The sequence below is a fragment of the Pongo abelii genome, chromosome 9, assembly GCF_028885655.2.
Source record: "Pongo abelii isolate AG06213 chromosome 9, NHGRI_mPonAbe1-v2.0_pri, whole genome shotgun sequence".
NCBI classification, from domain to species: domain Eukaryota; kingdom Metazoa; phylum Chordata; class Mammalia; order Primates; family Hominidae; genus Pongo; species Pongo abelii.
In genome coordinates this window covers 92208325-92336594 of record NC_071994.2, presented here as the reverse complement: position 1 = coordinate 92336594, position 128270 = coordinate 92208325, and the positions used below count along the sequence as shown (strand labels likewise).

The 128270-nt window shown below is 39.3% G+C and overlaps 3 protein-coding genes and 6 pseudogenes across 5 annotated transcripts; 3 read left to right on the top strand and 6 right to left on the bottom strand.

Annotated features, from left to right (window-relative positions):
- Positions 1-6551: 6551 nt before the first annotated feature.
- On the bottom strand, positions 6552-8599 carry LOC100446364 (ankyrin repeat domain-containing protein 33B-like; annotated as a pseudogene).
- Positions 8600-12102: 3503 nt separating this feature from the next.
- Positions 12103-12731, bottom strand: LOC129048978 (tripartite motif-containing protein 64C-like). The gene has a single exon (XM_054526201.1). It carries the CDS (start codon positions 12678-12680, stop codon positions 12153-12155), a length of 528 nt encoding a protein of 175 aa, XP_054382176.1. The 5' UTR covers positions 12681-12731; the 3' UTR covers positions 12103-12152.
- A 4959-nt stretch (positions 12732-17690) lies between these two features.
- LOC100446730 (tripartite motif-containing protein 64-like) lies at positions 17691-23190 on the bottom strand (annotated as a pseudogene).
- Positions 23191-42369: 19179 nt separating this feature from the next.
- LOC129048867 (tripartite motif-containing protein 43B-like) lies at positions 42370-49906 on the top strand (annotated as a pseudogene).
- A 4089-nt stretch (positions 49907-53995) lies between these two features.
- Positions 53996-58958, bottom strand: LOC100447468 (cell adhesion molecule-related/down-regulated by oncogenes-like; annotated as a pseudogene).
- Positions 58959-70427: 11469 nt separating this feature from the next.
- Positions 70428-76549, bottom strand: LOC129048733 (tripartite motif-containing protein 49D). Of its 2 annotated transcripts, XM_054524898.1 has the most exons (6): positions 76071-76549; positions 75790-75885; positions 73815-74045; positions 73076-73098; positions 72096-72193; positions 70428-70994 (listed from the first exon to the last, which is right to left on the bottom strand). In XM_054524898.1, exons 1-6 carry the CDS (start codon positions 76509-76511, stop codon positions 70495-70497), a joined length of 1389 nt encoding a protein of 462 aa, XP_054380873.1. In that variant the 5' UTR covers positions 76512-76549; the 3' UTR covers positions 70428-70494. The 2 variants fall into 2 exon arrangements, with proteins under 2 accessions (XP_054380873.1, XP_054380874.1); XM_054524899.1 differs by lacking the exon at positions 73815-74045.
- Positions 76550-84968: 8419 nt separating this feature from the next.
- On the top strand, positions 84969-91192 carry LOC129048731 (tripartite motif-containing protein 49D-like). 2 transcript variants are annotated; one of them, XM_054524896.1, is made up of 6 exons: positions 84969-85544; positions 85730-85825; positions 87570-87800; positions 88517-88539; positions 89423-89520; positions 90626-91192. In XM_054524896.1, the coding sequence occupies exons 1-6, from the start codon at positions 84996-84998 to the stop codon at positions 91123-91125; spliced, it is 1497 nt and encodes a 498-aa protein (XP_054380871.1). In that variant the 5' UTR covers positions 84969-84995; the 3' UTR covers positions 91126-91192. The 2 variants fall into 2 exon arrangements, with proteins under 2 accessions (XP_054380871.1, XP_054380872.1); XM_054524897.1 differs by lacking the exon at positions 87570-87800.
- An 11469-nt stretch (positions 91193-102661) lies between these two features.
- On the top strand, positions 102662-107624 carry LOC129048866 (cell adhesion molecule-related/down-regulated by oncogenes-like; annotated as a pseudogene).
- A 4089-nt stretch (positions 107625-111713) lies between these two features.
- LOC100447098 (tripartite motif-containing protein 43B-like) lies at positions 111714-119257 on the bottom strand (annotated as a pseudogene).
- Positions 119258-128270: the final 9013 nt, after the last annotated feature.

Below are 128270 nucleotides of genomic sequence, written 5' to 3'. Positions count from 1 at the left end.
TTCTCTTTTTTCTTTATTTCTGTCACTGAATGAAATAATAGATGACAGACATGTCTGAATGAAGTTAAAATCAATGGAAGACAGTCGGGATCTTTTGCTTCATGCAAAAAACTTGGATTGAAGTCTCAATGATAACTGGGAAATGTTTCTCTTCCTCTTTATCTAGCTATATTACACTTACTCATCATGTTTCATTGTATTAATCTATCCTTTGAGGTAATATTATTTGGCCTTCTATGCTGGGCTTTATTTGCAGTTCTCACCACAGATATGAATAATCCTTCATTATTAGTGTGCTCATCTACATTGAAATACACAAGGTGATCAGACCAATGCTGGATTAATTAAATATTGGAAAAAAAGTAACTAAATACTGACTCCTACCTCAAACCATACGCAGTCATTTCCAGATAGATTCAAGGCCTGAAAGGAAGGGGAACCTGATACAATATTCTCACAAGGATTTCTTAACCAGGGCACAAATTAATAATTAAAACAATTAGTTCATTTATATTGATAATGATGACTTCTGTGTTTCAAAAAACATTATGCAAACTAGTAGTGGAGAAAGATATTCACCCCAACATACATAAAGTAAAATATAATACATGTATACGATGAATACTTAAATTGTAATAAATAAAAGACAGTGAACTTAATAGAAGATTGGCTAAAATATTTGAACAGACACTTTACAGAATTGGATACATAAATAACTAGCCAAATATAAAAAAGTGCTCACTTTCATTAGCCTTACAAAAGTAAGAATTAATCCACCAGTTGTACCACAGGCCCCCATAAAAAAATACCAAAATTTAAAGACACACAATATTGTGTGTTGTCAAAGACACAGAATAAATGAAATTTATCCATGGCTGGAGAGATGTAAGTGGAAATCCCTCTTGGGAAACTGACTATTAGCATTTCTTATGGGCTAGATATTCTAATTCTAAAATATAGTCAACTGATTGCCTACATATACTTCAACATACACAATATTGTTCACTGCATCAATTTTTATAGTAGCTCCAAATTAGACCCAAAATATTCTTCAACTGTAGAATAGCTAAATAAATTTGGTGTATTTATACAAAATAATCCTATAAAACAAAAAAAAAACTCATTGAATGCAACAAAGTTGATGAATCTCAGAAACGAGTTAATAAACATATGCCAACTTATACAATAAAATTGATGTTAAGAAAAGACTTTTCCATGTATATAATACATTGGTAACTGTAAGCTCTTTGTGGGTTCCATAATTACATGAACACTGTGGAATTATAACTTTTAAGACACAAAATGTCAAATAATGCACAAGGTAGTAGAATAAAAAAGGAGCCCAGGTATGGTGGCAGATACCTCTAATCCCAGCACTTGGGGCGACCAAGGTGTGAGAATGGCTTGTGGCCAGGAGTTCCAGACCAGTGGAGGCAACATAGTGAGACCTCATGTCTACTAAACATTCCTTTAGAAATCAGCCTGGCATGATGGCACATGTTATAGTCCCAGCTACTCAGGGGGCTGATGCAGCAGGATGGCTCGTGCCCAGAAGATCCAGGCTGCAGTGAGCCATGGTGCTGCCCTGCAGTCCAGCCTGTGACAGAATGACAGTCTGTCTCAATAATAAAACAAATTATAATTACTTGATATAACACAAACCAATATATTATAAATGCTCTAATTATAGGTATTGTAAATATTGATTTATTTAAAATAACTCAGAAAGCTGGGATAGCTACATGTTTGCTTAGACCAGAGAAAAGTGTCCGGGGAAGTAAGTTTAAAGTATTTTTATTAGAGTAAGGGAGGATGAAGTGCTTTATTACAAATGTGATACACACCAGAATCTGCTATGAATAGTCTCATGTCTAGAGGATTTGCGGATATCTAGGTAAGCAGTAATTCTTGGGTTCCTGAAGCCTAGCAGGTGCATATTCAGTGTGTCTTCTCTGGAGATGTCTTCTCTGGAAAGTTTGATTTTTTTTCTTATTATACTTTAAGTTCTAGGGTACATGTGCACAATGTGCAGGTTTGTTACATATGTATACATGTGCCATGTTGGTGTGCTGCACCCATTAACTCGTCATTTACATTAGGTATATCTCCTAATGCTATCTCTCCCTCTCCCCCCACCCCACAACAGGCCCCAATGTGTGACGTTCCCCTTCCTGTGTCCAAGTGATCTCATTGTTCAATTCCCACCTGTGAGTGAGAACATGCAGTGTTCGTTTTTTTGTCCTTGTGATAGTTTGCTGAGAATGATGGTTTCCAGCTTCATCCATGTCCCTACAAAGGACACGAACTCATCCTTTTTTATGGCTGCACAGTATTCCATGTTGTATATGTGCCACATTTTCTTAATCCAGTCTATCATTATTGGACATTTTGGTTGGTTCCACCTCTTTGCTATTGTGAATAGTGCCACAATAAACATACGTGTGCATGTGTTTTTATAGCAGCATGATTCATAATCCTTCAGGTATATACCCAGTAATGGGATGGCTGGGTCAAATAATATTTCTAGTTCTAGATCCCTGAGGAATTGCCACACTGTCTTCCACAATGGTTGAACTAGTTTCCTGTCCCACCAACAGTGTAAAAGTGTTCCTATTTCTCCACATCCTCTCCAGCACCTGTTGTTTCCTGACTTTTTAATGATCATCATTGTAACTGGTGTGAGATGGCATCGCATTGTGGTTTTGATTTGCGTTTCTCTGATGGCCAGTGATGAAGAACATTTTTTCATGTGTCTGTTGGCTTCATAAATGTCATCTTTTGAGAAGTGTTTGTTCATCTCCTTCGCCCACTTTTTGATGGGGTTGTTTGTTTTCTTCTTGTAAATTCGTTTGAGTTCTTTGTAGATTCTGGATATTAGCCCTTTGTCGGATGAGTAGATTGCAAAAATTTTCTCGCATTCTCTAGGTTGCCTGTTCACTCTGATGACAGTTTCTTTTGCTGTGCAGGAGCTCTTTAATTAGATCCCATTGGTCTATTTTGGTTTCTATTGCCATTGCTTTTCGTGTTTTAGACATTTACATTTAAGGTTTTAGACATGAATAATATCCTTCAGAGTGTTTTCCAACTCAGTTCCATACTCCCCGTCACTTTCATCACCAATCAGACATAGATTTCGTCTTTTCACATAGTCCCATATTTCTTGGAGGCTTTGTTCATTTCTTTTTACTCCTTTCTCTCTAAACTTCTCTTCTCACTTCCTTTCATTCATTTGATCTTCAATCGCTGATACCCTTTCTTCCAGTTGATCGAATTGGCTACTGAAGCTTGTGCATTCATCACATAGTTCTCGGGCCATGGTTTTCACCTCCATCAGGTCATTTAAGGACTTCTCTACATTGGTTATTCTAGTTAGCCATTCATCTGATCTTTTTTCAAGGTTTTTAGCTTCTTTGCAATGAATTGGAACTTCCTCCTTTAGCAGGGAGAAGTTTGATTGTCTGAAGCCTTCTTCTCTCAACTCGTCAAAATCATTCTCCATCCAGCTTTGTTCCATTGTGGGTGAGGATCTGCACTCCTTTGGAGGGGGAGAGGTGCTCTGATTTTTAGAATTTTCAGTTTTTCTGCTCTGTTTTTTCCCCATCTTTGTGGTTTTATCTACCTTTGAGCTTTGATGATGGTGACGTACAGATGGGGTTTTGGTGTGGATGTCCTTCCTGTTTGTTAGTTTTCCTTCTAACAGTCAGGACCCTCAGCTGCAGGTCTGTTGGAGTTTGCTGGAGGTCCACTCCAGACCCTGTTTGCCTGGGTATCAGCAGCGGAGGCTGCAGAACACTGAATATTGCTGAACAGCAAATGTTGCCGCCTGATCATTCCTCTACAAGCTTCATCTCAGAGGCGTAAGTGGCCATGTGAGGTGTCAGTCTGCCCCTACTGGGGGGTGCCTCCTGGTTAGGCTACTCAGGGACCGACTTGAGGAGGCAGTCTGTCGGTTCTCAGATCTCAAACTCTGTGCTGGGAGAACCACTACTCTCTTCAAAGCTGTCAGACAAGGACATTTAAGTCTGCAGAGGTTTCTGCTGCCTTTTGTTCAGCTATGCCTTGCCCCCAGAAGTGGAGTCTACAGAGGCAGGCAGGCCTCCTTGAGCTGCAGTGGGCTCCACCCTGTTTGAGCTTCCAGGCTGCTTTGTTTACATACTGAAGCCTCAGAAATGGCGGGCGCCCCTCCCCCAGCCTCACTGCTGCCTTGCAGTTGGATCTCAGACTGCTGTGCTAGAAATGAGCAAGGCTCTGTTGGCATGGGACCCTCTGAACCGATGCAGGATATAATCTCCTGGTGTGCCATTTGCTAAGTCCACTGGAAAAGCACAGTATTAGGGTGGGGGTGACCCGATTTTCCAGGTGCCATCTTTCACAGCTTCCTTTGGCTAGGAAAGGGAATTCCCTGACCCCTTGCACTTCCTGGGTGAGGTGATGCCTCATCCTCCTTCGGCTCACGCTGGGTGGGCTGCATCCACTGTCCTGCACCCACTCTCCAACAAGCCCCAGTGAGATGAATCTGGTACCTCAGTTGGAAATGTAGTAGTCACTCATCTTCTGCGTCACTCACGCTGGGAGCTGTAGACTGGAGCTGTTCCTATTCGGCCACCTTGGAACCCGAGTTTGATTTTTAAGTGATTTTTAACTTCCCACGGCGGAAACAGGAAGGAATGCCTGGCGACCCACAAAGGGTCAGATGCCACATCAACCCGAGCAGAAGCTGCCTAACTCTGGCTGTTCCAATGACAATTAGACGTTCTTGGGAAGGTGGAGCCCTTTGTGGGAGCTCTGCAAAGTGGCCACTTAAAGGTGACTGAGGCCTCTCAAAATCCCTGTGTTAGAGCTGCAGCTCTCCATGTGGGCTGCAGTGCAGTCACCTATGGAGCTTTAGGACAGGCCCAGGGCTCATCTCCCTGGACCAGCGCCTTGAGAACTTTCACAGAAGGGATAGCCTGCTTGGAGAAGCGTGCCTGGGAGACCATGTGGCACTGCCTGGCTGGGTCCTCAGCTGACAGAGGTGAGGGTAGGGCTTATGGTGACTTGGTAATGCTGTGAATTAGGTACATGTAGCAGGAAGATGCCACAATGCCAACGCCCCACATCTTGGAAATTCCATGAGGTCCGCATGAGGTTGAACTAAACACCAAGTGCAGTCCTCAAAGGAAAATAAAAGAAATATCCACATAAGGGACTCTTTTGAACTGAGTCTGGAAAAGAAGGCTGCCTGGTCCACTCCAGGAGAATTTGCCTAAAACAAGTTTGCTTCCCATTGCATTCTCTTTGCTTGTTTTAAACATCACCTCCTCCCCATTCCTGTAATTTGCATCATTCTGGGCTCCTTACTCTTGTTGCATCCTTTATTATATTTTAAGGATGCCTGGATTCGACTTACTGAAGAGCATATATGGCTTAATTTTGTATTTCTGGTAACCATTTATTACATTACCCCCATTTTATCAAATGACACGTTTTTCTCACATCTTTTTTTAATATATTAAAGATTTTGTATCCAGTTTATCTAAAACTCCTTGCTTAAAATGAGTTTAATTCTAGCAATACATACATGCTTATTTTTGCATTGTTTTATAATTTGACGATAAAAGTTTTTCCCCAATATATGACTGTATGGATAATACTTTTTAAAAAGATACAATAAAATCTGATCTCTCTGTCTCACTTGATCATGTGGCTGAACTAGTCAATCCCTCCAACAAATAGAAATATCCGGCATCACTTAATCTAATTAATAAAAACATGCAGTGTGCACGTGCACCCATGATGAGAAGAAAAGATCAAAGCAAACAGCCCAAAAGGAGAGAATCCCATGATTTCTGTGTAAACTCCTACAGATATCATAAATATTTATTGCTAGAAACAGTATTTTAAATAAAAGGTCTTCAGGCAAGTGTATTAAAACTGCCTTGGATACAAGGGGTCCTACAACTTGTAAAAATTGGCAAATTGGATAACGATTAAAAATACAAAATTACACAGAAAATACCCTTTAATAAATTTATTTTTTTAAATTGAGACAGAGTTTGGCTCTCGTTGCCCAGGCCGGAGTGCAACGGCGCGATCTTGGCTGCCTGCCACCTCTGCCTCCAGGGTTCAAGCGATTCTCCTACCTCAGCCTCCCGAGTAGTTGTGCCACCATGCTCGGCTAATTTTGTATTTTTAGTAGAGACAGGGTTTCTCCATGTTGGTCACACTAGTCTCAAACTCCCAACCACAGGACATCCGCCTGCCTTGGCCTCCCAAAGTGCTGGGTTTACAGGCGTGAGCCACCGCCTCCGGCCTAATAAATTGATCTTCAAAAACATCTTAATGGAGGTTCTCTAAAGGGAGCCTTTTAGGCAACATGCCCTCTAGGTGTACTGATTGCTAGGGTGGCTGGTGTCAGGCGAATCGATGTGGCTCCCCCAGGCCCTTCCTGGGAGCATCCTAGAGAGACAGCGTGGAAATACACGCGGCCCGGTGGTCCCGGGAGCTGCCATGGTGCCCAGCCACGCGGCCTCGCCCTGCCCTCAAACCCCGTGTCAAGCACCCGCGGATTCTCACGTCCTCTTCTACCAGGGCAGCGGGCGCTTCTCCTGCACCTTGGCCTGGCGCTTCTTCTCGGCCTCCTCCGCCTCCGGTTTCTCCTCCTTGGCCACCTTGTTAGGCCACCTGGGTATCCGCATATGGCCGCTGTCCTTGGTGTTGCACTTCCGAGCTGGCCTCTTGGGCTGGAAGGTGGGCGCGGGTGCCTTGCTGAGGCGGACCCGGGGCACCACCATGCCTGGCCGCCAGCTGCTCCGCCGCAGGCGCTGCAGGGGCAGGAGGCTGGCCTTCCACGCGGCGGGTTCCGCAGAGCCCCAGGACCCCGGCAGCGGGGCAGGTGGGAGGCAGGCTCTTGGGGAGCCCTCCCGGGAGCCCGCCGCCCCTAGGCCAGGCCGCTTGAGCAGCTCTGCGCACTCCGTTTCCCCCGCCCCCTGCGCCCCGCCGCCCCCTGCGCCCCGCCGCCCCCTGCGCCCCGCCGCCCCCTGCGCCCCGCCGCCCCCTGCGCCCCGCCGCCCCCTGCGCCCCGCCGCCCCCTGGGCCCCGCCGCCCCCTGGGCCCCGCCGCCCCCTGCGCCCCACCGACCCCACGCCTCGCCGCCAGAATTTCCTGCGCTGCCAGGATTTCCTGCGCCGCCAGGATTTCCTGCACCGCCAGCCGCCTCTTCCCACGCACAGGGTGCTCTCGGGATACACGGTCTGGCACGCGAGGGCCACGGGCCGGGCTGTTAGAGGCTCGTGGTCATCCTGACCATGGGGTCCAGGGCGCCCGGGTCCTCTGGGCCCCGCACGGAGCGCGGCGTCAGCGCGGACAGCTCGCAGTCCCTGACCCCTCTGCAGGCAGTTTTTGGAGCCCTCGGGCTTCAGCGCCCTCTCGTGGAGCGGAGGCAGCTCAAGCTGGTACTTTTCCCCCAACCGCTCCTGGCAGGGGCGCTCCAGGAGCCTCTGCATGAGGCGGACGTGTAAGTGGCCACTCCTCTGGCGACATCCCACGGCGGGGACCCTCGTGTGGACACCCGCCCCTGCTAGCTCAGGGCTCGGATGCCGTCGGTTCGACCCTGCATGGCGGCTTTCAACCCGAACGCGTGCATCCTTCAAGGTCAAGACCCAGGACATAGTTCAACAAGTAGTTGGTGATGATAGCGTGCCCTGACTGGGCCAGAGCAGGCTCTTTAGTAAAACAGCGCAGGAAAGTCATGAAACAGATGCTCAGCTCCTTTCTTCATTTTCACTTTAATTCCGTGATGCCTCTGTGTCCGTCTGACGACATCTCTCCTGGGGTCTGGGACTCTGCTGGTCTTCAATGCCTACTGAGAAGGGTTCCTGGCCATCATCAGCCATGAAAACCTCAAAGCCCTCTGTCCTCAACGTGGGATCCCTGGGCCAGCGGCATCAGCCTCACCAGGAAACCTGTTCTTCTGCTCATTCTTGGGCCCCACCCCAGGCCTATTCAAAGAAAGACTCCAGGGGCAGGGCTTGGCAGCCTGTGTTTCCACCAGATCTGTGTTAAAGCTCAAATGAACCAACCAGCCCAGGGGATGCTGACGCAGGAAGGGCAGGGCTGAGAGCCAGTGTCTAAGGCAACTGTACCCATGGGGCCAGAGGCAGCTCCTGCCTGTGCAGCTATGATTAGGGCTGCGTTCCCCTCCCTGTCCTGCCAGTTGACATCAATGTGGGGGTACTCAGCTAAGGCCATCACGGTATATCCACAAAGTCGTGGTAGCAGGCGACAATAAGGCCGGTCCAGCCATTATGGTATGTCTCCTTCACCTTCTTAAAGCTCACCCCACACCGCACCAGCGTCTGCAGCTGCCCCACGCCTCCAGGATGCCCTCCTCCAGGACGCTCTCCATGCCCTCGACGCCGTGCTCCTCCTCGTCCTGGAAAGGGTACAAAGAGTCATCAGAGGCGATGCTGTGGGTGTCCGGCAGACTGGAGAAGTCCTGGAACTCTTTGGAGTCAGTGCGGTCCTCCTCGACCTGTGCGCCTAGGAGTGGGGATGGTGGTGGTGGGATCATGCAGCGCGCCCCGCCACCCTGCGGCCAGGTCCCAGCCAGCAGCACCATGCTGGAGGCGTGGGCGGGGGGTCGCGGCACTGTCCCAGAAAGCCTGGCGAACACCAAGGTCCCTGCTTCTCACTACTGAGTCCCCAGAGAAGCCCTAGCTCCCGCCCCCAGCCCGGCGGAAACTTCCCTTCTTTTACATTGTTAAGTTTGTTTTTATTTTAATTTTCTTAGGACATTGATAAAATCACTTTCGGATAATTGGGATTAAAAATTAAATAATTTTCAACTTTACCTTTTTTTAAAATTGTCACAATTCATTTTAATGCTTTTATTCGTTTGTAAATTTTAATTATTGTAATTTATATCTTCAATTATTATGGAAGAATTTTAGAAAAGTCTTTTCACATATTAAAGTCTAATTAATTAACTATTATTTATTCTCTCCTCTATCTCAAATACGGACTTTAAACTTTTAGAACATTTTATGTTTTGAGACTCTTGTTACTTATGTGACATTTTAACTATTATTCTTCACTCTTCTAGTGAATTTTTAATGTCATTCAAAGGGTACATCTTTCTATAGTGAGAATTAAACATAGTTCTCAAAAATATTCTCAGATATTTAGAATTTCACCTTCCACTGGCATGTTAAGTATGTTCTTCTAATGCATGTTTTTCCCCCAAGTCCTCATATTATAGTCCTTTTTCACCCTCCATTCAGGAGGTGATTTTATTTATTTATTTATTTATTTATTTATTTATTTATTTATTCACTGAGACAGAGTCTCACTCAGTCTGTCACTGAGGCTAGAGTGCAGTGGCATGATCTCTGTTCACTGCTATCTTTGCCTCCTGGTTCAAGTGATTATCCTGCCTCAGCCTCCATAAAAAAATCTGTAACCAGGCTATTGATAAATAACTTCTTTTAGGGATAAAAAGCTCAGAAAGTTCAAGATTTCTGGATTGATGATTTACATTGTTTTTAGTGGTCTCTCTTTGATTTATTTCAATTGTAAGTAATTCTTGGTGATATTCTAATGTAAATTCTGTCAGGTGAAGAGAATAAATGAATTAAGTATCTCTAGGAGAATCAATAGAATAAGATTATCTTGGTTAAATGGTTGAGAAAATATGGTAAATAGACACAAAAACTTTTTCATCTTCCAAAATCAGAGTCAAATACTACATGATCATAAAGTAGCTAATACTGTCTTTCTGCAAAATGAATCTGAGCTAAATTAAAAGAATGTCAGAAATAAATTTTTCCTTGAAAACTAGGAACAAATAATGTAATTAAATTATGAGGCTTTGACTGTTGCATAGAGTTTTAGCATCAACAGAAAAGCTCACAAAACATAGGTGAAAATCAAAAAGGAGTGCTGGGTTGGAGCCCTAAGGTGAATAATTTTATCATCTCAGATCACTTGGAAACAAGCAGCGAGTCTAAAAGAAGCTGATGATAAGCTTTCTCTCCGCTAACCCCTAATGTTCTGCATGAAATGTGTGAAGGCAGAAGAGAGACAGTTTATTACAGTCTACGGGGTATAGAGTGAAGTAATAAGAGAACAATTCTGATAAGTATTTTCAAAATTTGGAGAATCATTCCTATCTAAATCATTCATTTAAGGGACTAAAATACAAGTATGAGGTTTCTTGCTACCTAACCGTCAGTTAGCCAGGCTCTAAAAAGGACAACGCTGGACACCTCGACTGTGATAAAAAGCAGGGTTGACTCACTCTTGAATACTAAGAACTGGTGCTAACCTTAGGCAGCAGCTTATCTATTTGGTTGAGGTTCAGCTTTGTTTCATTGAACAAATCTCTTGGGTTATTTTCAGTTTTGCCAGTCAATTAATTTGTTTTCTGAATCAAATGATAAGAATAAATATGGTTTTGAGTGTAAACAGCATTCCCAGATATATCTTACAACTTGGTGTGCCATCTGCCTAATTTTGAACCTATAGGTGGGAATAAATGCATTGTGAAAAACACCGGGTGATTTCCTTAAAGCCAAATACTCTTGTCCCTCCTACTTTTCTTCTGGCTTTCCTGCTGCATGGGACATGGCAATAAATGGGAGTTTCCTGCACACAGAGATAAAATGCACTTTTTGAAGATGTCAGTCTTCTTCTTGACTAACTCCTATATTGGTCCAAACATGTGAGAGAAATGCACCTTCTGAATCGTTTCAAATTTGTGGTCTTTGTTAGAGCAGATAAGCCGGTGCCCTAGGAGACGTAGCTATTACATTCTATTATAGAATTTTCCATTCTGTATCATCTGGATTCTTATTTAAAGTGTAAACTAATTTTGTTCTTTCTACTGCATAAGAAGGTTTATACCACTTTATGCTTAGTAATTAAATTTATATGTCAGTTTAAGGCCAGTCTCCACTATTCTAAGTCCTGCTCCTGTTCCCCATCATCTTATATAGGAACCTTCATTTTCAATGGTTTATATTAAAAAACCTAAGACAATTGAAATCAACCCTATAAAAATTATGCTACAATTATTTTAAACCCTAACATAATAGTGTTATCTTTGATATCAATCTGAAAATCAATTTATTTCTTATCTTTTGATAGCTATTCATTAGTATGTTCTATCCTATTTTGTTACTTACATTTTGGAAAAGTTTCTCAATGTTAGAATAATATTTATACATATTAACTCCTCTACTTATCCATTAATTCATTTTATTTATTGTGTAATCTATTCTAAAAATCACATTCGATAATGGTAATATATTAGCAAAGAAGACAAATACTGCCATTGCCCCCTTGGAATTTTCAATCTTGTAGTAATAAGTGTAAGAGTTTTCTGAATGTTATAATCTGATATAATATACTCGAGAAGATGTAATAGCAGAGCAACCCAGCACTGAAAAACTGTTGCATGAGCTGAAATGCGATTAATAACTAGGATGTTGAGAAATAATAAAGTCTGTGAGGTCAACTTAACGTGCTCAGACTTAGAAAGAAAATAAGCACACTTCTTTATTCTTTGTAAGATAAGATATCCACCAGTTCATTTTTCTACCCCAGCCTGGTTCAAATATACAAGTAAGACAAATGGTTTAGTATATACAAACTGAAAACATACTCTCTGAAAAAGAAATCAGATTTAAAAAAGAACTTACATTGTATGATTTTATTTACCTGAATGCAAAAACATAAAAAGTAGATTAGGTGTTCTGAAGGAATGGGGGAAGGTGAATGGAGAATAAATGTTAATGGGTATTGGGATTCTTCTGGAAGTGATAAAAGTGCCCAGGTGGTAAGAGAGTTCTGATGGCTGCTCAAGTGTGATGTACTAACAATCTCTGAATTAAGTACATTAGAACATGACTTTCACAGTAAGTGAATGAATCTCAACAAAACTTGTACAAAAAAAGCCATTATCGATGTTCTAGTAAAGATTCCACAATAATTTATTAATTAAAATAGCTTAATTAATGAATGTACACATTCAAGGTGGTTATCCCATTTATAACCATAAAGTAATTACATTCCATGAAGTTACAATGAGCTCACAGGCTCTCACACATAGGGTCTTAGGACACTATTTGCCTCATATATGGGAGGTCACAACAAATCATCATGAAACCAACTTTTCATGTACAACCAAAGCAAAAGAAAGGCCTCAGAGGGGAAGAGAAGGAGGAAGGAGGAAAATCATAGATAAGAGAACCTTTAGAAACGTCAAAAAAACTCACAGATCCATTATCATAATCCAGAAACACCCCAACCCGACCCTGAGGCCTTTGCACATACTGAATTAAAGGTGGAGAGTTGGTGGAGAGACTATAGTGATTGCTCCTCTTTGAGGAAATTGAAAAAAATCTTTCATCAGAATCAAAAACGATACTGGTATCTGCTGTCCTGGAATCTCGACAGACTCCCAGAATCCAATTGGAGGAGTGGGTCACATCCACTTCCCAGTAATGCTTGCCGGAGGTGAATGCTTGCGCTCCCCACACAGCAAAGCTCTCCACTCCCTGGAGATCCATGGGTGCACTGAGATGGTCATCTCCAAATATCACATGTCTCACATCCTCAGAAAGGCTTATATAGCAAGGAGTCATTTCCGTGCTCAGAGCATTATCCACTGACAAGGAAAAAAATATATTAGTGAGTACCATGAGGGACAGAGGCTCTGTGGCCCAATTATTCACTTCATTTGCTCTTCTTCCAAGAAAATACAGAAAAAAGGAAACCAAGAGATTTCAGCCCCATGCATCCATGAGGATGAAATATTATTACACCTCTACAGCATATACAATTATGTATCATTCCTTAAATAATAGAGAAAAAATGTGACCATATCACTGGGCAAAGTAATGATTTAATGTCTATCTCTGCATAGTTTGTTTCAGAACATATCTAAAATGTTTTTTTCTTCAATAGAAAAATCTTCTTGTATTATTTGTCTTTAAGATCATCAACAGGTAGACATCAATTTGCTGTGATGTGAGTATTTATTGGAATGTAAGTTATGCCTGTTATAGTCTCAAACATCAAAAATTTGGTAGAAATTAACACATGTAAAGTTTATAAGTTTCCAAAAAAAATACTCTGGCTTTACATTTTCTGTTTAGGCCCTGATTCAATCTACTCTGGATTCCTGCCCTCTGCTACCTAGACCTGCTCTCTAGAATGGGCCTAACATGATTAGGCCATGTTCACAGATCCCTCACCTTTCACTTGTTACAAGATGTTTCTGATGGCATTAGAATTATCCTGATTATGGATATTTTAGTCATTTTCTTTGTTGATCAAAATGTTCTGATTTTGTAAATAATAAAAATTACTTATAAAATGCATGTAAATGCACAAAGAATAGAAATAATTAAAAACCGTTATGCCAAATCTAAGCCTTCAAAATTGAATTAAATTAAATAAACACAAAATACTGATGAACTCTTGACCTCAAGTGATCCACCTGCCTAGGCCTCCCAAAATGCTGGGATTACAAAAACAGCAACTAAATGCTGGAATGATGACTGGGAACTTGTCTAGAGTCTCCAGTGATCATCCTCCTCATAACAAGGCAGAAAGCCTTCCTCAGAATTATCTGGACTGACATTACTCATTGTCCAGACCTGTAAAGAGACTCCTGTAACCAGTGCTGTGAGTCTCAAATGTGCTCCTTCAATAATGCAGTAGAAGGCCTGAGTTTCCACATAGTAGCATCCTTGAATGCCTGGAGATTTTAAGGCCTAAGAACGTATTGATCCTGTGAACTATATGCTTTGTAAAATCTCAGGTTATGTGAGGTGTTTGGACAAATTAAGTTTCAGGGTGATATCCACTATTGAGACTGAAAATTAGTCTAAAGAATTAAGACCTCAAAGTCCAGAATGAGAAAAAATTGTTTTGCTTAGAGCCTCCTTATAATTGTCTTACTTGTTTTATAGATATAAGCACTAGAGGACAAGCTCTACCTGATATAGCTGGCCTAGACATATGCAGAGTTATTAATTGCAGAAGAAAGAATTATACCTTTCAGATAAAATGGCTACAAAAAACAATTAGTTGCTGTTTTTGAGACAAGTTCTCACACTGTCACCCAGGCTGGAGTGCAATGGCACAATCAGAACTCACTGCAGTTTTCTACTCCTGGACTCAAGCAATCCTCCCAACTCAGCCTCCTGAGAAGCGGGGACAACAGGTGCACACCACCACTCAAGGCTAATTTTCTGTTTATTTTCTGGTAGAGATAAGGTCTTACTATGTTGCCCAGGCTGACCTCAAACTCTTGGCCTCCACTGATTTTTCTGCCTTGGCCTCCCAAAGCACTGGGATTATAAGAATGGCCACTGTAACCAGCTTTAGATCAATTTTATTTAATACAGATAGCTTCCCAACTGAAAATATTTTATTAGAATTCTCTTAATTCAGCAAAGCAATGTTATTACTGACCCAGTCTTCACTTATTTTCAGCTTACATGCAAGAACAAAATTACCTTTATTTTTTAATTTGTTTTATTTTATATTTTCAAGGTGCACAATATGTCGTTTTGAGATACATGTGCATAAGGAAATGATTAGTATAATGAAGAAAATTAACAAATCGATCATATCACTTAGCTCTGCTTCTTTTTATGATAAGGACACCAAAAATCTAGTCCCTCAGAATATTTCCCAAAAACAATACAAGATTATCTAATATACCTACAGGTTGTACATCAGATTCATTTATTCTACATTACTGCACCTTTACAACTTTTTGCCCTTCATTTACCTATTTCCTTCCCACCAATGTAACCACCTTTTTTAATGTATTGAACTTATAAAAATAGATTTCAAATATGAGTGGGACCATGAAGTATATTTCTCTGTGTGTCTGTCTTATTTCACTTAGGAAACCTGCCATTTACATGTCTCCTAAATTTAGTACAGAAATAAGGTGCTAGTCAAGAATATGTCTCAGTTTTGTTAGATTATTTTTTTCAAGTTATCCTCTTTATCATTTTTTACTTTTTGTACTATAGAAGAGTGAAAATCCTTGTATTAAAAAAAACTGTAACCAGGCTATTGATAAATAACTTCTTTTAGGGATAAAAATTTCAGGAAGTTCAAGATTTATATATTAATGATTGACAATGTTCTTAGTGGTCTCTCTTTGATTTATTTCAATTGTAAGTAAGTCTTGGTGATATTCTAACATAAATTCTGACAGGTGAAGGGAATAAATAAAGTGAATATTTCTAGGAGAATCAATAGAATAAAAATATCTTGGTTAAATGGCTAAGAAAATATGGTAAATAGACGCAAAAACTTTTTCATCTTCCAAAATCAGAGTCAAATACTAAGTGATCGTAAAGTAGCTAATTCTGTCTTTCTGCCAAAGTGAATCTGAGCTAAATTAGAAGAATGTCAGGAATAAATTTTTCCTTGAAATCTAGCAACAAATAATGTAAGTAAATTATGAGAATTTGACTGTTGCATAGAGTTTTAGCATCAACAGAAAAGCTCACAAAACATAGGTGAAAATCAGAAAGGAGTGCTGGGTTGGAGCCCTAAGGTGAGTAATTTTATCACCTCAGATCACTTGGAAAAAAGCAGCGAGTCCGAAAGAAGCTGGTGGTAAGCTTTCTCTCCGCTAACCCCTAATGTTCTGCATGAAATGTGTGGAGGCAGAAGAGAGACAGTTTATTATAGTCTATGTGGTATAGAGTGAAGGAATAAGAGAATATTTCTGATAAGTATTTTCAAAATTTGGAGAATCATTCCTATCAAAATCATTCATTTAAGGGACTAAAATACAAATAAGATGTTTCTTGCCACATAACCCTCAGCTAGCCAGGCTCTAAAAAGGACAACCCTGGACACCTCGACAGTGGTAAAAAGCAGGGTTTACTCACTCTTGAATACTAAGAACTGGTGCTAACCTTAGGCAGCAGCTTATCTATTTGGTTGAGGTTCAGCTTTGTTTCATTGAACAAATCTCTTGGGTTATTTTCAGTTGTGCCAGTCATTGAATTTGTTTTCTGAATCAAATGATAAGAATAAATATGGTTTAGAGTGTAAACAGCATTCCCAGATACATTACAACTTGGTGTCCCACCTGCCTAATTTTGAACCTATAGGACGGGAATAAATGCATTGTGAAAAACACCAGGTGATTTCCTTAAAGCCAAATACTCTTGTCCCTCCTACTTTTCTTCCAGCTTTCCTGCTGCATGGGACATGGCAATAAATGGAAGTTTCCTGCACACAGAGGTAAAGTTCACCCATTGAAGATGTCAGTCTTCTTCTTGACCAACTCCTATATTGGTACAAACATGTGAGAGAAATGCACCTTCTGAATCGTTTCAAATTCGTGGTCTTTGTTAGAGCACATAAGCCGCTGTGCTAGGAGACGTAGCTATTACATTCTGTTATAGAATTTTCCATTCTCTATCATCTGGATTGTTATTTAAAATGTAAACAAAGTTTGTTATTTCTACTGCATAAGAAGGTTTATATCACTTTACTCTTAGCAAGTAATTAAATTTATATGTCAGTTTAAATAAGGACAGCCTCCGTTATTATAAGTCCTCTTCCTGTTCCCATCATCTTATATAGGAACCTTCCTCTTTCGATAGTTTATATTAAAAAACCTAAGACAATTGAAATCAACCTTGTAAAAATTATGCTACAATTATTTTAAATCCTAACATAATAGTGTTATCTTTGATATGAATCTGAAAATCAATTCATTTCTTATCTTTTGATAGATATTCATTAGTATGTTCTATCCTATTTTGTTACTTATATTTTGGAAAAGTTACTTAATGTTAGAATATTTATACATATTAACTCCTCTACTTATCCATTTACTCATCTTATTTACTGTGTAATCTATTCTAAAAATTGCATTGAATAATTGTAATATATTAGCAAAGAAGACAAATACTGCCATTGCCCCCTTGGAATTTTCAATCTGGTAGTAACAAGTATAAGAGTTTTCTGAATATTTTAATCTGATATAATATATTCAGAGAAGATGTAATAGCAGAGCAACCCAGCACTGAAAAACTGTTGTATGAGCTGAAATGTGATTAATAACTAGGATGCTGAGAAATAATACAGTCTGTGAGGTCAACTTAACTTGTTTAGACTTAGAAAGAAAATAAGCACTCTTTTTATTCTCTGTCAGATAAGATATCCACCACTTCATTATTCTACCCCAGCCTGGTTCAAATATACAACTAAGACAAATGATTTACAGTGTGTACAAACTGAAAACATACTCTCTGAAAAAGAAATCAGATTAAAAAAAAGAGCTTACATTGTATGATTTTATTCGCCTGAATGCAAAAACATAAAAAGTAGATTAAGTGCTCTCAAGGAATGGGGGAAGGTGAATGGAGAATAAGTGTTAATGTGTATTGGGATTCTTCTGGAAGTGATAGAAGTCCACAGGCAGTAGAGAGCTCTGATGCCTGCACAAGTGTGACACACTAACAATCTCTGAATTAAATATATTAGAACATGACTTTCACGGTAAGTGACTGAATCTCAAAAAAACTAGTACAAAAAAAAAACCATTATTGATGTTCTAGTAAAGATTCCACAATAATTTATTAATTAAAATAACTTAATTAACAAATGTACACATTCAAGGTGGTTATCCCATTTATAACCATAAAGTAATTACATTCCATGAAGTTACAATGAGCTCACAGGCTCTCACACATAGGGTCTTAGGACACTATTTGCCTCATATATGGGAGGTCACAACAAATCATCATGAAACCAACTTTTCATGTACAACCAAAGCAAAAGAAAGGCCTCAGAGGGGAAGAGAAGGAGGAAGGAGGAAAATCATAGATAAGAGAACCTTTAGAAACATCAAAAAAACTCACAGATCCATTATCATAATCCAGAAACACCCCAACCCGACCCTGAGGCCTTTGCACATACTGAATTAAAGGTGGAGAGTTGGTGGAGAGACTATAGTGATTGCTCCTCTTTGAGGAAATTGAAAAAAATCTTTCATCAGAATCAAAAACGATACTGGTATCTGCTGTCCTGGAATCTCGACAGACTCCCAGAATCCAATTGGAGGAGTGGGTCACATCCACTTCCCAGTAATGCTTGCCGGAGGTGAATGCTTGCGCTCCCCACACAGCAAAGCTCTCCACTCCCTGGAGATCCATGGGTGCACTGAGATGGTCATCTCCAAATATCACATGTCTCACATCCTCAGAAAGGCTTATATAGCAAGGAGTCATTTCCGTGCTCAGAGCATTATCCACTGACAAGGAAAAAATATTATATTAGTGAGTGTTATGAGGGACAGAGGCTCTGTGGCCCAATTATTTACTTCATTTGCTCTTCTTCCTAGAAAATACAGAAAAAAGGAAGCCAAGAGAGTTCAGCCCCATGCATCCATGAAGATGAAATGTTATTACACCTCTACAGCACATACAATTATGTATCATTCCTTAAATAATAGAGAAAAAATGTGACCATGTCACTGGGGAAATAATGATTTAATGTCTACATCTGCATAGTTTGTTTCAGGACATATGCAAAATGGTTTTTTTTCTTCAATAGAAAACTCTTCTTGTATTATTTGTCTTTAAGATCATCAACAGGTAGACATCAATTTGCTGTGATGTGAGTATTTATTGGAATGTAAGTTATGCCTGTTATAGTCTCAAACATCAAAAATTTGGTAGAAATTAACACATGTAAAATTTATAAGTTTCTTAAAAAAAATACTCTGGCTTTACATTATCTGTTTATCTCCTGATTCAATCCACTCTGGGTTCCTGCCCTCTGCTACTTAGACCTGCTCTCTAGAATGGGCCTAACATGGTTAAGCCACGTTCACAGATCCCTCACCTTTCACTTGTTACAAGGTGTTTCTGATGGCATTAGAATTGTCCTGGTTATGGATATTTTAGTCATTTTCTTTGTTGATCAAAATGTTCTGATTTTGTAAATAATAAAGGGTGCTTGTAGAATGCATGTAAATGCACATAGAATAGAAAAAATTAAAAACCATTATGCCAAATCTAAGCCTTCAAAATTGAATTAAATCGAACAAACACGAAATACTGATGCCACCATGAGAACTAGTGTCTTCATAACTACATGATCTGAATATTCTTCGTCCTCTTATTCTGCAGATAAAGTATGTATCTTGCTTTACATTTTCATCAAACTGTAAGTCAGGAAATTGAGCTTTGATCATTGTAATATTACTATGCAGGTAGAGAAGATGCACATGTTTTGGAAAACTATGTATTACCTACATGTCAAACCTAATAAAACTTAAACGGGAAAAGCCTCAACCAAGGGACCCAATAAGGAAGTAATTTGAGGCCGGACTGCCAAGCAGCTGGCTCTTGCCTCTGAAGTTGTTGAGCATGTCTAGGACTCCAGTTATGCGCCATGAAGTGAGCTCTGGGTTCACTGGCTGGGGCTTTTGCATCTGTGCCAAATCAGTCCTGCAAAGAAAATGGCCTCAGTTATATTTCCAGGCCCAGAGCTAATCACATAGTCATACGAAGATATCATATTTTCATGTAAGATGTTTCCTCAGAATTCTGCCAGTTTTGATTAACTGGGTGTACATTTTATTCCACACTCTAGGGGCCATAAGGATGTTACTTTTTCTAAACTTTACTTCCATAAAAACCCAATTTCCCCAGATATGTTATTCTCAGACATTATACAACTTCTAAAGTCATTAAAAGTCATTGCCTCCCTCTGCCCATCACACCACTTGAGGGTATGCAGAAATCCTGGAAATATTTCAGAGAGCAGAAAACTCAGGCAAAAACTTCTGGGACCTCAGCCTGCAGTTGTCACTAATGCTAGTCAGTGTCTAACAGAGAATGTTCACTGAGACAAAAGGCTTTAATCTTCCGTGCAAAACAAAGGAGTCTAATTCCAGCCTGAGAACCCTGCCACTGAGGGTCCCGAGGCAACCATTTTCCTGAGGTCTTTCCTAGAACTGGGTGTATGGTGATGGAGCAGACCCGGGTCATTGATGCTTTTAGGAACAAAACATCCCTCCTCAGCCCATCCTTAGGGAATCTCTCTCCTCCCTCTGTCATTTTTTTTTTTAACCTCCCACCCTTCTAGAGTAGAAGACACCTCTATGATTCCTCAGAGTAATTTTGTATTAAGATCTGTGGGGTATGGCCGGTCAGGATGGATGGATTGGGAAGAACAAACTTCCGAATGGCAAATTGTTTTTATGTATATTTTAATTCATACAAATTTTGAGGTGAAAACTTTCCAGACCAAAGAGAAGAAGACCTCAGGCCCTCTTTTGAAACAAAATTGGAATTAGCCACTGACAACGATGTTAGTACTCAAAATGTATACATCCCCTTCTTTCACAACAGAACAAATTTTTCAGAAATAGCGTTTTTTTAGTGTAAACTCACCTTGCTGATACATTTCTCACATCCTGCAAAAAAATGAAAGATAATGTTAATTATGAGAGATTTTTCCTTCTGCATCTTTTCTCATCCTCTTGTTTCTTTCTGTTTTAGTGTTTTAATAATGTGTATCTTTTTATTTCCTGCTAAGGAATCATTGAAGGCTACATTAATAACAGAACCTCAACTAAACAATGAAAAGCTTCATCAGTGGGCATTAAGAAGAAAGGAGCTCAGCAAGAGATGGTGGAGTAAAGCAAAGATATCTAAGTTTCCAGTGTCATTAATTTCCTAATCTTATTTCCAAGGAAAGGTCTGACCACACATGACAACTATTAAAACAAAACAGAGAACCATATGAGAAACAGAGCACATGGACATTGATGAGCAGCTTTGACAAACCTTGCCCAGGCAAGGGGAAACCCCTCAATGTCTTCAGCAAATCACTGCTGTGTGGGACATCAGAGTGAGGAGGAACTAGGGCATATAAATGGAGAATTACTAACCTTCCCCTGGCCTAGAGTTCTAATGATGTTAAATGATCTCTCTGTGTGGATAGTAATCCAAATTATATTGAAGAGAACTTTGTTACATATTATCTGCTAAAATGGCAAAAATTTCCCAAACATTACCAAAGTGTGCAGTAATAAGTGAATGGAGAAATGTAATGGTGGAAGTCAGACAGCATGTGCCACTTAGCTTAGAGCAGTGACATATGCTGGTGAAATTTGCATGTCCTGGCAGCATTGTCCAGCAAAGGCTTCCTGTCTCTGAGGGTGGACCTTCCCTCCTCACCTGGAGCAGCTCCACGTCAGGCATGTGGCATGCCTCCCACAGCTCTCTGTACATGTCTTTCATCCCTTCTAAATGTTGGGTCATTCTCACTTGACTGTCTTGTAGTAGTTGGAAAAGCTCTTTTGCTTCTCTTTCCAGTGCCTGCAGATGCTGTTGCTCCTCCTCATGGAGAAATACATGCATCTTTTGATAATGAATAGTGATTATCCTCTTCCTTAATGACACATAGTCCTGCAGAGATGTTTGGTTAAAAGGATTACATGTTCTCACTCTCAATAGAAAACTTCAAATAATTATATGCTGGGTGTAATCAAGAAACTTATAAACTTTCTGCCTCACTCTTGCAAGGAGTCTTGAATATTGGCTATCTTCTTCTGTCCATCTTTTTCAATGTTCCTATTTCTCTCCCTTTTTAAATCAAACCTATATAAAGACTCCTGGTTTCTGTCACTGTGACACTTCTTCACAGTTGTTACTGAGTCAATTGTTTCCTCTATTAATCTCTCTTTTAGGATTTTTCCATGTCTGATTCACCTACATGTTAAAAAACATTTAGCCATACACCATATTATGCAGAATTTTTTTACTTTTACCATATTTTTACTCTATATACTATTCTATTTCTTTCATCTTCCTCACACGCAATCTTAGTGAAAGGTTGTCTCATCTGCAGTGTCTGAAAAGGTTTATGCCAACCTTCAAATTTCAACTAGAATACACATCATGCCGTTTATCCAATATACTAGAATTAATTTATCTAGCTTGTGTGGGCTTCTCTGTTTGCAACTCCTATTATATCAATTGAAATCACTATATTTTCTTGGGATGAAATCACTATCTTTCAACTGGTAGTTTGAATTTAGCTAAAAAGTATAAGCTAACATTGTGTTTATTCGTGTAAAAACAAAGAAAACATTTTCATCTTACCTTTAACGAATGAAATGTTCTAGTTTCCTGATTTAGATTGTTTCATGTCTCTTGAATGATTTTCCATAAATAGTCCATTTCGTTTATAAGTTTCTCCTGCAAAAGAAGCAAGAAGCTTAGCAATAATGAAGACAGTAGAGTAGATTTCATACTCTTATCAATAAAGAAAGGCTGTAATTGAAAGAAACATAAATTAAGTTAGAGTGGAGTGGTCAGATTTTTCCAAGTTAAACCCATTTGGTTCTAATAACTTGGATGTGAAAAGTGATAGAAACATAATAGAGAGTTTTAAGGGACCTTTTGGATAATATTATCAATTTTCTGAGAAACTGGCTTTTATATAACCTGACTTCTTTGAAAAGTGTTCTTGGTGCTGGCCACCAGCTCCACAGCTCCATTGTACACGTTTGAACAATTTTTCTAAGGAAACCTCCTTTAGTGAAGTCTCAACACAGCTATGATTAGAGTGCCAAATTAGTCAGCAACATTGAAAGGACACATTTGTGTGTTATGATTGACATGGAATAATCACCACATCCACCATCTGCATTCTCATCACCATCATTATCATAGGCCCTCATCATTCTTATTTGGGATTCTGTATAATTCAAACTGCCTTAGAGGCATCACGTACCCTGCATTCCTCAGCAGCCCATCCTATTGGGCTGTGGCTGTGAGCCGCGTGCTCTGGTGACTCAGAGCAGGGCCCACAGATCAATCTCTTGTCAGCCTCACAGAAGAGCTCCTTAGTCTCCTCATGGAGCACACAGATGTTGTCTGAGTTGTTGATGTTCTGAGGTCTGGTCTGTCTGGCTAGGGAAGCCAGCTTTTTGAGTGCCACATTGGTGTTGAAGTTGGGCTTCTCTGAGATTTTTCTGCACATAGGGCAGTGCATTGGTGCTCTGCCTTCTTCTGAGCAGAGGCAGAGGCAGGGCCTGCAAAAGCTGTGCCCACAGTCAATGGCGACCGGGTCTATGAAGTAGTTCATGCAAATGCAGCAGATGAGCTCATTCTGGAAGACTCACAGGGCATCTGAATCCATCTTTCTGAAAATTAAAATAAAAAAAAGTGAGAATTTCTTTCTCTTATTTTTATTTGCCCTGATGAAAAGGAAAAAAAGGCCAGTGGACAATTTTCCTTATCTACTTGAGCTCTGTCCAATATGTCTAATAAGTTAGCTCCAGTACAAACTGAGATATAGTAAATGCAAACATGCTGGATTTATAAAGTTTTCCCTCAATAGCCATTGAAGATTCGGTCCAGGACTCCCTGAGATACCAAGATCTGAAGATGTTCAAGTATCTTCTTAGTAAATGGTGTGGGATTTGCATGTAACCTAAACCTATCCTCCTGAATACTTTATGTCTAGATTACTTTGAATGCCTAATACAATGTAAATGCTGTGTAAATACTTGCAATGCCATACTGTTTAGGAACAGCAAGAAGATTAAAAATACATACATGTTTGGCAGGGCGTGGTCATTCATGCCTGTAATCCCAGCACTTCGGGAGGCCGAGGCGGGCGGATCACGAGGTCAGGAGATCGAGACCATCCTGGCTAACACGGTGAAACCCAGTTTCTACTGAAAATACAAAAAATTAGCAGGGCGTGGTGGCGCATGCCTGTAGTCCCACCTATTCAGGAGGCTGAGGCAGGAGAATAGCTTGAAACCAGGAGGCGGAGGTTGCAGTGAGCTGAGATTGCACCACTGCACTCCAGCATGGGTAATAGAGTGAGACTCTGTCTCAAAAAAACAAACAAACAAACAAACAAAAAGTACATGCTCAGTACAGCTGCTTTTTTCTCCCTGTAAATATTTTTTATCTGAGATTAGTTGAATCCACGGGTATGAAACTTATGGGTATGAACAACCATGATGCAAATGAGAAAATGAGACGACAGTCCTCATGGCATTTTTGTTAAGCAAGCCGTGCTCTCAGTCATTTCCAGTTACTTAGACAAGCTTAAAGCCTGGGCGGAGGGTAAAAGCTAGGATGATTTCTGAGTCACTTATATAAGCTAATTAACAAAGAAGCACATTCTGAACGTCATCCTGTCTCTGTCATTCTATCCCTCTCAATGATTCCATTATGATAATATATGAAAGACACTTGGTATCTCTGGTATTATCCTATACTCCCTGCCTCCAAACTCACCTGTGAAGTTTGCTCAGACAATTATAAATAAAGTAGCTTTTATCTAAGATGGATAAATCAGAGTGGACTGTCAACTCCTAAAATTATCAATCATTAAATTTGTCCTTTTAACTTTAATATCGAAACTCTTCCTTTCAATACATTAAATGTAAATAATATCTATTATTTTTAATTAGGAAAGTTTTTTCCCATAGTCAATTCAGATGATTAGAGAGAACACTTTCACATTCGGAAATAGCCAATATTTCAACTATAATTAACCAGAATTAATCAACAATTAATTATTTTCTAAAATAACAAAAAAAGTGGAGATATGTATTAGGTTTTCCACTCTACAGTAGAAAATCCAGAAATGCAGTTAATGGAAGCATGGCCACTAATTCACCTTTCCCCTTAGTGACTTGGAAGTTGCAGCTTCTTGGGAGCCCTTGCCAGTTGGTTAGATCTATTGATCTATTTTCTTTCTTTCTTTTTTTTTTTTTTTTTTTTGTTGCTGTTGTTGAGATGCAGTCTCACTCTGTCCCCCAGGCTGGAGAGCAGTGGCGCGATCTCAGCTTACTGCAACCTCCGCCTCCCAGGTTCAAGCAATTCTCCTGCTGCAGCCTCCCGAGTAGCTGGTATTACAGGCACCCACCACCACGCCAGGATAATTTTTTTGTATTTTTAGCAGAGACCGGGTTTCACCATGTTGGCCAGGCTGGTGTCTAACTCTAGACTTCAAGCGATCTGCCTGCCTTGGCCTCTCAAAGTGCTAGGCTGCAAATATGAGCCATCATGCCCAGCCGATTAAATCTATTTTCAACGGCTTTCAAATCTAGTCTGCAAACTGCAAATTTTGAAGACACAGCAAATAAGACCTTTGCAACGAGAATTTTCAAAGTAATTCAACGTTTTTAACATTCATGTTGGTGTACATTATAACCACTACTACATGCCCACATTCTAGTGAACATTTTAGGTATTCTATGGGTTCCATCATTGCATGAAACTATGGAAATGTATCTTTTCACACTTAAGAAAAACCTAACAATACAGAAAACAGTCACATAAAAAGAATCAAATAGCAAGGGAACACAAACCATATCTTACAAATTGAAGACACTTTATATTGATTTTCTGTAAAATCACTAAGACAGTTATTTGTTTGTTTAGAAAAGACCCAAGCATGCTGCCGGGTAAATTTAAAGTATTTTTAAGAGTAAAAGTGAGCATGATGGTTTTGCTGCACATTTTATACTCACAAGGCTACTATGAATGGTCTCAGTCTAGAAGCTCTGTAGATATCCAGATTAGAAGTAACTCCTGGTGCTCCAAAGCCCAGCAGCCACAAATCCAGTGGGTCCTTACTGAAGGAGAGAGAAATCTCTGGGCAAGCATCCTTTTAAAGTATATGGGCCCACGAAAGACCACACCCACTTCCTGAGGTTGATTAGATTGCAGAGAAACGGGTTAATGGGCTGATTAGGTTTATAAAGTATTGAAAACCACACTTGAGGGCTCAAAGCTCAACAGACAAGTTTGGAATGAGATGCTAGAAAGTTGACTTAACACAGTTTGTTCAAAGAAATATTTTAAGTATAACAATTAATTCACTAAATATTATCACATGCTAATTTTTATTTATTTATTTATTTTTTTGAGACGGTATCTTGCTCTCTTGCCAAGGCTGGAGTGCAATGGCTCGGTCTCAGCTCACTGCAACCTCTGCCTCTGGAGTTCAAGCGATTCTCCTGCCTCAGGCTCCCAAGTAGCTGGGATTACAGTCGCCCGCCACTACGCCCAACTAATTTTTGTATTTTTAGTAGAGACAGGGTTTCACCATGTTGCTCAGGCTGGTCTCAAACTCCTGATCTCAGGTAATCTGCCCACCTTGGCCTCCCAAAGTGCTGGGATTACAAGCGTGAGCCACTGCACCGGGCCACATGCTAACTTTAAGATTTTGTTTCTCCCTCTGTTTTAAAATTATAATTGCTTAAGTGCCTAGCCGTTATTTATCTGAATATGTTCAAAGATAAAACATTAACGGATTACCAACACATCTGTGCTGTATAACTCTCTTGTTTAAAAAAGTATAACAAGGAACTCAATTGTGTTTCATGAAATTGTATATATAATGGTTGATAGAATTAGCTGTATCGGCCTGTTTTTCTTATTTTTACTATTTTATGACTATTTCCTAATGATGGATTTATATGAAAATAAATCTGTTTTTTATTTATCCACTTTTTGAAGCATTTTAAAACTGAAACTTTACATATATGTACATAACTATCTATAACAGTGTTATGTATTCATATTTTTAAAATTATATAATAATTATTTACACAATAATAATAATTATTATTACTTTTTTTTTTTTTGACATGCAGTCTCCCTCTGTCACCCAGGCTGGAGTGCAATGGCACGGTCTCGGCTCACTGCAACCTCTGCCTCCCAGGTTCAAGTGATTCTCCTGCCTCAGCCTCCCGAGTAGCTGGGATTACAGGTGTCTGCCACCGTGACCGGCTAATTTTGGTATTTTTAGCAGAGATAAAGTTTCACCAAGTTGGCCAGGCTGGTCTCGAACTCCTGACCTCAGGTGATCCGCCCATCTCGGCCTCTCAAAGTGCTGGGATTACAGGCATGAGCCATGGCACCTGGCTCCTATTTACACAATAATTATGTGCATAATTATCTTTAATAGTGCCTGAAAGTTATTTTTAACACAGTTGCCATACTAACAGATTTTGTTGTCGTTTACCATGATTTCATAAATCACCAATGTTTATACATAGCTGTGTTCATAAATTATCTAATGTTTGGGGATTTAGGTCACTTCTCTAAACTTAAAATTAACAAACCTTGCTAGAAGTTGAAAAAGTAAAAATCTATATAAAAGTCACCATTTACATATTAATAGACATTTAAAAAATTATAAAATTCATAAAAGCCAGCATAGCCTAGAAAAAGATGAAGTGGCTGTCTTTTTAATCAGTCCACAGCATTGCAAATTAGTATGTTTTCTGAAGTGTCATTTAATCAGCATTATGCTTCAAAAACTATATCCAATAAAGTTAAGAATAGGTAATCATAGATATATATATATATATATGCAGATTTTTCCACAAATGTTGTTCTTTGAAAACAGATTCAAACACTTCTTAAAATGTTGCATATTATCTACCTAAGTGTAGAGAAGAAAGACTTTCTAGCATTCTCACTTCTCAGTAAAAATTCAATTCTACATTTTGTAGACTGCCCTGTATTAGACAGAAATAAACAATAAGCAACTTATGGGATGCATATAAAAGAATAAAAAATAGTTGCAAATTTTAGTGCTAGAAGCTGAAAAAGTTATTATCTATTTTACTACAACTGTGTTATCATGCAGGATAGGTGAGAGAGAAAAAGCAGTATTTCCTTACCTAACTAAAAATACTCTGTCATTCAAGTGAAAATTTCAGACTTTATTGATTACCAATTCTATGCTAAAAACTGTTCTAAGAGCTTCACATGTTCTAGCTTACTTAATTGTTACAGCAACCCCATAAGATAAATAATCTTTTATACTCATTTAAAGATTAAGAAACGTAAGAACAGGAAACTTCAATGATTTGCCCATAGGCATACTCTAATTAAGTAGGAGAACTAGGGTTTGAAACCAGGCAGTCTGTCTCTGAAAACTGTTTTCCCTTCAGTGACATTAAATATGTTGCCAAAGTATGTTCCTAAGCCACCAAATTACATACAATATTTTGGGGGGATGCTTCTTGCATGCTGGCCAAATTGATTGAAAGTTGACAAAGCTTTCAAGTATTGTGCAGGTTTTGGTCCACTTTTTTGAATAGTAATATGCACACTGTCCTACATCTGCCATACTGTCCAACCCTCTATCAATGACATCACAAAAAGCCTGTGAGCATGCTCAGCCAAACCCCATAACAAAGGCATTGTGGAAATCCTAGTGTGCAGCGCAGCTCTTCTTTTCAAAGCACAGAATGTCTCATAGGTCCTCTTATGTGTGCTACTCTGATTACTCACAAAACAATTGTCTGCTATGGACTCTCCTTACTGGTAGAGATTGGAGCCAAAATTGTAACAAACCTGCACGTTCTGCACATGTATCCCAAAAATTAAAGTAAAATTTTTAAAACAAGTGTAAAAAAAACCAAGACTATATCCTTAAGGAGCTCATGGTCCAGTAGTTGATACAAAGGAAGGGACAGTCATCCTAAAAGTCTTCCTAAAAGAAATGACACCTAAGCTGAAACCCAAAGGATGAGGGTAGTCTTATCTTTTCTGATAGTAAAGTCTAAGTGACAGCAGTTGTCGTGAGAAAAGATTTTGGGGCCTGGCATGGTGGCTCATGCCTGTAATCCCAACACTTTGGGAGGCCTAGGTGGCTTGACCAGTCAAGCTGAGAAGTTTGACACCAGGCTAGGCAACATGGTGAGACTCCATCTCCACAAAAAGTACAAACATTAGACAGGCATGAGGGTGCACACCTGTAATCTCAGCTAAGTCTTAGGCTGGACGATTGCCTGAGCCCAGGAGGCAGAGGTTGCATTGAGCAGGGATTGTGCCACTGACTCTAGCCTGGGTGACAGAGTGAGATCCTGTCTCACACACACACACAAAATATTAGTTCTGTTCTCTTCCCGGGTTGATATCCTTCTATTCTATCTAGGCCAGAATGCTTTCTGAAATGGAAATGTGCCTATATTCCTACCTGCTTAACCTTATTATGGGATTTTGATAAACTACAAGAAAGTAGTTACACTCCTCTCGATGTCTTCTAAAACGTACTTGATGTATTTGGTGCTCCATGTATGAATTGTTCTTCCCACAAATGCCTTGGATTCTAGTAAGGGTGAGTTCCTTGTACTTCTTTAACTTGCCACAATCATCCATACTTCTATTATTTTGTATAACATGATTACCTTGTCAGTGGAAATATAAATAAATAAAATTACTTTGAAGCGCTGTGGCATTGCCCAGTAGAATTGATGATCCACAAATTTTATCACCCAGACATTCCAGCTATCGGAAGATACTGTCCGGAAAGAGAATCTATTGGCTATTTACATTAGGAGACATGTTCACAAAATCAAAACACAAAAATCATTCCAAACGTACAACAGCAGAAAATGAACAAATATATTTTATTATGCACCATTTATCCAACTTTGGGTTTTCCACTACAAACTCACTCTTGATTGTTTACATAAATAGATCTGGACCCTTTAAATATTTTTTTCTTTGCCACGTGTTAGGATGTCAATCTTTGTGAGGAGAAAGCATTGGAGAGAAATTCCAAAAAAGCGCTTCCAATCTGCTTTGGAAATGACACCTCCAGTGTCTGGCCCAGAGGGCATACCGGGATACACCAATGCCCAGATTGTGTAGTTCAGGCAGCTGCTGTAGCACCCACTTCCTGAAGTTCATGGTGGCCAGGAGAACTCAGCAGCCACGAGCTTCTCCTGATACTGCCCTTTGCCAAATTTGCAGTGGAGCCTGTCTGGCATGACATTTCTTCGTAAACAGCTTTACAAGTGGCCCAGAAGCCAAGTTTGCGGGGAGCTCTGAAGTGTGGATTTAAAGCAAGTTTTTCAAGTGCAACAGCACAGCGACTTCTTAACATTCAGTGAGGCCAAGGGGTGAGGGGACTCTTCATGGGCTACTCCAACTTCACCCTGGAAACAACGGCAATTCCTTATATGTGCTCATCACGTATTATTTAGACTTCTCCTTACATTCTACTAGACAATATTTCCTTGCTCAAATGCTGTTATAATTAATCATTCTTTATATTAACTTTCCCTATTCACATTATTACATGTTTTCTCTGTCTTGACGGACCCTGAATTTTCCTTTCATTTGAATAAATGCTATCCATCTATCTATCTATCTACTTACCTATCTATCTATCTGAACACTTAAAGACCAGTGGAAAAAAATCAAGTACCATACAACTATACAGGGTATGATTTTATTTTAAAAAGTTCAAAACTACCTAAAGCCAAACCATGAAACATGTAAATAATATAGCCATGTGTGATAAAATTATAAAGAATAACAGAGGAAATAAAGATAAACACAAAATTCAAGAAAGTGAAAAAGCACAACTGTCACTAGTGCATGGGGAACCCAAAGATATTGGAAATGTTATTTTCTTAATACGGCTAGTAGGTTCACAAATGTTCATTTCGTTACTATTTTTCTCTATACTTGTGTGTTATATTATAGTCTTTTACATAAATAAAATATTTTAATAAAAAATAATGATTTCATATGCTATAGAGTGATTACATATACTAACAGTGTAATGTTATTTTATTATATGTTAATTTACATATAATTATATGTTAATTTACATATAATTAACAGTGTAATCAGTGTCCCAACTAGTGCGCTGAGATAGTGATCCTCTCAGCCTTGGGAGGCCAGGCAGGGTGTGAGACCTCTGGCTTGGAGCAGTTGCCCATATTCCGCAGTGTGCTCTATGACAAACTGATGATTTCCCATGTGTGAAGTGACATGAACACATTAGACTTGATTCCCCGAAAATGCCAGATGAGAGTTTTACGATATTTGTCCATTCCCCTTGGATTTAATACTGACTTCCACTTCAGAATAACCTTGTATAATTATAAATTTTGATTTTTTATTTTTAATCCACAATGAGAAAATAACAGAAAAAGTATATACACAGACAAATATATGAACACTCACATAACTGTCTATACTATCCATCTTTATTTCTAATATACTAATTTTAAAATACATCAATATACCCAACGTCATTCTTTCTGAGTGACATACCACACAAATTCAATATGGGTTCTCTAAGGAATCCTCTTAGGCTACTTGTTTCAAAGCCTCTGAAGCTGCCTGCACAGTGAAGGCTGCAACAAAGCTTTCTCTTCACTTCTCCCTTAGCCTTGCATGGGTCCACTTTCCTTTCAATATCAGAGCGTTAGAAATTCCTGGAAATGACTCCCCTGAATACTTGCTGTGGCTGCTTGGAGCATAGATGACATACCTGTTGATAAAACAGTATACTGTTTACTAGTTGCCCAAATGATATGGAAGAGAAACACAAGGGCACTCTACAATTCTAACATCGAATATTTCTAATTTAACAATTTGAACCAGCCACTTGTCAACTAAACTTCCACATTCAATCAACTCTAAAGACTAGTATGTCCAGGCATGGTGGCTCAAGCCTGTAACCCCAGCATTTTGGGAGGCCAAGGTTGGCGGATCACGAGGTTAGGAGTTCGAGACTAGCCTGGAAAGCATGGTGAAACGCAGTCTCTACTAAAAATACAAAAAATTCGCCGGGCATGGTGGCACATGTCTGTTGTCCCAGGTACTCAGGAGGCTGAGGCAGGAGAATTGCTTGAACCCGGCAGGCAGAGGTCACAGTGAGCTGAGATTGTGCCACGCCACTGCAATCCAGGCTGGGCCACAAAGCAAGGCTCCATCCTTTAATAAATAAATAAATGAATAAATAAATAAAATGGAAAAGACTAGTTTATGAAATATGTATTAATTAATAATATTTGACTTTCAACAAATAATCTAAAGTGGTAAGTGGTTCGATGCTACAACAGTAACAACGATAAAGTAACCACAGCAATCATGCTTGGTAATAAAGTATTTATTACAAGTTTTCTAATTCTTCAAGATAGACTACACACAGTTGATATTAGTATTTCCCAGGGGAGGAAACTGAGGTCTGAGAAATCAAGTTGCTATATGATTTGTCTCAAGGCACATTACAAGTAAGTGCTGATTTTTTAATATATCATAATAAATGATAGCACAACTGTGATCGTTAAAGTCCTGTTTGTGATTAGTCAACCATCTATTGTGTTTTTTTTTTTGTCCTTTTTAAAAAAAGCCACACTACCATGTTAGAATACTTAACATAAAACATGAAGAAACATCAAAAACAATTTTGTAATGCTTCATATGACCATGATAGACGAATGTTTTATAGAACGGGCAAAGTCATTTCATGTCATAGACCTAGAAAGGAAGGACAAACTCTGAAGTGATAAATAAGGCCAGGAGCGGTGGCTCATTACTGTAATTCCATAAATTTGGGAGGCTTAAGTGGGAGAATTGCTTGAGGCCAGGAGTTTGAGACCATCCTGGGCAACGTAGGGACACCCTGTCTCAACAAATAAAAGTACAAATATTAGCTGGGCATTGTGGCACGTGACTGTAGTCCTAGCGATTTTGGAGGCTGAGGTGGAAAGATTGATCAAGCCCAGGAGTTTGACGCTGCAGTGAGCTAAGATTGCACACTGAACTCCAGATTGGGAGACAGTGTGAGAACCCGTCTCTTAAGAACAACAACAAAATAAGCTGGGGTGATGGGTAAGTTAAAAATATGCTGCCATTGGCCAACCAATCGAACTGTTTAAAACATGCTCTTACTCCCAAGCCAGACACTTTGATAATCCCTGGACAGAAAGATGGAGCCATTTCTGGCTGTCCAATGACCTAAACCCTTTCAATACATGTAAGATCAACCTGGGGATAGTCAATGTTTGGCAATAGTCAAGATTTAGGAATAAAAAAACCTCTAAATATCAAAAATATGAAAAAGAACAAATAAGTATGTGTTTATTATATACCTTACATATAGAGAGATTTACTGGGTTTTGTGTATATGTAAACAAAAATATATTCAAAACAGGAAAGGGGCTAGAATTACACACACAAGAGTATAACCATGATTTTATATTTTTCTGATGGAATTAGGCAGACATTTATTTTCTGCCATGGCTTTCTTGATCTTTACAGTTTCTAAAATGAACATTATTTTAAAATAAGAAACAAAAAGATACTGAAAATAAAGATATGCAAAAATTATATTACATCGTATGAGAGAATATTATATTTATCATTTACTACATATATCTTGAAATTTTCTATTGGCTTGCAAGAAATCAACTATGATGTTTTTCCACAGTACAAAAAAAAAAAAGGAAAAAGTGATATTGTAACAGGGAATCATTTTTTCTTTTCCTACTTATAAAAATGTCTATCTGGTAACCCTAAGGATAAATAAATGCTCATTACAGAAACATTGGTTGATTATTCATAATTCTCAATAATATTGGAATGAGAAAGAACATGAATATAGTTATAACTTCATGAAAATGTATTTCTATGCACAAAATAAAAATTTCAGAACAAAAGTGAACTTAATCAGTCAGCTCTAGGGACTGGTTCCAGCACACTGATAGATATCAAAATTTGTGCATACTCAAGTCCTGCAGAAAAGACACGTATACATGGAAAGTAGGACCCCTCTTCTGTGGAATTAACAAGCTGAATGTGAAAAAAACACTAAACAAATCAAATTGATTTATCAGAATAATAATCCAGATTTTAGTATAAATTATTTAATATTTCATCTTTTCAAGTGATTTTTCGAATAATGTAAGTACAGCATTCTCAGAGTCTGAAAAGACTGTCTGGATTACCTTACTCTGCCTCAGTGAGGAAAGGTAGCTGCCTGTGTGGAGTCTGAAGCCACATCTGACCTCCCTTGGGTTAACTGGCCATAATATAACTCACCACATGCTTAATGCCCTTTGACATCCTGGTCTTCATATTGTTAAGACAATGAAGTAGGCAATAATAGAAAACAAAATATTTCTGAAAAACATGGCTAAGAGTCCCAATGGAACGTAACAGTTTTGCTTTATTTTGTTTTGTTTTTTGGAAAAACATTCATAATTTTCTTACTTTACATTTTTCATTTGTTCTTTATTGGCCACATCTGAGGTTCTCAGAGTCAAGCTCATGTAATGAGTATCATTCTGTGAAAAAAGTTCTAACATATCAAAGCTAAAGGAAAAATAATTGTTGAGGTTTGTTCCATAGAAATAAATTTACTCACTTAAAAACCTTTTTTCTGGATTTATGTCCTTCCTACTTTGTGATATTTCTAACAAAATCATTTTCTGTATGCAATACTAATATTTAAAAAGAGAAGTTGGAAAAAAATAATTTGGCCAAATAAAGTTTACCATCTTTAAAAATAAAAAGTCGGCCCTCTATATACATGGGGTTCTTTCCTTCAGTAATGTATTTTGTTATGTTTTCTTAAGACATGGAATTGTGCTCTTTTGCCAGGGTGGAGTGCAGTGGCTTGATCATACCTCAACACAGCCTCAAACTCCTGGGCTTAAGCAATTCTCCTTTCTCAGCTTCCTAAGTACTTGTGATTACAGTGAATAACACTGTATTTTCTACCTATCTTTGCTTGCTGATGTGAAATCTGCAGAGAGAAAGGGTTGACTGCATTTTTTAAAAAAATTGTGCTTCATGTATACATATGTAACTTACCTGCACATTGCGCACATGTACCATAAAACCTAAAGTATAATAATAATAATAATAATAATAATAATAAAAGAAAAAAAAAAAAAAAAAAAAATTGTGCTTAAGTAGACCTGTGCAATTCAAATCAGTGTTCTTCAAGTATGAAATGTATATTTTAAATTCCTATAATATGCAAATTAAGAACAATAAAATACATAGCTACCATATTTTTAAATCTTATAAAATACTATTCTGCTAAAGCTTATGAAAGCACATAAACAGCTGCATGTGCCAATGGGAAAAATGATAGTGATTTTTATTTACATCGATAATAACTAACTGATAAACCCAGGTATACAAATATAGGCAAGACTTTCTTCCCCTTAGGTCTCCTAGTAATCTACTCACAGAAATAATATTAATATTAAACTAAAACAATCTAGTAATGTTTAGTAAGATGCCTGACAAATTATAAATACTTACCAAGTGATAACTAACAATATTCTAATTTTTAAAGCTAAACCAATTAGGAACACAAAACATGGTGCTTATTTCAGTCTTTCTACGCTATCTGGATGCCTGCTATGAATCAAACACTCCCTACTTTCACAGAACTTACATTCCAAAAGGAGTGACGGTGTTGCTATTGCAATAAGAATAATTCGGTCTAATTGAAAGTGTATCAACAAGCTCTGAGTAGACGAACAATGAGTCACCGAATTCAATATACCGCTTCTGTCACAATGTGATTAGCTAACGAGAAACCGTCATTACCTTAAGAAAGCATGAATTATTATATTCATTCATTTATCTCTTACTTTTTATAATTTAGTTTTACTAACAGTTGACATTTAGAACTGGCTGATCACCTCCTATGAGCCAATTACTGTTTTGAACGTTTATACAACACATGATTTTTAATCTTCAGAGCAATTCTGCAAGTTGGGCAGGCTAGTAGCCCCACTTCATAGATGAGATAATAAAGAATCAGGAGTTAAATAACTTACCTAAACTCACACTAGATTGTTTTAGAATGAAATGGGAGGTCTATATTGTTCTTTCAACTGCACCCTGTTGACAAAGGAAAAATAGGAATAACTACAACCTCCATAATTTGGATATCAGCTCTATTCAACATATATGAATTTAGCACCATGAACTCAGATTTTGAAATAGTGTATAGTAAATGAAACACACACTATCTGTTAGCAGCTCTCATAAACAGATGAGACAATCAAATAAAACATAATTTCAATAAAATGCTATGGGTTTCTGAATGAAATTCACAATCCATTGCTACAAATACAAAAATTGATGTGGCTACATACATGTAAATGCACAAAGACACACACACACACACACACACACTTCTCTTTGTATCCTGTGTTAACACCCTGTATCCTTTGATACAGGGGAAAGAAGTCATACAAGAAAAGCAGGATGAAGACATGTCTCTTCCTTAGATTTCAAAGTTTTGGTTGAGAAATTCAATATTCAACTTAATTTACTTAGTGAGAAATTACTATTATTACGTGGAATGCACTGCTCAGTTGTTTCAGGAATTGTAAACATCATATAGAGACACAGACTGGATCTTTACTATCGTTTGGAGAAAATGAAACAAATATAGAAATACTCAAGGAAGAAAAAGCTGTGTGTCCTTAACAAACCATAATTCAAATGACAAGGCATTTTGTGAGGGAGAGAAAACATCATTTTTCTTTCAAAGATGGAAAATGAGCTTCATGGAATCTGCTTACATTTTCATTCTCATTGTTGACTTTTTACCCACACAAAAAAAATTGGAAAGAATTGTTAACAATAAGGAAACAATTCTCCCAATATTCCTCCGAAGATAATGCAATGCTTATATTAACTGACAAACTCCCTTTAAGATTTTCCTATATTTGTTGAATAAAATTAATCAAATTATATTTACAACTTTATGTTCTTTCTGCCTACTTCATATTTTGTTGTAAATGTCTTCTTATATTGTATCTCTAATGACTTTTGTTTTGTTTTGTTTTGTTTTGTTTGAGACCGAATCTTGCTCTGTCGTCCAGGCTGGCCACCTCCTGGGCTCAAGCGATTCTCCTGCCTCAGTCTCCTGAGTAGCTGGGATTACAGGTGCCTGCCACAACGCCTGGCTACTTTTTGTTTGTTTGTTTGTTTGTCTGTTTTTTTTGTTTTTTAGTAGAGATGGGATTTCACCATGTTAGCCAGACTGGTTTCAAACTCCTGACCTCAGGAGTTTTGCCTCACCCACACAAATTGCTGGAATTACAGGCATGAGTGACTGCACCTGACTCTAATCATCGATTCTAATGATTATAAAGTGTTCTCATTGGGGAATATCTACTTCTTTAGTAATTTCTCTTCTCTTAGGCAAGAGGTTATTTTGAAGTACTTGCTATTATCATTTTAGAACTCAAGTCTTTTTCAAAGCAGTCTTTCTTTTCCAAATTTGAGATTTTTCTTAAGAAATAATTCAAGAAATGAAAATACTGTGACAAAATATAGAACTTTGTGAGAGTTCTTGGACACTTTAGCAATATATAGCTATTACTTTCAAAAAGATTAATATAATTCACAATATTATCAGAAATCCATGGAGAGCATATGCTTCCGTGTACCAGACAGAGCAATGGGCGCAACCAAGGTGTCAATTGTTATGCTACTGTGAGCAGCAGAACAATAGCAAAAGGGTTCCATCTAATCATTTCAACATGGGAACAAACTTTTTATTAGGATTTCTTGCTAATATCAAAATATTCCGCTAAAAAAATTTTGTTTCCTGGGAAATGATATAAAATACCAATAAGCATGATAAAATACACTATCACTATGAAATGCAATAATTACTGCATGAGATAAACAGGGTTTCACAGAAAGATAAAGCCTTTGTTCACAAAGAGATTCTCAGATTATTTGAATGATATTTAGTAAACTTAGAGTTGACCCTTGAACACCACGGTTGTTGGGGTGCCGAGATCCCATGTAGTCAGAAATCAGCATATAACGTTTGACTTCCTCAAAACTTAGCTATCAATACCCTACTGTTGACTAGAGGCTTTAATGATAATATTCACAGTTGATTAATGCATATTTTATATGCTATATGTATACTGTATGTTTACACTAAAGTTATCTAAAGGAAAGAAAATGTTATTAAGAAAATCCAAAGAAAAATATATTTATTATTCGTTAATGGAATACTAAACCTAATTAGTGGAAGTGGATCATTATAAGGGATTTCATCCTCATCATTTTCATGTTGAGTAATCAGAGAAGGAGGAGAAAGAGGAGAGGTTGTTCTTGCTGTCTCAGGGGTAGCAGAAGCGGAAGAAACTCCAATTATAAGTGACTCACATAGCTCCAACAATTGTTATTCAAGGGTCAGCAGTATATATAGGTCAAAAGCTTTAAAACTAAATTCTCTAATTTTCTAAATAAAATTAAACTACATTACATAAAAAAATTAATAGAAAATTTCTTGGAATTTCAGGCAGGTAAATTGGGGCGGGGGAAGCTGGAAACTATATACTAGATAAACCATTGTACTATTGGATTTCCACATAGTTCACATATGTGATTAACACATATGTGATGAGAGAGGCAGTGCTTAGAGATGTAGCAGAAAAGGTAGCATAGGGTAGTTCAAGATGGGGCCTAGATGCATGGCTGAAGAATCTGTATGGATCATTTACTGATTCAAACATAAAATGAATCCTATGAAGAGAAGAGATGAAATGAAATTACATATACATTCTGAAAGAAGTAAAGATTTCCTGATGGAAAAGTAAAAACAAATAATATTAAACACACTCCCAAGCACTAAGAAAGAAATTGGCTCTGTGTGAAAGAGAGAGATATCATCAGCTTAATTATTTATATTATAAGTCCTCTCGATTCTTTAAAGGTGATATCCTTAAGGATATAAATTACAATACTTTTTTCTTCAAAATATCAAGTGGCTACTGTGTCTTAATAAGCATTCTCAGCCAATGCAGAAATGAACAAATGCGACAGATTTTCTTGCACCTAAAGAGCGAATGAGGTTGCAGGGTGAGAAACACAAGTCAACGAGTCAAAATACAACATTGAAAAAGTGAAGCTGGCACAGTGGCTGTGGCCTGTAATACCAGCACTTCAGGATTCTGAAGCAGGAGGATCACTTGTGCTTAGCAGTTCAAGACCAGCCTCAAGAACAAAGTGAGAGCCCATCTCTAAGAAAAGATAAACAAAATTAGCTGGGGTTGTGGCATGTTCCTGTATTCTCAGACACTGGCTTAGAGGAGAGGATTGCTTGAGTCTGGGAAGTCAAGGCTGCAGTGAGCTGGAATTGCACCATGCTTAAGCCTGGATGACAGAGCAAGACCCTGTTTTGAGAAAAAAAAATTGATAGAGTGACGCATTGTGATAAGTGCTTTAGAGAAAAATAGCGCAGGAAAGGAAAATGAAGAAAGTATCATAGACAAAATTGATTTTTGTTTTGTTTTGTTTTGTTTTTGTTTTTGAGACAGAGTCTCGCTCTGTCTCCCAGGCTGGAGTGCAGTGGCGCGATCTCAGCTCACTGCAAGCTCCACCTCCCGGGTTTACGCCATTCTCCTGCCTCAGCCTCCAGAGTAGCTGGGACTACAGGCACCCGCCACCACGCCAGGCTAATTTTTTTTTGTATTATTAGTAGAGACGGGGTTTCACCGTGTTAGCCAGGATGGTCTCCATCTCCTGACCTCGTGATCTGCCCGACTCGGCCTCCCAAAGTGCTGGGATTACAGGCTTGAGCCACCGTGCCCAGCCCAAAATTGAATTTATAATATCATGCTCAGAAAAGACATAGTATAGAATATATTTGGACAGATACCTAAAGGAGGCTAGAAACTAAGGCAGGTGGCTATTTCATGTATTTCAGCTTTTTCATAGCTAAAGGAGGCTAGAAACTAAGGCAGGTGGCTATTTCATGTATTTCAGCTTTTTCCTAGTTTTTAGGAAGAGATAACTACATTAAAAATATCTCAATCTAAACTGATTATTTCTCCACACCATATTTGCCCCCATTGTCTATTATGAAGCTTCTGATATAAAGGAGGAGGAATGAGAATACAGAAGATTGAAGCCAGACCTCAAGGTTGAGAGTAACTTATTTATGATCAGTAAAGTTTCATAATATGTATGGCAATTTGAGCATGGTAGGTGAGTGTTATTCCGTGTGAAATGAATCAAAACCTTACTGGGAATACTAAAAGTAAATATGTCAAGTGTATATAGAGACCAAAGACAAGTGCTCTGCTGCCTTTGGCACAGAGCACAAGCAACACTTTTAAGCTTCATTACTTGTTTCTCAGTATAAGAGGAGAGGAGAATGTCTGCCTATTGACCTCAACAGCATCCTCCTGCAACTAATCATCCTTCATTCCCCTTGTCCCTGAATTCCCTTGACCCGCCCCTCCTTCATTTGATTGGCTCTGTGTACTTGTTAGAATCAGAAGATCTGGGGGAACTGTGGCTTCTAAACATGTATGCTAGACTCTACCCATATCCAGCCCTGTGACCCTACAAACGTGCTCAACTGAATTTTCCTCCCATAGAGACACTCTTCCTGCTGAGTTTCTCTCCTCTGCTCCTAGAGCCAAATGGCATCTCCTGTCCTATCCCTGATGGCTCAACCCAGGAAAGCTCCTGGATCCAAGACGAGTCAGAAAAAGGCACAGTGGCCTTGTGGGTGCTGAGATTCTCATAGACATAAGGGGGATATCCTGGAATCTAGGGTTTCTTCCTTCCCTTTTCCCTCCCTTACAGCTTCTGCTGCTCCTGGGAGCTTTGCTCTATCTCTCATCCAGCTCAGACTGTTGCTGGGCCTGAGAGCCTTTTATAACCAAGGTGGTTCTCGAAGAATTCTTGTCTGCACAAGGTCTGAGCTGCTTCTCCACAATCTGCAGCATGGGTTTCCATAACTGCATGAAGATCTGGAGCCACTGGTAACTAGGCAGAGAATGTTCTCATGTGTCTAACATGGCATGACACTCCTCTCCATGAGTGGTAGAATAAATGCATTCAGATGAAGCCCTGCCATCATTACTTTGTCAAGTAGAAATACATTTCAATTTACCTGAGAGCAACATGTCCTACACTACCTTGGCCCAGGGAGGTCCCTGAGATGGAGCTTTCTAGGCTTTCCCTCCTTTACCCCTTGAGCTGGGATGAGCAATGCCAGGTAATATAGGAGGGAATCCTACATCCTGTGGTTGCTGAGAGGCCCTTGGAAGGCTTCATCTGGAGCATGAGGAGCAGGAGAAATGTCCCTTCTGGAGTGGAGGCCAACAGTGTTCTTAGATTAAATTCTTACATTACAATAAAAATGAATCACCTGGGCACGATGGCTCATGCCTGTAATCCCAGCACTTTACTAAAAACTCTATTAAAAACGCAAAAAAAAAAAAAATAGCCAGCCATGGCAGTGGGCACCTGTAATCCCAGCTACTTGGGAGGCTGAGGCAGGAGAATTGCTTGAACCTGGGGGGCAGGGGTTGCAGTGAGCCGAGATCACTTCACTGCACTCCAGCCTAGGCAAGTCAATAGAGCAAGACTCCCTCCAAAAAAAAAAAAAACTTCTGCTTTGAAAAGACTTAATCATCATCTATGTTATCACCCCCCTATGCCCCCTGAAATGCAGTCAATTGAAAGAAAGGGGTTGGTCTTCAGAGATTTATATAAGGACACTTCAAGAGCCAAGCTCATTCTTCTCCAGAACCCACAGAGTGGCTTTGCAACTGGCCTTGGAGACTTCCAAAAGCTACCAGCACTGCACCGTGAGGCTCTGATCCCTGAACTAAATTCATTTTTTTCAAATCATACATTTGAAACTCTGACTTATTGTATAGTGCCTATTATTATTGCATAATACTTACTATTTTTCTGACTGTGTGAAAGAGTAATGATAATGCTTCCAAAGAGCTTAGAAAATATTTCTATCCTTTGTGTACTCCCCTACAGTTTACCAATCTTTTTGTAATTTTAATTAACTGTCTTTTAAGGATGTTGTAATATTAACCAGTATATCCCCAAATTAACAGACAGTCCAGGAATAGTAAACATGCCAGAAAGATTTTATTGATTGAATTAACATAGCAGCCTAGAAAAACAATGATTGTTTGTTTTACCTTGGAGTGCCTTTACCTCGATTTGTCTGTTTTATCTTGGAGAGTAAAGGCTAGCTTTTTCTGATTTGGGTCTAAATATGAGTTCTGCTCTAACATTTTCAAGCAGGGTCCTTCTGGAAAAGTCACGATGGATGGTTGTTACAGTTAAATAAAAAAGTGAGAGTAGAAGAGCTTAGTTAGCTTGCCTTCTCTAAACCAATCACTGGCAATTAAGAGTGTTACTGATTTTCAGACCATTCAAAACTCAACCCTTGAGTTTACAGGTTGATGAAACCCTTGAAGCCCAAGCAATTTGGTGGACACTAAACCCTCCAAAAATCCGACATTCTTCTATGTAAGAAAATAGAGTTTGGAAAGCTGGCCATGTGTTGATTGCAGAACAGTCACGTTTTCCTACAGAGGTCGATATCTCTTAGTGCCTTGGTTTCTATTTTTCCTATCTCTGTCATTGCAAATTAAAGCCTATTCTTCTCTAGAAAAAAACGATTATTCAATCACAACCTGATTCAAACTTTGCTTGGATCTTTGTTTCTCCAGGGTAGAAGATTAAATTCTTGTGGCGTTCTTTCCTTAGGAAAATGGACTCAGACTTCTCACATGCCTTCCAGAAGGAACTCACTTGTGTCATCTGCCTGAACTACCTGGTAGACCCTGTCACCGTCTGCTGTGGGCACAGCTTCTATAGGCCCTGTCCCTGCCTTTCCTGGGAAGAAGCCCGAAGTCCTACCAACTGCCCTGCATGCAGGGAACCATCACAGAACAAGGACTTCAAAACCAATATTCTTCTGAAGAATTTAGTGACCATTGTGAGAAAAGCCAGTCTCTGGCAATTCCTGAGCTCTGAGAAACAAATATGTGGGACCACAGGGAAACAAAGAAGATGTTCTGTGACATGGACAAGAGTCTGCTCTGTTTGCTGTGCTCCAACTCTCAGGAGCACGGGGCTCACAAACACTATCCCATTGAAGAGGCAGCTGGGGAACAATGGGTAAGAGATAGCTCTGCGATCACCTGAAAGCTGGAGGGAGGCAGAGATAAAGAGATTAAAAGGACAATGGGAATCATCATGGTGATTACTCCATTCTTTACTGAGTGCCAGCTGCTGTTCTAGGTACCAATGATGAAATTTTGAATAAAATATGCAACTCTACCTTCCTTCCTGGAGCTTGGACCGAAACAGAGCGTGATTAAGTAAATGTCATTATTATTGACTCTACTGTTCAATGCTAAAGGCATTGAAAAGCTACCAAAACTACAAGTGCAAAGAAACGTATTTTGGAAATATATTTAATATTACTGGACAAACGAGTACGGGAATAGCACACTACAAAATCTGGGGGCTAGCATAGTGGGTTCTGAAGCAGGACGTTTCACTGAACATTAGCCGGGTTACAGGAAATCTTCACTCTTCAGTTCGCTAAACTGTTCTACATTCTGAAACCTCAAACTGAAAAATATCAATTGAGGATGAGCAGTCAAAAATTTGTGTTTTCCTTCCCCTCTCTTATGTATTTATATATTATATCCCTTGCCTGCGTATACTACCCAGAGTGTGGAATCTATGGTGTTTGACTTTCTGTTGTTCAACCTCATAATTCTTTTGCAGGAGAAGCTCTTAAAGCAAATGAGGATTTTATGGAAAAAATTCAAGAAAATCAGAGAAATCTAAATGAGGAGAGAAGAACAGCCTTCCTCTGGAGGGTAAGTATGAGACCGTGAGTTCTCATGAGCAGCTTGAGACAGGCATGCTGACAACATTTATACTAGCAACTTGAGTTGAAATTCTCATATGCCAGATTTTGTCATGTGTTTAGTCATAGGCTGGAAAACAACCAGACTGTTCAATAGAATGATTGTTCAGGTTTTCTGTAAATGCTTTTCAGATAAGTAAAAAATAAATCTAAATTCTGAAGGACAAGTATGTGCTTAAAATTAATAAGTACTTCACGCAGAGATTTCTGTATAAATGAATTATGTAATATTGTTTAAATAGTATGTAATTGAGAAATAAAGGCATTTAATGGTGAATATGATGTTGTCCAGGGGCAAAAATGCAGGTGGGAACAGTAATTTAAGCAATGTGCCTGTGCTGGTGAAATCTGATAGCAAAGGACGCAGATGATGCCAGCTCAAGTAGGAGAAAATGTAACACGATGAAAAGCTGAGGAGAAGGGATAACAAATGACTGGGGGAGTGAAAGAATAAATATGTCAATATTGAGAGGAGAAACACAACGGAATGGAGATTCATGTTCTTAGAATGGCAGGGCAATACAGAGCCTGTGGCTTCTGAGGGAAGAAAGATAGGAGACAGAAAAGAGGTAGTCGGTTTGAGAGATGGGGGTTAAATTTTTTACTAAGATCCTTTTTGCGTGATGGCTTCTGATCCTCATTATAATATACTAACAACGTCCCTACTTAGAGTGATTGTTTAGGCTGTGAAGTACAAATGTTTGAGACTACAAACTAATTGAGTAACAAAGATTACACATATTATTGATGACAATTTAACAATCAATCATAAATCTTAGTTGTTTTCTAATGGTATCTCAGATTGAAGAGGACATATATTTAAACACTTAAATCTAAAGGGCTTTTTTGCAGGTGTTCGGGAATTGATGAATTACATAAATTTCGAAGGAAGGTCTTGCTTAACTCATCATCCTGTTTGTAAAGGATGGAAAATAAAAGAAGGAATGAGGAAGATGAATTTGTGGGTTCTGTGACGTGGAAGTAGACCTGAGTATTTAGCCTACAAAATCCATGTCCCTAGAGAGTGACGTGGTTTTACGGGCACAGATGATCGGGAATGAGTATAGGAAGCTACATCCAGTTCTCCAGAAAGAAGAAAAACAACATTTAGAGAGACTGAACAAGGAATACCAAGAGATTTTTCAGCAACTCTAGAGAAGTTGGATCAACATGGATCAAAAGGGTAAACACTCGAAAGACATGTATCAGGGACTAATGGAAATGTGTCATAAACCAGATGTGGAGCTGCTCCAGGTGAGAACTGAAGGTGTCCCTTGAGACACTTTGTATCAGCTGACCTTTACATGTTTGCCTTCCATTGGGTACCAAAGACATTATTTCTTCATCTCCTGCATTGATGGTGAGAGTCATTCCCACCGGCTGTAGAGATAAATTATAACCCCTAACCTAATCATGGAAAGAAAGCTTTATGGAATTGTGCAACGAGATTTCCATAGAACATTTTCTACCACAAGCTTCCTCCTCTAGCACATTTCATTCAGGCCCCGGAAGAAAAAAATTCATGTGAAAATTCTATTTTTGTTTCCACTGGATGATACAAAGAAATTAGGGAAAAACTAACATTTCCTTCTTCCTCCTTTTGGGAAGTCCTAGGTTTGAAATGCTCTTGATTTGAGCCACATTACCCTTTGGGGACTAGGCCTGAAAAAGACCACGTTGTAGACAGCTGCAGCAATGCACAGTCACTACTCACACCTTTCTCTCTCACTCAAATTTAGGGTACTGAATTTATCACAAATAGATTATGTCAATAGGTCTTACAGGTGTAAGTCTTAGAGATGAGGATATATTTTAAAAGTGTTGCAGTGATAGTATGTGGTAATTCTAAAGTTTTCAAAACCTAAAGAGCAGATCGGCAGAATAGCAACTTGTTTGTTTGTTTGTTTGTTTTGAGATGGGGTCGTCTTCTGTCATCCAGGCAGAAGTCCAGTGGCCCAATCTCAGCTTGCTGCAACTTCTGCCTCCCTGGTTCAAGCAGTTCTCCTACCTCAGCCTCCCTAGTATCTGGGAATAAAGGTATGCACCACCACACACAGCTAATTTTTTTGTAGTTTTAGTAGAGATGGGTTTTTGCCATGTTGTCCAGGCTAGTCTGGAACTCCTGACCTCAGGCGATCCACCCACCTTGGCCTCCCAAAGTGCTGGGATTGCAGGTGTGAGACACCTCACCCAACAAGAATAACAGCTTTCTAAAGAAGTCATTTTTCTCTCTCTCTCTCGCTACAGGATTTGGGAGACACGGTGGCAAGGTATGTTATTGGCCATCAGTGCAAGCTGCAGCACAAGGCATGCTATGAAAAACATCAAGCTGTTTCCAACAAAGTGAAAACATAATTTACTAACACCATAATGCGTCAGTGTGATTGTGTGTGTACTCATGTGTTTGTGTTGTATGTTGAATGTTACCTATGCCTTTTATCAGACATTAACCTTTTCTTACTTTTCCAAGTGACTCAGGAGGTTATGTTTTGAAGAGTTCAATGCAGAAGTTGCGAGAATACAATTGCCTCTTTTTAGTATTCAGAATGATAATTAGAGATCAACTATTTGGTGGCAGATAGGGAGAGAGGCATTTATCTTTCAGTGGCAGTAGGTTAGAAATGGAGTGAAGAGTTAGAAAGATTCCCTAAGAGCCACAAACCCATCCTAGGATTGTGGAGGTACATTACAATATCAGAAGTGGGTTTGAATGAAGCATTTTCTGTTGGAATCTATTTCTTAAACACAGACATCAGAAACTTAAACAACTCAACCTACTTCCTTGCAAGAGTGAGTCCATGCTGCAGGACATGCCCCAGCCTGTGACTCCAGAGCTCACTACAGGGCCCATCACTGGACTGGTGGATTGGTTCAACCGCTTTCTAGGTGAGTGTCACCCTCTTGGTGAGATCCACATGCAATGCCTTCAATTCTGGTTTTCTACAGGCAGCTTTCCCAGTGTAATGATCTTTCATCTAGAAGAAATTAGTCTGTGAATAGGTATTTATATTTATAGTTTCACTATAATCAAACAGACAAATCTCAATAAAAGATGGTGGAATCAGCCATATAACAAATTTCTTAGAAAAGTAAAACATGCAGAAGGGCTCTTTAGGATGTAGAACCATTCATGCATGGTTCAACCGTGATACAATTTCATGTATACAATTATTACATGAAGTATACGGAACTGAATTAATTCAGGACATTTCCATTTCAAATTCAGTGCAGTTAATGACTGATTTGAGTGACAGTGTTTTTTAAAATACATTTCAGGTGACGTTTCATAGCATTTATAATTTTAATCATGTGCATTTTAATCAACTAAAGCGTACACGAGTAACTTATATAACAATGCAAAAACTGAGAATCTGTGAAAGGTAGGAATGTGATTTGTTGGTTGATGAGGCCTTAGATAGAACTCCAGGATAGATCATGATAAATCCAGCAGATAAAAGATGTCTGTGCCTGAATCTGGCATGAAAGTCAGATAATTCTTGCAAGGAAGCTGCACTTTTCAGAAGGCAGATTCAGATTTTTCCATTAAGTATACATTGACTAGGTTAAGTGGCAGATTATAACATTTCTGGCAAAGTGATAACTTTTTTCTTTGGGTCTAAGGATGGCTCCCCACCTCATCTCCTGTCACAAGCCTCCTGCTCTGGCCTGACAGAGAAGAGACAATGAAGGTTAATTTTATTGCTGTGGACTTGGCCGCAGTGCAAGAGCTTCCAGTTTTTCAATTGTTATGAAAGCTCGCTAACTAGACAGAGACATGACCTTCCTCCCATTTATACATTTTGAGTTCATAGAAATTATGATCATTGAAGTTTAGCCATTTACTTGTGCAGATATCCTAACACTCTTTGATTCCAACAGTTTTTCCAGACAGAAATTTCTTTCTAATCTTGACCTGTGTTTTCTAGTGAGAATCTCTTTCTTATCTGAACATAAGAATTTATAAACTGCTTTTCACTCGAATATTCTCTTTTTTCTACAGTGGAAATTTCCTTCACTTGGGAGGTAACCAATTACAATATCAGGCTGTTTGAGGATGTGAGAAGTTTGATGCTTAGACCTGAATCTTTGCATTCTCACAGATCTGACTATTTTGCTGCATGGGGAGCCTGGGTCTTCTCCTCTGGCAAACACTACTGGGAGCTGGATGTGGACAACTCTTGGGACTGGGCTCTGGGAGTCTGTAAGGTCTCCTGGATAAGGAAGAATAGCACAATGGTTAAATCTAAGGACATATTTCTTCTTTTATGTGCCTGCTGTCCTGACCCATATTTCCAGGGATAACCTGGCATACGTAGACACTATGTAAAGCCCACATCCATTAGAAGTTTATAACACTATGTTTTCTTTTTTTTCCTTTCTTTTATTATTATTATTATTATTATTATTATTATACTTTAGGTTTTATGGTTTCATGTGACTGTTTTCTTGTTCCTGCAGTGCATATTTCCTGGGATAATAAAAGAACCACTTGGTACATTCCCCTTGTTTGAAGTTCTGAGACAGCTACTCTTTGGTTCTGATGATCTCAACATTGCCCCAACTCCAACAAAATCTAAGTGTTTTCTTCATGGCGAGCCCTGCCATTCACTTTTGGAAGATATTACTGGGAGGTGGATGTTGGGCAGTGTTGGAACTGGGCTGTTGGATTTTGCAACGATTCTTGGACAATGAGAAATGACATGCTGGTTAACTCCAAGAAAATTTTTCTGCTTATTTGTGTCAAGAAGGCTACTGGTGTCATCTCAAGACCTCTTCCCCACTATTATCTCAGTATACAGAAAGGCCTCTAGGCCAGATGGGGGTGTTTCTAGATTATGAATGTGGCATGGTAAGCTTTGTTAATGTGGCCAACACTTTTCTCATCTGTAGCCTCTCTGGTTCTTTCCCTTACCCTCTTACAACTTTGCTTTGCTTTGCTTTGCTTTGCTTTGCTTTGCTTTGCTTTGCTTTGCTTTGCACTCGCAGAATCAGAGATAGGTCAGTAACATGACTAAAGGTATCAGAAACACCAACTTCTGAGAATGCTAACCTACTGACTACTTGACATTCTTTATCTTTTTCTATGAAACTTTGTACCATTTTTAAAAGTGTGGAGGTATACATTTGTTTTGATTTTCATTAAACTACTCTCTCTTAGAATACTGTACATGTCTTTTCTTTTATGCTGTATCTTTTCTTTCCCTTGATTTCCAAGCCAGCCCAGGTAAATGAATACCTGAGTGTGTTTATCCAAACTGATGGGTTAATGCAAGAGCACAGGTTTCTTCTCCCTGAACTGGAATTTTCTTTGCTCTGTTCCACATCTGCTAAGTCCCATTTCATCAAGTGTAAGTTCCAACCTTTCTTCAGGGAATTCTTTCTTTAGCTCCTGGACTAGATTAGGCTGTTTGTTTTAAACACTCAGAAAACCTTATACTTTTCTTTGTAAAACTCACAGTGTAATAGCAGGCATCTTTTCTGCTTCTCAAATTACAAGAAAAGGATTGTGTTTGTACTACACACAGGTATATTCCAAGAAAGTACACAATGCTTAAAATATAACTGATATTCATTAATTGTCTGTTTGAATAAAAGAATAAATGCACAAAATGATTGATAAAAACATATGATACAGCTGTTTAAAAGGCTACCAAATTTACCCCTGTATTCCTATTTATTTTGGCTACTGAATGTAACCAAAATCAACAGGGATACTGAGAAATATTATTTAATAAAGTTATAAATTGGACTGCTTATCAAATTGATAGGCTCAGTCAGTTTTCTTTAGCTCAGGAACAAACTATCGATGGACACAGATCTTAAGAGAGTGACAATGATACAGATAAAAGGACTGAAAACCTGTAAGATTTTAGCAATTTCACTGATGGCATCCTACAGACAGTTACCTGGGAACATGTCATTACCAGAATAGAAAGTAAGACTCACTTTTTGCTTCAGAAAATACAGAATACTCAGAAGCCTCATTACATTTTAATCAAACTCCAAATTTATTTAGGTCTTTGAAGTTTTTAAAACACACGTGCGGTAAAATATTCTTATTATCAGAAATACCTATATTTTGATCACGTTAATTTTGTATGAAGCCTTTCCTTAAGTATCGACTGGAAATTGGTTCCAGGACTCCCCACAGATACCAAAATCCTTACATGCTAATAATCCTCAGATGTTCTTACATAAGATGGGGAAGTATTTGCATGTAGCCTAAGCACATCCTCCAATGTACTTTAATTATCTCTAGATTACTTAAAATACTTAATGCAATGTAATTGCTATGTAAGTAGTTGTTACACTGTATTATTTAGGGAATAATGACGAGCAAAAAAAGTCTGCACCTGTTCAGTGAAAAGGTAAGAATTCAATTTTTTTCCTCAAATTTTTTAATCCATGATGAGTTGAATCCATGAGTGCAGAACCCATTCATATGGAGTTCCAACTGTATATCAAATATCATATTTAATAGTGTATTTTCTAGTATTTAATTTAATTACTGGCAATATGGCACACAACAAACATATCAAAAGTTTCTGATATGTGCTTTTTGAATTTATTTAAAGCAATCCAGGAATGCCTCCTTTAATGAGGATTGCTGAGAACAACGTCTATAAAAGGCTGACTCCGTTTATAAGGAGTAACTCTGATCCAAAAGTTTAATGACAGATGGCTTGCATAATGGGTTATTTCAATGATAGGAGTAATGCAAACATACAATTCTGTAGTCATTTATATTTTAATAGCATTACACTGTTTTAACCATCCTCATCTTGAATATCATCTCATTGTATATTAGAATACTACTACTAGAGCAATAAAGAAAAATGGATAAATATGGTCAGCTTTTTGCTTTTGTTTTGTTTTGTTTTTGAGACAGGCTCTCACTCTGTCACCCAGGTTAGAGTGCACTGGTGAGATGATGGCTCACTGCAGCCTCGACCTCCCCAGATCAAGCAATCCTCCAGCCTCAGCCTCCCAAATAGCTAGACTGCAGCCTGAACTGTCATGCCTGAGTAATTTTGTTGTTGCTGTTGTTGGAGAGAGAGGGTCTCACCCTGTTGCCCAGGCTTCTCTCAAGCTCCTAGCTCAAGTCATCCTCCCACCTCAGCCTCTAACAGTGCTGGGACTATAGGCATAAACCACTATGCCAGGCCTAAATACAGCCAATTCCACTGAGGTTTAAATTATTTGTGTTCCACTCTCTTTCATTATAAGAATAATCTGTGTCTTAAAATGTGTTCTTGAACATGAATTACTTTATGATTGCCCCTTCATAAGAATAGTTCCTAATGTTTAAGAATAATTCACAAAAATATGAAAATTCCTTCATAAAAAATGACTGGAATTAATAGAAGGAATACTAGATACAGGCAGTGGGTAATCAAATTTTAAGTGAATTATCTTATTCTGTCCTACAGTTACAAGAGAACGTGAGCCTCCCACCTCAGCCTCTCAAAGTACTGGGAATTATAGGCATGAGCCACCATGCCTGGCATAAATATGGCCAAAAATTTAAACTTCAGTTTACTTGGCTGTTCTTCTAAGTTTATGAGAGAAATATGCTTCTCTTATAATTGTGAGGACTGGATGAGATAATGCACATACAACCTCCACTGATAGGGTAGAATCTCCACCCCGGAACAGCAGGTCTAGGGTTGCTATGCCCAAGTTTCCCACTGGCTGTATCTTCCGTCCCTCAAGGGATAAGACAAAACACCGGGGAACACCATCCCCCTACCTACCCCAGCACAGACTTGTAGAGCATGTGTGAGTGCTAGAGAAGCCACCGTCAACTCCTTTGCAGTGATGCAGAGATTCACCTAGGAGGACTGACAGGCCAGAAAAACTGAGAGCTTTGCTCAATGCCTCACAGTAATGACAGATTTTGAATCGGTCATGAAAAGGTACACTCCCAAGAGCATTGTCAAAAACAATGGAGACCTTGGTTAGGAACATTAAAGAGGAGCTTGGAATATTTAGCATGCTTTGGAGCAACAAATAAACTTCTGACAGCCAGCCAGAAGTCTACCAGAAAAAACCAGGCAAAAAGAAAGCCAAGAAAAAGTGTCTTAGGATCTCTAATTGCTGGAGATCTGGAAGGCTGTGTATCTGTGCCAGCCTGCACCCGCTCAAGAGCAATCAAGGTGGAATGTGGACAAATTTGTAAGCACTCCCCAAGCTAACCACGGATTCATCAATAAAGAGCCTTTAGCCCTACTGGCTGAAGAGCTAAAACACAAATTCTGAGTGAACACTGGGTGAACAATAAATTATTCTGTTCCAGGGAGTGATTCCTAGAAGCTAGACTTAAAAATAAAAAATCACAATCATCTCCGGTGATCTGGAAGACTGACCATGTACTGTCGTCACAGTAACCAGAGAGAGGATCTCTGAGCTGTTAGTCCACTGAATGTGGGACATAATTGTCAACTTCCTGATCTGTGAAAACAGTCTCCGAGCCACACTCACATTGAATGGTAAAGGATAAAAATCTAACTAACTAGGAAGGCTTAGCCACAACTTTTGAAATACAGATTTAGGTAGAAATAGAGATAAATAGATAAGAAGATTGCTGAGTTTCATGTTTAGCTGAATTCATAGTAAATATTTATCGTCATGAATATGCTCATCTCAGAAGCCAAAAGCATACCTACTCTCAGATGAAGGTTGCATATATAAATATATACATATATATGTGTGTGCATTTATATAATATATATATATATAATAAAGCAGTCACTCATATGTATATTTCTCAAATAGTAAGCTAATTTTCCAAGCACTATTTTTCATGTATATATATAGTCCCAGCACTTTTCGAGGCTGAGGTGGGAGGATCACTTGAGCCTGGAGTTGGAGAGAAGCCTGGGCAACAGGGTGAGACCCTGTTTCTCCAACAACAGCAACAACAGAATTACTCAGGCATGACAGTTCAGCCTGTATCCAGCTATTTGGGAGGCTGAGGTTGCAGGACTGCTTGATCTGGGGAGGTCGACCCTGCAGTGAGGCGGGATCTTACCACTGCACTCCAACCTGGGCGACACAGTGAGTGCCTGTCTCAAAAACAAAACTAAACAAAACAAAAACAAAAAGCTGACTGTATTTATCCATTCTTCCTTATTGCTCTAATAGCTGTATTCTAATATACAATGAGATTATATACAAGATGAGGATGGTTAAAAGACTATAATGCCATTAAAATATAAATGACTATAGAATTGTTATGTTTCCATTACCCTTGTCATTGGCATACGGATCCTGTCAGCTTGGTAGTCAGCATAGTACCCAATAGGTAGGTTTTAAAAAATATCATGATCGTTTATTAACGTGGAGAAGATCCTTCCAAAGACAGCTCCAATGTCCTTGTCACACAGAGGCAGCAGTGGTCAGGAGCTCTGCTGACCAATGCTTTTGGTGCCTGTTTAAAAGGAAGACATTCTGGAAAAAAAAGTCAGGAAACTTCATAAAATAAACAACAACAACAACAACAACAAACACCTTTTCTTCCAAAATAAGTATTTTCTGACACTCACACCTTCAGGCTGTTGCCCCTGTTGGAAGTGAGAGAATGACTAGTTTCTGGCAGTGTTGACACCACGAGCATGCTCCTAGGCTAATGGAGCAGACGGAAGAGCTCCCTCCAAGACAGGCTCCCCGCAGCCATCCCATTTTTTCTGCTGAAAATGTGTATCTTTCTTTGCAAGCCACGACTTAAAGTCTGATTTTGTTCCTACTCTTAGAAACAGTCAAAAAGTGCCCCATACCGGCCATTTGATGAATCAAGATAATTTTAAAGCAGAGGGACAGTAAAGCATTATTTGTCTCTCTGGCCTTGGTTCCTTTTCCGCATACTGCAATCATTCAACTACATCTTACACTCTACCATGTCCACGACACTGCTTATGACTGGTGACTAGAAGACTGAACATCACTTGTGCCCGCGTGCAGATAGGGAGAATGTTGTCTGGTCACATTACCACTTTAGTGGAAGGCGCTCTTTCAAAATTCATCAGCCAGGTCTGCTATTACAAACACTGGGTCAAAACCGTGGTTGACTTCAAAGTGTTCTCAGAAAGTTTGATAATACACTATTAAAAGACAGTTTTCCATCTGAAAACCTGACTGGTGGCAACCTTCAATTGGCCCCTGCATTTCCTCTGAGCCGAAGCAGCCAAGAGATGGAATCGTTTGCATGAGGAGTTCTTACTGCCACTACAGTTGTTAGAAAATATGGAATGATCCCTCTGCCCTCCAGGTGATGGAAAGCTATGCAAAACAAGGTTGTTTCTTACTGAGAGCAGGGAAGCAATGGGTAAGAAAACTTCTAAGGCATATATAATACAAAAGGGCACACAATTTTAAGACACATTCACATGACATTATACTGCAAAAAAAATAAGGAATGATTTTCTCTGATTTGAATTAAGATCCTTCACACAGTTCACTCCCAGGCCTGTTTTGTGCAGTTGGTTACAGGCTTGAAGTCAGAAGATGACTGGTTGTTTGCACATCCTCTGGTTTCCTGGGGCTGCTGGAGGACCACTGAGGGGCCCAAAGGAACACCAGGTGGAGGCCATGTTGTCTTTTCAGCACCGTCCTCTGAGATAGGTGGCAAAATAAGAGGATTCCAACGTAAATTGTTGCTGTCTGTTTCTGAATAGACACAGCTGTCTCCTCTGCTGAACTCTTCTGGATTTTCTGTAGGATCACAGCTGACATCGTTCCTATTATCCTGACAGCACTTTTTTCCTCCTCTGTAATAACACACTTTGTGGATGAACCAAAACCACCAAAAACTGCCACGGATACTGTTAGGGGGCCACTCAAAATAATACCAACGCTATTGTTGGCAAGGGATTGGTAGAAACCCAAAAGAGAGGAGTTAAGAGAAAGATTTGTCAAAGTCCCCTGATGAATCTTTATATGTTCCATGTTTCTATTCTACTCTTTTCCATTATGCAACCATGAGCTATGAGTGGTCACAGGTTTGGCAGAACAATGTAGTTCTACAGGTCCACCACGTTTCTGGACGGTAGAGAGCGGCTCAGAAGTAAAATAAGGTGCCAAGTCTGAACTCATGGAAGAGCAGAGAATCACGACGGCAACATACCGCAGTGTCCATATGGGTCCAAGATTCACTTGCAGAGCGCCAGATTACAGAAGCAGGCAAGGCAGGCTTCCAGAGCAAAACCCGGGCCTTGGTTCCCTTTCCAAGGTACTACAATTCAGGGTAATCAGACGCATTCCTTAACCTTGACTCCTTCCTGCTTACTAAAGACTTTGATCAGTCTTCATGCTGTCCACAGGGAGTCTCCAAAACTCAGAGTAACAGTTGGCTTACATCCTCAGTGATTCAAGTCTGCAAGGTGTATACGATTGTGCTTCGGGGGGAAAGCAGAGAAGCCACTTTCTGTACTTACAACGGAGTTCACTTCAGTGCTGTAAACATCACCGCAGGCCTGCTTGTAATAAAGTCCAGACTAGCAATCTGCCTTTGGGTTGAGCTGTTCTCCTACAAGATAAGCTGTTAAGTCATGCCTTGATTTTAGATCTCTCGGCCGGGCAGGCTAAGCATCCAGAGTTCCTGTGGGGCAGCCGGCTGGGAAAGCCACCCTCAGGTCCTTCCCTCCGACGCCACGGCGGCTACTATGGGGGCGGCTATGGTGGCAGCGGCTGCGATCCCAAGGGGCCCCTCCACGCACCACGCAGGGCAGAGGAGGACGCGGTGTCTTGCAGGCCAGGACGCAGGCGCTGGGTAGGTCAGGCGGCCGCTGGGTCCTGGTTCTTCTGGCACCTTGACTCTGGAGCCCGGCATCAGGGCTCAGGGTAGGGGACCTGGGGCGCGCCCCCGCGGCAGCGCTCCTCCAGGCGGAGGGGAGTGGACATGTAACCGGGCGGGTTCAGGGCTGCCCGGAGCATGCCAGGAGCAAGAGGAGGGATCCTGTGAGAGACAAGCGAGGCCGGCTGTAGAGGCCGCCTCCAATAAGTAGTTTTTTAAACCCATCCCTCTCCCTCCACTCACAAGTAGACCACAGAGTCTATTTTGCCCATACTGTTGTCTCTGTGTGTTCAATGCTTAGCTCCCAATAATAAGTGAGAACATAACAGCATTTAATTTTCTGATCCTGCGTTAATTTGCTTAGGATTACAACCTCCAGCTCCAGTCCCATTGCTGTAAGAGAGTTGGTGTGCCCAGAGGAAAGTCCTCCATTTAAGCTCCCATTCACAATTACACTGACTCCATTGAGAACCTTATGGTGAAGGTGGGAACAGCCACTGCTGAGACCGCCATGGCTCAGTAAGCCTCCATGAACACTTCCATTTATCTCATTTGCTCCTGAGAGAGTGGTGTATTACATCATCTGCCCATTAATATCTGATCCTTGATAGAGGTATCCTGGAGGGTCATATTTCTGTATGATATTCTTCTGGCGATTCTTCCACAGGCATATTTCAATGAAAACCATAAGAATGAGGCCCAAGACACCCAGCACCCAGCCAAGGATCAGATATAACAGGTCACTGCTTCTGTCAGGGCTGGTTGCTGGCCTCACATTTCCTTCACGTCCTGAGGAATTCAGAGGGGTACTCAAGCCTTTCGGATACTCAGAAGCTCCTGGAACACATTTGACTTTAGTCTCGCAGATCATCACACTGCTAAACTCACTTTCTTCTCCTTCACTGAAGCACTGCATTCTAATGCCATAGGAAGTTTCTGACAGCAGATGGCCAATCATGTGCCACTCCTTTGAACCTTCTGTAACATCCCTCTTATAAACATTGTCATTGTCGTTATCTGTGGGTCGGTAATAGATATAAAAGAATGGAAGTGTTATTGTTATTTCACGGAATGTATGTCCACTTTAGCACAATCTGAGTAACGCTGACGGCCTCTGTGTATACAATGTGAGGTCCATTATTGGACAGTTGGAAAAAAGTTTGCGGAACCCAGTCACCTGATACGGATGAGACGCTGAACTCTGAAAACTCTCTTCATAATGGTTGGTAGCAATGACCCTAAATTTGTATGTTGAACCTGGTTCTATACTACAAACTTCCACAGAAATTTTGGAAGGAAGGACATCTTCAGCTGCCACCAGCCAGTCACCGCTCCTCATCCATTTATATTTGACCTTGAAGGCAGCGATTGAAGAATTCCCATTTGCCCAAGGAATTCAAGTGATATAGACCAACCTCTCTGATGCAGTGGAGATACTCAGGTGATCTGCTGCCTCTGGAGAGCCACTGTGCCTAGACGAATCTGTAAGCACCACTCCCAAATTGTTGTTTGAAGCTTCTGAAACAACTCAATACTCGGGGTGCCTGTGGGTTGAGAGGATGCCTGGGTGTTTTTGGATGATGCTGTTTTTTCTTTGCTGGTTCAGAAGGTAAGCATGGCAGGTGGGTTTTCACTTGCAGCACTTCTTGCTACCATCGAGAGTTCATAAGGACTAGATGGCTCCATTTCAGCTAAATGAAGCTCCCTTTCACCTCCTGGGATTCAAACCCTGTGCCAACTTCCCACCACACCAACTTCATACTCCAGATTTTGATACTTCACAAAGTAGGCATTGATGGGCAGTCCACTTTCCTTGCCTGCCCTCCACACCAGGTTGTATGTATCTGCTATGGGGGTCTGTAGGGTTTCAATTTGATGGGGACCTCAGGAACAGAGATGCCACCAGCATTTTTCTCTGATGGTGATTCCACTGCACTGGGATGTACTTTCTCTGGAAATGAGCTGAAGAATCCACTTTCTGAACCACCTCTTATTTTTTTCATTATTCTGAGTAACATCAAAAAGTGCGACTGTTTCTGCTTTTGTTTGTTTCAAAAGGAACAACCATGAGAGGTGGTTCTGCCTGGCTGGTACCATGTTCATTTGTAGCTTCACAGATGTATTTCTCCACATGCTCCTGCATCACAGCCTGAGTATGGAGAGAGCTCAAGCCAGCTTGGGACATGATGAAATAGACAGGCTCTAGGTCCAAGAGTCCAGGTCTTGAGAAGTGTGACTTTTGGGATTTAGATCTAAGGACTTAAGACAGATGGCTGGTTATCAATCCGTGGATGTCATACCAACAAATGACCGGACCCAGCAGCCTGGTAGCATTGCAGGACAGAGTAAACAAAGTCTCCATCTACCACTTTTATGCTTGCTGGTGCCATAATTATAACTTGCTTGAATCCATGGCCTTTTTCTCTTTCAAGTCTTCCAGTAGACTGCATACATCCAGCCTCATTATCTGCTAAACACTGATGTAGCCTAGTATCTTGCATAATATTATACCCCACTGAATTTCCGTTAGTTTCCTGCAGTTCGATGTCTTGAGGAAGGATGACTAGGCTGTGCATTATGAAACCAGTTATGGTTGGCAGCTGGGTTCCTGCAAACATCAGAGATAAAGTGTACTGTGGAAAATAGAGACACTATCTGATCCTGTAGTCCCTTAGAGTAGGAGCCTGTTCAAGTACATTAATCACGTATGCCACATATTTTACATCTCCAGAGTTGTTTCCCACCATGCAGGAATCGTTTCCAGAGTCCACTGGGTCAATGCTATCTATGGCAAGATGAGAATACAACCTTCTGCAGTTGCTTCCCGGGGCAATATCCTGCCTGTTCTTTAGCCAACACACTTGAGGAGCCAGGACCCCACTATACATACACTCCAAAGGTACAGGGCTATGTGAATGAACAGCTAATAGCTGTGAACGAGCAGGGGAAGAATGCCAAAATCATCTGAAGAAAGGTGACTCACAACGAGCTTTTGGCCAATGGGTTCAACTTTTAATTCATGTGTGGCCGGATTGTAAGCTGCACATTTGTGTGATCCCTTGTCCTCTAAGGATACATTCAAAATCTAAAGATGTTCTTGTGGAGGGATTAAGTAATCCTTCATGGAAGGCTTCAGCCACTTCCCCTGGATTTTAGCGCACACCTCAGCTTTGGGGTTACTCTCTGGTACCCTGCAGCCAATGAAGCCGGCACCTTTATTATTTTGCTGTAATAAAATGCTTTGTGGATGAATCAAAATCACCAAGAACTGCTGTGGATACTGTTACAGGGCCACTTACAACAACATTGACCTATTGTTGAAAATGCATTGGTAGTAACCCAAAAGGGAGGAGTTAAGAGAAAAAAATTGTCAAAGTCCCCTGGTGAATCTTAATATATTCCATGTTTCTATTCTATTTTTTCCATTATGCGACCTTGAGATGTGAGTGGTGGCAGGTTTAGCAGAACAATATAATTCTACAGGTCCGCTAAGTTTCTGGACAGCAGAGGGTAGCTCAGAAGTGAAATAAGGTGCCACGTCTGAACTCCCAACAGAGCAGAGAATCGTAAGAGTAACAGACGGTGGTGTCCATAAAGGGCCAAGATCTGAATGCAGAGCGCCAGATTACAGAAGCAGGCAGGACAGGCTTCCAGAGCAAAACCCAAGCCTTGGTTCATTTTCCAAAATACTGTAGTCCAGGGTAAGCAAACACATTCTTTAACCTTGACTCCTTCCTGCTTACTAACGACTTTGATCAGGGACAGTCTTCATGCAGTCCACAGGGTGTCTCCCAAAATGAGAGTAACAGCTGGCTTACATCTTCAGTGATTCAAGTCTGCAAGGTGAATACACTTGTGCTTGGGAGGGAAAGCAGAGAAGCCACTTTCTGTTCTTAGCCTGGAACTCACTCTAGTGCTAAAAGCACATCATAGCAGTTCTGCTTGCAATAAAGTCCAAACTAACAATCTGCCTTTGGGTTGAGCTTTTCTCTTACAAAATAAGCTGTTAAGTCATGCCTTGATTTTAGGTCTCTCCACGGGGCGGGCTAAGCATCTAGAGCTATTGTGTGGCAGCCAGCTGGGAAAGCCACCCCTGTAGTCATGCCCTCCGGCGTGAGGCAGCCGCTGCGGTGGCGGCTGTGATCTGAAGGGGCCCCTTCAGGCCCGGCACAGGGCAGAGGAGGGTGTGGTGCCTCGCACGCCAGGGCAGAGGCTCTGGGTAGGGCGAGCGGGCCGCGAGGTCCCAGGTCTTCTTGCGCTGTGTGGCCTCAACCGGGAACCAGGGCTCAGGGGAGGGTAACTGGGTTGGGGGTGGGGTGCGGAGGGACAGGACCCATCCCTGTGGCAATGCTACTCTAAATGGAGGCCTACCTACAGGTAAGCAGGTGGTCACAAAGCCCAACAGGAGCAGGAGAGGAGCAGGAGGAGGATGGATCCCAGAGAGAGACAGGCAAGGCAGGCTTTAGAGACCGCCCCCGGTCGGCATTTTTTTAACCCATCCCTCTCCCGCCACCCTCAAGTAGTCCACAGAGTCTGTTTTTCCCATATTGATGTCTACGTGTGTTCAATATTTAGCTCCCCCATGTAAGTGAGAACATATAGCATTTGGCTTTCTATCCTGCAAGAATTTGCTTAGGATTAAGGCCTCCGGCTCCACCCACATTGTTGTAAAGGACGTGATTTCATTCTTTTTATGGCTGTATAGTATTGAATGGTGTATATGTACCATATTTTATTTATACAGTCTACCATTGATGGACTCCTGGGTTGATTATGCCTTTGCTATTTTGAATAGTGCAGCCATGAACATAGGAGAGTATGTGTCTTTTTGGTAGAACGATGTATTTTCTTTTGAGTATGTACTCAGGAATGAGATAATTGTATCAAAAGGTAGCTCCGTGTTAAGTTCTTTGAGAAATCTACAGACTGTTCTCCATAGTGGGTGGACTAATTTACATTTCTTACTCTATCTTTAGTTCACACAATGTCTACTAGGCTCAGCTCAGGGCTGCAGCCCTGACTGCAGCAGGTGCTGGGGCTTCCCTAAGTAGATACTGTGCACAGGTAAAGAGAGTGCTCAGATCCCAGCGTTGTGAGAAGAGAAGCAGAGGAAGGAGTTAAGGAGAGGGCCACATTTGGATGCCCTGAGGAAGGATGACAGGCAGATGTAAGGAAGGTGGTACTGTGCTAGTCACTGGTGACATCCTCCTAGTTCCAAAATCTCCTGGAAAGCAGGAAGCCTCACAATTCCCAAGCATGCTGCAGTTCTGGAGGGCACAGGACTACTATTCTTCCCAGCTTGACTCTCTTTTCTCCCAACAAACATGGGACTCTGAAGCCAGGAGTCAGAATGAATTATCTTCCACCCACACAACGTTTAAACCTTCGATTTAGGATTGAATTACACACACACACATATGCTCAGGCACACACATGCATCCGTCTCTGTAATAAAACGTCCTTAGCTAATGCTAGACAGATCTGTGATCTGTGATTATCTCTACCCTTTTGGGCAACAAGAATAGTGAATTGATTGACAAAATTGTAAAATGTGATATACATGTGATACACATGGTGTACTCCCCCTGTGACATTAGCAGCAACATTCCCCTAGAATATTACAAATAATATCAGAGGGAGTGTACACACATAATGTACATACCTTGTAAAATTAGGAGTAGCATCTCCCTAAGATATTATCAATAGTATCACAGTATGTGTACACACATGGCTTATACACCATGTGGCGTTAGGAGTTACATCCCTCTAGTATGTTAGGAATAATACCACAAAGTTGTTCACACATGGATAAAGGCATATGTAATATCAGGATTAACATACCTCGAAATTATTACAAATAATATCACAGGGGGTGTGCACACATAATGTACCTGCCCTGTGACGTTAGGAGTACATTTCCCTGACACATTACGAGTAATGTCAGAGAGTGTACACCTTCTGTGACATTTGGAGTAACGTCCCCTGGATAATATGAATAATATCACAGGGTGTACATCCCCTGTGACCTGAGGAGTAACATCTTTCTTGGATAATGCAAATAATATCACAAAATGTACAGCCCCTGTGACATTAGGAGTAACATCCACCTAGGATATTATGAATAATATCACAGGACGTTTACCCCGTGTGACAGTAGGAGTAACCTCCCCCAAGGATATAAGGAACAAATACAGAGGATGTACATGTATTGTGACATTAGCAGTAACATCCATTTAAGATACTATGAAAATTATCACATTGTGAACACCCACTGTGATATGAGGAGGAACATCCCCCTACAATATTAGGAACAATATCACACAGTGTACATTCCCTGTGACATTAGAGGTAACATTTCTTTAGGATATTATGAATAATATTACAAGATGTACAGCCCCTGTGATATTAGGAGTAACATTTCCATAAAATATTACCAATAATATCACTGTGTGTACACCACGGGTGACATTAGGAGTAACAGCCCCCAAAACTATTAGGAGTAACTTCACAGGGTGTACACCCTCTGTGACATCAGGAGTAACATCTTTCTAAAATATTACGAATAATATCGCAAAAGGTACACCCCCTGTGACATTAGAAGTAACATCCACCTAGGATGTTATGAATAATATCACAGGGAGTACGCCCCCCGTGACATAAGAAGTAACATCGCCCGAGGATATAAGAAATAATATCAGATTGTGTACACGCATTGTGACATCAGTAGTAACATCCCTTTAGGATATTACGAATATTATCAGAGTGTGAACACCTTCTGTGACATTAGGATTAACATCACCCTACAATACTGTGAATAATACCACACGGTATACACCGCCTGTGACATTAGTGGTAACATTTCTTTAGGATATCACGAATAATATGACAGGGTGTACAGCCCCTGTGATATTAGGAGTAACACATCCAAAAAACCTTACAACTAATATCACTCTTTCTACACCACGTGTGACATTACGAGTAACATCCCCTGAAACTATTATGAATAACTTCACAGATTGTACACCCTCTGTGATATTAGGAGTCAACCTCTTCCTAGAATGTGAAGAATAACATCACAGGGTGTACACCCCCTTGACATGAGGAGTAACATCACTCTAGGATATTACGAATAATATCACAAAGTGTACACAATTTGTATGGTAGGAGTAACACCCCCCTGGGATACTACGAATCACAGCACAGAAAGCGCACCCCCTGTGACAATAGGAGTAACATCCCCTTAGGATATTACAAATAATATCACAAGGTTTGCACACATTGTGACATTAGTAACAATATCCAGCTAGTATGTTGTGAATAATATCACAGAGTGTACACATTTGCGACGTTAGGATTAACATCCCCCTAGAATATTAGGAATAATATCACAGGGTGTACACACCCTGCGACTTTAGGAGTATCATCCCCCTGGATTACTACGAATAATGTCACAGGATGTTAAACCCCTGTGCCAATAGGAGTAATATACTTCTAGGATATGACGAATAATATGACAGTGTGTACACCCACTGTGATATTAAGAGTCATTTTTCCTAAAGTATTATGAATAGTATCACAGGGTGTACACACATAGAGAACACCTGCTGTGGTATTAAAAGTTATACCTCCCTGGGATATTGTGAATCATATCACAGGGTGTACACACATGATGTACACCCACTGTGATTTTTAAAGTAATATCTCCTTAGGATATTACAAATAGTATCAATAGGTGTACACACCCTATGACATTAAGATGACATCCCTTTAGGATATTACAAACAATATCCCAGGGTGTAGATCCCATGTGACATTAGGAGTAACATCTTCCTTGGATATCACGAATGAGATCACAGGGTTGACACCCCATGTGATTTTAAAATTAAAATTCCCCAGGAATATTACTAATAATAAGACAGGGTGTACACCCTTGTGACGTTAGGAGTAACATCCTCCCAGGATATTACGTATAATATCAGAAGGTGTACACACATTGTGACGTTAGTAGTAATATCACACTAGTAAAGTGTGAATAATATCACAGGGTATACACACCTGTGACATTAGGAGTAACATCCCCCTGGAATATTCTGAATAATATCGCAGGGTTTACACCTCCTGTGACTTTAGGAGTACCATCCCGCTAAAATATTACGTAAATAATTTTAAAATTATGAGCATCTCCCTAAGATATTATGAATAATATCACACAATGTGTACACACATGGCGTATACCCCGTGTGATGTTAGGAGTTACATCTTTCTAGTATGTTAGGAATAATATCACAAAGGTGTTCACACATAGTTAACAGCATATGTAACATTAGGATTAACATCCCTCGAGAATATCACAAAGAACATCACAGGGGCTGTGCACACATGATGCACATGCCCTTTGACATTACAAGTACATTTCCCTGACACATTTCCAGTAATATCACAGTGTTTACACCTTCTGTGACATTTGGAGTAACGTCCCCTAGGATAGTACGAATAATATCACCGGGTGTACATCCCCTGTGACCTGAGGAGCAATATCTTTCCAGAATACTACGAATAATATCACAATGTGTACACACCCTGTGTCATTAAAAGTAAAATTCCCCTAGGATATTATGAAAAATAACACAGGGAGTACACCCCTTGTGACATTAGAAGTAACATCCCCCAAGGATATAACGAATAATATCAGAGAATGTACATGCTTTGGGACATCAGTAGTAATATCTCTTTCGGATAATACGAATAGTATCAAAGGGTGTACATGCATTTTGAAATTAGTAGTGAACTCCCGCTAGGATATTACAAATTTTATGACAGGGTGTATATGCCCTGTGACATTCATAGGAACGTTTTCCTAGAATATTACGAAGAATATTAAAGGGTGTACAGGACCTGTGATTTACGAGTAACATTTCCATAGAATATTACACTGTGCGTACACCTCGTGTGACATTAGGAGTAACATCCCACAAAACTATAACTTCACAAGGTGTACTATAATTTCACATGGTGTACTATAGTTTCACAAGGTGTACACCCTCTGCAACATTAAAAGTAATATTTCCCTAGAATATTACGATCATATCACAGAGTGTACACCCCCTGTGATATAGGGAGTAACATCTTATAAGGATAATACGAGTAATTTGATAAGGTGGGCAAACCCTGTGACACAAGGAGTAACATCCCTCTAGGACATTACAAATAATATCAAAGGGAACACACCCCGTGAGACAATAAAAGTAATCTCCCCTTAGGATATTACGAATAATACCACAAGGTGTAAACACACTGTGACAGTATTATTAATGTCCCGCTATGGTATTGTGAATAATATCACAGTGTGTACAGTCCTGTGACATCAGGATGAACATTCCCCTACAATATTACAAATAATATAGCAGGGTATACACCCCCTGTGATTTTGCTATTGCCATCCTCCTAGAATATGGAAAGTAATGTCCCAGGGTGTTAACCAAGAGTGGCAGTAGAGGTAAAATCCTAGTAGTGGAGTGATATCACCCCGCCTCTCCCCCCCAGGATATTAGGATCCACGGTGGACACACAGCGTGTTTACGTTATTGTGAGTAATATCTTCTCCGCCTCTGGAGATTACCAACTATGTCATAGACGGGTGTACATCCTCTGCACTATTTGCAGTAATGGCATCCTCTTCCCCCGGATATTAACAACAATATCACAGGAGTGTTTCTACCCCCAGCGGCATTGTGTGTAGTATCATCCTCTCCCACGTTGAAATTAGGAACAATATCACTGGGGGCGTGTACACACACTGTGATATTGAAAGTAATATCATCTTCTTTTCTCCTGGATCGTGGGACCAATATCAATGGGAGGTGTACGCTTTCTGCAATATTGGGAGTAATGTCATCCTCTCCGCCTTTGAATATTAAGGGCAATGTCACAGGGCGGGTGTACACTCTCTGCGATATTGGCAACATTATCCTCTCCCCAACCTGCATATGAGGAAGAATATCACAGAGCGGGTGTACACCTTCTGCGATATGAGTAGTAATATCATCTTCTCCCCTTCTGGATATTAGGAACAATATGACTCGGGAGTGTACACTTTCTTCGAGATTGAGAGTAATATCATCCCCTCCGCCTTTGAATATTAAGAGAAATACCACAGGGGGGATGTACAGCCCCTGAGATTTTGGGAGTAATATCGGGCTCTTTCCCCCCATGGATATTAGGAACAATATCTCAGGGTGCGTTTACACCTCCTGCTATATGGGGAGTCCTATCCTCCCTTTTCCTGGATATTAGGGACAATATCACAGGATGGGTGTACACAGCCTGCGATATTGACAGTAATATCATCCTCTCGCCCTCCGGATATTAGGAACAATATCACAGAAGGGTCGCACACTCCCTGTGATATTGGGAGTAATATCATTTTTCTCCTTCCATGAATATTAGGAGCAATATCCCTGGGTGGATGTACACCCACTGTTACATTGGGAGTAATGTCATACTCTACTCCCTGGATATTAGGAGCAATATCACAGGGTGGGTGTACACCCATAGCGATATTGGGAGTTATTAATATCATGCTCTCCCTCCGTGGATATTAGGAACAATATCACAAGGGGGGTGTACACCCCGGCACTATTGGGAGTAATATCATTCTCTCTTATTCTGGATAGTAGGAATAATATCACAGGCGGTGTCTACACCCTCTGTGATATTGGGAGTAATGTCATCCTCTCCCAACGTGGATATTAGCAACAATATCACAAGGGGGGCTGTACAGGTCTTTGATATTGGTAGTAATATCATCCTCTCCCCCCTTGCATATAAGAAACAGTATGACAGGAGGGGTGGACACCCCCCGTGAAATGGGGAGTAATATCACCCTCCTCTCCCTCCCTGGATATCATGACCCACGGTGGACACACAGCGTGTTTACGATATTGTGAGTAATATCATCCCCCCCAAGAAATTATGAACAATATCACAGATTGGTGTACACCCTCTGCAATATAGGGAGTGATAACATCCTCTCCACTCCTGAATATTAGGAACAATATCAAAGAAGTGTTTATACCCACTGTGATATTGGGAGAAATACCATCCTCTCCCACGTTGAAATTCAAAAGAGTGTCACTGGGGGCGTGTCCACCCCATGTGGTACTGAAAGTGATATCGTCCTCTTCTCTCCTGGATCATGGGAACCATATCACTGGGGTGGTGTACACTTTCTGCGATATTGGCAGTAATATCCTCTTCGCCTTGGAATATTAAGGACAATATCACAGGGGGGCTGTACACATCCTGCACTATTAACAATAATATTGTCCTCTCCCGCCCTGCATATTAGGAAAAATATCACAGAGTGGGTGTACGCCTCCTGCAATATGGGGGGTGATATCATCTTCTCTTCTTCTGGAAGTAGGAATAATATCACACGGGTTTGTACACTTTCTGTGATATTGGGAGTAAAATCAACTTCTCCGCCTTTGAATATTAAAAACAGTATCACAGAATGGATGTGCACCCCCTGCGATATTGGGAGTAATATCAGCCTCTCCCCTCCATGGATGTTAGGAATAATATCCCAGAGTGGGTGTTCAGCTGCTGCTGTATGGGGAATCATATCATCCTCTCCCTTCCTGGATATTATTAGCAACAATATCTCAGGGTGGGTGTGCACAGCCTGCCATATTGGGAGTAATATCGCCCTCTCCCCCTCCGGATATTAGGAACAATATCACAGAACGGGCGTACACTCCCTGCGATACTGGGAGTAATATCATTCTCTTCTTCCGTGAATAGTAGGAGCAATATCACCGGGTGGGTGTACACCCACTGCTATATTGGGAGTAACGTCATACTCCACCCCCTGGATATTCGGATCAATATCACCGGGTGGGTGTACACCTACTGCAATATTGAAAGTAATACCATGCTCTCTCCCTCCCTGGACATTAGGAACAATGTCATAGGTGGGTGTGCACGCACTGCGGTATTAGGAGTAATATTATTATTAATTATTACTTATTTATTATTAACATTAATATTAATTGCCAATATCAATATTGAGAAATAATTGCTAATAAATTTTTCATATTATTAATATTAATATTAATTATTGGTACCTAATATTATTGTTTCCTAATTAATAAGATCATTACCAATTGTTAATATCCGCCATTATTAATAATTAATATTAATAATTTTATTGTTATCATTAATATAACTATTTAATAATAATTATCATTAATATAAATCAGTATTGATTTTAAATCACCCATTTAACGAAGACTCAGGCTACATACAACTATGCAAAGGGCCTAACATTGTAAGTCCTTAGGGAATGCTTCAACCATTCGCTGACACAATAACACTTTTCAGCAAAGAACCCCTATGGCCCTCAACATCTACTATTAACCTTTATATTATTGCTCCAACCCTGGCCCTTTCTTTCGCTCTCCTATTGTGAACCCCCATCCCTATACCAGCTCCTCTAATTAATTTTAATATGGGCCTCCTATTTTTACTAACCATATCAAGCCTAGACGTCTACTCTATGACCAGGAAGAGCAATTAAATTTAAATTATGCACTAATTGGTGCATTACAAGCTGCAGCCCAAACAATTTCATACGAAGTAACCCTAGCCGTTAACCTGCTATCAATTCTACTGGTAAGTGGCTCATTTAACTTATATGCACCCATCACAATGCAAGAAATCCTCTGACTGCTCCTATCATCATGGCCCCTAGACATGATATGACTTGTCTCCACACCAGCAGAAACTAATCGTGTCCCTGTAGTGTTTTATATATATATTTTTATATATATATAATGATTTATATTATATAATATATATTATATAAAATTTATATGTAATATATAATATATATTTTATATAACATACATTATATATTTTATATAATATATATTATATATTTATATTATGTATTATATATATTTTATATAATATATATTACATATATTATATTAAATATAAATATATAAATATTTACCTATAATATAAAATACTTTATATATAATATATAATTATATATAATTTTTATACTCTCTGTAGAGTGAATTATTTTTGTTTCTATATCCATCCATAATAAAATACTCTGTCTGTCCATACTAAAAATACTAGTGAAAAATAGGAATTATAGTCACGTAAGACATAAAAGAAAATCTGTTAGTATCGATATACTAATACATATAGATGGCGTTGGTTTTTACAGGGTTTAGTAAAATGCATTCTAGTTTTCTAAACAATTTCCACATTACAGTATATATATTTCTCTCTCTTTCAGGATTGTAAAGAGTGCAACAATATACATCCCTATACAATCATCCTTGATTACATCTAAGGGAGTTTCTGCAGTAGTAAAATTACAGGGTTAATATACTCATATAAGTATTACAGGGTAACCAAACAACATTGCGAATTCTTTCATCAGCAAAGCCCAGTGTAATCCTAATCCAGGTAGCCACTCTGATTAATGCAATTAACTCAGATACATAAATATATACATATATGTATATGCCTGCATGTGTGGATGCACCTAAATGGTTGTAAATACCATCGACTTCCCCCTCAAACAGTATTTTTGTTAAGAATGAGGTGTATTCACTAGTTCATCAAATATATTTTTAAAATTCTTAGATGATTACATGTGTTACAGTGACCAGCTGGATTAGAATTAGATTGGGTTTAACAGGATGAAAGAATCCGGGAGAGGGGGCAGAGTGTAGGTTGTTAATTAGCACATGGATCAAAGGAGAGCGCTGATGTGTTTAGAAGCCACAACATTGACAGAATAAAAGCCAGAACTAACAGTCCAGTTGTAAATCTCTTTACTGTGGTATTTTCTGCCATTTCTGCTCCATAAGACACACTTTAACCACTTTGTCGTGGTATCTGCAGTATTCTATTTTAGTCTAAATAGCACTTTCTCTCAAATGCATTCTGTTTCTCTCTCCTTCATCTTCCCTCCCATCTTCCTTCCAGCTGTATTTTCTCACTAGAGAACACTAGTAGAATGTTCTCCCAAATTTCAGATTTCAGATACGCATCTGTAAAATGACGTTATGGAGACACATTTTAGTTGCTACCCAATACTTGGTTGTTTTCATAAGTTCACAGCATTACTACTGTCCTCCAAAAAACGGTTTCCCATTTCCACAGCTAATCTCATCATTGACTCTGCCATCCAAGTTTATTCTATGCCACTCTGGAAGAATCTGGAAAAACACTTAAAATACATTTTAAGTATTCATCATGCACGTGTATTGTATTGTATTTTATATATGTTCGGGTGAATATCTTTCTCCACTAATGGTTTGCATTTCAATTCTTGTGTCATGTTTTTTGAAACACAGATGTCATCATTAATATAAACCAACTAAGTTTTTTTAGTTGTTAATTTTTGTCCTGGTTAAGAAATCCTTATGAGAATATTGTATCATGTTCCCCTTACCTTCAGGACTTGAATCTATTTGGAAATGACTGTGTGTCTTTTGAGGTAGGAGTCAATATTTAGTTACTTTTTTAAACAAAATTCAATTAATCCAGCATTGTTCTGATCACCTTGTGTATTTCAATGTAGAAGAGCGCACTAATAATGCAGGATTATTTATATATGTGGTGAGAATTCCAAAGTGAAGCCCAGAAGGTCAAATGGCATTAACTCAAAGGATAGATTAGTACGATGAAACATGATGGATAAGTGCAACACAGTTAGATAACGAGAAAGAAAAACAACATTTCCCAGTTATCGTTAAGACTTCACTCCAAGTTTTTGCATGAGGCAAAAGATCCCGACTCTCTTCCACTGATTTTAACTCCATTCAGACATGTCTGTCATCTATTATTTCACTCAGTGGCAGTCAGAAATAAAGAAAAAAGAAACAGAGAATATATTTTATGCCATGATCATGAATAATGACTTTTCAAAAATTAATTAATAAAGAACCAATACGTATACTTTTAGTGTTTTTACCACATTTAATAGTAACACAATAAATGAGTTTTAATAACATTAGAATGCAATTCAAGACATAAAACAGAACCTATCTGTCCTGTTGGATAAGGCACAAGGAAGAGGGCTTTCTGGGATAAAGGGGTTCCCACAGCAGATGAACACATTTCTGATTTGTCTCTGGTCAGAGGTGAATACAGCAAAAGATAGGCCTGAGAGGAGGTGAGAAGGAGCAATTAGGGATGGTGTATATAGGGGAGCTTTGATTAACATCAACAAAGCTCACAGTTCTAGCTTCACAATCCAGGAATAAACCTACGTGGCTGGTAGGTCTTGGGACATATTGCAGTGTCATTGGGGAGGTGGTAAAGAGACTGCACTGAATGCCGTTCTTAACACACCCAAGACTAAAGAGTCCCTCCTCTCCATATATATTGCCATTCTGATTCTCCCCTTTCCAATACTTATTACAGACACCAAAAGCCCAATTCCAAGAGTCCCCCACATGGACCTCCCAGTAATATTTGCCGGAGGTGAAAGTCTGAGCACCCCATGCAAGAAAACTTGGAGGTGTTGCAGTGATATGGGGTGCATTTTGACGGTCACATCCAATACAAATGCTTCTCAAATCTCCACATCGGAAGATATGACTGTTGGCTTCATTATGATGCAGAGTAATATCCACTGCAAAATAAATAAATAAATAAATAAATAAATAAATAAATAGAAAAAAGAAAACATGCATAGGCATGTGTAAATAAGCAAAAATTGTTGTATCAAGAAGTTAATTTACCAGGAAATGTAAAGTCCCAAGGACACTTTTGCTTGTAACTTCTAATAAAGTATAGAGATGGTTAATATTATCTACAAAACAAAACGCTAACCACAGATATTAAAAATGTTTTGAAAACTTACATACCAAGAGCCAAATGTAAGACCAACTTCTTTCAATCCAATTTTCAAAGCAAAATTTGCACATTATATGCCCTAAATGCCGTGCTGTTATCAAGATCATTATTTAGAAATGTTTCTTATTCTTAAAAACTAGTGCTATCATTTTGGAAAGAATGTGAAGATTTTCTGTTACTCAAGAACCGCTCTAGATAACTGGATAAAAATCCGTAAGTACATGTCATAAGTGATAATGTAAAGCAGATTTCTGCAAAATCTTTTACCAGTCTCTCTGTGGCCCTCCATGCTAGCTTGGGGCTGAAGCTGGATTTTAGACTTAACATGTAGCTTTTCATATTGCAATTAAACTGAACTTCTTTTAGTTTGTAATTTTACTTGCATTCACAAAATGATTTCTTCTTTTTATTTTTACCCATTAACTAATTTTCTTGGAAATACATAATATATATCCATTTAAAAAATTTAAAAACCCCAAGAATCTCCAGTGAACTATATTCCCCAAAAGAACAGTTCTTAGCTGTTCAAATGAATACACTACAGAAATGTAAAATTTTGTATTTAACATTAAATAACTCAACTCCATTCTGAGCATTGTTCCATTTGCTCGTTTTTTAAATTTGCTACACTACTCCTTTTTCCAATTACATTACTCAGTACATAGGAGGCCATAATGTATTTGTTTTTCACTATCTTTCAAACTTAATGCTATAAATCTGACTATACAGACACAGATACAAAAGGGTTGCATGATTATGTTGCTCACTTATGTCTATAAAGTAGTAAAATATTTGATAAGGGTGAAATATTACCTATGTGATCCTAACAATAATAATATTTAGATAGTGGGAGTGCTGCCTATGGGTGGAGACTTACCTCGGAATTGGTTGAGCCTGTCCCTCAGTCCAGTGACGGGCCCTGCCCTGAGCTCTAGATTCAGAGGCTGGGGCATGTGCAGCAGCACGGAGTCACTCCTGCAAGGAAAAACCTGCAGTTACAACATCTACAGCCATAAAATAAATAAAAATCACTACTTGTATTTTAAAGATATTTTGTGAGAATCCTTTGAACCCACAAATTTGATAATTCAAAAATTATTCCTTCCTTTATGAAATTAATTTCTATTTACAGTTTCTGAATTTTAAAGCATAGTGCGAGAGTCTGAGTCAGAATTCAGTCTGATCTTTCATATTTTTTGCCCCAAATGGGTAAGGTTCCTTAGCCTTATGGCCTTGAGAATATTTAGAAAGGAAATTCTGCGTTCCACTTCTTGGCAGACTCCCCTGACATCTTTGTCTGAAATAGCGGGGTTCTGGGGAGACTGCTGCATCTGCTGCTTCCTTTTCAAGATAAAGAATGTGAAACTTGTTCTAGGCAGCTAGACCTGCCTTTTAGAAACAAGCTTCCCTAGAGACTTATACAGTTCTAACACTCCACAGTTTTTTCAATCTATTTTTCAGAACTGTTAACTGATATGTACATAGGTATGAACAACAAATCATCAACTTTTTCACGGCTAAAATACTTCCCCCACTTCTCTCCTGCTTCCTCTGGTGACTTTCTCACCATCCACAAAACAAAACTTCATCTTTCACCTATGCAGGCTTTTAAGCAATAAAACAAAATCAGGAATAAACATGTTTTTTTTTTTTAAATTTTACTTCACTATTTATTTATTTATGTATTTAATTACTTAGTGGTCTTGTCTTTTCTGGTGTGGGAATGAAATTAGATGCAAAAAAAAAAAAAAAAGTAGTATCAATATCTTAATCATTTATGCCATGACTTTGGTAGAGACTGCTTTGATATTCGTGGAAAGTGAAAGAACATATGCTAAAATACAGGTACACACTCACCTGTATAATATGTCTCCAAAAGCCTGTAAAAAAAAAAAAAAGAAAGAAAGATTTAGTGCAGTTCACAAGATGCATCTTTCATTAAGTTCAGCATGAAATTTGGAGTCAGTTCCTCAAGATATTATTTCCCTACCATCTTCTCTTCTGCAAAGCATTTTCTATTTCTTCTGTAATGAAAAACCCAGTCAGTCGTATTGTCACTAATTAATATCCTGGGAAGGTCTGAGTCTTGAAGACATTCTCTAAAGAAGTGAAGGGAGAAGAGGCCCAGAGAGTCTATGCTCCATGGTTACCTCGAATAACCTACTCAGTCATCTTTCCCAGAACCTATTACCCAAATGAGTGGCTCCCACAATAACATTAATGTGAGCCTAGATTCCCAAAACTTCTGATCTTGCCATGTCCTCAAATTAACCTAAATGTAAATGAATCACCCACTATTTTATACATGTGTGACGACCCAGAATGTATTATTGACTTAGTTGGGGAATAGTTATTGGGGCTGTTACCTTGACCATTCCACAAAGTTTTGTGGCTGGCGGATAAAGTAGGAGGGACCTTTGGCCTGGTAGAATCCCTTGGCGGGGCTATACTCTCCCAATAAAGTAGCATTAGTTATGCGAATGTGTTTTTGGAAACACATCATGGAAATAAAGGTAAGGAGATGGATTTCAGCCATGAGGAAAATACCTATACATGTGAATAGTCAAAAACCTGAAAGCACATTGTGAGTTTGTACCTGAAGTAGCTCCACATCCGGTTTATGGCACATTTTCATCAGCTCCTCATACGTTCCTCTTAAAATCTCCCTCCTATGAGCCATTTTGGCTTTACTTAAATGAAGTTGATGAAAAATATCTTTCCCCTTCTTTTTCAGCGTCTCCAAATTATGTTTTTCTTCTTCATGATGAAATGCAGGCATCTTCTGATACTCAGCTCTAATAGCTTCTAGCCTTACATTCACATAATCCTGCAGTGATAATGGGTTAGTCAAAAGAGAAATGTATTTCTTTGTCGCCTATTAAGTCTCACTGATTACTTTTGTCTCCTGAACATCCAACAGTTTAAACCTCAGTCTTGCCAGTTCTTAGAATCCACAAATTTTTTTCTTTTCCTTTCTTTCTGCATAAAGATCAACATAGATGTATCTGACCAATTACATTTAATTTATTCAAGATAATGTGTGTTCCAAGATAGTTGGAAATAAAAAAAAACAACGACAATTTGAATTTCTCTATTCCAACCCATATTTATGGAAAAGTAAGAACAGTTCACGCTTAAGAGTTGGAGTATAGAGCTATAGTTACTAGAAAGGAAATAATTATTTCTATTTCTGAGATACGTAACAAGTTGCTTAAACTCATTATACGTGAAATGACCTTAGACTAACATGTCCAGCTAAATGCATTTTGCCCAGCAAAGCCTATCCTAATAAGGCTGCATTTATGATTTGGCCATCTTTGTCTCCCTGAATTCATTTCCTTCCATTCTTTTTCTAAGTCATCCCAATCTGAAACATAGACTTCTTTGTGGTTCCCCAGGCCTTCAAATATACACAAACTCAAAATTACTGCATATGCTATTCTCTCCAACTAGAATTTTACACACACACACACACACACACACACAAACACACATATACATATATACACACTCATGGTCCACATATACATCCATACACACTTTCGTGCTCCCCTTCCTCTTCGAAACTTTGTTCAATTTGAATTTTTCAGTGAGTCTTTTTTCTGAACACCCTGTTTGAAACTCAGACACTAATCTTCAGTTTCTGGCCTCTATTGTCCTTTTCTACTTCCCTGCTTGATTATTCACCAACAAAGAACCTACCACACTCGAACACATCATGTATTGCACATATTTGCATGTTGACCATTTTTGCCTCTCTCATTTGGATTGTACGATTTGTGAGGACAAAGATGCTTTCTTTCTTCTATACTGGCAAATTTTCTAATTTAATATTCAACATAGACTAGGTTCTTATGAAATACTTTTCAACACATTAATATTAGCTATCATGCCCTCAGAGTATACATCCACAAAGAGAAAATCGTTTTTAATATTTCTCTGAAGTCCTCAGAGTTCTCCTTATATTTAGATACTAGCTCCCGTATTTCGGGCATGTTTGCACGTCTCCCTCAAGACACAAATCCATATTTGTCACCACTTTTCTTATCATATGTTATGTATTATTCAATATTAATTAGTTGAGATTCTTAATTTCATGTTTGCCCTAGATTTCCCCTGTCACTCTTTCTGCCTCAAATTTTCCATGCAATTCCAAATACTACTTGTCCACCAGCATTCAGATTAATGAATGAACCAGGCTCAGAAGGTTCACTTGAGCTTTCCATGACTGCCAGACGAATCTTGTGCCTAGCATTTATCCAACAAGCACATATAGAACGCTGTGAGATGGCTCAGTTTCTTGTATCTGTTGGTGTATAGCTACAGGTTTGTATGAAAACAAACCAGCATGCTTTGGGTAACATCAATGGTTTTGTCAGAAATCCCATCTAACAGTCACACTATTCTACATAAGAAATGAGGCCGCATTTTCTCAATTTTTTTTTTTTATGGGCTCCCAGAAACATTACGGTTTGATATCAAGTTCCTATTTTAAGAGTCACCCATTTGCCCAACATAAGTTCCCACTGAGCTCAGCAACTCAGTACAGGACTGAGTTGCACAGGACTAACCTTCCAGTGGCTGATTCTGGTGGTTTCCACGTTTAGATTTCTCTGATTTTCACAAGCTTTTTCCCATAAAGACTGCATTTTCGTTAAAAGCTTCTCCTGCAAAAGAGCCATAAATTGAAGCACCAGTGAAGATTATAAAGTAACAGGCAGACTGTTTCATAGGGAGGGAGCCCAGAATGAGAGACAAATAAGTCCCTAGTAAATCCCAATCTCCAAGAAAACAGGCCCACAGGAATTTCATATGTCCTTTATAGAAATAGATCTCCAGAGGCATCACTTACCCGGTGCTCCTCAGCAGCCCACTCAACGGGACAGTGTCTGTGATACCGGTGCTCCTGAGAGCTGGAGCACAGCAAACAGAGCAGGCTCCTGTCCACTTCACAGAACATCTTCTTTGTCTCCCTGTGAGTGCCACACATTTGCTCCTCAGAGCTCAGGAATAGCCAGAGACTGGCTTTTCTGGCAAGGGAAGCCATCTTCTTCAATTGAATGTTAGTTTTGAGGTTTCTCTGCTGCGTTGTCTTTATGCATTCAAAGCACTGAGTAAGAATTGGGATGTCTTGCCAGTTGAGGTAGAAACAGGGCCTGCAAAAGCTGTGCCCACAGTCTATGGTGACCGGGTCTATGAAGTAGTTCATGCAGATGGGGCAGGTGAGTTCCCTCTGGAAGACTTGCGAGATTCCAGAATTCATGTTTCTGAGGAAGAAAGAGCAACATGTCATTTTGGGGTCTGGGTTGATGAAAAGCTTCTGAACATGTGGAGATAAGTGATAGCTATAGTTTCTTCTCTTGACAGTGTTCATTAAAGCACAGCAAATTATTTCTTCCATAACAAAAATAAAAATCTCACACAGAGAGAGGCTCCCAGCTTTATAGTAGATATTACTGACTGGGTGACTCACAACCCCTTCTACTCCTGGTTTCTGTCTGTAACATAATACTAATCTATTCAAATTCCCATTTTTCTGAATGTGGATCTGGAAATTGGGTTTGATTCTAAGTGGCCTAGAATAAATTGTAGTTGTTCCTATTCTTCTTTCATATAACTGCTGAATGAATATGAGAGAGTGGGAAAAACGGCCTTGGCCAAAGAAATACGAGAAGGTGGCTAGAGGGTCCTATGATACATTTTGAGAGAGAGACACAGCAGTGGGGCAGCAAACCACCGTGGCACATGTTTACCTGTGTAACAAGCCTGCACGTCCTCCACATTTATCTCAGGACTTAGAATCATATAAAATTAAAGTAAAATAAAAAACCGAAACCAAAACAAAATAGAAAAACCAATCAACCAACCAAATAAACAAATAAAAGACAGCAATTAAACCAATTTAGGTTGAATAGAAGAGAAAAAATCATTAAAGATATTGGGCCTTTTTATTTTCTTGTGGATTAAATTAACTTCTCCTAGGGATACTCAGACTCTGAACTAACATATAGTAGGACTTTTGTTAAACTTAAAGAAGTGTAATTATATTTCTATGGTGTGATGGTGAATTTTAGGTATCAGTCTGACTGGATTAACCAACACCTAGGGAACTGGTGCAGCATTGTTTCTGGGTGAGTCGGGGAAGGTGTTTCCAGAGGAGAGAGACATGTGAGTTGCTGAGCTGAGTGGGACCATCATCCCTCAATGTGAGTGGGCACCATTCAATCAGCTGGTAGCTCAGATAAAAGGAAAAGGCCAGAGGAAAGGCAATTTCCTCTTTCTTTCTCCTGAAGCTGGTTCTGAGGCTTTCAGCCTTGAGCTCAGTCAAGATACCGGTATCCTCAGGCCATCAGCATACAGACAGCCTATATTTGGAACTGCTCAGACTCCATAACCAAGCAAACAAATTTTCCTGATGAATTCCCTCTCGTGTAGAATCATGTGTAGCTTGAGGATAGATATATGTTCTGAGAAATGTGTAAGGAGGTTTTATTTATTTACTTTTTGAGATGGAGGCTCACTCTGTCACCCAGGCTGGAGTGCAGTGGTGCAATCTCGGCTCACTGCAAACTCCACCTCCTGGGTCAAAGTGAGTCTCCTGCCTTAGCCTCCTGAGTACCTGGGATTATAGGAACATGCCACTACACCTAGCAAATTTTTCCATTTTTTTTTTTTTTCCAGTAGAGATGAGGTTTTGCCATGTTGGCCAGGCTGGACTTGAACTCCTGGCCTCAAGTGATCTGCCCACCATGACCTCCAAAAGTGCTGGGATTACAGGCATGAGCCACTGCGCCTAGCCGGGTGGTTTTATTGTTTTGACATGATAGAATATACTTATACAAACCTAGATGGTATAGCCTGCTACACACCTATGGTACACAGTACAGCCTATTGCTCCTAGACTACAAAACTGTACAGCATGTTCCCTACTGTATACTGTAGGCAATTGTAACACGGTGGTAATTACTTAGTATGTAAACATATTTAAATACAGAAAAGGTACAGTAAACATACTGGTATTATAATCTTATGTGACCACCATGTGTGTTTTCTGGTTGACTGAAATGGCTCATGAATGTATCTCTACATGTATACATATACATCCTATGATTCTGTCTGTCTGGGAGCCCTGACTAGCATATAAACTATGGTCTTTGGCAATTTTAAGTCCTTTTCTTTACTCTCCTTTATTTGATAACACTGCTGAATTTTATTGAAAGAAATGAAAAATCTTAGAATTGTAAATATTCTCCAGAGGTCATCTAAGTCATTTTAAGGAAATTTTCATCATTTAATAAGATTAAGACTCAAGTGAGATGGCAACCACCATCACGTATCAAATTATATCTTATATATTTATTTGGTGAAAAAATTGTGTTTTGATTTCCAAACTAGGATGTTTTGGGGAGCTTTCTCATTTTTTTCAGTTTCACTATTTTGCATCTCTCATCATTACCTTACTAATTTAAAGTTATGTCTAAATGCTGAATGAATTAACATTCATTAACGTCTTCTCAATTCAGATGTATACTATTAGTACACTCATTACACATATATTTGCACACACCTATGTGTACATACATGTATAAATATCAACTCCATATATTCATTATGCATACCTATCTGTTGCAGCAAACACTAGATATTTCAATTTTTTCAAAACTGTATTGAAGAATGATGGAAAATTCAAAATAACAACAATTAGTATCCTCATAATTCATAAAATCTATAGTAGGAATATTAATTACAAGTGGTATCGTTGTGTAGATTTAAGATAATGAGATATTTTTAACACCCTAATTTATTATTTTGTAAAGGAAAGAAGATATAATTTTATCAATATAAGTTTCACTCACCGCTGGGTTCTTTGAATGGTTCCCACAATGATTCTTTGAGAAATAATTCTGTGAAGAACTCCTCAAGGTCAGGAGCTCATTCGCCGCAGTACCGAACTTCGGAGGTCACCAAAACACAGCTCCCTCTAAGTGCGCTCCTTCTCCTTTGGAGAAAACTGAGCTTGTCTCTTCTATGTCCTTTTATAAGAATCTGTGAAGACCACACCCACCTCTTTAAGTGGGTGGAGTATTGAGAGAGGTTGAGAATAAGATGATTAGGTTTATGCAGTATGTAGACCACACCTTTGCACCGCTGATTAAATTATCATCACTCCTTAAAAAACCATGACTGAAATGAATCTTATGTGACATAAATCCTATCAGATTAGACATACACTGGAAATTAACTAAGATGCATTTTATACTGTTTGTTGAGCTTCATCCAAGATACAGGCATTCCTCTAAGGGCACATTTATTTATTCTAGAGAAACTCTCTTCTTGCGGAGTGCAGTGGTACAATCATAGCTCACTGTAGCCTTGAATTCCAAGGCTCAAGGGATCCTCCTGCTTCAGCCTCCCAAGTAGCTAGGACTACAGGCTCACACCATCCCACCTGGCTAATGATTTTTAAAACTTTTCATAGAGTCAGGGTATGGCTCTGTAGCCCAGGCTGTTCTCCAACTCCTGTCTTCAAGTGATCCTCTGGTCTTGGACTTCCAAAGCGCTTGGGAGTACAGGCATAAACCATCTCGTCCAGCCTTAAATGCTGCTTTAGTATGTTTAGAGGATATTGGAAGAGAAGTCCAACAGGAAGATAAAACTTTTTTTGGTTTCTACCACTCTAAGAGAAATCACTGACTAACCAAATCACTCTACTAATTTGAGGTCTCTTATTGAATTTACAAAACTTTGCCAATCTCATGGGTGAAATATGAGTTATCATTTTCATGCTTTTCTCCCCATGGTGCATGATGTTCCACCATGACTAGAAATGCAATATAGTAATTGATTTGGGGATTATAAACAAGTTTTGGGACGTAGGCTAATTCACAAATACAGAATCCAAATGATAGGGATGGATTATATTTACACAGCAGCTCTCCTGTGACTGAGATTCTTGGTTATTTTGAAAATAACCTTTCATAAACCTTTCATAAACCTTTGATAAACCTGCCATAATTCTAGCTTGTCTCCGGCTGCATTTTTTATACCAATTTTACACGAATTTTACACCAATCTCAGAGAGAACCAATTTTTACACCACTTTCCAGGAGTCAATAAATTGACTCAGGGAAGAAAATTGCATCAAGCAAGAAAATAACCAAAAATCTCAGTCACAGGAGAGCTGCTGTGTACAGATGTCTGTTTGTGGTAGGGGGTCAAGGAATTCATGCTGCAGAGGACAAGCTGGAATCGCCCTCCACCCCCATTTCTACCCGACCAAGGGCTCTGGTTCCTTTCATAAACCTGCCTCTAGTCTTCCCCACCTTTCTCTGTTCCTATCCCCTCTCTGATTGCTGGATGAGGCTGTGCTGCTGCACCCGACTGTCTGGCCCCTGAGCATTGCATCCCCATACTCCAGGCCTTCATTCATCACCAAAACACCATGGTACTGATATAAAATTAGACACATAGACCAGTGGAACAGAATAGGGAACCCAGAAATGAACCCAAATATTTACAACCGACTGATCTTCGACAAAGCAAACAAAAACATAAAGTGGGGAGAGGACACCATATTCAACAAATGGTGCTGGGATAATTGGCAAGCCACATGTGGGAGAATGAAACTGGACTTTGTGGCATAGAGAAATTTTCTTATTATTATTCAATGAAACACTCACGTAGGACCTACTGGGAAGGTATTTTGCAGATGTAACCAGAGGTCCTACTCTTGTAACTAGCAAGTGTGCCCAGGTAAACCTGACTTCATCAGTGAAAGTCCATTAAAGAAAGACATAGGCATTCCTTGAACAACATTTAAAATAGCGAATGGGACTGTCATCTTCCAATTGCCCCCTACTGACTTTGGACCAAAGCTTTGAATCATGACCATTGGGATCCAGCCAGCTGAGGATTTTTCTTCCTAACTGACTTTAACAGGGATCTCATACTTGCTCAGGCAACCCACCAGCTGTGGAAACCAGTTCCTTGCACTTAAGTCATATGTGAATCTCCCTAAGTATACATATATATTATGGGTTCTGCTTTGATTTTTGAACCTTGACAGAAGTTTTGAACCTTGACAGACATAGGGCTGACAGATTTGTCTTCACTGTTCTGGCACTCTTGGATATAAGTCTTCTGGGGGCTATTGGCAAAGAATTCCTCTGTCAGAAAATATTTGAGGAGCCGCTTCTGAAATCTCTTTTGTTTTTTAAATTGTCACGACAACAAAAATATTTGTTATAGAAAGAAAAATATAATCCATCCCTATCATTTGGATTCTGTATTTGTGAATTAGCCTACGTCCCAAAACTTGTTTATAATCCCCAAATCAATTACTATATTGCATTTCTAGTCATGGTGGAACATCATGCACCATGGGGAGAAAAGCATGAAAATGATAACTCATATTTCACCCATGAGATTGGCAAAGTTTTGTAAATTCAATAAGAGACCTCAAATTAGTAGAGTGATTTGGTTAGTCAGTGATTTCTCTTAGAGTGGTAGAAACCAAAAAAAGTTTTATCTTCCTGTTGGACTTCTCTTCCAATATCCTCTAAACATACTAAAGCAGCATTTAAGGCTGGACGAGATGGTTTATGCCTGTACTCCCAAGCGCTTTGGAAGTCCAAGACCAGAGGATCACTTGAAGACAGGAGTTGGAGAACAGCCTGGGCTACAGAGCCATACCCTGACTCTATGAAAAGTTTTAAAAATCATTAGCCAGGTGGGATGGTGTGAGCCTGTAGTCCTAGCTACTTGGGAGGCTGAAGCAGGAGGATCCCTTGAGCCTTGGAATTCAAGGCTACAGTGAGCTATGATTGTACCACTGCACTCCGCAAGAAGAGAGTTTCTCTAGAATAAATAAATGTGCCCTTAGAGGAATGCCTGTATCTTGGATGAAGCTCAACAAACAGTATAAAATGCATCTTAGTTAATTTCCAGTGTATGTCTAATCTGATAGGATTTATGTCACATAAGATTCATTTCAGTCATGGTTTTTTAAGGAGTGATGATAATTTAATCAGCGGTGCAAAGGTGTGGTCTACATACTGCATAAACCTAATCATCTTATTCTCAACCTCTCTCAATACTCCACCCACTTAAAGAGGTGGGTGTGGTCTTCACAGATTCTTATAAAAGGACATAGAAGAGACAAGCTCAGTTTTCTCCAAAGGAGAAGGAGCGCACTTAGAGGGAGCTGTGTTTTGGTGACCTCCGAAGTTCGGTACTGCGGCGAATGAGCTCCTGACCTTGAGGAGTTCTTCACAGAATTATTTCTCAAAGAATCATTGTGGGAACCATTCAAAGAACCCAGCGGTGAGTGAAACTTATATTGATAAAATTATATCTTCTTTCCTTTACAAAATAATAAATTAGGGTGTTAAAAATATCTCATTATCTTAAATCTACACAACGATACCACTTGTAATTAATATTCCTACTATAGATTTTATGAATTATGAGGATACTAATTGTTGTTATTTTGAATTTTCCATCATTCTTCAATACAGTTTTGAAAAAATTGAAATATCTAGTGTTTGCTGCAACAGATAGGTATGCATAATGAATATATGGAGTTGATATTTATACATGTATGTACACATAGGTGTGTGCAAATATATGTGTAATGAGTGTACTAATAGTATACATCTGAATTGAGAAGACGTTAATGAATGTTAATTCATTCAGCATTTAGACATAACTTTAAATTAGTAAGGTAATGATGAGAGATGCAAAATAGTGAAACTGAAAAAAATGAGAAAGCTCCCCAAAACATCCTAGTTTGGAAATCAAAACACAATTTTTTCACCAAATAAATATATAAGATATAATTTGATACGTGATGGTGGTTGCCATCTCACTTGAGTCTTAATCTTATTAAATGATGAAAATTTCCTTAAAATGACTTAGATGACCTCTGGAGAATATTTACAATTCTAAGATTTTTCATTTCTTTCAATAAAATTCAGCAGTGTTATCAAATAAAGGAGAGTAAAGAAAAGGACTTAAAATTGCCAAAGACCATAGTTTATATGCTAGTCAGGGCTCCCAGACAGACAGAATCATAGGATGTATATGTATACATGTAGAGATACATTCATGAGCCATTTCAGTCAACCAGAAAACACACATGGTGGTCACATAAGATTATAATACCAGTATGTTTACTGTACCTTTTCTGTATTTAAATATGTTTACATACTAAGTAATTACCACCGTGTTACAATTGCCTACAGTATACAGTAGGGAACATGCTGTACAGTTTTGTAGTCTAGGAGCAATAGGCTGTACTGTGTACCATAGGTGTGTAGCAGGCTATACCATCTAGGTTTGTATAAGTATATTCTATCATGTCAAAACAATAAAACCACCCGGCTAGGCGCAGTGGCTCATGCCTGTAATCCCAGCACTTTTGGAGGTCATGGTGGGCAGATCACTTGAGGCCAGGAGTTCAAGTCCAGCCTGGCCAACATGGCAAAACCTCATCTCTACTGGAAAAAAAAAAAAAATGGAAAAATTTGCTAGGTGTAGTGGCATGTTCCTATAATCCCAGGTACTCAGGAGGCTAAGGCAGGAGACTCACTTTGACCCAGGAGGTGGAGTTTGCAGTGAGCCGAGATTGCACCACTGCACTCCAGCCTGGGTGACAGAGTGAGCCTCCATCTCAAAAAGTAAATAAATAAAACCTCCTTACACATTTCTCAGAACATATATCTATCCTCAAGCTACACATGATTCTACACGAGAGGGAATTCATCAGGAAAATTTGTTTGCTTGGTTATGGAGTCTGAGCAGTTCCAAATATAGGCTGTCTGTATGCTGATGGCCTGAGGATACCGGTATCTTGACTGAGCTCAAGGCTGAAAGCCTCAGAACCAGCTTCAGGAGAAAGAAAGAGGAAATTGCCTTTCCTCTGGCCTTTTCCTTTTATCTGAGCTACCAGCTGATTGAATGGTGCCCACTCACATTGAGGGATGATGGTCCCACTCAGCTCAGCAACTCACATGTCTCTCTCCTCTGGAAACACCTTCCCCGACTCACCCAGAAACAATGCTGCACCAGTTCCCTAGGTGTTGGTTAATCCAGTCAGACTGATACCTAAAATTCACCATCACACCATAGAAATATAATTACACTTCTTTAAGTTTAACAAAAGTCCTACTATATGTTAGTTCAGAGTCTGAGTATCCCTAGGAGAAGTTAATTTAATCCACAAGAAAATAAAAAGGCCCAATATCTTTAATGATTTTTTCTCTTCTATTCAACCTAAATTGGTTTAATTGCTGTCTTTTATTTGTTTATTTGGTTGGTTGATTGGTTTTTCTATTTTGTTTTGGTTTCGGTTTTTTATTTTACTTTAATTTTATATGATTCTAAGTCCTGAGATAAATGTGGAGGACGTGCAGGCTTGTTACACAGGTAAACATGTGCCACGGTGGTTTGCTGCCCCACTGCTGTGTCTCTCTCTCAAAATGTATCATAGGACCCTCTAGCCACCTTCTCGTATTTCTTTGGCCAAGGCCGTTTTTCCCACTCTCTCATATTCATTCAGCAGTTATATGAAAGAAGAATAGGAACAACTACAATTTATTCTAGGCCACTTAGAATCAAACCCAATTTCCAGATCCACATTCAGAAAAATGGGAATTTGAATAGATTAGTATTATGTTACAGACAGAAACCAGGAGTAGAAGGGGTTGTGAGTCACCCAGTCAGTAATATCTACTATAAAGCTGGGAGCCTCTCTCTGTGTGAGATTTTTATTTTTGTTATGGAAGAAATAATTTGCTGTGCTTTAATGAACACTGTCAAGAGAAGAAACTATAGCTATCACTTATCTCCACATGTTCAGAAGCTTTTCATCAACCCAGACCCCAAAATGACATGTTGCTCTTTCTTCCTCAGAAACATGAATTCTGGAATCTCGCAAGTCTTCCAGAGGGAACTCACCTGCCCCATCTGCATGAACTACTTCATAGACCCGGTCACCATAGACTGTGGGCACAGCTTTTGCAGGCCCTGTTTCTACCTCAACTGGCAAGACATCCCAATTCTTACTCAGTGCTTTGAATGCATAAAGACAACGCAGCAGAGAAACCTCAAAACTAACATTCAATTGAAGAAGATGGCTTCCCTTGCCAGAAAAGCCAGTCTCTGGCTATTCCTGAGCTCTGAGGAGCAAATGTGTGGCACTCACAGGGAGACAAAGAAGATGTTCTGTGAAGTGGACAGGAGCCTGCTCTGTTTGCTGTGCTCCAGCTCTCAGGAGCACCGGTATCACAGACACTGTCCCGTTGAGTGGGCTGCTGAGGAGCACCGGGTAAGTGATGCCTCTGGAGATCTATTTCTATAAAGGACATATGAAATTCCTGTGGGCCTGTTTTCTTGGAGATTGGGATTTACTAGGGACTTATTTGTCTCTCATTCTGGGCTCCCTCCCTATGAAACAGTCTGCCTGTTACTTTATAATCTTCACTGGTGCTTCAATTTATGGCTCTTTTGCAGGAGAAGCTTTTAACGAAAATGCAGTCTTTATGGGAAAAAGCTTGTGAAAATCAGAGAAATCTAAACGTGGAAACCACCAGAATCAGCCACTGGAAGGTTAGTCCTGTGCAACTCAGTCCTGTACTGAGTTGCTGAGCTCAGTGGGAACTTATGTTGGGCAAATGGGTGACTCTTAAAATAGGAACTTGATATCAAACCGTAATGTTTCTGGGAGCCCATAAAAAAAAAAAATTGAGAAAATGCGGCCTCATTTCTTATGTAGAATAGTGTGACTGTTAGATGGGATTTCTGACAAAACCATTGATGTTACCCAAAGCATGCTGGTTTGTTTTCATACAAACCTGTAGCTATACACCAACAGATACAAGAAACTGAGCCATCTCACAGCGTTCTATATGTGCTTGTTGGATAAATGCTAGGCACAAGATTCGTCTGGCAGTCATGGAAAGCTCAAGTGAACCTTCTGAGCCTGGTTCATTCATTAATCTGAATGCTGGTGGACAAGTAGTATTTGGAATTGCATGGAAAATTTGAGGCAGAAAGAGTGACAGGGGAAATCTAGGGCAAACATGAAATTAAGAATCTCAACTAATTAATATTGAATAATACATAACATATGATAAGAAAAGTGGTGACAAATATGGATTTGTGTCTTGAGGGAGACGTGCAAACATGCCCGAAATACGGGAGCTAGTATCTAAATATAAGGAGAACTCTGAGGACTTCAGAGAAATATTAAAAACGATTTTCTCTTTGTGGATGTATACTCTGAGGGCATGATAGCTAATATTAATGTGTTGAAAAGTATTTCATAAGAACCTAGTCTATGTTGAATATTAAATTAGAAAATTTGCCAGTATAGAAGAAAGAAAGCATCTTTGTCCTCACAAATCGTACAATCCAAATGAGAGAGGCAAAAATGGTCAACATGCAAATATGTGCAATACATGATGTGTTCGAGTGTGGTAGGTTCTTTGTTGGTGAATAATCAAGCAGGGAAGTAGAAAAGGACAATAGAGGCCAGAAACTGAAGATTAGTGTCTGAGTTTCAAACAGGGTGTTCAGAAAAAAGACTCACTGAAAAATTCAAATTGAACAAAGTTTCGAAGAGGAAGGGGAGCACGAAAGTGTGTATGGATGTATATGTGGACCATGAGTGTGTATATATGTATATGTGTGTTTGTGTGTGTGTGTGTGTGTGTGTGTGTAAAATTCTAGTTGGAGAGAATAGCATATGCAGTAATTTTGAGTTTGTGTATATTTGAAGGCCTGGGGAACCACAAAGAAGTCTATGTTTCAGATTGGGATGACTTAGAAAAAGAATGGAAGGAAATGAATTCAGGGAGACAAAGATGGCCAAATCATAAATGCAGCCTTATTAGGATAGGCTTTGCTGGGCAAAATGCATTTAGCTGGACATGTTAGTCTAAGGTCATTTCACGTATAATGAGTTTAAGCAACTTGTTACGTATCTCAGAAATAGAAATAATTATTTCCTTTCTAGTAACTATAGCTCTATACTCCAACTCTTAAGCGTGAACTGTTCTTACTTTTCCATAAATATGGGTTGGAATAGAGAAATTCAAATTGTCGTTGTTTTTTTTTATTTCCAACTATCTTGGAACACACATTATCTTGAATAAATTAAATGTAATTGGTCAGATACATCTATGTTGATCTTTATGCAGAAAGAAAGGAAAAGAAAAAAATTTGTGGATTCTAAGAACTGGCAAGACTGAGGTTTAAACTGTTGGATGTTCAGGAGACAAAAGTAATCAGTGAGACTTAATAGGCGACAAAGAAATACATTTCTCTTTTGACTAACCCATTATCACTGCAGGATTATGTGAATGTAAGGCTAGAAGCTATTAGAGCTGAGTATCAGAAGATGCCTGCATTTCATCATGAAGAAGAAAAACATAATTTGGAGACGCTGAAAAAGAAGGGGAAAGATATTTTTCATCAACTTCATTTAAGTAAAGCCAAAATGGCTCATAGGAGGGAGATTTTAAGAGGAACGTATGAGGAGCTGATGAAAATGTGCCATAAACCGGATGTGGAGCTACTTCAGGTACAAACTCACAATGTGCTTTCAGGTTTTTGACTATTCACATGTATAGGTATTTTCCTCATGGCTGAAATCCATCTCCTTACCTTTATTTCCATGATGTGTTTCCAAAAACACATTCGCATAACTAATGCTACTTTATTGGGAGAGTATAGCCCCGCCAAGGGATTCTACCAGGCCAAAGGTCCCTCCTACTTTATCCGCCAGCCACAAAACTTTGTGGAATGGTCAAGGTAACAGCCCCAATAACTATTCCCCAACTAAGTCAATAATACATTCTGGGTCGTCACACATGTATAAAATAGTGGGTGATTCATTTACATTTAGGTTAATTTGAGGACATGGCAAGATCAGAAGTTTTGGGAATCTAGGCTCACATTAATGTTATTGTGGGAGCCACTCATTTGGGTAATAGGTTCTGGGAAAGATGACTGAGTAAGTTATTCGAGGTAACCATGGAGCATAGACTCTCTGGGCCTCTTCTCCCTTCACTTCTTTAGAGAATGTCTTCAAGACTCAGACCTTCCCAGGATATTAATTAGTGACAATACGACTGACTGGGTTTTTCATTACAGAAGAAATAGAAAATGCTTTGCAGAAGAGAAGATGGTAGGGAAATAATATCTTGAGGAACTGACTCCAAATTTCATGCTGAACTTAATGAAAGATGCATCTTGTGAACTGCACTAAATCTTTCTTTCTTTTTTTTTTTTTTACAGGCTTTTGGAGACATATTATACAGGTGAGTGTGTACCTGTATTTTAGCATATGTTCTTTCACTTTCCACGAATATCAAAGCAGTCTCTACCAAAGTCATGGCATAAATGATTAAGATATTGATACTACTTTTTTTTTTTTTTTTGCATCTAATTTCATTCCCACACCAGAAAAGACAAGACCACTAAGTAATTAAATACATAAATAAATAAATAGTGAAGTAAAATTTAAAAAAAAAAAAACATGTTTATTCCTGATTTTGTTTTATTGCTTAAAAGCCTGCATAGGTGAAAGATGAAGTTTTGTTTTGTGGATGGTGAGAAAGTCACCAGAGGAAGCAGGAGAGAAGTGGGGGAAGTATTTTAGCCGTGAAAAAGTTGATGATTTGTTGTTCATACCTATGTACATATCAGTTAACAGTTCTGAAAAATAGATTGAAAAAACTGTGGAGTGTTAGAACTGTATAAGTCTCTAGGGAAGCTTGTTTCTAAAAGGCAGGTCTAGCTGCCTAGAACAAGTTTCACATTCTTTATCTTGAAAAGGAAGCAGCAGATGCAGCAGTCTCCCCAGAACCCCGCTATTTCAGACAAAGATGTCAGGGGAGTCTGCCAAGAAGTGGAACGCAGAATTTCCTTTCTAAATATTCTCAAGGCCATAAGGCTAAGGAACCTTACCCATTTGGGGCAAAAAATATGAAAGATCAGACTGAATTCTGACTCAGACTCTCGCACTATGCTTTAAAATTCAGAAACTGTAAATAGAAATTAATTTCATAAAGGAAGGAATAATTTTTGAATTATCAAATTTGTGGGTTCAAAGGATTCTCACAAAATATCTTTAAAATACAAGTAGTGATTTTTATTTATTTTATGGCTGTAGATGTTGTAACTGCAGGTTTTTCCTTGCAGGAGTGACTCCGTGCTGCTGCACATGCCCCAGCCTCTGAATCTAGAGCTCAGGGCAGGGCCCGTCACTGGACTGAGGGACAGGCTCAACCAATTCCGAGGTAAGTCTCCACCCATAGGCAGCACTCCCACTATCTAAATATTATTATTGTTAGGATCACATAGGTAATATTTCACCCTTATCAAATATTTTACTACTTTATAGACATAAGTGAGCAACATAATCATGCAACCCTTTTGTATCTGTGTCTGTATAGTCAGATTTATAGCATTAAGTTTGAAAGATAGTGAAAAACAAATACATTATGGCCTCCTATGTACTGAGTAATGTAATTGGAAAAAGGAGTAGTGTAGCAAATTTAAAAAACGAGCAAATGGAACAATGCTCAGAATGGAGTTGAGTTATTTAATGTTAAATACAAAATTTTACATTTCTGTAGTGTATTCATTTGAACAGCTAAGAACTGTTCTTTTGGGGAATATAGTTCACTGGAGATTCTTGGGGTTTTTAAATTTTTTAAATGGATATATATTATGTATTTCCAAGAAAATTAGTTAATGGGTAAAAATAAAAAGAAGAAATCATTTTGTGAATGCAAGTAAAATTACAAACTAAAAGAAGTTCAGTTTAATTGCAATATGAAAAGCTACATGTTAAGTCTAAAATCCAGCTTCAGCCCCAAGCTAGCATGGAGGGCCACAGAGAGACTGGTAAAAGATTTTGCAGAAATCTGCTTTACATTATCACTTATGACATGTACTTACGGATTTTTATCCAGTTATCTAGAGCGGTTCTTGAGTAACAGAAAATCTTCACATTCTTTCCAAAATGATAGCACTAGTTTTTAAGAATAAGAAACATTTCTAAATAATGATCTTGATAACAGCACGGCATTTAGGGCATATAATGTGCAAATTTTGCTTTGAAAATTGGATTGAAAGAAGTTGGTCTTACATTTGGCTCTTGGTATGTAAGTTTTCAAAACATTTTTAATATCTGTGGTTAGCGTTTTGTTTTGTAGATAATATTAACCATCTCTATACTTTATTAGAAGTTACAAGCAAAAGTGTCCTTGGGACTTTACATTTCCTGGTAAATTAACTTCTTGATACAACAATTTTTGCTTATTTACACATGCCTATGCATGTTTTCTTTTTTCTATTTATTTATTTATTTATTTATTTATTTATTTATTTATTTTGCAGTGGATATTACTCTGCATCATAATGAAGCCAACAGTCATATCTTCCGATGTGGAGATTTGAGAAGCATTTGTATTGGATGTGACCGTCAAAATGCACCCCATATCACTGCAACACCTCCAAGTTTTCTTGCATGGGGTGCTCAGACTTTCACCTCCGGCAAATATTACTGGGAGGTCCATGTGGGGGACTCTTGGAATTGGGCTTTTGGTGTCTGTAATAAGTATTGGAAAGGGGAGAATCAGAATGGCAATATATATGGAGAGGAGGGACTCTTTAGTCTTGGGTGTGTTAAGAACGGCATTCAGTGCAGTCTCTTTACCACCTCCCCAATGACACTGCAATATGTCCCAAGACCTACCAGCCACGTAGGTTTATTCCTGGATTGTGAAGCTAGAACTGTGAGCTTTGTTGATGTTAATCAAAGCTCCCCTATATACACCATCCCTAATTGCTCCTTCTCACCTCCTCTCAGGCCTATCTTTTGCTGTATTCACCTCTGACCAGAGACAAATCAGAAATGTGTTCATCTGCTGTGGGAACCCCTTTATCCCAGAAAGCCCTCTTCCTTGTGCCTTATCCAACAGGACAGATAGGTTCTGTTTTATGTCTTGAATTGCATTCTAATGTTATTAAAACTCATTTATTGTGTTACTATTAAATGTGGTAAAAACACTAAAAGTATACGTATTGGTTCTTTATTAATTAATTTTTGAAAAGTCATTATTCATGATCATGGCATAAAATATATTCTCTGTTTCTTTTTTCTTTATTTCTGACTGCCACTGAGTGAAATAATAGATGACAGACATGTCTGAATGGAGTTAAAATCAGTGGAAGAGAGTCGGGATCTTTTGCCTCATGCAAAAACTTGGAGTGAAGTCTTAACGATAACTGGGAAATGTTGTTTTTCTTTCTCGTTATCTAACTGTGTTGCACTTATCCATCATGTTTCATCGTACTAATCTATCCTTTGAGTTAATGCCATTTGACCTTCTGGGCTTCACTTTGGAATTCTCACCACATATATAAATAATCCTGCATTATTAGTGCGCTCTTCTACATTGAAATACACAAGGTGATCAGAACAATGCTGGATTAATTGAATTTTGTTTAAAAAAGTAACTAAATATTGACTCCTACCTCAAAAGACACACAGTCATTTCCAAATAGATTCAAGTCCTGAAGGTAAGGGGAACATGATACAATATTCTCATAAGGATTTCTTAACCAGGACAAAAATTAACAACTAAAAAAACTTAGTTGGTTTATATTAATGATGACATCTGTGTTTCAAAAAACATGACACAAGAATTGAAATGCAAACCATTAGTGGAGAAAGATATTCACCCGAACATATATAAAATACAATACAATACACGTGCATGATGAATACTTAAAATGTATTTTAAGTGTTTTTCCAGATTCTTCCAGAGTGGCATAGAATAAACTTGGATGGCAGAGTCAATGATGAGATTAGCTGTGGAAATGGGAAACCGTTTTTTGGAGGACAGTAGTAATGCTGTGAACTTATGAAAACAACCAAGTATTGGGTAGCAACTAAAATGTGTCTCCATAACGTCATTTTACAGATGCGTATCTGAAATCTGAAATTTGGGAGAACATTCTACTAGTGTTCTCTAGTGAGAAAATACAGCTGGAAGGAAGATGGGAGGGAAGATGAAGGAGAGAGAAACAGAATGCATTTGAGAGAAAGTGCTATTTAGACTAAAATAGAATACTGCAGATACCACGACAAAGTGGTTAAAGTGTGTCTTATGGAGCAGAAATGGCAGAAAATACCACAGTAAAGAGATTTACAACTGGACTGTTAGTTCTGGCTTTTATTCTGTCAATGTTGTGGCTTCTAAACACATCAGCGCTCTCCTTTGATCCATGTGCTAATTAACAACCTACACTCTGCCCCCTCTCCCGGATTCTTTCATCCTGTTAAACCCAATCTAATTCTAATCCAGCTGGTCACTGTAACACATGTAATCATCTAAGAATTTTAAAAATATATTTGATGAACTAGTGAATACACCTCATTCTTAACAAAAATACTGTTTGAGGGGGAAGTCGATGGTATTTACAACCATTTAGGTGCATCCACACATGCAGGCATATACATATATGTATATATTTATGTATCTGAGTTAATTGCATTAATCAGAGTGGCTACCTGGATTAGGATTACACTGGGCTTTGCTGATGAAAGAATTCGCAATGTTGTTTGGTTACCCTGTAATACTTATATGAGTATATTAACCCTGTAATTTTACTACTGCAGAAACTCCCTTAGATGTAATCAAGGATGATTGTATAGGGATGTATATTGTTGCACTCTTTACAATCCTGAAAGAGAGAGAAATATATATACTGTAATGTGGAAATTGTTTAGAAAACTAGAATGCATTTTACTAAACCCTGTAAAAACCAACGCCATCTATATGTATTAGTATATCGATACTAACAGATTTTCTTTTATGTCTTACGTGACTATAATTCCTATTTTTCACTAGTATTTTTAGTATGGACAGACAGAGTATTTTATTATGGATGGATATAGAAACAAAAATAATTCACTCTACAGAGAGTATAAAAATTATATATAATTATATATTATATATAAAGTATTTTATATTATAGGTAAATATTTATATATTTATATTTAATATAATATATGTAATATATATTATATAAAATATATATAATACATAATATAAATATATAATATATATTATATAAAATATATAATGTATGTTATATAAAATATATATTATATATTACATATAAATTTTATATAATATATATTATATAATATAAATCATTATATATATATAAAAATATATATATAAAACACTACAGGGACACGATTAGTTTCTGCTGGTGTGGAGACAAGTCATATCATGTCTAGGGGCCATGATGATAGGAGCAGTCAGAGGATTTCTTGCATTGTGATGGGTGCATATAAGTTAAATGAGCCACTTACCAGTAGAATTGATAGCAGGTTAACGGCTAGGGTTACTTCGTATGAAATTGTTTGGGCTGCAGCTTGTAATGCACCAATTAGTGCATAATTTAAATTTAATTGCTCTTCCTGGTCATAGAGTAGACGTCTAGGCTTGATATGGTTAGTAAAAATAGGAGGCCCATATTAAAATTAATTAGAGGAGCTGGTATAGGGATGGGGGTTCACAATAGGAGAGCGAAAGAAAGGGCCAGGGTTGGAGCAATAATATAAAGGTTAATAGTAGATGTTGAGGGCCATAGGGGTTCTTTGCTGAAAAGTGTTATTGTGTCAGCGAATGGTTGAAGCATTCCCTAAGGACTTACAATGTTAGGCCCTTTGCATAGTTGTATGTAGCCTGAGTCTTCGTTAAATGGGTGATTTAAAATCAATACTGATTTATATTAATGATAATTATTATTAAATAGTTATATTAATGATAACAATAAAATTATTAATATTAATTATTAATAATGGCGGATATTAACAATTGGTAATGATCTTATTAATTAGGAAACAATAATATTAGGTACCAATAATTAATATTAATATTAATAATATGAAAAATTTATTAGCAATTATTTCTCAATATTGATATTGGCAATTAATATTAATGTTAATAATAAATAAGTAATAATTAATAATAATATTACTCCTAATACCGCAGTGCGTGCACACCCACCTATGACATTGTTCCTAATGTCCAGGGAGGGAGAGAGCATGGTATTACTTTCAATATTGCAGTAGGTGTACACCCACCCGGTGATATTGATCCGAATATCCAGGGGGTGGAGTATGACGTTACTCCCAATATAGCAGTGGGTGTACACCCACCCGGTGATATTGCTCCTACTATTCACGGAAGAAGAGAATGATATTACTCCCAGTATCGCAGGGAGTGTACGCCCGTTCTGTGATATTGTTCCTAATATCCGGAGGGGGAGAGGGCGATATTACTCCCAATATGGCAGGCTGTGCACACCCACCCTGAGATATTGTTGCTAATAATATCCAGGAAGGGAGAGGATGATATGATTCCCCATACAGCAGCAGCTGAACACCCACTCTGGGATATTATTCCTAACATCCATGGAGGGGAGAGGCTGATATTACTCCCAATATCGCAGGGGGTGCACATCCATTCTGTGATACTGTTTTTAATATTCAAAGGCGGAGAAGTTGATTTTACTCCCAATATCACAGAAAGTGTACAAACCCGTGTGATATTATTCCTACTTCCAGAAGAAGAGAAGATGATATCACCCCCCATATTGCAGGAGGCGTACACCCACTCTGTGATATTTTTCCTAATATGCAGGGCGGGAGAGGACAATATTATTGTTAATAGTGCAGGATGTGTACAGCCCCCCTGTGATATTGTCCTTAATATTCCAAGGCGAAGAGGATATTACTGCCAATATCGCAGAAAGTGTACACCACCCCAGTGATATGGTTCCCATGATCCAGGAGAGAAGAGGACGATATCACTTTCAGTACCACATGGGGTGGACACGCCCCCAGTGACACTCTTTTGAATTTCAACGTGGGAGAGGATGGTATTTCTCCCAATATCACAGTGGGTATAAACACTTCTTTGATATTGTTCCTAATATTCAGGAGTGGAGAGGATGTTATCACTCCCTATATTGCAGAGGGTGTACACCAATCTGTGATATTGTTCATAATTTCTTGGGGGGGATGATATTACTCACAATATCGTAAACACGCTGTGTGTCCACCGTGGGTCATGATATCCAGGGAGGGAGAGGAGGGTGATATTACTCCCCATTTCACGGGGGGTGTCCACCCCTCCTGTCATACTGTTTCTTATATGCAAGGGGGGAGAGGATGATATTACTACCAATATCAAAGACCTGTACAGCCCCCCTTGTGATATTGTTGCTAATATCCACGTTGGGAGAGGATGACATTACTCCCAATATCACAGAGGGTGTAGACACCGCCTGTGATATTATTCCTACTATCCAGAATAAGAGAGAATGATATTACTCCCAATAGTGCCGGGGTGTACACCCCCCTTGTGATATTGTTCCTAATATCCACGGAGGGAGAGCATGATATTAATAACTCCCAATATCGCTATGGGTGTACACCCACCCTGTGATATTGCTCCTAATATCCAGGGAGTAGAGTATGACATTACTCCCAATGTAACAGTGGGTGTACATCCACCCAGGGATATTGCTCCTAATATTCATGGAAGGAGAAAAATGATATTACTCCCAATATCACAGGGAGTGTGCGACCCTTCTGTGATATTGTTCCTAATATCCGGAGGGCGAGAGGATGATATTACTGTCAATATCGCAGGCTGTGTACACCCATCCTGTGATATTGTCCCTAATATCCAGGAAAAGGGAGGATAGGACTCCCCATATAGCAGGAGGTGTAAACGCACCCTGAGATATTGTTCCTAATATCCATGGGGGGAAAGAGCCCGATATTACTCCCAAAATCTCAGGGGCTGTACATCCCCCCTGTGGTATTTCTCTTAATATTCAAAGGCGGAGGGGATGATATTACTCTCAATCTCGAAGAAAGTGTACACTCCCGAGTCATATTGTTCCTAATATCCAGAAGGGGAGAAGATGATATTACTACTCATATCGCAGAAGGTGTACACCCGCTCTGTGATATTCTTCCTCATATGCAGGTTGGGGAGAGGATAATGTTGCCAATATCGCAGAGAGTGTACACCCGCCCTGTGACATTGCCCTTAATATTCAAAGGCGGAGAGGATGACATTACTCCCAATATTGCAGAAAGCGTACACCTCCCATTGATATTGGTCCCACGATCCAGGAGAAAAGAAGATGATATTACTTTCAATATCACAGTGTGTGTACACGCCCCCAGTGATATTGTTCCTAATTTCAACGTGGGAGAGGATGATACTACACACAATGCCGCTGGGGGTAGAAACACTCCTGTGATATTGTTGTTAATATCCGGGGGAAGAGGATGCCATTACTGCAAATAGTGCAGAGGATGTACACCCGTCTATGACATAGTTGGTAATCTCCAGAGGCGGAGAAGATATTACTCACAATAACGTAAACACGCTGTGTGTCCACCGTGGATCCTAATATCCTGGGGGGGAGAGGCGGGGTGATATCACTCCACTACTAGGATTTTACCTCTACTGCCACTCTTGGTTAACACCCTGGGACATTACTTTCCATATTCTAGGAGGATGGCAATAGCAAAATCACAGGGGGTGTATACCCTGCTATATTATTTGTAATATTGTAGGGGAATGTTCATCCTGATGTCACAGGACTGTACACACTGTGATATTATTCACAATACCATAGCGGGACATTAATAATACTGTCACAGTGTGTTTACACCTTGTGGTATTATTCGTAATATCCTAAGGGGAGATTACTTTTATTGTCTCACGGGGTGTGTTCCCTTTGATATTATTTGTAATGTCCTAGAGGGATGTTACTCCTTGTGTCACAGGGTTTGCCCACCTTATCAAATTACTCGTATTATCCTTATAAGATGTTACTCCCTATATCACAGGGGGTGTACACTCTGTGATATGATCGTAATATTCTAGGGAAATATTACTTTTAATGTTGCAGAGGGTGTACACCTTGTGAAACTATAGTACACCATGTGAAATTATAGTACACCTTGTGAAGTTATAGTTTTGTGGGATGTTACTCCTAATGTCACACGAGGTGTACGCACAGTGTAATATTCTATGGAAATGTTACTCGTAAATCACAGGTCCTGTACACCCTTTAATATTCTTCGTAATATTCTAGGAAAACGTTCCTATGAATGTCACAGGGCATATACACCCTGTCATAAAATTTGTAATATCCTAGCGGGAGTTCACTACTAATTTCAAAATGCATGTACACCCTTTGATACTATTCGTATTATCCGAAAGAGATATTACTACTGATGTCCCAAAGCATGTACATTCTCTGATATTATTCGTTATATCCTTGGGGGATGTTACTTCTAATGTCACAAGGGGTGTACTCCCTGTGTTATTTTTCATAATATCCTAGGGGAATTTTACTTTTAATGACACAGGGTGTGTACACATTGTGATATTATTCGTAGTATTCTGGAAAGATATTGCTCCTCAGGTCACAGGGGATGTACACCCGGTGATATTATTCGTACTATCCTAGGGGACGTTACTCCAAATGTCACAGAAGGTGTAAACACTGTGATATTACTGGAAATGTGTCAGGGAAATGTACTTGTAATGTCAAAGGGCATGTGCATCATGTGTGCACAGCCCCTGTGATGTTCTTTGTGATATTCTCGAGGGATGTTAATCCTAATGTTACATATGCTGTTAACTATGTGTGAACACCTTTGTGATATTATTCCTAACATACTAGAAAGATGTAACTCCTAACATCACACGGGGTATACGCCATGTGTGTACACATTGTGTGATATTATTCATAATATCTTAGGGAGATGCTCATAATTTTAAAATTATTTACGTAATATTTTAGCGGGATGGTACTCCTAAAGTCACAGGAGGTGTAAACCCTGCGATATTATTCAGAATATTCCAGGGGGATGTTACTCCTAATGTCACAGGTGTGTATACCCTGTGATATTATTCACACTTTACTAGTGTGATATTACTACTAACGTCACAATGTGTGTACACCTTCTGATATTATACGTAATATCCTGGGAGGATGTTACTCCTAACGTCACAAGGGTGTACACCCTGTCTTATTATTAGTAATATTCCTGGGGAATTTTAATTTTAAAATCACATGGGGTGTCAACCCTGTGATCTCATTCGTGATATCCAAGGAAGATGTTACTCCTAATGTCACATGGGATCTACACCCTGGGATATTGTTTGTAATATCCTAAAGGGATGTCATCTTAATGTCATAGGGTGTGTACACCTATTGATACTATTTGTAATATCCTAAGGAGATATTACTTTAAAAATCACAGTGGGTGTACATCATGTGTGTACACCCTGTGATATGATTCACAATATCCCAGGGAGGTATAACTTTTAATACCACAGCAGGTGTTCTCTATGTGTGTACACCCTGTGATACTATTCATAATACTTTAGGAAAAATGACTCTTAATATCACAGTGGGTGTACACACTGTCATATTATTCGTCATATCCTAGAAGTATATTACTCCTATTGGCACAGGGGTTTAACATCCTGTGACATTATTCGTAGTAATCCAGGGGGATGATACTCCTAAAGTCGCAGGGTGTGTACACCCTGTGATATTATTCCTAATATTCTAGGGGGATGTTAATCCTAACGTCGCAAATGTGTACACTCTGTGATATTATTCACAACATACTAGCTGGATATTGTTACTAATGTCACAATGTGTGCAAACCTTGTGATATTATTTGTAATATCCTAAGGGGATGTTACTCCTATTGTCACAGGGGGTGCGCTTTCTGTGCTGTGATTCGTAGTATCCCAGGGGGGTGTTACTCCTACCATACAAATTGTGTACACTTTGTGATATTATTCGTAATATCCTAGAGTGATGTTACTCCTCATGTCAAGGGGGTGTACACCCTGTGATGTTATTCTTCACATTCTAGGAAGAGGTTGACTCCTAATATCACAGAGGGTGTACAATCTGTGAAGTTATTCATAATAGTTTCAGGGGATGTTACTCGTAATGTCACACGTGGTGTAGAAAGAGTGATATTAGTTGTAAGGTTTTTTGGATGTGTTACTCCTAATATCACAGGGGCTGTACACCCTGTCATATTATTCGTGATATCCTAAAGAAATGTTACCACTAATGTCACAGGCGGTGTATACCGTGTGGTATTATTCACAGTATTGTAGGGTGATGTTAATCCTAATGTCACAGAAGGTGTTCACACTCTGATAATATTCGTAATATCCTAAAGGGATGTTACTACTGATGTCACAATGCGTGTACACAATCTGATATTATTTCTTATATCCTCGGGCGATGTTACTTCTTATGTCACGGGGGGCGTACTCCCTGTGATATTATTCATAACATCCTAGGTGGATGTTACTTCTAATGTCACAGGGGGTGTACCTTTTGCGATATTATTCGTAATATTTTAGAAAGATGTTACTCCTGATGTCACAGAGGGTGTACACCCTGTGAAGTTACTCCTAATAGTTTTGGGGGCTGTTACTCCTAATGTCACCCGTGGTGTACACACAGTGATATTATTGGTAATATTTTATGGAAATGTTACTCCTAATATCACAGGGGCTGTACATCTTGTAATATTATTCATAATATCCTAAAGAAATGTTACCTCTAATGTCACAGGGAATGTACACTGTGTGATATTGTTCCTAATATTGTAGGGGGATGTTCCTCCTCATATCACAGTGGGTGTTCACAATGTGATAATTTTCATAGTATCTTAAATGGATGTTACTGCTAATGTCACAATACATGTACATCCTCTGTATTTGTTCCTTATATCCTTGGGGGAGGTTACTCCTACTGTCACACGGGGTAAACGTCCTGTGATATTATTCATAATATCCTAGGTGGATGTTACTCCTAATGTCACAGGGGCTGTACATTTTGTGATATTATTTGCATTATCCAAGAAAGATGTTACTCCTCAGGTCACAGGGGATGTACACCCTGTGATATTATTCATATTATCCAGGGGACGTTACTCCAAATGTCACAGAAGGTGTACACTCTCTGACATTACTCGTAATGTGTCAGGGAAATGTACTCCTAACGTCACAGGGCAGGTACATTATGTGTGCACACCCCCTGTGATATTATTTGTAATAATTTCGAGGTATGTTAATCCTGATATTACATATGCCTTTATCCATGTGTGAACAACTTTGTGGTATTATTCCTAACATACTAGAGGGATGTAACTCCTAACGCCACATGGTGTATAAGCCATGTGTGTACACATACTGTGATACTATTGATAATATCTTAGGGAGATGCTACTCCTAATTTTACAAGGTATGTACATTATGTGTGTACACTCCCTCTGATATTATTTGTAATATTCTAGGGGAATGTTGCTGCTAATGTCACAGGGGGAGTACACCATGTGTATCACATGTATATCACATTTTACAATTTTGTCAATCAATTCACTATTCTTGTTGCCCAAAAGGGTAGAGATAATCACAGATCACAGATCTGTCTAGCATTAGCTAAGGACGTTTTATTACAGAGACGGATGCATGTGTGTGCCTGAGCATATGTGTGTGTGTGTAATTCAATCCTAAATCGAAGGTTTAAACGTTGTGTGGGTGGAAGATAATTCATTCTGACTCCTGGCTTCAGAGTCCCATGTTTGTTGGGAGAAAAGAGAGTCAAGCTGGGAAGAATAGTAGTCCTGTGCCCTCCAGAACTGCAGCATGCTTGGGAATTGTGAGGCTTCCTGCTTTCCAGGAGATTTTGGAACTAGGAGGATGTCACCAGTGACTAGCACAGTACCACCTTCCTTACATCTGCCTGTCATCCTTCCTCAGGGCATCCAAATGTGGCCCTCTCCTTAACTCCTTCCTCTGCTTCTCTTCTCACAACGCTGGGATCTGAGCACTCTCTTTACCTGTGCACAGTATCTACTTAGGGAAGCCCCAGCACCTGCTGCAGTCAGGGCTGCAGCCCTGAGCTGAGCCTAGTAGACATTGTGTGAACTAAAGATAGAGTAAGAAATGTAAATTAGTCCACCCACTATGGAGAACAGTCTGTAGATTTCTCAAAGAACTTAACACGGAGCTACCTTTTGATACAATTATCTCATTCCTGAGTACATACTCAAAAGAAAATACATCGTTCTACCAAAAAGACACATACTCTCCTATGTTCATGGCTGCACTATTCAAAATAGCAAAGGCATAATCAACCCAGGAGTCCATCAATGGTAGACTGTATAAATAAAATATGGTACATATACACCATTCAATACTATACAGCCATAAAAAGAATGAAATCACGTCCTTTACAACAATGTGGGTGGAGCCGGAGGCCTTAATCCTAAGCAAATTCTTGCAGGATAGAAAGCCAAATGCTATATGTTCTCACTTACATGGGGGAGCTAAATATTGAACACACGTAGACATCAATATGGGAAAAACAGACTCTGTGGACTACTTGAGGGTGGCGGGAGAGGGATGGGTTAAAAAAATGCCGACCGGGGGCGGTCTCTAAAGCCTGCCTTGCCTGTCTCTCTCTGGGATCCATCCTCCTCCTGCTCCTCTCCTGCTCCTGTTGGGCTTTGTGACCACCTGCTTACCTGTAGGTAGGCCTCCATTTAGAGTAGCATTGCCACAGGGATGGGTCCTGTCCCTCCGCACCCCACCCCCAACCCAGTTACCCTCCCCTGAGCCCTGGTTCCCGGTTGAGGCCACACAGCGCAAGAAGACCTGGGACCTCGCGGCCCGCTCGCCCTACCCAGAGCCTCTGCCCTGGCGTGCGAGGCACCACACCCTCCTCTGCCCTGTGCCGGGCCTGAAGGGGCCCCTTCAGATCACAGCCGCCACCGCAGCGGCTGCCTCACGCCGGAGGGCATGACTACAGGGGTGGCTTTCCCAGCTGGCTGCCACACAATAGCTCTAGATGCTTAGCCCGCCCCGTGGAGAGACCTAAAATCAAGGCATGACTTAACAGCTTATTTTGTAAGAGAAAAGCTCAACCCAAAGGCAGATTGTTAGTTTGGACTTTATTGCAAGCAGAACTGCTATGATGTGCTTTTAGCACTAGAGTGAGTTCCAGGCTAAGAACAGAAAGTGGCTTCTCTGCTTTCCCTCCCAAGCACAAGTGTATTCACCTTGCAGACTTGAATCACTGAAGATGTAAGCCAGCTGTTACTCTCATTTTGGGAGACACCCTGTGGACTGCATGAAGACTGTCCCTGATCAAAGTCGTTAGTAAGCAGGAAGGAGTCAAGGTTAAAGAATGTGTTTGCTTACCCTGGACTACAGTATTTTGGAAAATGAACCAAGGCTTGGGTTTTGCTCTGGAAGCCTGTCCTGCCTGCTTCTGTAATCTGGCGCTCTGCATTCAGATCTTGGCCCTTTATGGACACCACCGTCTGTTACTCTTACGATTCTCTGCTCTGTTGGGAGTTCAGACGTGGCACCTTATTTCACTTCTGAGCTACCCTCTGCTGTCCAGAAACTTAGCGGACCTGTAGAATTATATTGTTCTGCTAAACCTGCCACCACTCACATCTCAAGGTCGCATAATGGAAAAAATAGAATAGAAACATGGAATATATTAAGATTCACCAGGGGACTTTGACAATTTTTTTCTCTTAACTCCTCCCTTTTGGGTTACTACCAATGCATTTTCAACAATAGGTCAATGTTGTTGTAAGTGGCCCTGTAACAGTATCCACAGCAGTTCTTGGTGATTTTGATTCATCCACAAAGCATTTTATTACAGCAAAATAATAAAGGTGCCGGCTTCATTGGCTGCAGGGTACCAGAGAGTAACCCCAAAGCTGAGGTGTGCGCTAAAATCCAGGGGAAGTGGCTGAAGCCTTCCATGAAGGATTACTTAATCCCTCCACAAGAACATCTTTAGATTTTGAATGTATCCTTAGAGGACAAGGGATCACACAAATGTGCAGCTTACAATCCGGCCACACATGAATTAAAAGTTGAACCCATTGGCCAAAAGCTCGTTGTGAGTCACCTTTCTTCAGATGATTTTGGCATTCTTCCCCTGCTCGTTCACAGCTATTAGCTGTTCATTCACATAGCCCTGTACCTTTGGAGTGTATGTATAGTGGGGTCCTGGCTCCTCAAGTGTGTTGGCTAAAGAACAGGCAGGATATTGCCCCGGGAAGCAACTGCAGAAGGTTGTATTCTCATCTTGCCATAGATAGCATTGACCCAGTGGACTCTGGAAACGATTCCTGCATGGTGGGAAACAACTCTGGAGATGTAAAATATGTGGCATACGTGATTAATGTACTTGAACAGGCTCCTACTCTAAGGGACTACAGGATCAGATAGTGTCTCTATTTTCCACAGTACACTTTATCTCTGATGTTTGCAGGAACCCAGCTGCCAACCATAACTGGTTTCATAATGCACAGCCTAGTCATCCTTCCTCAAGACATCGAACTGCAGGAAACTAACGGAAATTCAGTGGGGTATAATATTATGCAAGATACTAGGCTACATCAGTGTTTAGCAGATAATGAGGCTGGATGTATGCAGTCTACTGGAAGACTTGAAAGAGAAAAAGGCCATGGATTCAAGCAAGTTATAATTATGGCACCAGCAAGCATAAAAGTGGTAGATGGAGACTTTGTTTACTCTGTCCTGCAATGCTACCAGGCTGCTGGGTCCGGTCATTTGTTGGTATGACATCCACGGATTGATAACCAGCCATCTGTCTTAAGTCCTTAGATCTAAATCCCAAAAGTCACACTTCTCAAGACCTGGACTCTTGGACCTAGAGCCTGTCTATTTCATCATGTCCCAAGCTGGCTTGAGCTCTCTCCATACTCAGGCTGTGATGCAGGAGCATGTGGAGAAATACATCTGTGAAGCTACAAATGAACATGGTACCAGCCAGGCAGAACCACCTCTCATGGTTGTTCCTTTTGAAACAAACAAAAGCAGAAACAGTCGCACTTTTTGATGTTACTCAGAATAATGAAAAAAATAAGAGGTGGTTCAGAAAGTGGATTCTTCAGCTCATTTCCAGAGAAAGTACATCCCAGTGCAGTGGAATCACCATCAGAGAAAAATGCTGGTGGCATCTCTGTTCCTGAGGTCCCCATCAAATTGAAACCCTACAGACCCCCATAGCAGATACATACAACCTGGTGTGGAGGGCAGGCAAGGAAAGTGGACTGCCCATCAATGCCTACTTTGTGAAGTATCAAAATCTGGAGTATGAAGTTGGTGTGGTGGGAAGTTGGCACAGGGTTTGAATCCCAGGAGGTGAAAGGGAGCTTCATTTAGCTGAAATGGAGCCATCTAGTCCTTATGAACTCTCGATGGTAGCAAGAAGTGCTGCAAGTGAAAACCCACCTGCCATGCTTACCTTCTGAACCAGCAAAGAAAAAACAGCATCATCCAAAAACACCCAGGCATCCTCTCAACCCACAGGCACCCCGAGTATTGAGTTGTTTCAGAAGCTTCAAACAACAATTTGGGAGTGGTGCTTACAGATTCGTCTAGGCACAGTGGCTCTCCAGAGGCAGCAGATCACCTGAGTATCTCCACTGCATCAGAGAGGTTGGTCTATATCACTTGAATTCCTTGGGCAAATGGGAATTCTTCAATCGCTGCCTTCAAGGTCAAATATAAATGGATGAGGAGCGGTGACTGGCTGGTGGCAGCTGAAGATGTCCTTCCTTCCAAAATTTCTGTGGAAGTTTGTAGTATAGAACCAGGTTCAACATACAAATTTAGGGTCATTGCTACCAACCATTATGAAGAGAGTTTTCAGAGTTCAGCGTCTCATCCGTATCAGGTGACTGGGTTCCGCAAACTTTTTTCCAACTGTCCAATAATGGACCTCACATTGTATACACAGAGGCCGTCAGCGTTACTCAGATTGTGCTAAAGTGGACATACATTCCGTGAAATAACAATAACACTTCCATTCTTTTATATCTATTACCGACCCACAGATAACGACAATGACAATGTTTATAAGAGGGATGTTACAGAAGGTTCAAAGGAGTGGCACATGATTGGCCATCTGCTGTCAGAAACTTCCTATGGCATTAGAATGCAGTGCTTCAGTGAAGGAGAAGAAAGTGAGTTTAGCAGTGTGATGATCTGCGAGACTAAAGTCAAATGTGTTCCAGGAGCTTCTGAGTATCCGAAAGGCTTGAGTACCCCTCTGAATTCCTCAGGACGTGAAGGAAATGTGAGGCCAGCAACCAGCCCTGACAGAAGCAGTGACCTGTTATATCTGATCCTTGGCTGGGTGCTGGGTGTCTTGGGCCTCATTCTTATGGTTTTCATTGAAATATGCCTGTGGAAGAATCGCCAGAAGAATATCATACAGAAATATGACCCTCCAGGATACCTCTATCAAGGATCAGATATTAATGGGCAGATGATGTAATACACCACTCTCTCAGGAGCAAATGAGATAAATGGAAGTGTTCATGGAGGCTTACTGAGCCATGGCGGTCTCAGCAGTGGCTGTTCCCACCTTCACCATAAGGTTCTCAATGGAGTCAGTGTAATTGTGAATGGGAGCTTAAATGGAGGACTTTCCTCTGGGCACACCAACTCTCTTACAGCAATGGGACTGGAGCTGGAGGTTGTAATCCTAAGCAAATTAACGCAGGATCAGAAAATTAAATGCTGTTATGTTCTCACTTATTATTGGGAGCTAAGCATTGAACACACAGAGACAACAGTATGGGCAAAATAGACTCTGTGGTCTACTTGTGAGTGGAGGGAGAGGGATGGGTTTAAAAAACTACTTATTGGAGGCGGCCTCTACAGCCGGCCTCGCTTGTCTCTCACAGGATCCCTCCTCTTGCTCCTGGCATGCTCCGGGCAGCCCTGAACCCGCCCGGTTACATGTCCACTCCCCTCCGCCTGGAGGAGCGCTGCCGCGGGGGCGCGCCCCAGGTCCCCTACCCTGAGCCCTGATGCCGGGCTCCAGAGTCAAGGTGCCAGAAGAACCAGGACCCAGCGGCCGCCTGACCTACCCAGCGCCTGCGTCCTGGCCTGCAAGACACCGCGTCCTCCTCTGCCCTGCGTGGTGCGTGGAGGGGCCCCTTGGGATCGCAGCCGCTGCCACCATAGCCGCCCCCATAGTAGCCGCCGTGGCGTCGGAGGGAAGGACCTGAGGGTGGCTTTCCCAGCCGGCTGCCCCACAGGAACTCTGGATGCTTAGCCTGCCCGGCCGAGAGATCTAAAATCAAGGCATGACTTAACAGCTTATCTTGTAGGAGAACAGCTCAACCCAAAGGCAGATTGCTAGTCTGGACTTTATTACAAGCAGGCCTGCGGTGATGTTTACAGCACTGAAGTGAACTCCGTTGTAAGTACAGAAAGTGGCTTCTCTGCTTTCCCCCCGAAGCACAATCGTATACACCTTGCAGACTTGAATCACTGAGGATGTAAGCCAACTGTTACTCTGAGTTTTGGAGACTCCCTGTGGACAGCATGAAGACTGATCAAAGTCTTTAGTAAGCAGGAAGGAGTCAAGGTTAAGGAATGCGTCTGATTACCCTGAATTGTAGTACCTTGGAAAGGGAACCAAGGCCCGGGTTTTGCTCTGGAAGCCTGCCTTGCCTGCTTCTGTAATCTGGCGCTCTGCAAGTGAATCTTGGACCCATATGGACACTGCGGTATGTTGCCGTCGTGATTCTCTGCTCTTCCATGAGTTCAGACTTGGCACCTTATTTTACTTCTGAGCCGCTCTCTACCGTCCAGAAACGTGGTGGACCTGTAGAACTACATTGTTCTGCCAAACCTGTGACCACTCATAGCTCATGGTTGCATAATGGAAAAGAGTAGAATAGAAACATGGAACATATAAAGATTCATCAGGGGACTTTGACAAATCTTTCTCTTAACTCCTCTCTTTTGGGTTTCTACCAATCCCTTGCCAACAATAGCGTTGGTATTATTTTGAGTGGCCCCCTAACAGTATCCGTGGCAGTTTTTGGTGGTTTTGGTTCATCCACAAAGTGTGTTATTACAGAGGAGGAAAAAAGTGCTGTCAGGATAATAGGAACGATGTCAGCTGTGATCCTACAGAAAATCCAGAAGAGTTCAGCAGAGGAGACAGCTGTGTCTATTCAGAAACAGACAGCAACAATTTACGTTGGAATCCTCTTATTTTGCCACCTATCTCAGAGGACGGTGCTGAAAAGACAACATGGCCTCCACCTGGTGTTCCTTTGGGCCCCTCAGTGGTCCTCCAGCAGCCCCAGGAAACCAGAGGATGTGCAAACAACCAGTCATCTTCTGACTTCAAGCCTGTAACCAACTGCACAAAACAGGCCTGGGAGTGAACTGTGTGAAGGATCTTAATTCAAATCAGAGAAAATCATTCCTTATTTTTTTTGCAGTATAATGTCATGTGAATGTGTCTTAAAATTGTGTGCCCTTTTGTATTATATATGCCTTAGAAGTTTTCTTACCCATTGCTTCCCTGCTCTCAGTAAGAAACAACCTTGTTTTGCATAGCTTTCCATCACCTGGAGGGCAGAGGGATCATTCCATATTTTCTAACAACTGTAGTGGCAGTAAGAACTCCTCATGCAAACGATTCCATCTCTTGGCTGCTTCGGCTCAGAGGAAATGCAGGGGCCAATTGAAGGTTGCCACCAGTCAGGTTTTCAGATGGAAAACTGTCTTTTAATAGTGTATTATCAAACTTTCTGAGAACACTTTGAAGTCAACCACGGTTTTGACCCAGTGTTTGTAATAGCAGACCTGGCTGATGAATTTTGAAAGAGCGCCTTCCACTAAAGTGGTAATGTGACCAGACAACATTCTCCCTATCTGCACGCGGGCACAAGTGATGTTCAGTCTTCTAGTCACCAGTCATAAGCAGTGTCGTGGACATGGTAGAGTGTAAGATGTAGTTGAATGATTGCAGTATGCGGAAAAGGAACCAAGGCCAGAGAGACAAATAATGCTTTACTGTCCCTCTGCTTTAAAATTATCTTGATTCATCAAATGGCCGGTATGGGGCACTTTTTGACTGTTTCTAAGAGTAGGAACAAAATCAGACTTTAAGTCGTGGCTTGCAAAGAAAGATACACATTTTCAGCAGAAAAAATGGGATGGCTGCGGGGAGCCTGTCTTGGAGGGAGCTCTTCCGTCTGCTCCATTAGCCTAGGAGCATGCTCGTGGTGTCAACACTGCCAGAAACTAGTCATTCTCTCACTTCCAACAGGGGCAACAGCCTGAAGGTGTGAGTGTCAGAAAATACTTATTTTGGAAGAAAAGGTGTTTGTTGTTGTTGTTGTTGTTGTTTATTTTATGAAGTTTCCTGACTTTTTTTTCCAGAATGTCTTCCTTTTAAACAGGCACCAAAAGCATTGGTCAGCAGAGCTCCTGACCACTGCTGCCTCTGTGTGACAAGGACATTGGAGCTGTCTTTGGAAGGATCTTCTCCACGTTAATAAACGATCATGATATTTTTTAAAACCTACCTATTGGGTACTATGCTGACTACCAAGCTGACAGGATCCGTATGCCAATGACAAGGGTAATGGAAACATAACAATTCTATAGTCATTTATATTTTAATGGCATTATAGTCTTTTAACCATCCTCATCTTGTATATAATCTCATTGTATATTAGAATACAGCTATTAGAGCAATAAGGAAGAATGGATAAATACAGTCAGCTTTTTGTTTTTGTTTTGTTTAGTTTTGTTTTTGAGACAGGCACTCACTGTGTCGCCCAGGTTGGAGTGCAGTGGTAAGATCCCGCCTCACTGCAGGGTCGACCTCCCCAGATCAAGCAGTCCTGCAACCTCAGCCTCCCAAATAGCTGGATACAGGCTGAACTGTCATGCCTGAGTAATTCTGTTGTTGCTGTTGTTGGAGAAACAGGGTCTCACCCTGTTGCCCAGGCTTCTCTCCAACTCCAGGCTCAAGTGATCCTCCCACCTCAGCCTCGAAAAGTGCTGGGACTATATATATACATGAAAAATAGTGCTTGGAAAATTAGCTTACTATTTGAGAAATATACATATGAGTGACTGCTTTATTATATATATATATATTATATAAATGCACACACATATATATGTATATATTTATATATGCAACCTTCATCTGAGAGTAGGTATGCTTTTGGCTTCTGAGATGAGCATATTCATGACGATAAATATTTACTATGAATTCAGCTAAACATGAAACTCAGCAATCTTCTTATCTATTTATCTCTATTTCTACCTAAATCTGTATTTCAAAAGTTGTGGCTAAGCCTTCCTAGTTAGTTAGATTTTTATCCTTTACCATTCAATGTGAGTGTGGCTCGGAGACTGTTTTCACAGATCAGGAAGTTGACAATTATGTCCCACATTCAGTGGACTAACAGCTCAGAGATCCTCTCTCTGGTTACTGTGACGACAGTACATGGTCAGTCTTCCAGATCACCGGAGATGATTGTGATTTTTTATTTTTAAGTCTAGCTTCTAGGAATCACTCCCTGGAACAGAATAATTTATTGTTCACCCAGTGTTCACTCAGAATTTGTGTTTTAGCTCTTCAGCCAGTAGGGCTAAAGGCTCTTTATTGATGAATCCGTGGTTAGCTTGGGGAGTGCTTACAAATTTGTCCACATTCCACCTTGATTGCTCTTGAGCGGGTGCAGGCTGGCACAGATACACAGCCTTCCAGATCTCCAGCAATTAGAGATCCTAAGACACTTTTTCTTGGCTTTCTTTTTGCCTGGTTTTTTCTGGTAGACTTCTGGCTGGCTGTCAGAAGTTTATTTGTTGCTCCAAAGCATGCTAAATATTCCAAGCTCCTCTTTAATGTTCCTAACCAAGGTCTCCATTGTTTTTGACAATGCTCTTGGGAGTGTACCTTTTCATGACCGATTCAAAATCTGTCATTACTGTGAGGCATTGAGCAAAGCTCTCAGTTTTTCTGGCCTGTCAGTCCTCCTAGGTGAATCTCTGCATCACTGCAAAGGAGTTGACGGTGGCTTCTCTAGCACTCACACATGCTCTACAAGTCTGTGCTGGGGTAGGTAGGGGGATGGTGTTCCCCGGTGTTTTGTCTTATCCCTTGAGGGACGGAAGATACAGCCAGTGGGAAACTTGGGCATAGCAACCCTAGACCTGCTGTTCCGGGGTGGAGATTCTACCCTATCAGTGGAGGTTGTATGTGCATTATCTCATCCAGTCCTCACAATTATAAGAGAAGCATATTTCTCTCATAAACTTAGAAGAACAGCCAAGTAAACTGAAGTTTAAATTTTTGGCCATATTTATGCCAGGCATGGTGGCTCATGCCTATAATTCCCAGTACTTTGAGAGGCTGAGGTGGGAGGCTCACGTTCTCTTGTAACTGTAGGACAGAATAAGATAATTCACTTAAAATTTGATTAGCCACTGCCTGTATCTAGTATTCCTTCTATTAATTCCAGTCATTTTTTATGAAGGAATTTTCATATTTTTGTGAATTATTCTTAAACATTAGGAACTATTCTTATGAAGGGGCAATCATAAAGTAATTCATGTTCAAGAACACATTTTAAGACACAGATTATTCTTATAATGAAAGAGAGTGGAACACAAATAATTTAAACCTCAGTGGAATTGGCTGTATTTAGGCCTGGCATAGTGGTTTATGCCTATAGTCCCAGCACTGTTAGAGGCTGAGGTGGGAGGATGACTTGAGCTAGGAGCTTGAGAGAAGCCTGGGCAACAGGGTGAGACCCTCTCTCTCCAACAACAGCAACAACAAAATTACTCAGGCATGACAGTTCAGGCTGCAGTCTAGCTATTTGGGAGGCTGAGGCTGGAGGATTGCTTGATCTGGGGAGGTCGAGGCTGCAGTGAGCCATCATCTCACCAGTGCACTCTAACCTGGGTGACAGAGTGAGAGCCTGTCTCAAAAACAAAACAAAACAAAAGCAAAAAGCTGACCATATTTATCCATTTTTCTTTATTGCTCTAGTAGTAGTATTCTAATATACAATGAGATTATATTCAAGATGAGGATGGTTAAAACAGTGTAATGCTATTAAAATATAAATGACTACAGAATTGTATGTTTGCATTACTCCTATCATTGAAATAACCCATTATGCAAGCCATCTGTCATTAAACTTTTGGATCAGAGTTACTCCTTATAAACGGAGTCAGCCTTTTATAGACGTTGTTCTCAGCAATCCTCATTAAAGGAGGCATTCCTGGATTGCTTTAAATAAATTCAAAAAGCACATATCAGAAACTTTTGATATGTTTGTTGTGTGCCATATTGCCAGTAATTAAATTAAATACTAGAAAATACACTATTAAATATGATATTTGATATACAGTTGGAACTCCATATGAATGGGTTCTGCACTCATGGATTCAACTCATCATGGATTAAAAAATTTGAGGAAAAAAATTGAATTCTTACCTTTTCACTGAACAGGTGCAGACTTTTTTTGCTCGTCATTATTCCCTAAATAATACAGTGTAACAACTACTTACATAGCAATTACATTGCATTAAGTATTTTAAGTAATCTAGAGATAATTAAAGTACATTGGAGGATGTGCTTAGGCTACATGCAAATACTTCCCCATCTTATGTAAGAACATCTGAGGATTATTAGCATGTAAGGATTTTGGTATCTGTGGGGAGTCCTGGAACCAATTTCCAGTCGATACTTAAGGAAAGGCTTCATACAAAATTAACGTGATCAAAATATAGGTATTTCTGATAATAAGAATATTTTACCGCACGTGTGTTTTAAAAACTTCAAAGACCTAAATAAATTTGGAGTTTGATTAAAATGTAATGAGGCTTCTGAGTATTCTGTATTTTCTGAAGCAAAAAGTGAGTCTTACTTTCTATTCTGGTAATGACATGTTCCCAGGTAACTGTCTGTAGGATGCCATCAGTGAAATTGCTAAAATCTTACAGGTTTTCAGTCCTTTTATCTGTATCATTGTCACTCTCTTAAGATCTGTGTCCATCGATAGTTTGTTCCTGAGCTAAAGAAAACTGACTGAGCCTATCAATTTGATAAGCAGTCCAATTTATAACTTTATTAAATAATATTTCTCAGTATCCCTGTTGATTTTGGTTACATTCAGTAGCCAAAATAAATAGGAATACAGGGGTAAATTTGGTAGCCTTTTAAACAGCTGTATCATATGTTTTTATCAATCATTTTGTGCATTTATTCTTTTATTCAAACAGACAATTAATGAATATCAGTTATATTTTAAGCATTGTGTACTTTCTTGGAATATACCTGTGTGTAGTACAAACACAATCCTTTTCTTGTAATTTGAGAAGCAGAAAAGATGCCTGCTATTACACTGTGAGTTTTACAAAGAAAAGTATAAGGTTTTCTGAGTGTTTAAAACAAACAGCCTAATCTAGTCCAGGAGCTAAAGAAAGAATTCCCTGAAGAAAGGTTGGAACTTACACTTGATGAAATGGGACTTAGCAGATGTGGAACAGAGCAAAGAAAATTCCAGTTCAGGGAGAAGAAACCTGTGCTCTTGCATTAACCCATCAGTTTGGATAAACACACTCAGGTATTCATTTACCTGGGCTGGCTTGGAAATCAAGGGAAAGAAAAGATACAGCATAAAAGAAAAGACATGTACAGTATTCTAAGAGAGAGTAGTTTAATGAAAATCAAAACAAATGTATACCTCCACACTTTTAAAAATGGTACAAAGTTTCATAGAAAAAGATAAAGAATGTCAAGTAGTCAGTAGGTTAGCATTCTCAGAAGTTGGTGTTTCTGATACCTTTAGTCATGTTACTGACCTATCTCTGATTCTGCGAGTGCAAAGCAAAGCAAAGCAAAGCAAAGCAAAGCAAAGCAAAGCAAAGCAAAGCAAAGCAAAGCAAAGTTGTAAGAGGGTAAGGGAAAGAACCAGAGAGGCTACAGATGAGAAAAGTGTTGGCCACATTAACAAAGCTTACCATGCCACATTCATAATCTAGAAACACCCCCATCTGGCCTAGAGGCCTTTCTGTATACTGAGATAATAGTGGGGAAGAGGTCTTGAGATGACACCAGTAGCCTTCTTGACACAAATAAGCAGAAAAATTTTCTTGGAGTTAACCAGCATGTCATTTCTCATTGTCCAAGAATCGTTGCAAAATCCAACAGCCCAGTTCCAACACTGCCCAACATCCACCTCCCAGTAATATCTTCCAAAAGTGAATGGCAGGGCTCGCCATGAAGAAAACACTTAGATTTTGTTGGAGTTGGGGCAATGTTGAGATCATCAGAACCAAAGAGTAGCTGTCTCAGAACTTCAAACAAGGGGAATGTACCAAGTGGTTCTTTTATTATCCCAGGAAATATGCACTGCAGGAACAAGAAAACAGTCACATGAAACCATAAAACCTAAAGTATAATAATAATAATAATAATAATAATAAAAGAAAGGAAAAAAAAGAAAACATAGTGTTATAAACTTCTAATGGATGTGGGCTTTACATAGTGTCTACGTATGCCAGGTTATCCCTGGAAATATGGGTCAGGACAGCAGGCACATAAAAGAAGAAATATGTCCTTAGATTTAACCATTGTGCTATTCTTCCTTATCCAGGAGACCTTACAGACTCCCAGAGCCCAGTCCCAAGAGTTGTCCACATCCAGCTCCCAGTAGTGTTTGCCAGAGGAGAAGACCCAGGCTCCCCATGCAGCAAAATAGTCAGATCTGTGAGAATGCAAAGATTCAGGTCTAAGCATCAAACTTCTCACATCCTCAAACAGCCTGATATTGTAATTGGTTACCTCCCAAGTGAAGGAAATTTCCACTGTAGAAAAAAGAGAATATTCGAGTGAAAAGCAGTTTATAAATTCTTATGTTCAGATAAGAAAGAGATTCTCACTAGAAAACACAGGTCAAGATTAGAAAGAAATTTCTGTCTGGAAAAACTGTTGGAATCAAAGAGTGTTAGGATATCTGCACAAGTAAATGGCTAAACTTCAATGATCATAATTTCTATGAACTCAAAATGTATAAATGGGAGGAAGGTCATGTCTCTGTCTAGTTAGCGAGCTTTCATAACAATTGAAAAACTGGAAGCTCTTGCACTGCGGCCAAGTCCACAGCAATAAAATTAACCTTCATTGTCTCTTCTCTGTCAGGCCAGAGCAGGAGGCTTGTGACAGGAGATGAGGTGGGGAGCCATCCTTAGACCCAAAGAAAAAAGTTATCACTTTGCCAGAAATGTTATAATCTGCCACTTAACCTAGTCAATGTATACTTAATGGAAAAATCTGAATCTGCCTTCTGAAAAGTGCAGCTTCCTTGCAAGAATTATCTGACTTTCATGCCAGATTCAGGCACAGACATCTTTTATCTGCTGGATTTATCATGATCTATCCTGGAGTTCTATCTAAGGCCTCATCAACCAACAAATCACATTCCTACCTTTCACAGATTCTCAGTTTTTGCATTGTTATATAAGTTACTCGTGTACGCTTTAGTTGATTAAAATGCACATGATTAAAATTATAAATGCTATGAAACGTCACCTGAAATGTATTTTAAAAAACACTGTCACTCAAATCAGTCATTAACTGCACTGAATTTGAAATGGAAATGTCCTGAATTAATTCAGTTCCGTATACTTCATGTAATAATTGTATACATGAAATTGTATCACGGTTGAACCATGCATGAATGGTTCTACATCCTAAAGAGCCCTTCTGCATGTTTTACTTTTCTAAGAAATTTGTTATATGGCTGATTCCACCATCTTTTATTGAGATTTGTCTGTTTGATTATAGTGAAACTATAAATATAAATACCTATTCACAGACTAATTTCTTCTAGATGAAAGATCATTACACTGGGAAAGCTGCCTGTAGAAAACCAGAATTGAAGGCATTGCATGTGGATCTCACCAAGAGGGTGACACTCACCTAGAAAGCGGTTGAACCAATCCACCAGTCCAGTGATGGGCCCTGTAGTGAGCTCTGGAGTCACAGGCTGGGGCATGTCCTGCAGCATGGACTCACTCTTGCAAGGAAGTAGGTTGAGTTGTTTAAGTTTCTGATGTCTGTGTTTAAGAAATAGATTCCAACAGAAAATGCTTCATTCAAACCCACTTCTGATATTGTAATGTACCTCCACAATCCTAGGATGGGTTTGTGGCTCTTAGGGAATCTTTCTAACTCTTCACTCCATTTCTAACCTACTGCCACTGAAAGATAAATGCCTCTCTCCCTATCTGCCACCAAATAGTTGATCTCTAATTATCATTCTGAATACTAAAAAGAGGCAATTGTATTCTCGCAACTTCTGCATTGAACTCTTCAAAACATAACCTCCTGAGTCACTTGGAAAAGTAAGAAAAGGTTAATGTCTGATAAAAGGCATAGGTAACATTCAACATACAACACAAACACATGAGTACACACACAATCACACTGACGCATTATGGTGTTAGTAAATTATGTTTTCACTTTGTTGGAAACAGCTTGATGTTTTTCATAGCATGCCTTGTGCTGCAGCTTGCACTGATGGCCAATAACATACCTTGCCACCGTGTCTCCCAAATCCTGTAGCGAGAGAGAGAGAGAAAAATGACTTCTTTAGAAAGCTGTTATTCTTGTTGGGTGAGGTGTCTCACACCTGCAATCCCAGCACTTTGGGAGGCCAAGGTGGGTGGATCGCCTGAGGTCAGGAGTTCCAGACTAGCCTGGACAACATGGCAAAAACCCATCTCTACTAAAACTACAAAAAAATTAGCTGTGTGTGGTGGTGCATACCTTTATTCCCAGATACTAGGGAGGCTGAGGTAGGAGAACTGCTTGAACCAGGGAGGCAGAAGTTGCAGCAAGCTGAGATTGGGCCACTGGACTTCTGCCTGGATGACAGAAGACGACCCCATCTCAAAACAAACAAACAAACAAACAAGTTGCTATTCTGCCGATCTGCTCTTTAGGTTTTGAAAACTTTAGAATTACCACATACTATCACTGCAACACTTTTAAAATATATCCTCATCTCTAAGACTTACACCTGTAAGACCTATTGACATAATCTATTTGTGATAAATTCAGTACCCTAAATTTGAGTGAGAGAGAAAGGTGTGAGTAGTGACTGTGCATTGCTGCAGCTGTCTACAACGTGGTCTTTTTCAGGCCTAGTCCCCAAAGGGTAATGTGGCTCAAATCAAGAGCATTTCAAACCTAGGACTTCCCAAAAGGAGGAAGAAGGAAATGTTAGTTTTTCCCTAATTTCTTTGTATCATCCAGTGGAAACAAAAATAGAATTTTCACATGAATTTTTTTCTTCCGGGGCCTGAATGAAATGTGCTAGAGGAGGAAGCTTGTGGTAGAAAATGTTCTATGGAAATCTCGTTGCACAATTCCATAAAGCTTTCTTTCCATGATTAGGTTAGGGGTTATAATTTATCTCTACAGCCGGTGGGAATGACTCTCACCATCAATGCAGGAGATGAAGAAATAATGTCTTTGGTACCCAATGGAAGGCAAACATGTAAAGGTCAGCTGATACAAAGTGTCTCAAGGGACACCTTCAGTTCTCACCTGGAGCAGCTCCACATCTGGTTTATGACACATTTCCATTAGTCCCTGATACATGTCTTTCGAGTGTTTACCCTTTTGATCCATGTTGATCCAACTTCTCTAGAGTTGCTGAAAAATCTCTTGGTATTCCTTGTTCAGTCTCTCTAAATGTTGTTTTTCTTCTTTCTGGAGAACTGGATGTAGCTTCCTATACTCATTCCCGATCATCTGTGCCCGTAAAACCACGTCACTCTCTAGGGACATGGATTTTGTAGGCTAAATACTCAGGTCTACTTCCACGTCACAGAACCCACAAATTCATCTTCCTCATTCCTTCTTTTATTTTCCATCCTTTACAAACAGGATGATGAGTTAAGCAAGACCTTCCTTCGAAATTTATGTAATTCATCAATTCCCGAACACCTGCAAAAAAGCCCTTTAGATTTAAGTGTTTAAATATATGTCCTCTTCAATCTGAGATACCATTAGAAAACAACTAAGATTTATGATTGATTGTTAAATTGTCATCAATAATATGTGTAATCTTTGTTACTCAATTAGTTTGTAGTCTCAAACATTTGTACTTCACAGCCTAAACAATCACTCTAAGTAGGGACGTTGTTAGTATATTATAATGAGGATCAGAAGCCATCACGCAAAAAGGATCTTAGTAAAAAATTTAACCCCCATCTCTCAAACCGACTACCTCTTTTCTGTCTCCTATCTTTCTTCCCTCAGAAGCCACAGGCTCTGTATTGCCCTGCCATTCTAAGAACATGAATCTCCATTCCGTTGTGTTTCTCCTCTCAATATTGACATATTTATTCTTTCACTCCCCCAGTCATTTGTTATCCCTTCTCCTCAGCTTTTCATCGTGTTACATTTTCTCCTACTTGAGCTGGCATCATCTGCGTCCTTTGCTATCAGATTTCACCAGCACAGGCACATTGCTTAAATTACTGTTCCCACCTGCATTTTTGCCCCTGGACAACATCATATTCACCATTAAATGCCTTTATTTCTCAATTACATACTATTTAAACAATATTACATAATTCATTTATACAGAAATCTCTGCGTGAAGTACTTATTAATTTTAAGCACATACTTGTCCTTCAGAATTTAGATTTATTTTTTACTTATCTGAAAAGCATTTACAGAAAACCTGAACAATCATTCTATTGAACAGTCTGGTTGTTTTCCAGCCTATGACTAAACACATGACAAAATCTGGCATATGAGAATTTCAACTCAAGTTGCTAGTATAAATGTTGTCAGCATGCCTGTCTCAAGCTGCTCATGAGAACTCACGGTCTCATACTTACCCTCCAGAGGAAGGCTGTTCTTCTCTCCTCATTTAGATTTCTCTGATTTTCTTGAATTTTTTCCATAAAATCCTCATTTGCTTTAAGAGCTTCTCCTGCAAAAGAATTATGAGGTTGAACAACAGAAAGTCAAACACCATAGATTCCACACTCTGGGTAGTATACGCAGGCAAGGGATATAATATATAAATACATAAGAGAGGGGAAGGAAAACACAAATTTTTGACTGCTCATCCTCAATTGATATTTTTCAGTTTGAGGTTTCAGAATGTAGAACAGTTTAGCGAACTGAAGAGTGAAGATTTCCTGTAACCCGGCTAATGTTCAGTGAAACGTCCTGCTTCAGAACCCACTATGCTAGCCCCCAGATTTTGTAGTGTGCTATTCCCGTACTCGTTTGTCCAGTAATATTAAATATATTTCCAAAATACGTTTCTTTGCACTTGTAGTTTTGGTAGCTTTTCAATGCCTTTAGCATTGAACAGTAGAGTCAATAATAATGACATTTACTTAATCACGCTCTGTTTCGGTCCAAGCTCCAGGAAGGAAGGTAGAGTTGCATATTTTATTCAAAATTTCATCATTGGTACCTAGAACAGCAGCTGGCACTCAGTAAAGAATGGAGTAATCACCATGATGATTCCCATTGTCCTTTTAATCTCTTTATCTCTGCCTCCCTCCAGCTTTCAGGTGATCGCAGAGCTATCTCTTACCCATTGTTCCCCAGCTGCCTCTTCAATGGGATAGTGTTTGTGAGCCCCGTGCTCCTGAGAGTTGGAGCACAGCAAACAGAGCAGACTCTTGTCCATGTCACAGAACATCTTCTTTGTTTCCCTGTGGTCCCACATATTTGTTTCTCAGAGCTCAGGAATTGCCAGAGACTGGCTTTTCTCACAATGGTCACTAAATTCTTCAGAAGAATATTGGTTTTGAAGTCCTTGTTCTGTGATGGTTCCCTGCATGCAGGGCAGTTGGTAGGACTTCGGGCTTCTTCCCAGGAAAGGCAGGGACAGGGCCTATAGAAGCTGTGCCCACAGCAGACGGTGACAGGGTCTACCAGGTAGTTCAGGCAGATGACACAAGTGAGTTCCTTCTGGAAGGCATGTGAGAAGTCTGAGTCCATTTTCCTAAGGAAAGAACGCCACAAGAATTTAATCTTCTACCCTGGAGAAACAAAGATCCAAGCAAAGTTTGAATCAGGTTGTGATTGAATAATCGTTTTTTTCTAGAGAAGAATAGGCTTTAATTTGCAATGACAGAGATAGGAAAAATAGAAACCAAGGCACTAAGAGATATCGACCTCTGTAGGAAAACGTGACTGTTCTGCAATCAACACATGGCCAGCTTTCCAAACTCTATTTTCTTACATAGAAGAATGTCGGATTTTTGGAGGGTTTAGTGTCCACCAAATTGCTTGGGCTTCAAGGGTTTCATCAACCTGTAAACTCAAGGGTTGAGTTTTGAATGGTCTGAAAATCAGTAACACTCTTAATTGCCAGTGATTGGTTTAGAGAAGGCAAGCTAACTAAGCTCTTCTACTCTCACTTTTTTATTTAACTGTAACAACCATCCATCGTGACTTTTCCAGAAGGACCCTGCTTGAAAATGTTAGAGCAGAACTCATATTTAGACCCAAATCAGAAAAAGCTAGCCTTTACTCTCCAAGATAAAACAGACAAATCGAGGTAAAGGCACTCCAAGGTAAAACAAACAATCATTGTTTTTCTAGGCTGCTATGTTAATTCAATCAATAAAATCTTTCTGGCATGTTTACTATTCCTGGACTGTCTGTTAATTTGGGGATATACTGGTTAATATTACAACATCCTTAAAAGACAGTTAATTAAAATTACAAAAAGATTGGTAAACTGTAGGGGAGTACACAAAGGATAGAAATATTTTCTAAGCTCTTTGGAAGCATTATCATTACTCTTTCACACAGTCAGAAAAATAGTAAGTATTATGCAATAATAATAGGCACTATACAATAAGTCAGAGTTTCAAATGTATGATTTGAAAAAAATGAATTTAGTTCAGGGATCAGAGCCTCACGGTGCAGTGCTGGTAGCTTTTGGAAGTCTCCAAGGCCAGTTGCAAAGCCACTCTGTGGGTTCTGGAGAAGAATGAGCTTGGCTCTTGAAGTGTCCTTATATAAATCTCTGAAGACCAACCCCTTTCTTTCAATTGACTGCATTTCAGGGGGCATAGGGGGGTGATAACATAGATGATGATTAAGTCTTTTCAAAGCAGAAGTTTTTTTTTTTTTTGGAGGGAGTCTTGCTCTATTGACTTGCCTAGGCTGGAGTGCAGTGAAGTGATCTCGGCTCACTGCAACCCCTGCCCCCCAGGTTCAAGCAATTCTCCTGCCTCAGCCTCCCAAGTAGCTGGGATTACAGGTGCCCACTGCCATGGCTGGCTATTTTTTTTTTTTTTGCGTTTTTAATAGAGTTTTTAGTAAAGTGCTGGGATTACAGGCATGAGCCATCGTGCCCAGGTGATTCATTTTTATTGTAATGTAAGAATTTAATCTAAGAACACTGTTGGCCTCCACTCCAGAAGGGACATTTCTCCTGCTCCTCATGCTCCAGATGAAGCCTTCCAAGGGCCTCTCAGCAACCACAGGATGTAGGATTCCCTCCTATATTACCTGGCATTGCTCATCCCAGCTCAAGGGGTAAAGGAGGGAAAGCCTAGAAAGCTCCATCTCAGGGACCTCCCTGGGCCAAGGTAGTGTAGGACATGTTGCTCTCAGGTAAATTGAAATGTATTTCTACTTGACAAAGTAATGATGGCAGGGCTTCATCTGAATGCATTTATTCTACCACTCATGGAGAGGAGTGTCATGCCATGTTAGACACATGAGAACATTCTCTGCCTAGTTACCAGTGGCTCCAGATCTTCATGCAGTTATGGAAACCCATGCTGCAGATTGTGGAGAAGCAGCTCAGACCTCGTGCAGACAAGAATTCTTCGAGAACCACCTTGGTTATAAAAGGCTCTCAGGCCCAGCAACAGTCTGAGCTGGATGAGAGATAGAGCAAAGCTCCCAGGAGCAGCAGAAGCTGTAAGGGAGGGAAAAGGGAAGGAAGAAACCCTAGATTCCAGGATATCCCCCTTATGTCTATGAGAATCTCAGCACCCACAAGGCCACTGTGCCTTTTTCTGACTCGTCTTGGATCCAGGAGCTTTCCTGGGTTGAGCCATCAGGGATAGGACAGGAGATGCCATTTGGCTCTAGGAGCAGAGGAGAGAAACTCAGCAGGAAGAGTGTCTCTATGGGAGGAAAATTCAGTTGAGCACGTTTGTAGGGTCACAGGGCTGGATATGGGTAGAGTCTAGCATACATGTTTAGAAGCCACAGTTCCCCCAGATCTTCTGATTCTAACAAGTACACAGAGCCAATCAAATGAAGGAGGGGCGGGTCAAGGGAATTCAGGGACAAGGGGAATGAAGGATGATTAGTTGCAGGAGGATGCTGTTGAGGTCAATAGGCAGACATTCTCCTCTCCTCTTATACTGAGAAACAAGTAATGAAGCTTAAAAGTGTTGCTTGTGCTCTGTGCCAAAGGCAGCAGAGCACTTGTCTTTGGTCTCTATATACACTTGACATATTTACTTTTAGTATTCCCAGTAAGGTTTTGATTCATTTCACACGGAATAACACTCACCTACCATGCTCAAATTGCCATACATATTATGAAACTTTACTGATCATAAATAAGTTACTCTCAACCTTGAGGTCTGGCTTCAATCTTCTGTATTCTCATTCCTCCTCCTTTATATCAGAAGCTTCATAATAGACAATGGGGGCAAATATGGTGTGGAGAAATAATCAGTTTAGATTGAGATATTTTTAATGTAGTTATCTCTTCCTAAAAACTAGGAAAAAGCTGAAATACATGAAATAGCCACCTGCCTTAGTTTCTAGCCTCCTTTAGCTATGAAAAAGCTGAAATACATGAAATAGCCACCTGCCTTAGTTTCTAGCCTCCTTTAGGTATCTGTCCAAATATATTCCATACTATGTCTTTTCTGAGCATGATATTATAAATTCAATTTTGGGCTGGGCACGGTGGCTCAAGCCTGTAATCCCAGCACTTTGGGAGGCCGAGTCGGGCAGATCACGAGGTCAGGAGATGGAGACCATCCTGGCTAACACGGTGAAACCCCGTCTCTACTAATAATACAAAAAAAAATTAGCCTGGCGTGGTGGCGGGTGCCTGTAGTCCCAGCTACTCTGGAGGCTGAGGCAGGAGAATGGCGTAAACCCGGGAGGTGGAGCTTGCAGTGAGCTGAGATCGCGCCACTGCACTCCAGCCTGGGAGACAGAGCGAGACTCTGTCTCAAAAACAAAAACAAAACAAAACAAAACAAAAATCAATTTTGTCTATGATACTTTCTTCATTTTCCTTTCCTGCGCTATTTTTCTCTAAAGCACTTATCACAATGCGTCACTCTATCAATTTTTTTTTCTCAAAACAGGGTCTTGCTCTGTCATCCAGGCTTAAGCATGGTGCAATTCCAGCTCACTGCAGCCTTGACTTCCCAGACTCAAGCAATCCTCTCCTCTAAGCCAGTGTCTGAGAATACAGGAACATGCCACAACCCCAGCTAATTTTGTTTATCTTTTCTTAGAGATGGGCTCTCACTTTGTTCTTGAGGCTGGTCTTGAACTGCTAAGCACAAGTGATCCTCCTGCTTCAGAATCCTGAAGTGCTGGTATTACAGGCCACAGCCACTGTGCCAGCTTCACTTTTTCAATGTTGTATTTTGACTCGTTGACTTGTGTTTCTCACCCTGCAACCTCATTCGCTCTTTAGGTGCAAGAAAATCTGTCGCATTTGTTCATTTCTGCATTGGCTGAGAATGCTTATTAAGACACAGTAGCCACTTGATATTTTGAAGAAAAAAGTATTGTAATTTATATCCTTAAGGATATCACCTTTAAAGAATCGAGAGGACTTATAATATAAATAATTAAGCTGATGATATCTCTCTCTTTCACACAGAGCCAATTTCTTTCTTAGTGCTTGGGAGTGTGTTTAATATTATTTGTTTTTACTTTTCCATCAGGAAATCTTTACTTCTTTCAGAATGTATATGTAATTTCATTTCATCTCTTCTCTTCATAGGATTCATTTTATGTTTGAATCAGTAAATGATCCATACAGATTCTTCAGCCATGCATCTAGGCCCCATCTTGAACTACCCTATGCTACCTTTTCTGCTACATCTCTAAGCACTGCCTCTCTCATCACATATGTGTTAATCACATATGTGAACTATGTGGAAATCCAATAGTACAATGGTTTATCTAGTATATAGTTTCCAGCTTCCCCCGCCCCAATTTACCTGCCTGAAATTCCAAGAAATTTTCTATTAATTTTTTTATGTAATGTAGTTTAATTTTATTTAGAAAATTAGAGAATTTAGTTTTAAAGCTTTTGACCTATATATACTGCTGACCCTTGAATAACAATGGTTGGAGCTATGTGAGTCACTTATAATTGGAGTTTCTTCCGCTTCTGCTACCCCTGAGACAGCAAGAACAACCTCTCCTCTTTCTCCTCCTTCTCTGATTACTCAACATGAAAATGATGAGGATGAAATCCCTTATAATGATCCACTTCCACTAATTAGGTTTAGTATTCCATTAATGAATAATAAATATATTTTTCTTTGGATTTTCTTAATAACATTTTCTTTCCTTTAGATAACTTTAGTGTAAACATACAGTATACATATAGCATATAAAATATGCATTAATCAACTGTGAATATTATCATTAAAGCCTCTAGTCAACAGTAGGGTATTGATAGCTAAGTTTTGAGGAAGTCAAACGTTATATGCTGATTTCTGACTACATGGGATCTCGGCACCCCAACAACCGTGGTGTTCAAGGGTCAACTCTAAGTTTACTAAATATCATTCAAATAATCTGAGAATCTCTTTGTGAACAAAGGCTTTATCTTTCTGTGAAACCCTGTTTATCTCATGCAGTAATTATTGCATTTCATAGTGATAGTGTATTTTATCATGCTTATTGGTATTTTATATCATTTCCCAGGAAACAAAATTTTTTTAGCGGAATATTTTGATATTAGCAAGAAATCCTAATAAAAAGTTTGTTCCCATGTTGAAATGATTAGATGGAACCCTTTTGCTATTGTTCTGCTGCTCACAGTAGCATAACAATTGACACCTTGGTTGCGCCCATTGCTCTGTCTGGTACACGGAAGCATATGCTCTCCATGGATTTCTGATAATATTGTGAATTATATTAATCTTTTTGAAAGTAATAGCTATATATTGCTAAAGTGTCCAAGAACTCTCACAAAGTTCTATATTTTGTCACAGTATTTTCATTTCTTGAATTATTTCTTAAGAAAAATCTCAAATTTGGAAAAGAAAGACTGCTTTGAAAAAGACTTGAGTTCTAAAATGATAATAGCAAGTACTTCAAAATAACCTCTTGCCTAAGAGAAGAGAAATTACTAAAGAAGTAGATATTCCCCAATGAGAACACTTTATAATCATTAGAATCGATGATTAGAGTCAGGTGCAGTCACTCATGCCTGTAATTCCAGCAATTTGTGTGGGTGAGGCAAAACTCCTGAGGTCAGGAGTTTGAAACCAGTCTGGCTAACATGGTGAAATCCCATCTCTACTAAAAAACAAAAAAAACAGACAAACAAACAAACAAACAAAAAGTAGCCAGGCGTTGTGGCAGGCACCTGTAATCCCAGCTACTCAGGAGACTGAGGCAGGAGAATCGCTTGAGCCCAGGAGGTGGCCAGCCTGGACGACAGAGCAAGATTCGGTCTCAAACAAAACAAAACAAAACAAAACAAAAGTCATTAGAGATACAATATAAGAAGACATTTACAACAAAATATGAAGTAGGCAGAAAGAACATAAAGTTGTAAATATAATTTGATTAATTTTATTCAACAAATATAGGAAAATCTTAAAGGGAGTTTGTCAGTTAATATAAGCATTGCATTATCTTCGGAGGAATATTGGGAGAATTGTTTCCTTATTGTTAACAATTCTTTCCAATTTTTTTTGTGTGGGTAAAAAGTCAACAATGAGAATGAAAATGTAAGCAGATTCCATGAAGCTCATTTTCCATCTTTGAAAGAAAAATGATGTTTTCTCTCCCTCACAAAATGCCTTGTCATTTGAATTATGGTTTGTTAAGGACACACAGCTTTTTCTTCCTTGAGTATTTCTATATTTGTTTCATTTTCTCCAAACGATAGTAAAGATCCAGTCTGTGTCTCTATATGATGTTTACAATTCCTGAAACAACTGAGCAGTGCATTCCACGTAATAATAGTAATTTCTCACTAAGTAAATTAAGTTGAATATTGAATTTCTCAACCAAAACTTTGAAATCTAAGGAAGAGACATGTCTTCATCCTGCTTTTCTTGTATGACTTCTTTCCCCTGTATCAAAGGATACAGGGTGTTAACACAGGATACAAAGAGAAGTGTGTGTGTGTGTGTGTGTGTGTCTTTGTGCATTTACATGTATGTAGCCACATCAATTTTTGTATTTGTAGCAATGGATTGTGAATTTCATTCAGAAACCCATAGCATTTTATTGAAATTATGTTTTATTTGATTGTCTCATCTGTTTATGAGAGCTGCTAACAGATAGTGTGTGTTTCATTTACTATACACTATTTCAAAATCTGAGTTCATGGTGCTAAATTCATATATGTTGAATAGAGCTGATATCCAAATTATGGAGGTTGTAGTTATTCCTATTTTTCCTTTGTCAACAGGGTGCAGTTGAAAGAACAATATAGACCTCCCATTTCATTCTAAAACAATCTAGTGTGAGTTTAGGTAAGTTATTTAACTCCTGATTCTTTATTATCTCATCTATGAAGTGGGGCTACTAGCCTGCCCAACTTGCAGAATTGCTCTGAAGATTAAAAATCATGTGTTGTATAAACGTTCAAAACAGTAATTGGCTCATAGGAGGTGATCAGCCAGTTCTAAATGTCAACTGTTAGTAAAACTAAATTATAAAAAGTAAGAGATAAATGAATGAATATAATAATTCATGCTTTCTTAAGGTAATGACGGTTTCTCGTTAGCTAATCACATTGTGACAGAAGCGGTATATTGAATTCGGTGACTCATTGTTCGTCTACTCAGAGCTTGTTGATACACTTTCAATTAGACCGAATTATTCTTATTGCAATAGCAACACCGTCACTCCTTTTGGAATGTAAGTTCTGTGAAAGTAGGGAGTGTTTGATTCATAGCAGGCATCCAGATAGCGTAGAAAGACTGAAATAAGCACCATGTTTTGTGTTCCTAATTGGTTTAGCTTTAAAAATTAGAATATTGTTAGTTATCACTTGGTAAGTATTTATAATTTGTCAGGCATCTTACTAAACATTACTAGATTGTTTTAGTTTAATATTAATATTATTTCTGTGAGTAGATTACTAGGAGACCTAAGGGGAAGAAAGTCTTGCCTATATTTGTATACCTGGGTTTATCAGTTAGTTATTATCGATGTAAATAAAAATCACTATCATTTTTCCCATTGGCACATGCAGCTGTTTATGTGCTTTCATAAGCTTTAGCAGAATAGTATTTTATAAGATTTAAAAATATGGTAGCTATGTATTTTATTGTTCTTAATTTGCATATTATAGGAATTTAAAATATACATTTCATACTTGAAGAACACTGATTTGAATTGCACAGGTCTACTTAAGCACAATTTTTTTTTTTTTTTTTTTTTTCTTTTATTATTATTATTATTATTATTATTATTATACTTTAGGTTTTATGGTACATGTGCGCAATGTGCAGGTAAGTTACATATGTATACATGAAGCACAATTTTTTTAAAAAATGCAGTCAACCCTTTCTCTCTGCAGATTTCACATCAGCAAGCAAAGATAGGTAGAAAATACAGTGTTATTCACTGTAATCACAAGTACTTAGGAAGCTGAGAAAGGAGAATTGCTTAAGCCCAGGAGTTTGAGGCTGTGTTGAGGTATGATCAAGCCACTGCACTCCACCCTGGCAAAAGAGCACAATTCCATGTCTTAAGAAAACATAACAAAATACATTACTGAAGGAAAGAACCCCATGTATATAGAGGGCCGACTTTTTATTTTTAAAGATGGTAAACTTTATTTGGCCAAATTATTTTTTTCCAACTTCTCTTTTTAAATATTAGTATTGCATACAGAAAATGATTTTGTTAGAAATATCACAAAGTAGGAAGGACATAAATCCAGAAAAAAGGTTTTTAAGTGAGTAAATTTATTTCTATGGAACAAACCTCAACAATTATTTTTCCTTTAGCTTTGATATGTTAGAACTTTTTTCACAGAATGATACTCATTACATGAGCTTGACTCTGAGAACCTCAGATGTGGCCAATAAAGAACAAATGAAAAATGTAAAGTAAGAAAATTATGAATGTTTTTCCAAAAAACAAAACAAAATAAAGCAAAACTGTTACGTTCCATTGGGACTCTTAGCCATGTTTTTCAGAAATATTTTGTTTTCTATTATTGCCTACTTCATTGTCTTAACAATATGAAGACCAGGATGTCAAAGGGCATTAAGCATGTGGTGAGTTATATTATGGCCAGTTAACCCAAGGGAGGTCAGATGTGGCTTCAGACTCCACACAGGCAGCTACCTTTCCTCACTGAGGCAGAGTAAGGTAATCCAGACAGTCTTTTCAGACTCTGAGAATGCTGTACTTACATTATTCGAAAAATCACTTGAAAAGATGAAATATTAAATAATTTATACTAAAATCTGGATTATTATTCTGATAAATCAATTTGATTTGTTTAGTGTTTTTTTCACATTCAGCTTGTTAATTCCACAGAAGAGGGGTCCTACTTTCCATGTATACGTGTCTTTTCTGCAGGACTTGAGTATGCACAAATTTTGATATCTATCAGTGTGCTGGAACCAGTCCCTAGAGCTGACTGATTAAGTTCACTTTTGTTCTGAAATTTTTATTTTGTGCATAGAAATACATTTTCATGAAGTTATAACTATATTCATGTTCTTTCTCATTCCAATATTATTGAGAATTATGAATAATCAACCAATGTTTCTGTAATGAGCATTTATTGATCCTT

Coding starts and splice junctions, on each gene's coding strand:
- LOC129048978 (XM_054526201.1), bottom strand. CDS start 12,680: ATGGTACTCACTAATATATTTTTTTCCTTGTCAGTGGATAATGCTCTG.
- LOC129048733 (XM_054524898.1), bottom strand. CDS start 76,511: ATGACATGTTGCTCTTTCTTCCTCAGAAACATGAATTCTGGAATCTCG. Junction 75,886..76,070: donor GGGCTGCTGAGGAGCACCGG/GTAAGTGATGCC, acceptor GCTCTTTTGCAG/GAGAAGCTTTTAACGAAAAT. Junction 73,099..73,814: donor CGGATGTGGAGCTACTTCAG/GTACAAACTCAC, acceptor TTTTTTTTACAG/GCTTTTGGAGACATATTATA.
- LOC129048731 (XM_054524896.1), top strand. CDS start 84,996: ATGGAAGAAATAATTTGCTGTGCTTTAATGAACACTGTCAAGAGAAGA. Junction 85,826..87,569: donor CCAGAATCAGCCACTGGAAG/GTTAGTCCTGTG, acceptor TTATCACTGCAG/GATTATGTGAATGTAAGGCT. Junction 87,801..88,516: donor CGGATGTGGAGCTACTTCAG/GTACAAACTCAC, acceptor TTTTTTTTACAG/GCTTTTGGAGACATATTATA.